The 144179-nt window shown below is 45.1% G+C and overlaps 2 protein-coding genes across 6 annotated transcripts; one reads left to right on the top strand and one right to left on the bottom strand.

Annotated features, from left to right (window-relative positions):
- Positions 1-25054: 25054 nt before the first annotated feature.
- Positions 25055-60175, top strand: SMOX (spermine oxidase). Of its 5 annotated transcripts, none has more exons than XM_055544282.1 (8): positions 25055-25221; positions 46808-47041; positions 50887-51113; positions 55346-55519; positions 55682-56441; positions 57130-57290; positions 59182-59271; positions 59716-60175. In XM_055544282.1, the coding sequence occupies exons 2-8, from the start codon at positions 46834-46836 to the stop codon at positions 59851-59853; spliced, it is 1758 nt and encodes a 585-aa protein (XP_055400257.1). In that variant the 5' UTR covers positions 25055-25221; positions 46808-46833; the 3' UTR covers positions 59854-60175. The 5 variants fall into 5 exon arrangements, with proteins under 5 accessions (XP_055400257.1, XP_055400256.1, XP_055400259.1 ...); XM_055544281.1 differs by having other exon boundaries at positions 55325-55519; XM_055544284.1 differs by lacking the exons at positions 59182-59271; positions 59716-60175 and adding an exon at positions 59018-59170 and having other exon boundaries at positions 55325-55519.
- A 15497-nt stretch (positions 60176-75672) lies between these two features.
- Positions 75673-100155, bottom strand: ADRA1D (adrenoceptor alpha 1D). The gene is made up of 2 exons (XM_055544280.1): positions 98336-100155; positions 75673-77910 (listed from the first exon to the last, which is right to left on the bottom strand). The coding sequence occupies exons 1-2, from the start codon at positions 99453-99455 to the stop codon at positions 77321-77323; spliced, it is 1710 nt and encodes a 569-aa protein (XP_055400255.1). The 5' UTR covers positions 99456-100155; the 3' UTR covers positions 75673-77320.
- Positions 100156-144179: the final 44024 nt, after the last annotated feature.

Here is a 144179-nt window from a genome sequence, read left to right as displayed (position 1 = left end):
GAAAAGAGATCAGTCGATTCTGGAGGGTGGTTGAGGGATAAAGTTTCATTACCAAAGGGCATATAACATAACTGTAGTAGTGTTTCAAAATGTGCAAAACTGCACATGAAAAAGAGTGAGCATTCCTATATGTATTATAATTTATATCTTAAAAAAAGAAAAAATGCAGGCATCTTCAGGGTACAGTCTCACACTTTGACATGTAAATAAATACTGTTCATCTCTCTCTCTCTCACTCTCTCTCACCCACACACCACCACCACCAGCACAGCTCCCCAAAACAAAAATACTGGTCCTTGTTCTGTCAAGTTTCCAGAATTACTTTCACGAGCCTTCTATCTCCTTTTAGCAGATGACTTTAACCACCTACTGTACCAATAAGAATTGGATTAGACGAACACATCTGACCTTTCTCTCCTCTACCTCAAGGTGGTTTTTCTTATTTTTATTTATTTATTCTATTCTTTAAAAATTTTTTTGGCTGTGCCATGCAGCATGTGGGATCATAATTCCCCAACTAGGGATCAAACTTGCTCTTCCTGCATTAGAAGCACAGAGTCTTAACTGCTGGACCACTCCAGAAGTCTTGAAAATAATTATTAAAAAATAAAATAATCTCAGGAAAAAAGTATAATAACAGTGGTATTACCAGACACTGGCATCCCTTGACATTTTAAGATCATATGAGGACTAATTAACCATTTAAGGTGAAATGGAAGAAGCTGATTTGAAATGATTACATACTGTATGGTTCTAACTATATGACATTCTGGAAAAGGCAAAATTATGGAGACAGTAAAATGCTCAATTGCTGCCAGGGGCTTGGGAGGAGACGGGGTGAATTGGTGTAGCACAGAGATTTGGGGGGCAGTGAAAAATTATTCTGTATGATACCATAATAGTAGATATATTTCATTATACATTTGTCAAACCTATAAAATGTACAATGTTGAAAGTGAGCCCTAATGTAAACTATGGGCTTTAGTTAATAATGATGCATCAATATTCAATTATTGGCTCATCATTTATGACAAATGTACCACCAAAATGGAAAACGTTAAAAACTGGAAAAATTAGGAGAAAGGGTGAGGAAGTGTATAAGATTCTATACTTTTTGCTCATTTTTTTTTTCCTGTAAACCTAAAACAGTTTTATGTATTTATTTATTTTTGGTTGCACTGGGTCTTATTTGTGGCATGCAGGATTTTTCATTGTGGTGTGCTGGTTCCAGAGTGTGAGAGCTCAGTTGACCCTCAGCATGTGGGGTCTTAGTTTCCTGACCAGGGATCAGGCCTTTGTCACCTGCATGGAAAGGTGGATTCTTAACAAATGGACCATCAGGGAAGTCCCTAAAACTATTTTAGAAGACCTATTAATTTTTTAAAAAGTGATGCAGAAGAGTTGAACTTTAGTTGTGAAGTTTTAGGAGTAATCAATTTTACTTCACTTGAAATTTATTCAAGTGAATAAATTTCACTTGAATACACATTAAAAAAAGATACACATTACACATTAAAATAGTAGTGATAGTTCAATGATCACACATTTAAAAAACAAGATACACATTAAAATATGTGTAAGATACATTTTACACTTAAAAAGATACATATTAAAAAAATACAAACCTCTGAATCAGGACACATCTTAAGATAGATGGTATTTTAGATTTGATGAAATATGGCTTGATAAAACATATATGTCTAAATATGTCTAAAGGTATTCTTTCAATACATTTAATAAAATAAAATCAAAGATTAGAACACTTTGTTTCATAGTTCAATTGGTGCTGTTTTTCTTTTTAAGTGGGGCTTACAGCCGATGGTGTCTCTGATTAGGTGAAATATAGTATAGGTGTATCCTATAAATGGAGAAGGCAATGGCAACCCACTCCAGTACTCTTGCCTGGAAAATCCCATGGACAGAGGAGCCTGGTAGGCTGAAGTCCATAGGGTCGCTAGGAGTTGGACATGACTGAGCGACTTCACTTTCACTTTTCACTTTCATGCATTGAAGAAGGAAATGGCAACCCACTCCAGTGTTCTTGCCTGGAGAATCCCAGGGACGGGGGAGCCTGGTGGGCTGCTGTCTCTGGGGTCACACAGAGTCGGACATGACTTAAGTGACTTAGCAGCAGCAGCAGCAGTACACTATAAAAACTGGATAAATAATTCATACTTAATTTATCTATTGTTGACTCTGGTGGAGCGATTAAGAGGGGATTATAATTTGAATTATAACGTTTTATTTCTTATATTTAAAAATGCTAAAGCAACTGACAAAATATTTTCGATGATTAAATCTGAGAAGTAGAAGCATGGTGTTATGTCTTTTCTGGCTATTTTTCATATTTAAAACTTTTAAACAACAAAAACACCGGAAAAACTAAAGTTGAAGGACAACAAAAAGCTCAGAAACTTATTTTATTTACTCTAAAGTGACAATTGGGGTTAGTAGAGCTTGAAGGAAAAGTTGGGCATGCAGACACAAATATTGCATGATTTCTCTTAGATATCTGCTGCTGCTGCTAAGATCCTTCAGTCGTGTGTGACTCTTTGTGATCCCATGGACTGAAGCCTGCCCAGCTTCTCTGTCCATGGGGATTCTCCAGGCAAAAATATGGAGTGAGCTACCATGCCCTCCTCCAGGGGAAATTCCCGACTCAGGGATTGAACCCACGTCTCCTGCCTGCAACTCTTGCATTGGCAGGTGGGTTCTTTGCCACTAGTGCCCCCTGGGAAGCCCATGTCAGATATCTGCTGCTGCTGCTACTAAGTCGCTTCAGTCATGTCCAACTCTGTGCGACCCCATAGATGGCAGCCCACCAGGCTCCCCCGTCCCTGAGATTCTCCAGGCAAGAACACTGGAGTGGGTTGCCATTGCCTTCTCCTTTATCAGATATATAACAATAGTTAAATTCATAGAAACAACAGAATAGTGATTACCAGGGCTGAGGCCAGAGTAGGAAGGTAGGGTGGGGGGAAGGGAAGTTTTTACTGAATAGTTTGGGATGATAAAAAGTTCTGGAAATACGTAGTGATGCGGCCGTACAACATAACACATGTATTAATACTTAATGCCACTGAATTGTACACTTAAAGTGGTAAATTTTATGTTATATGTATTTTCACACCCCAAACCCTCCCCACTGACCCCCCTTCCCCACACACACTAGTTGGGCAGGGGAAATCAGGAATTTAATTTTAGGCATGTTGAGTTTGAGATGCTCAAAGGTAGTTAGACAAAATTCCAGGCACAGGGGAAGTGACCATGGGCTATAGATGCAGATTTAACAGTCAGCCTGTTAGAGCCATGGGCTAGAGTGAGTGTAGGGAAGGGAAGATGGTCAGTCCCAAGGCTAGAGCCCTTCATTATTCAGGAGGCACATCCAGTGAGGTAGGTGGAGAACCAGAAGAGGGTGGGACAAAGAAACCTAGAGTCAAAAATCTTCTCCGCAGATGCTGGGAATGAGGAAGTGGTTGGGGATTTAGCAGAGTGTGAAGGAAGGAAGGCAGACTAAAGTGGACTGAGAAGGGAGGAAGTAGTGATGGGAACTATCCATAATACTTTGAAGAAGGTATTAAAAAAATTATTTATATTTACTTATTTGGCTGACCCAGGTCTTAGTGGCAGCACATGGAATCTTTGATCTTTATTGCATCTTGCAGGATCTTTAGAGGCCTCATGGGATGGGGGGGCTCTAGTTTCCTGACCAGGGATCGGATCTAGGCCTTCTGCATTGGGAGCTCAGAGTCTTAGCCACTGGACCACCAGAGAAGTCCCTTGAGGAAGTTTTGCTTTCAATATTAGGTGAGGAATAGGTGGTATCCAGAGGCAGATATGGAGGTCTAGGGAAACCTTCACCTCTTTTTTTTAAAGATGAGAAATGCTGGAAGATGTTTGTATGCTTGTGGTAATGATCCAGTATTCTCATAAAGGAGAAAGTAAGGGAAGAAATAGGGGAAGAGGGAGAACGAAAAGAGGAGTGACATGAATGATTTTTGATAGACACCAGTTCTCCTCTGACTCTGAGTAGGGTGGGCAGAGAAGGTGGGCCCTGAGGAGGTGGGTCTGATGATTTAGTGGTGGGAAGAGGATGGCATCTGTTTCCTCAATAAAGAGTGAAGCCATGGAGAGGATGGTGTCTGTTTCCTCACTAGCTGGGTTGGACACATGAAGAGATTTGAAGACAAAGAAGATGTGAGCCAGTCACGGCAGAGAGTGGGAGAGCCAACACCCACAGGAAGTGCAGTGTGCCCAGCAGGCAACACAGAGAGCCCTGTAGCCCAGGATGTAAAGAGACCAGTGCTTAGATAGAATGACTCTCCCTGAAGCACTAGTTTTCCAAGTTTTCTGGGGTGTGTGCAGAGAGTGCTAGCAGGCGCAGCTAACTCAATCAGTTATTCTTAAAGTGTACCTTTTCAATCAGCAGAATGAGACTCACCCGGGAACTTGTTGAAAATGCAAACAATTGGGTGCTACCCGAAACATATTGAATCAGAAACTCTGAGGTTCAGCCCAGCCATCTCTGTTTTTCACAGGCTTTCCAGTTTATTTGGAAAGTTTGAGAGGCTTTGAACTAGAGTTGGGGCTTCCAAGGTGGCGCCAGTGGTAAGGAACCTGCCTGCCAACGAAGGAGACTTAAGAGATGTAAGTTCAATCCCTGGTTCAGGAAGATTCCTTGGAGCTGGGAATGGCAATCTACTCCAGTATTCCTACCTGGAGAATCCCATGCACAGAGGACCCTGGCAGGCTACAGTCCATAGGGTTGCAGAGTAGGACACAACTGAAGCGACTTAGCAGCAGCAGCGAACTAGAGTTGAGGGCAGGAGGGATGATCTGCAGCTTGCAAGTGAGAACTACCATTCTCTGGGGCAGAAGTTCCTAGTGGTGTGAGCTCTAGAGTGCATGTGTTTGTGCTCAGTCATGTCCAACTCTTTAGGACCCTATGTACTATAGCCTGCCAGGTTCCTCTGTCCATGGGATTCTCCAGGCAAGAATACTGGAGTGGGTTGCTATGCCTCTTCTAGGGGAACTTCCCATCCCAGGGGTGGAACCCGCATCTCCTCTGTTGCCTGCATTGAAGGCAGATTCTTTACCCACTGAGTCACCTGGGAAGCCCAAGCTCCAGAGTGTCTTCTCTCTTAACTAGTGACAGATCTATAAGCAAACCTTGGAAATTGCCAAGATCAGAATGCTATATAAAGTTAAGAGCTCTGATCTTAATGATGAAAAATTATTTCACAAGGCAAACATAGCCTTCAAATACACTTTTTATTTTTCTGAGTCTGAATTTGAATGAGTTTTTATATCTTGATCTTTGCTCCTGCCATGGTATTTTGAAAGGACCCCAGACTCTCCTTTCTCTCCCCAGGTCATGTTTTCCAGGCTTGTCACAGGGACATTCTTGAAGCCTGTGCCATCTTTCCTTATGACTCAAATCCAGCTTTCAAGTCTGTGGAGAAACAACGATGAACTGGCCATTTTCCTTTGTGTGAGGACTTTTCTTTCTCCACTGAAATATAAAGACAAAGATGAGTCAGCCTCTGCCAACCTCCAGAATCTCCCAGTCCTCCCAGTGACTCAGAGGATGGTCTGTTTAGGGTAAGTGCTCCTCCTAGGAAGTTGGCAACTCCAAACTCCCCTTACCTGAGTCACCAGCCTTGAATGCTCCTATTAAGACACAATTACCACTGAGACCCAGGGTTGATGCTGCTTAGTCACGTCAGTCGTGTCCAACCTCTGTGTGACCCCATGGACTGTAGCCCACTAGGCTCCTCTGTCTATGGGGATTCTCCAGGCAAGAATACTGGAATGGGTTGCCATGCCCTCTTCCAGGGGATCTTCCCAACTCAGGGATCAAACCCAAGTCTACCACATTGCAGGTGGATTCTTTTTTTTTTAATTAATTAATTTATTTTAATTGGAGGATAATTACTTTACAATATTGTGGTGTTTTTTGCCATACATAAACATGAATAAGCCATGGGTGCCCATGTGTTCCCCCATCGTGAACTCCTATCCCACCTCCCTCCCCCTGGGTTGTCCCAGAGCACTGACTTTGAGTGCCCTGCTTCATGTAGGCATATTCTTCACCGTCTCACCAGAGGCACTCCTATTAAGACACAATTACTGCTGAGACCCAGGGAGGCAAGCCAAGAAAGGTCAAGGATAAGTGGAAAAGGATAGAAGATGAGAGATGAAAGGCTAAGATGTAGGAGACAAAATTTGTTCTGCATTTGCTGATGACCTTGGATGGACCAACGAAAGGTTCACTGTCCCTATACCGAGCATCCTACAATATTAATAGATTCAGTAGAGGGCCCCAAATAAGAGAAGATGAATCTTCCAGGAGTTTATCTGGCTGGAGACAGACACACTTTGGACCTTTCTGTACAAATAAGGGGGATCCCTGGAGATGGCTTATCCTTGAGGATTTCTAGGACAAGCTATAGCCTGATCAGGGCCTGCAGGAGGATAGGGAGGCCTGCATGGAAGGAGGGACAAGAGGTATGATGTGGGGAGGCATGCCCAAGGCAAGGGAGCTTGGCAAGTAGGGGCATCTCTGGGGGCACAGAGCAGCTGGTGAAAACACAGTAGCCCAAGACCTTTGTTTTGGTACTGCCTACAATGCTGGCCCTGGTTTTCTTCTCTCTGTCTCCTTCACTGCTTCCCTATCCATCTTTGTTTTTGTCTATCCATTTCTTCCTTCTTTCCTACAATACAAAAACTTGTGAAGGTTCCCCTCCTGATGGGTTGAGTTCTTTCTTGTTTAGATGGTGACTGGTATTTGGTTACCAAGGCAGCAACAAACCCATCCTGTTTACTTATTGACACAGTGGGTTGTGGTCAACAAGGCTGTCTGCCAGCGAGGGTGGTGTGGGTGGGGGCCAGGATGCTGACACACACAGGTAGACACACACTCAGCCATGACCAGGTCAGCCTGCTCCACCAGAGCTGTGAGGTCCTGGGCTGTCCCACTCTGATGTCTGGGATCTTGTGAGATGGTCAGCTGGTCTGAGCTTGGTATGGACTTAGAGCTCAGAAAAGATATCCTGACTGAAGTTGAATGTATAGTGCACAGCTCCTTGGAGAGCAGTGGAAGTCTCAGAAGCCAGAAGGGCAGCATTCAAAGCAGATAATGTAGAAGGCATCTTGCTCAGAGATCCCACTTCTGCCTGAGGAGGGCATTAAGACGAGAGACAGCAAAGAGCTTGGAGAATGGATCACCCTAAACCACGTCCCCTCTATGCTCTGAATTTCTTGACTAGTTCATGTGATTTGAGATATGCATTTTTGTTTTTCTTGGTTTCCCCAAATCCTATGCCATGGCTAATATACAGGGGTAGGCTGAGGATTGACAAGGTCTTCAGGTGTTGGTAGTATGAGTGGGGAAAGGGTGGGAGTAAGGCTGGACATGTAGGGGTTAAATGTTTTGTGGAGGCATGGAGGAATCCAGGCCAAAAAGATGGTGCTCTGTTTTCAAGATGCTTGCCTGGGAACTGACTTGTAAGCTGTGTATGCGAGAGCCCAAGTAGACAAAGACTGTCAAACAAAAAAAGCCAAGGAACAAAAAAAAAACCACATGTAAACTGAGAGTCTAGATGGATGCCCTTTGATACTTTGAGGGGGTTGTCAGAATTCCTGAAGTCATCTGGAGCTTGCCAGGGTCCGTGTCCAGGCCTGACTGCATACCAACTATGATGGTGAAGAACCAGACAGAGGGTTCAGGGGTCCAACTCCAACACTCACTACTGTGTGACTGGGGCCCATGCTTCCACTAAGAAATGACTGTCTGAAACTGAGATTGAACTGGGAGTCTCACTTGATCTGGCAACACTTCCAAACCCTTCAGAAGTCAGCCTCTACCTCCAACCTGAGACAGACCCTGAATTATTTTGAAGTCTGGGATTTCATCGAAAAAAACTCACATAAATTTAAGTTAATATCCATGTTTCTATCCTTGTTTTGATATAAAACATGTATTAAACTATTTGGGTTAGAAAGCAAACATATTCCACTTATTTACACCTGGTTGTGGACTAGTTAAGGCCTTGTTTTCTCCTGCATTGGCAGGCAGATTCTTTACCACTTGCGCCACCTGGGAAGAAAAGCCTTGTCATCTCAATGGCCAATTTTTCAGGTGGACAGAAGGAGGCCCTGGGCTGTATGTGGGGCCCTGGAATTCTTTGCACCAGGCACCAGTGAACTAGGAAAGGAAGAGCAGGAGAGTGGGACTTTCACAAGGTCATAGTTCAGTTTTAAGGACTTCATTTTTGTCTTCCTATTTTACCTTTTTGATAAATGGTTGCTCTTCTTTCACAAAATGGAAATTATTTTAGTTGAAAAATATTGTATTCTCTTACTTGGTAAAATAAAGGATAGTCAGGCAAGCTGAGAGCCAGAGCCTCCAGAAAACAGGGAGGAGGCAAGAGGGCACAAACCCCCTGGAAACAGCAGAGGGTGCTCTCAAAGTAGTGGCTATACATTGGAATAGCCAGGATGCCCAAGTGGCATTCCACACCTCCTGCATCAAAACCTTTAGGGGTGGGACCCAGGGGTGGTTAATGTTTTTAAAGCTTCTTAGGTTATTGTGCAGCTATGATTGTGCAACCAAGGTTGATACCCTTGCTTTGGAGCTTTGCTAACTCAAAGTCTGGCCTGAAGATCAAAGGCATCAGTTTCACCTGGTAAATGGTTAGAAATGCAGAATCTCAGGTGCTATCCCAGACCTGCTGAATCAGAATATGCACTTAACAAAGTTCCTGGGTGCTTTGTATGCAGTCTGAGAGGACCTGCTTTAGTGGATCTGTCAGAAGCGTAGTCTTGATGGGTTGGTCTTGGCAGCAGTTGGCTTCCTTCAATGGGAACCTGAAAGCCATGGGTCCCTCCATCAGTCTGCTCAGTATCTCCTGTTCTTGGGCATACAAAGTTGGAGACTTAAGTAATGGAACTTATGTTTGTCTGGGCTGTTAGTGTCTTTTCTTTAAGGCATCACTATTACATCAGAATAACCATCCAGTGACCAAGGATATTGGCTGAAAATCAGGGAATACTGTCCTGGAAGAGAAACCTAAGGATTCCAAGTCAGGGTGTGTGGAGAGGACAAGCAAAGTATACAGTTTGGCTTTGACTTCAGATGCAGTGTTCATTTACTGCATGCCTGGTGCTGAGCCAAGTAATCTCTTATTTTCTAACTCTATCTTCAATCAGGTGTGTCAGGAAGCATTTAACAGGAGGCTTCCTGTGTGCTGTTTTGGATCTATCAGGAATTCTCTGTTCCTCATTAATTCCTGAACATTCGGGAATTAAGAGGAGAGGCAAGCCTCTCCGGGACTGAGGAATCCAGGCATTTCCTTTGTTAGTTTTTCTATACGGTGATACGCACCCTCTTCCTTTTTATGAACCATATGGTAAAAGTGGTTATTTACAACTTTCTCTTTCATATGGATGACCTCATGTTTTCTTGATAACTTGTAAGTTTTGATTTTATCTCTGCTGAAAATAGCTATCTTGTAAGACAGATAAATACCTACACAATGTTGAATAAAACACCTTTGCTCCATCAGAGCTCTGGTCCCTGTGTCTTTCTTTCTCTCTCTCCCTCTCCCTCTCTCTCCCTCCCTCTCCCTCTCTCTCCCTCCCTCTCCCTCTCTCTCCCTCTCTCTCTCCCGCTCTCTCTCTCCCTCTCTCTCTCTCTCCCTCTCTTTTTCAGGCTGATCCCCTGGAGTGCAGAGGCTCTCTGAGTTCACTTTCCTGCCGGGGCTTCTAAGACCCTCTCGAGAAGGTGCTCTGAGCCTTCACCCCATCAAGAGGGCACCTGAGGCCTTCGTGAACAGAGCAAGCCCCGTGCTGGGGCTTTATTGGCTTTCTGTGTAAACCAAAGAATATCAGCCTCTTTCTCTCCTTTACTTCCTTATTGTCGACTCCGGACCACCAGGTTTCACTCCATTAAAGGACCTCAAGACACGTGGAATGGATGTCACTTGTGCTTCCCAGGTGGCATAGTGGTAAAGAATCTGTCTGCCAATGCAAGAGATATAGGTTTGATCCTTGGGTCAGGAAGAGACCCTGGAGTAGGAAACCCACTACAGTATTCTTGTCTGGAAAATTCCATGGACAGAGGAGCCTGATGGGCTATAATCCATGGGTTCACAAAGAATAGGACACAACTGAGCACTTACAGAAGGCTAGGGGGAATGAGGATACTCTTTATTTGTTCTTCTGTATCAGCAGCTATTGCCACAATAGTGTTGTGTAAGAACCATAAATCCTCAGTGGCATATAAAAACTAGTATTTATTTCTCATGTGTATGTGAGTTGACTGAGATTACTTTGCTGATCTCATGTATCTACAAGTTGGCTGGGTGCTGGGGAATCTAAACTTGCATCAGACAGGCACTTCAAGATGATGGCCTTAATTAGCTGGGCTTTAAGTGCTGGGCTGAGCGCTGGTCTGCTTCTCTTGTCTTCACTCTGCAGCCCCAGGCTGAAGGGCAGTAGTTATCCAGGGGAGAATTTCTAGTGGAGATGGTGAAAGCATAAGAAAAGTAGAAACATGCAGAAACTCTTAAGACTGAAGCTCAAAACTGACACACTACCACTTCTACCTGATTTCAGTGACCAGAGAAAGTCATACGGTCAAGTCCAATATCAGTGGGTGGGAAAATATATTCCACCTCCCTGAGTCCATGGCAATATTATGGGTACACAGTACTATATAGCAAAGTGAAGAATTACGGCCCATACATCAACTCACTGCATCCTCTAACCAGAAACTATACTTCCTTGGAAATATGTGATCTATCCCTTCTAGAACTTTATAAACTTTCCCATGGAAGAGATTACTGGCTGTTCACCAAAAGTCACTTTCCTACCCTTCCTGGTCTCCTAGCTAGAACATATTTCCCAGCCTTCTTTGTAATTAGGTGACTATGTGACTCATTTTGATCAATGGTATATGAGTTGAAGTAGTGCCATTTGTCAAGCTAAGGCTTTCCTAAGCTGCAGGTTTTATGCAGGTAACTATAAGACTCTAATAGTCGCTGAAGGTGCAAGATAGAATGGGCCTAGAGCCCTGAATCACTGTGTGGGTGAAGACCATTATGAAACGGGAACACTTCTTTGTCATGTGGGTAAGATATACATTTCTATTATGTTTGAACCACTGTATTCTTGGGTCTCTTTGTTATAGGAGGCAGTATTATTGTTACTAATACACTTATTTATTTTTTATTAATACACTTCTTAAAGTCCTTTCTTTGAGGTCTCTGTTCTTTTTTAAAAACTTTGTATTTTGTATTGGGGTATAACTGATTAACAAACAATGTTTTGATAGTTTCAGGTGAACAGCAAAAGAACTTGGTCATATACATACATGTATCCATTCTCCCCCAAACTTCCCTCCCATCCAGGCTGCCACATACCACTGAGCAAAGCTCCGTATAGGTCCTTGTTGGTTATCTGTTTTAAATATAGCAGTGTGTACATGTCCATCCCAAACTTCCTAACTATCCCTTCCCCTGCATCCTTCCCCCACCCCACCACCAGCGCCCAAAAGTTCATTTTCAGTCTGTGAGTCTCTTTCTGTTTTGTATGTAAGTTCATTTGTATAATTTCTTTTTAGATTCTACTGTAAGGGATGAGAAATGGAGTATTTCCTGCCATGTCAGTAAATAAGTATGTCACAGTCATCAGTTACTCCAGCCCTTCAATGTGAGTTCCTGAGGGCACTCAGGAAAGAGAATACCTGTGATTTAGCAGCCACCAGGCTGCAGTCACTCCCTGCCATGAGCCCTTAAGAACTCAGGATGTGAAAAACACAGGATAATTGAGATACATATGGTCCCGGATAATATGCCCCGGATAATTGAGATACGTATGAAAGGAATGATTTCTGTGAGCCCAGACCCTTGCATCTTCCCATACATATAAAATCACTAAATTCCTTAACTCGGGATAGCTAGTTTCCTTTACATAACAATAACCTTTAGATGTTCAGGTTACCTGACATTTGTTGCAAAATTTCTATATTACTTGCCTCCTCCTCTCCCCTCCTTGGAGCACTTCTCTCAGGTTTACTTGAGATGCTGTCTCCGGGGCTTAAGTCCTAAAACTTCCCACCAAATAAAACATAATTCTCAACTTTTAGGTTGTGACTATTTTTTAAGTAGACAGGGATGCCATACAATATTTCTCTTTCTCTGTCTGAGTTGCTTTGCTCAGTATGACTACCTCTAGGTCCACCTATATTGCTAAAAATGGCATTATTAAAAAAAAATGGCATTATTTCATTCTTTTTAATGGCTTAGTGATATTCCATTGTATACAGGTACCATATCTTCTTTATCTATTCCTCTGTCAGTGGATATTTAAGTTGCTTCCGTGTCTTGGCTATTGTAAACAGTGCTACAATGAACACTGGGGTGTATGTATTCTTTTGGATCATGTATTTGTCCAGATATATGAAAGACTCTGTTCTCATAAAACAGAGAGATCTGACTCCCCGTGATGGTGGGTGTGGAAGTGCTTAGTAAACTGTGTAGTTCTCCACACAAATGAAGTCTTACTATGATTGCTATTGCTAAGTCACTTCAGTCGTGTCCGACTCTGTGCGATCCCATAGACGGCAGCCCACCAGGCTTCCCCGTCCCTGGGATTCTCCAGGCAAGAACACCGGAGTGGGTTGCCATTTCCTTCTCCAATGCATGAAAGTGAAAAGTGAAAAGTGAAAGCGAAGTCGCTCAGTCGTGTCTGACTCTCAGCGACCCTATGGACTGCAGCCTTCCAGGCTCCTCCATCCATGGGATTTTCCAGGCAAAAGTACTGGAGTGGGGTGCCATTGCCTTGCTTTACTAATGTTTCAACTCAAAATGTAGTCTAAGTCAGCTGTATTGATGTGGTAGAGACTGATGCCATTAATTATGGTCATCTAGAAGGCTTCCTGATAAACTGTGGAAAATTCTGAAAGAGATGGGAATACCAGACCACCTGACCTGCCTCTTGGGAAATTTGTATGCAGGTCAGGAAGCAAGAGTTAGAACTGGACATGGAACAACAGACTGGTTCCAAATAGGAAAAGGAGTACGTCAAGGCTGTATATTGTCCCCCTGCTTATTTAACTTCTATGCAGAGTACATCATGAGAAACGCTGGGCTGGAAGAAGCACAAGCTGGAATCAAGATTGCCAGGAGAAATATCAATAACCTCAGTTATGCAGATGACACCACCCTTATGGCAGAAAGTGAAGAGGAACTCAAAAGCCTCTTGATGAAGGTGAAAGCGGAGAGTGAAAAAGTTGGCATAAAATTCAACATTCAGAAAACGAAGATCATGGCATTTGGTCCCATCACTTCATGGGAAATAGATGGGTAAACAGTGGAAACAGTGTCAGACTTTATTTTTCTGGGCTCCAAAATCACTGCAGATGGTGACTGCAGCCATGAAATTAAAAGACGCTTACTCCTTGGAAGGAAAGTTATGACCAACCTAGATAGCATATTCAAAAGCAGAGCCATTACTTTGCCAACAAAGGTCCGTCTAGTGAAGGCTATGGTTTTTTCTGTGGTGATGTATGGATGTGAGAGTTGGACTGTGAATAAAGCTGAGTGCTGAAGAATTGATGCTTTTGAACTGTGGTATTGGAGAAGACTCTTGAGAGTCCCTTGGACTGCAAGGAGATCCAACCAGTCCATTCTGAAGGAGATCAGCCCTGGGATTTCTTTGGAAGGAATGATACTAAAGCTGAAACTCCAGTACTTTGGCCACCTCATGCGAAGAGTTGAGTCATTGGAAAAGACTCTGATGCTGGGAGGGATTGGGGGCAGGAGGAGAAGGGGACGACAGAGGATGAGATGGCTGGATGGCATCGCTGACTCAATGGACGTGAGTCTGAGTGAACTCCGGGAGTTGGTGATGGACAGGGAGGCGTGGCGTGCTGCAATTCATGGGGTTCGCACAGAGTTGGACACGACTGAGCAACTGAACTGAACTGAACTGAACTGAGAAGGCTTCCCTGGTGGCTCAGATGGTAAAGAATCTGCCTGCTATGTGAGAGACTTGGGTTTGACCCCTGAGTTAGAAAAATTCTCTGGAGAAGGGAATGACTATCCACTCTAGTATTCTTGCCTGGAGAATTCCATGAATAGAGGAGCCTGGAAAGCTACTGTCCATAAGGTTGCAAAGAGTTGGACATGATGGAGTGAATAACACACACACACACACACACACAGAGAAATCCTGATAGTTTAGACATTAGTTTTTACATACTTTGTTCCTTTAAATTTTCACCCCCATCCTGAGAGACAGTCTTTTATAACTACTCCCATTTAAAGAATGGCAAACAGGAATCTGGCAAACCTGCTCAAGATCTCATAGAGGGTCAGGTGCCTGAACCTGACCTTTTCCTCTTGTAGTTCTGGGAGAAAACAATGAGGGAGTGTCTTAGCTCCAGGTCACATTGCACCAATCAGACTCCAAAGTCTCTGCTGGGCAGGAAAGAAAAACAGGTTATACCCAAGGCTGATGCTGGTGGCTAGATTTGTAAGGAGCATTTAAAGTTCCAGGCTCCAGTTAAAACAGCCTACCCGAAGAATCTGTTCTTGAAGATAAGAGAGAGGTATTTCTTGGAGCTTCTGCTTTGTGGTAGATATCTGCAAAGATGGTTACTAAGGACTCCTGTTCCTGTATTGCACATTTGTTATGGGTTGGATTATATTCCTCCTAATAGATATCTTAGATATGTTGGAGTCCTAACCACAGGACCTCAGAATGTGACCTTATTTGGAGGCAGTGTCTTTATAGAGGTAATCAAGCTAAAATGAAGTCATCAGGGAAGGCCCTAGTCAACTGGTGTCTTTATAAGGGGGAATTTGGGCACAGAGATAGGCATAGGCACACTGAGAGAATGCGTGTGAAGATAAAGGAATGAAGGGTGCAATTGCCAGAAAATAGTCAGAAGCCAGGAGAGAGGAATGAAACATATTCTCTCTATCTGATAAAAGGAATCAACCCCCTGACACCTATCTCAGACTTCTAAACTCCAGAATTATGAAACAATACATTAATTAAGCCACCCAGTTTGTGTGACTTTGTTGCAGCAGCCCTAGCAAACTAATATAACATCATAATCCTCCCTTCAAGAGGTAGAGTAAACTTATTCTTCCTTTTCATCTGAGCTGGCTTTGTGACTTTCTGTAGCCAATACCAGAGAAGGCAATGGCACCCCATTCCAGTACTCTTGCCTGGAGAATCCCATGGATGGAGGAGCCTGGTAGGCTGCAGTCCCTGGGGTCGCGAAGAGTTAGAAACGACTGAGCGACTTTACTTTCACTTTTCACTTTCACGCATTGGAGAAGGAAATGGCAACCCACTCCAGTGTTCTTGCCTGGAGAATCCCAGGGATGGAGGAGCCTGGTGGGCTGCCTTCCATGGGGTCGCACGGAGTCAGACACGACTGAAGCGACTTAACAGCAGCAGCAGCAGTAGCCAATACAATGTGACAGAAATAATGAATTGGCAGTTCTGGACCTAGGTTTTGTGTTTTTTTATCAGCTTTTTCCTGTAGTTGATATCTAATCTTATAGCTTTGTTTTCAGAAAAGATGCTTGAAATGAGTTCAATTTTTAAAAATTTGCCAGGGCTTGACTTATGGCCCAAGTGGTGATCTATCTTGGAAAATGTTCAATGTGCACTTGAGAAAAAAGTGAAATCTATTGTTTTGGGGTGAAATATCTGTATATATCAATTAGGTCCAACTGGTCCAATATATCCTTTAGAGCTTGTGTTTCCCTACTTATTTTCTGCTGGTTGATCTGTCCATTGGTGTGAATATAGGATTGAAGTCCCCTACTATTACTGTGTTACTGTTGATTTCCCCTTTGATAGCTGTTAGCATTTGTCTTACATATTGTGGTGCTTGTATGTTGAGTGCATATATATTTATAATTGTTATATCTTCTTCTTGAATTGATCCCTTGATCATTATGTAGTGTCCTTCATTGTTTCTTGTTAACAGTCTTTAGATCTATTTTATCTGATGTGAGAATTGCTACTTCTACTTTTCTTTTGAGTTCCGTTTGCATGGAATATCTTTTTCCAGCCCCTCACTTTCAGTCTGCATGTGTCCCTTGGTCTGAGGTGGTTCTCTTGTAGATAGAGTATATGTTTTTGCATTCATTCAGCCAGTCTGTGTCTTTTGGTTAGAGCATTTAGCCCATTTACATTTAAGGTAATTTAATTATTGATATGTATGATCCTGTTACCATTTACGTTTTAGGTTTGTTTTGTATGCCTTTTCTTTTTGTGTTTCCTGTCTAGAGGTGTTCCTTTAGTGTTTGTGTAGATGTGGTTTGGTGGTGCTGAATTCGCTTAACTTTTGCTTGTCTGTGAAGCTTTTGATTTCCCCTTTGAATATGAATGAGATCCTTGCTGAATAATCTTTATTGTAGGCTTTTTCTTTTCAATCTCTTTAACTATATTCTCCCATTCCCTTCTGGCTTGCAGAGTTTTTGTTGAAAGATCAGCTGTTAGCTGTTAGCCTTGTAGCTGTTAGGCATCTGCTTGTATGTTATTTGTTGCTTTTCCCTTGCTGCTTTTAATATTTGTGCTTAATTTTTGTTAGCTTGATTAACACATGTCTTGGCAAGTTTCTCCTGTATGGGACTCTCAGGGCTTTTTAGATTTGGGTGGCTATTTCCTTTCCTGTTTTAGGGAAATTTTCAACTATAATCTCCTCAAATATTTTCTCATGCCCTTTCATTTGTTTTTTTTCTGGGATCCCTATGATGCAAATGTTGGAGCACTTAACATTGTCCCAGAGATTTCTGAGATTTTTCCCATTACTTTTTATTTTTACTGTGTTCGTTTCAGTTATTTCCACCGTTCTATCTTCCAAGCTCACTTATCTGTTCTTCTGCCTCAGTCAGTCTTTTGTTGGTTCCCTACAGTGTATTTTTAATGTCATTTATTGTGTTGTTCATGGTTGATTATTTACTCTTTTCTAAGTCCTTGCTAAACATTTCTTGCATCTTTTTGATTCGTGCCTCCAGTCTATTTATCTGTGCCTTCATTTTATTTTCAAGCTTTTGGATCATCTTTACTATTATTACTCTGACTTCCTTTTCAGGTTGATTGCTTGATTCCTCTTCATTAATTTGGTCTTGTAAGTTTTTATCATATTCCTTCATCCACTGCATTTTCCCCTGCCTTTTCATTTTGTTTAATTTACTGTGTTTTGGGTCTCATTTCTGTAAGCTGGAAGGTCACAGTTCCTCTTACTTATGGAGTCTGTCCCCCTGGGTGGGATTGGGCCAGGGCTTTGTGATGATTTCCTGGTTGGGAGGACTTGTGCCTGTACTCTGGTAGATGGGGCTGGGTCTTGTTTCTCTGGAGGGCAGTGCTGTGTCCAGTAGTGTCTTTTAGGGTGTCTATGGGTTTGGTGGTTTTGGGTAGCCTGTCTGCCATATAGCAGGGTTGTGCCCCTGTTTTGCTGAAGGATTGGTGTGGGGCATCCAGCTCTGGAGCTTGCTGTCTTTTGGGTGTTGCTTGGCCTTCGTGTTGAGATGGAGGCCTTTGGGAGGGCTCTTGCCTATTAATCTTCCATGGGGCAAGAGTTCTCTGGTGGTCCAGATTCCTGGACTTGAGTTCCTTACAGTAGCATGGAGACTTCACAGGTCACACAGCACAGAAAACAAAAATCTCTAGACTAACAGTGAAAAAACTTTAAATAGCCAGGAACTCCCAAGGAAATTCACACAATTATATAGGGAAACAAAGGAGGAAGAAGAAAAAGAAAAAAGATGGGTAAGAAAAGGAGTCAGAAGATGGCAATCAAGATTATTATCAAACCCCTAAGTGCAAATTAATACTAAAAATTAGACTATCAAAGATACAAAATCAGAAACAAAAGATCAAAAAACAAAGATAAAAAACATGGGAAAAAATTAGACTCAAAAATACAAAATCAAAAGCAAAACATCAAAATCAAAAATCAAAAATATGGAATTTATTTTAAAAATATAGTGTTTTTTAAAAAGGAAGAAGTAAGTCATAAAAAATTAAGGGAGTAATAAAGAAACATATTAGGACAATATGAGAAAAAAGGGAATAGGGGGTGGAAATATATAGATAGCAGTAGTGAGAGGAATTGGAGAAGGCAATGGCAACCCACTCCAGTGTTTTTGCCTGGAGAATCCCAGGGACAGGGGAGCCTCATGGGCTGCCATCTATGGGGTTGCACAGAGTTGGACATGACTGAAGTGACTTAGCAGCAGCAGCAGCAGCAGTGAGAGGAATGACCAAGTGATTCTTCCATTTTCCTGCTCAAGTTGATTTGCCTACTCAGAAAGTCCTCCAATATACCTAGGAAGGTCTCTGGATCTGTTGTGGGCAGTGTGGGCTCAGTTGAGAATCAGATCTTCCCTTGCTCCAGCTTGTACTTGTTCTCAAAGTCTACAGTTGTCCCTGAAGTGCAGTCTTGGGCTAATTGCAGGAATTTAAACCATTGCACCTGCCACTTCCAGGTAGTTTCCCCTTCTTTCCTTTGCTCATGTAGCCCTTGGTGTTCTGCTTTGGTTTTGGGCCTACCTCCACTTGTAAATCTCTCTCTAGTGTCTCTTCTCTGCCCAGACATGAGGTGGGTGAAGGTAGCTGCTTATTAGGACTCACTTGCTCAGTTGTGCTGGGAAAGGGTAGAAGTACAGCAGATGCTGCTAGGGTGTGTGGGGCGTGCTCGCCTCAGTTGGTCCCTGCAGGAGGTTGCCACAGTCTGAGGTGGGTCTTGCGTTTCCCTATGGGTCCTGGGTTGTGACACCCTTGGCAGAGCTGAACCACTTGGGCTCCCAGGAAGACATGGGTAGCAACCCGAGGCAGTTCACAGCTTGGTGGTAATTGTGATTTCTGGGGTTGGGACCATAGCGCCGCCCTGCCTTCAGCCTCTGGCATTCTCACCAGCTTCTCTGCTTCTGGGGCCGTAGACTATACCTGGCTCGCCCCCCTTTAGGCATTAGCTAGTACAGGGTTCCTTTGTCCTGTGAGCATGTGGAGTTAGAGTACTGTGTTAAAGCCTTCCTGCAGGAATGATCTTTTGCTCCTCTGGTGGTTTTCCCTGGTCTGCCTCTGCAGTGTCACATTAGCCCCTTCAGAGTATTTTCATGGCAGTCAACCCTGGTCCTGTCCCTATGGACCGACCCCTGAGGCCTGAGCCTCTGCACTCAGCCCCCACTCGCTGTGGGCAGATGCGAGCACGTAAGCTGCTTCTCAGCTGGGAAGTGCCATTTGGCGTGATCTCTGTGGTGAATTTTCTCTGTTTTGCCTTCAGAGCACCTGTCTCGCTGCGCTCCCCTCTGAGGTTCTGAAATTCCCCTCTGACCCTGTCTCTGAGTGGGTAGGAAACTAGGAAAGTGTGTGGAAAGTTTTCTTCCTTCACAACTCCCTCCCTGGGGGGCAGGTCTCTGTCCCGAACTTCTTTGTCTCCCTTTTTTTGTCTTTATTTTTTGCCCTACCTGATTCTGAGATTGGTTTGTTTTTCTGGAAGTCTGGGGTCCTCTGCCAGTGTTCAGATGTTATGTGGGAATTGTTCCACACGCAGATGATTTTTTGATATATTTGTGGGGGAGAAGGTGGTCTCCCTGTCCTATTCCTTCACCATCTTGCAGGTCCTCCTGGGCCTAGTCTTAAGATGCTTAGCACATTCCATTCTCACCCTCTGGGAAGTCAAGCTGCCAGGTTGTTAGTATATTCTGCAGAGAGAAGCCATTTGGATTGTTTGAGCTCCAGACAAGCTTTAAGTTGATGTCAACTTAAACTGGTCAACACTGGTCAACTGGTCAACATTGAATGCAACAGAAAAAATTATCTAGCTGAGCCCAGTGAACCCAATGAATTCTGAGGAAGAAATCATTGTTGCTTTAAGCCACTAAGTTTTGGGGTTGGTTTGTTACACAGTAATAGACAATTACACCAGGGGCTTCCCTGGTGGCTCAGATGGGTAAAGAATCCACCTGCAATGTGGGAGACCTCGGTTTGATCCCTGGGTTGGGAAGATTCCTTGGAGGAGGGCAGGGCAACCCACTCCAGTGTTCTTGCTTGGAGAATTCCATGGACAGAGGAGCTTAGTGGACTCAGTTAAGGCAGGGCCCAGCTTTCACGGAAGGCTTGACCCCTTGGACTTAGACTCTGTCACTATCAGGAAGCCCTGGAGATGCTCACAGGATTAAATAGAATGAAATTGTCAAAGACACTCCCTCCTCCCTGCCACCAAAGTAGAGCAGTGAAAGACTACCAGGGAGCAGAATCTCAAGTAGAAAATAAATGAACAAATAACCTCCAAATCTTTGGGGGGTTTTGTTTGTTTTTTTGTTCTTTAAGGAAAAACTGACCCTCACATTTAGAGTTGCTTTGGGTTTTATTAAATTGAGGATGAGGCAGTGGGTACAAGTGAAAAATAGTTTCTTACAGAGGCCACTTCCACTCAAGGTCATGTACTGTGAAGGGACAGGCTCCAGTGATTTGAGTGCTCCCCCTCCCATTGCACTTTCCTCTTCGTGCAGTTAAACATTCGAGACTGATACCATGCAGGGTCCTGTGGGGCTTCTGGACACAAGGCCTTTCTGTGTCCCCCATTTCTTTGATTATAGTAAATAATCTTCATGCAGCCTCCATGACCTTCCCTGAGTTCCAATGGGTAAATTCAAACAGTTGATAATTAGGAAAGGGAGGAGGAGTGAGACCAGGGAGAAACAGTCAAGAGCAGCCTTGGGGCAAGGTCTTGTTTCCCCATCAAGGGATTGTTGTTGTTCGGCCACTAAGTTGTGTCCAATTCTTTGTGGCCCCATGGACTTCAGCACACCAGGCTCCTCTGTCCTCCACCATCCCCCAGGATTTGCTCAGACTCATGTCCATTGAGTTGGTGATGCTATCTAATCATCTCATCCTGGGTTGCCCCCATTTTCCTTTTGCCTTCAATCTTTCCCAGCATGAGGGTCTTTCCCAGTGAGTTGGCCCTTTGCATCAGGTGGCCAAAATATTGGACTTTCAGCTTCAGCATTAGTCTTTCCAATGAATATTCAGGGTTGATTTCCTTTAGGATTGATTGGTTTGATCTCCTTGCATTCCAAGGGACTGTCAAGAGTCTTCTCCAGCACCACCATTGGAAAGCATCAATTCTTTGGTGCTCAGCCTTCTTTATGATCCAACTCTCACATCTGTACATGACTACTGGAAAAACCATACCCTTGACTGTGTTGCAGGGAAGAGCCAATTCCGACTCCACGATGTATCTGTTTCTTTGACTTTAACCTTTGTTTTTCGTTGTTTTTGCTATTATAATCATACATAATGACCTGCCTTGGGGAACCTTGCCCCTCTGCCTGAAGAGATTAATACATCCCTGGGCTTCTTTTGTGGCTCAGCTGGTAAAGGATCCACCTGCAGTGCGGGAGACCTGGGTTCAATCCGGGGATTGGGAAGATCCCCTGGAGAAGGGAATTGCTACCCACTCCAGTATTCTGGCCTGGAGAATTCCATGGACTATATAGTCCATGGGATTGCAAAGAGTCAGATACAACTGAGCAACTTTCACTTCCACTTTCCCTGAGTTTGGGGCTTCCCAGGTGGTGCTAGTGGTAAAGAATCCACCTGTTGATGCAGGAGACCAGGTTTGCTCCCTGGGTCAGGAAGATCCCCTGGGGGAGGGCATGGTAACCCACTCCAGTATTCTTGCCTGGAGAATCCCATGGACAGAGGAGCCTTGCAGGTTCTTGTAGCTCCGTTGAGTTACAAAGAGTCGGACTCAACTGAAGCAACTGAGCACAAGCACACACTCTCTGAGGTTGGCCATTCCAGCAGATATTTTCAAGATAATAGTCTTTAAGTAAGGCTTTCTTATCTCTCCTTACTATTCTTACTCTTCTTACTATTCTTTGGAACTCTGCATTCAGATGGGATAGCTTTCCTTTGCCCCTTTGCCTTTCGCTTCTCTTTTTTTCTCAACTATTTGTATATATTACATTTCTTTTTCTTGGGTGTGGTTTTGGTCACCGCCTCCTGTACAATGTTATGAACCTCTTTCCATAGTTCTTTGGAACTCTGTCTATCAGACCTAATTCCTTGAATCTATTTGTCACTTCCACTGTATAATCACAAGGGATTTGATTTAGGTCATACCTGAATGGCCTAGTGGTTTTTCCCTACTTTCTTCAATTTAAGTCTGAATTTTTCAGTAAGGAGCTCATGATCTGAGCCACAGTCAGCTCCAGGTTTTGTTTTTACTCACTGTATAGGGCTTCTCCATCTTCAGGGCTACAAAGAATGTAATCAGTCTGATTTTGGTATTGGCCATCTGGTGATGTCCATGTGTAGAGTCATCTCTTATGTTGTTGGAAAAGGGTGTTTGCCATGACCAGTTCTCTAGGCAAAACTCTGTTAGCCTTTGCCCTCCTTCATTTTGTACACCAAGGCCAAACTTGTCTGTTATTCCAGGTATCTTTTGACTTCCTATTTTTGCATTCCAATCTCTTATGATGAAAAGTACATCTTTTTTTGGTGTTAATTCTAGAAGGTCTTGCAGGTCTTCATAGAACTGTTCAACTTCATCTTCTCTGGCATTATTGGTGGGGGTATAGACTTGGCTTTTACTTCCTCAACTCCTCCCCTATTCTGTCCTATAAAAGAAGTTGGAATCCAGACCCCCAAAAGATGGTTATTTTGAGACATTTGTCAACCATTTTCCTCTGTCAACTGGCTTTCTGAATAAAGTCATATTCCTTGTCTCAATACCTTGTTGCTGAGTTAACTGGCCTGTCATGCTGCAAACAGACAAAGCTTGGAATTGGAAACAAATATATTGACTTTGTTGGCAAAGTGATATCTCTGCTTTTTAATTCCTGTTCTAGGTTTGTCATAGCTTTCCTTCCAAGGAGCAAGGCATCTTTTAATTTCATGACTGCAGTCACCATTTGCAGTGATTTTGGAGCCCAAGAAAATAATATTCGTCATTGCCTCTACTTTTCCCCCTTCTATTTGCCATGAAGTGATGAGACCAGATACTGTGATCTTAGTTTTTATTATGTTGAGTTTTAAACCAGCTTTTTCAATGTCCTCTTTCACCTTCATCAAGAAGCTCTTTAGTTTTTCTTCACTTTCTGCCATTAGAGTGGTACCATCTGCATATCTGAGGTTGTTGATATTTCTCCTAGTCATCTTGATTCCATCTTGTGATTCATCCAGCTTGGCATTTTGCATGATGTACTCTGTGTATAAGTTTCATAAGAAGAATGACAATATACAGCCTTATTGTACTTACAGTTTTTGAACCAGTCAATGGTTCCATGTCTGGTTCTTCTCAGGAGACAGGCAAGATGGTCTGATACCCCATCTCTTTAAGAATTTTCCACAATTTTTTTTGACCCCCTACACAGTCAGAGGCTTTAGTGGAGTCAATGAGTAGCAGCACATGTATTTCTGGAAATCCTTTGCTTTCTCCATGATCCAACAAATGTTGACAATTTGATCTCTGGTTCCTCTGCCTCTTCGAAATCTAGCTTGTACATCTTGCTTCATGTACTGTTGAAGCCTAGCTTGAAGTATTTTGAGCATAATCTTGCTAGCATGTGAAATGAGCACAACTGCCTGGAAATTTGAACATTCTTTGGCATTGATCTTCTTTGGAATTGGAATGAAAACTGACCTTTTCCAGTCCTGTGGCTGCTGCTGAGCTTCCCAAATTTGCTGGCATATTGAGTGCAGCACTTTAGCAGCAGCATCTTTTAGGATTTTAAATAGCTTAGCTAGAATTCTGTCATCTCCACTAGCTTTTTTCGTAGTAATGCTTCTTAAGGCCCACTTCACTTCACACTCCAGGATGTGTGACTCTAGGTGAGTAACCATACTGTCATGGTTATCTGGGTCATTATGATCTTTCTTGTATAGTTCTTCTGTTCTCGACACCTCTTCTGCTTCTCTTAGGTTCTTTCTGTTTCTGTCCTTTATTGTACCCATCTTTGCATGGAATGTTCCCTAGGTATCTCCAGTTTTCTTGAAGAGATATCTAGTCTTTCCCAGTCTATAGTTTTCCTCTATTTCTTTTCCTTTAAGAAGGCCCCTTTATCTCTCCTTGCTATTCAAGGGATACACACAACAACATCTTTGAGATATTTCATAGATACTGAAACCTGCTCCAGGTGGGGGAAGTTAATGATTAATGATGGTATGCTGCCCACAAGCATGTAGACCCCAGTTGGACCTGAAGGTTAATGATGCTGACTCCTACTTACCTCACCACCAGCCCAGCAGAAGAATGTCCAGGAGTTGATCATGCCCTCTTTAAACAATTAATATAAAACTTCTCACTATCTTCCCCAAATTGGGACACATAGTTTTGAGGTCATGAGCTAGCTGTGGCCTGCTTTGCCGGCAAAGCACTAAAGCTATCCTTTCCTACTTCACCCAAGACTCTGTCTCTGAGATTTGATTGGCACCAGTGTACAGAGATGCTGAGATTTCTGCACCAGTATTAATGTGAGGTGGCATGGGAAGGGGTGGTGGTGGCTGGGTGCGAAGTGGTGTTGCGGACAATCTGAGGCTAGAGGTAGCCCCTTAGGAAACCACCCCACCCCCGCCCCCAACTGAGATCCAGTGGATCTGCGGAAGTGAAGGCAGCTCTGGGAGGAGAGAGAGGTTCCTCTTCCTTTCGACGGTAGGGTTTGGAGTTCTGCGGGTAAACTGAGTCCAGGGGCCTAGCTCTGCTTGTTGCCTGGCAGGCCCCTTGGGCTCCACCTTACACCCAAGCATAGCGCAGGCAGGGCTGGACTAACTGCTTTTCTTTTGGGGGACAGGTGGGAACGTTAGGTGCCCAGATTGAGGAGGGGACGTTGGAGCTCAGGTAGGGAGCGCTGGGTCCCGGTCCCTCTGCAAGAAGGGACACAGAGGTCCTCTGCCAACGCGGCCTCCAGCCTCCCCGCTCCTGTCCAGCCGAGCCTGGGAGGAGCTCGGCGAGTCCCCGCCTAAAGGCGGAGCGGGGGCTGGGCCTGAACGGATTGGGCGGGGTGGGTCGGGGACGCGAGGCTGAACGGGGCCCCACACAGGCCGCGGCGGCTGGCTCGGGCCCCTAAGGTCCCAGCAGCGGCTGGAGGAGGAAGCCCGGCGGCTGAGGAGAAGGGGAGGCGGAGGAGGCCGAGGTGGAGCGCCACTCACGGAAAACTCTCTTCCCCGGCTCAGCAGGGAAAGGTACAGCGCGCGCCTGCTCCCCGATCCTCGACCCCCGGCCGCCGGCCCCATTCGGGCGCAGGCTGGGGCTGAGTCGACCGCGGGAGGGTGAGGGGCCCGCAGCAGCCCCGAGGGCTCGGCCGGTCCGGGGCTCGGGCAGCTAGAGCGGCGGTCGTGCGGGAGGGCGAGGGTGTCCGGCGTTCCCGGAGGCTGGCGGGGGCGGTGGGTGCCGCGCCCCTTAGCTCGTGTTGCGGGAGGCGGCAGTCCGACCCGGTGGCGGTGGTTCCCGGGGCAGGGGCTGCGCTGGCGTGGAGGGCAGGCGGGACCCTGGGGCTGCGTGCGACTGGAGACGTCCCCGGCGGGCGTCCTCGGTGGGAGCAGACAAAGCCGGGCGCTGACGCCCCGCGACTGCTCGGGCGACCCGGAGGGTGGGCACTGGAGAAGGAAGAGAAGGCGCCGGGGCGATGGTCGGGACGCTGGAAGAGGCTGGGCCGTCCTCCCAAAGGGCGTCCAGGTAGTCTCTTCGCGGGGGGTATGGGAGGAGTCCCCCGGACCGGGTTGGGAGCAGCTCTCTCCGAAAAGCCAACTAGGGGCTCACAGGCTGCTTTAGGTTAGGCTCCCTACCTTCTCTGAAAGGGGTAGGGAGTGTTGAGTGCTCAGTTTGGGGGAGGGGCTTAGAGATAGAGCCGGTCAGAGGCTGGGGACCCCCTCGGAGCTTGCACCAGGAAAAGGCATGGCCTGATAAGACAAGCGCTGTAGCTGGCACCTGTGGTGAGTTGTGCCCACAGGTTGGTTGCAGGATCTGCCGGTGGTGGCACATCCCGTGCCAGACCGCGAAGTAGGTGGGTAACTTGTTTGTGTTTGGAGCAGGCAGCAAAACGGCAGGTGTCTGGGTGGGGGTGGGGGTCATTGGAATGGGTATGCATGCATCTGAAAGTGTGTAGTGAAGGACCCACATCTGCGTTTTGCATCTTTGCCCAGCATCCCAGTTCCTGCCTCAGGCTAATGCCTCCACTAGGACTCCAACGTAGTCTGCCCCCTGTCCCTCATTCTTCAGTTACCTCTCCTCTTGGATCATTCACAGCAGTACCTTCTTCACATGCTTTGGCACCCCACTGCTTCCCTTTTATGACCCTCCCCCACCTTTTTTTTCTTCATCCCTCATTCTCCCCCAGCTACAGATGACCTCACTTCCCTTCACAGTAATACTTCTCCAGAGAGCTGCCTGTACCTATGGTCTCTGTGTTCTTCAGCTCACTTGACCTGGCTTTGGTCCCACCGCTTCACTGAAGCTGCCCTAGTAAAGGTCTCCAGTGGTTTACACTCCCCTATAAGCAGATCTTCCTTGACTAGATCTAGATCCTTGGTCTAGATCACTCTTTGTAATGTCCTCTCTTGACTTCTGGTTTTCTTCCTCACAAACCCCCTTTCTTCCTACCAAAGCCCTTCCTTACTTGTTTTTAAGGATGACTCTTTCACACAGTTGTAAATGTTGGAGAATCCTGGGCTCTGTTCTTACCCCCTCCTTTCTCCTGAGTCCCTTCTATTTACGTTCCCCTCAAGCTCTCATTTTTTTTCTTATAATTTTTAAAATCATTAATTTCAAACATTAATTTACAAGCACACATCTTAAATGTACATCATTTTCATTCTCATAATTTTATGTAGCAAGTTTTATCTTCAGTTTAACCTCTCTATCCAGCCACAATCTAATGATTTATGATGTTATAGGTATGAAAACTTAATATGGATGAAACAGAGTCCTGACTGCACTCCCCAAGCATGACCCTCCTGTGGCCTTCCCATCTCAGTAAAGGCCCCATAACGCACCTGCTGTCAAAGACAGGAGACTAGGTGGAATCTTTTTCCTTCTTTCCACAGCTGGTACTACAGCAAGGTCTTTTGCCAAATCTATCTCAGGCCTATTCTTCATACTCTGACTCCATGCTACTGCCCTAGGCTACTGCCCCAGGCTAAGCTACCTTTTCTGTCTTGCCTTAATACTGTAGTAGCTTCTGCCTGCTTTCCCCAAGTCTGCGATTGCCTCCTCAAATTGATTTTAACAGCAACAAGAACAATTTAGAAAAATATTGAGTAGTCTCATTCCTCTAAGAGCCTAAACAGCTTCCTTTTGCACTTGGAGTAAAATTTCAAAGCTTTCCCCGGTCTTTCAGGTCTTCCATGATCTGGTCACTGCTGACCTCCCCTAGGCTAATCCTGACCACTGTCCCCTTTGCATTTTTCTGACAGCCACACCTGAATCACTTCTGCCGTTTGAACACCTAAGCTTTTTCCTGCCCTGTGGCCTTTGCCTGTGCTGTTTTCTCTGCCTAGAATGTACTTCCAAGGTTTTCTACTGGACTGGCTCTGCTCCTTCTTGTTTTTCAGGTCTTACCTCACATATGCCTTCCCATCCTCTTTGTAATTCATCATAGCACGTGGTTTACTTTCTTCATTGTGCTTATCACAGTTCATAACCATTTGTTGCAGTCGTCTGTTTACTTTGTGTAGCGTCCTGAGGACTGGCCCACCGTTGCATCTGGAGCATCTAGCAGAATGCCTGGAATGTAGCCAATACTCAGGAAATCTTCAGCCAGGTGGGAAGGTCAGGCAGTGCAGGAGCCCCCTGTAAATCTCAAGTGATCAGAGGACTTTTATTTTCTTTCCTTGAAAGCAGTTGTGCAAATCACTGCAAGAATCTGAGGGGGCCAGTGGGAAAAGGGAAGTAGAGACAGTACAAATGGCTTAAAGGCAGGCCTGTACATGTAGTGGGAGATTGGATGGATAGGGGGTGTGGAGTTGATGTGGATTGCTGTGGGTTGGGGATCAATGATTTCCTTTGCTCCCTTTGGTGGAAATCCAGATTAGGTCAACAGAAGGGTATGTACCTGTGTGCTTGTGTGTGTTTTTTACTCAGGAGATAGAGATGGCATGGGCAGCCAGGGCTTTATTTCAAGTTACTTTCTTGGTTGACTGCTGGGTACCCAGCCCTGGGGGCAGAGAGTTGAAGGGGAGGAAGAAGCTGAGGTTGGGGGGTCTCTAGTCCTTTATCTTCCCACCCACAGCTCTCCTCTTTGCACAGAGGAGCCCAGCTGAGAATTGAGCTGTTTGGCTAGTGCTCTCAGAATGAAGGGCTAGGAGTCAAGGGTCCTCAGATCTGGGGGCAGGAAGCGCAGCCCTAGACAGGGAGACTGGTGATGGACCAAGATAAGACTGTGAGGTGAGTGCCAGACCTAGGGGCTTGGGGTTCAGATCACAACTGGGCTGGCATGCCTAGGAAAGGCTTTGAGCTGGGATAGAGCAGGGAGAAAAGAGGGTGTCCTGGGTGGGAGAAATTGAGCAGAGGCCAAGAGGCTAGTCCAGGGCCCTGGTATATTCACTGGGTGCCAGGCAGTATTCTAAGGACTTTGCAAATATTAGCTCCTTTTATCCTCTTAACAGCTCTATAAGATAGGTCTTATTCCCATTTCGCAGATTGGAAGACCAAGGCATAGTCATACAGCTCAATAGTGACAGAGCAAGGATTTGAACTTAGGCAATTTGGCTTCAGAATCCATGCCCTAAGTCACTCTACTCTGTCACTTCTTTCTTACCTCTCAGATATGTGAGCTGAAGTCTTTTTAACAAGTGTTTTTTTTTCCTGACTCCCAAAGGTGCTTGGCCTTGGGGCTGGAGAGGTAGGAAAGAAGTCAAACCCTCTAAGGTAGAAGGGGTCCTTACTCAGAGTGGGTGGCTGAGTCTGTCTGTTTCATGCCTCTCCTTTTCTTCTAGGAGGGGCACTGTGCCCAAGCCAAATACGGTGTCATGCATAATGTGATTTCAGGGAGCTAGGGAGGACATTTTCTTCTGGTACAAAAACAGCTCCCTGCTTGAGATACGACCATTAGAATATCACTTCTTTGATTCAGCATTGCCCCATTGCCCTCTTCATCTGCCTGTGGGGACTCTAGAGAGGTCAGATAGGAGCTCTGCAGATAAACTAGCCTGTTCTGGATTCAATCTAGGATGTTATGATGTGGAGGTTCAGACTTGGCCTTGGGAAACCTGGATGGGGGTCTAAGTAGGGCTGGGTTGAAGGTGGGAGCAGAGCTGGGGAAACAGAGAAATGGGAACTGAAAAGAGCTTACTCTACTTCAGTATTGGCCTTGTCCTTACTTCTTTTTGTGTCTGTAAAATAAGAGTCAAGAGACTTTTTTTCTTTGATCCCCAGAGGCTGTGGAAGCCAGGAACTCCTTGAGGTCCATGCTTGAATACCTTCTTGAAGACCCAGGGCAAAGGAGCAAGGACTTCCCATGGGATGCCAGCCTGCAGGATCTGGGCCAGAAAGGAGGGGGTTGGCAGGAGGGTGTGGCAGCCTTGTCCTTTGAGGCTTTTCTGTTTGGTCATGAGGATGCCTCGGGGCAGGTGACTTGGCCTTCCAGGGGCCTGGCTAATAGGCAGAAAAAAGGTTTGTTGACCACACAGGGATGGAGTTGCTTTGCTCCACATTCTGACCCCAGGTTTTAGGGGATCTGCTTATCTATCTCAGCAGACCTCCCAGTCCCCCAGGAAAAGAGGGAGATTCGGAGGCATTCTCTCTGCATTTTCCACATTGTTGCTGGAAGCTCATTAAGCCCATGTTTCTGAGGAGTGCTTCTTCTCTGAAGTATGCAATGGGCTTGTCCACCCTGCCCAAATCCTTGTCTGCTGAGTTGAGGTGAAGACAGACTAGAGCTGAGGGTGGACTTCCCAATAACTGGCACTGGGCCTTGTTACTTGGAATTGGCACCTGCCATCTTCAGTGCCCCATCCTGGTGCTTGGAGCCACTGGGAACACGGGACAGGGTCCCCACTCATCAGGAAATAAGAGTGAGCCAAGCCAGATGTGATATAGTGGGACATGGTTCAGAACAGCTTCTTGGAGGAGGTGGCGCTTTAAGGGGGCTCTGAAGTCCTGGGTGGCTTTGGCCAACACAGGATGGGATGGTTTTCCTGAGGTGGAGTGGGAGCCCAAGCCTGGACAAGTCAGCTGAAGCATTGATTGCCAAGTCACTGAGTCTAGACTTGATTCACTAGGCCCCCAAGGAGCTGTCGAAGCTTGCCATGGGTGCAAGGACTTGATTACATCAGTGGTCTATAAAAGTATTTCTCAAACATCTAGCATACATGTGGGTCATCTGGGCAGCTTGTTAATAATATTCAGGTTCCATTTCAGCAGGTCTGTGATGGGCCCAAGACTCTGCATTTCTAACAAGCTCCTGGGTGGTGTGATGCTGCTGGCTTATGGGTTATCTTTGTGTAGTGAGGGTTGAGACTGCGGACTTTGGGCCAGGCAGATGCAGGGATGGGCACAGATCAGGTGAGACCTGAAACAGGAGACTGTCTTGGGTCCTGTGGACTGTGTTGGGGGAGGTGTAGAGACTACTTGTATGAGGGCAGGGCAGAGGGGAGTTATGAAGAGTTTATGGGATGGAGGGGCTACTCTGTTGGGAGGTGGGGCCAAGTGAGGGGCTTCTGGGGACTTGGGTCTCAGGTTGGGAACACAAGCCTGATTTCTAGGTTGCCAGACTTTGAGGAGCTCTCAAAACCATGAGAAAGTATCTTAGGTGACTGCCCCAGGGCAAGATGACATGCGGGTAGCATGTAGGGCATCTTATCTCTCCCCACAGCCAAGCTGGCCTATGGTTAGCCAATCTGGGGTGAGCACCCTTCCTCTAGCCAGGGTGTGGCCAAGGAGATTAGGGAAACAGCTGACTCCAGCCCTAGACATGCCATCTTCTGCTCAAAGCCCCGAAAGTCTCCCAGCTGCTGAGCCATTACCCCCCAGCAAGTAACCCTTATCCCCGCCTGGCCTGCGTGAGTCCTTGAAGCTGCCCTGATGGTTGCATGAGTTGCTGTTGGGCCACGTGGGCGTGGGGAGGCCTGAATGCTTCTCTCTGCTCTGCCCCTGGCTGGGTCACTACAAGCAAGTGTCTGTTCTGCTTTGAGGCCTCAGTTTCCTGTAAATTGAGGGATTCAGTTCCCTCCCTGGGGAGCAGCGGGGAGAATTGCAGGGTTTGTTGAGTGGAACACTGCATCTTCCCAGAATGGCAGCTTAATACATTTTAATCCTGGATTACTATTGAAACTCATGGGCTAATGATGGAGTCGAGTGAGTGATTTGCCTAGAAGAGCTGTCCAGCTTGATTTGGGGGAATCTCCTAAGACCCCTTGTTCTCTGGGCTTTGCATAGCCTGAAGGGTAGTATCTGAGGCAACTGGTCAAATGAGGTCCCTCTAGACTCTAGCAGAAGTGTAGGCAGTCACCTTACCCAAAGGAAGGTAGGAAGAGAAGACACTGGTTCTGCTGCCCTGGGCAGTGCCAGGAGGGGCTTTCAGGCTGAGCTCCAGAATGTCACTCATAACTCCTAAAAGGGGACCCGATGCTTCCCTCCTTGATTCCTACCCATGTGCTCCCTGCTGTGCAGGCTGTCCTGAAGGGGTGGACTGTTGCTCTTTAGTTGTGTCTAACTCTTTGTGACCCCATGGACTGTAGCCCGCCAGGCTCCTCAGTCCATGGGATTTCCTAGGCAAGAATACTGGAGTGGGTTGCCATTTCCTTCTCCTGCAGATCGAATCTGCATCTCCTGCTTTAGCAGGTTGATTCTTTACTGCTGAGCCACCAGGGAAGCCTGAGGGGATGGGAGGAGGAAGTGTTCTCAAAGACTGTTCTGAGAAGCCTCAAGGTTTCAGGGGACAAACAGGTGTAGAAACTGGAAAAGCCACTCTACAATTCTGTGGGAGATTCAGAATGCATTTAAAAGACTCTTGAAGAGTCCTGCAGAAAATAAACTGGTATTTCCTAAGCTGATTTGATCATAGAAAGAAAATTTTTTTGAAGACATCCTAATAATGACTAACTGTCCAATGAAACACCTGATGGGAGGGGCTGATGTGGGAGGATGTTGTTCCACAGAGACTGTAAACATGGGTGATGGGTGGGCCCACAAGTGCAGGGAGGGGAGGTAGGATGGAGCAATAGCTTCCTGGGAGAGGTGGACTTGGTGGTTTGGGTTCAATTTGGACAGTCAGTGGAAGAAAAGAGCACTGTAGAGGAAGGGATGGCCAAGAGGGGACTGGGGCCCAGAACCAGTCCTGGGTTCTAGGACTCGGGTTCTAGGAAGCTTTGCTTCACTTGGTGGGTGGGCAAGGGACCCAACAGTAGCCAGGCCTGAGTCTTAGGGATTCTGGGAGGGCCTCCTACCCCATCATCCCCTGCTGTCTTCCTGCCCTACAAGTTCTCTCCCTTCCTTTAATCTCAGAGAGTGGGATTGTGATCCCTGGGCAAGAAGCTAAAACCTCTCTATGCCTCAATCTCATTGGTACTGCGAGGATACTGCTATCTCCCTTTTAGGGTTGTGTGACACCCAGATTCTTGTTGCCTGCTCTTAGTGTGATTGACAGGGCTGCAGGCAGTGTCTCCAGGAGGATCCCAGGGAAGCGGACTGTCAGAGATTTGAAAGGTCCAAAGGTCAGGAGAGGGCGTTGATAGGGCCCACATGGGGTCTCATTGTTAAGATGGCTCATTATGTTGACCTCGCAAACAAAGAATAAAATCACAGTGATCCTTGAGATGACCAAATTGCCCAAATGACATTCTGTTTCCTCACTGGCCTACCTTCTCAAAGCTACGAGACCACCAGATTCCAGACCTCTGGCTACGTGACCACAGGACTCAACTACAGGCTAAAAATTAACCATCTCTTCAGAGAATTTTTTCATTGGTGGGCTATAAGAAAGACCCTGTCAGAAAGGGAGGACACTGGTTCTCCTTAAGGGCCAGTCACCCTCTCATTTCACTCTAATAAATTTCCCTTTTCTTGCCTGACAGCCCGGCTTGCTCTCTTTTTCTTTGCACTCACCTTGAGGCTCAGGGTAGGGTCTTGATTAGAACAGAAGAGTGATCTGGAAGGGCGAGAGAAAGAGTGAGTGAGGACTGGCTTTCTGGGGGAGTGGCTAGCAGGGTGGGGATATCTGGGCAGGGCCCACATGCCCTGTGGGCCAGGTCTGGGTGTGGGAGTCTTGGGGTCCAGTGGGTGTGCGCAGAAGACAAGGGACCTGAGGGCAGGGAAGAGGTGTCAGGGACCTGTCTTCATTCATTAGGCCACTGGGAACCATTGAAGGTTTTTGGGCAGGGCAGTGGTTTGATCAGAACAGTGTTTTAGTGAGAAAAGTGGCTGCGTGTGATGGTGGGTTAGGAGTACAGGACTCTCCATTGGCTTCCTAAGAGAATTGCTGCACCCTTTCATGTCTCAAGCATGGGGCTGGGGGTGAGTGAACGGCTCATAGTCATTTTCAGAGCTCTGAGTCATTTTCTCAAAAGGTTAAGAATCTCACTTTTGTCACCTTTCCGGAAGGGGTGTCTAAAGTGCAGGACAGGGAGAATCCCTGGGCCTGTGCTCCTCCTGCCTCCCCTATAGCTGGGAGAGGAGGTCAGTGAGGTCACCCTGCCTTGCCCCTTGCCACACCCCATTTCCTCTGAGGTGTGAGGACTCAGCAGCTCAGGTGGAGGTGATGGAGTATGGCATTTCAAACAACGATCCAGAAATTGCCGTAATGGTGCATGTGGGTAAGAGCCCTATGTGCTGACAACACCCGTCAGGGAGGCCCTGGGTGCTCAGTGAGCTTTCTTACCCAGTTCAGCTGCACTCTCTTCTTCCTTTGCCCCTGTTTATTTCTTCTTCAAATAGGCAGGAACCCAAAGTTTCTCCTGCTTTCTCTGAATCAGGAGTCAGTAGGAGGGGATGAAGAAAAACATTTGGATTCAGCCAAACCAGGGTGGCTTAGCTGTGTTGGGGCAGGTAAATTCAGTACCCCTGCCTCTCAGTCTAGATTCCATTTAAAAAAAAAATTAACTTATTTATTTTTGGTTGTGCTGGGTCTTCACTGCTGCCGTGGCCTTCTCTCTAGTTGTGGTGACTGGGTGCTGGTCTGTAATTGTGGTGCGTGGACTTGTCATTGTGGTGGCTTCTCTTGTTGGAGCAAGGGCTTTAGGCATGCAGGCTTCATTAGTTGTGGCTCTTGGGCTCTAGAGCACAGGCTCAGAAGTTGTGGCATTTGGGCTTAGTTGCCCTGTGGCGTGTAGGATCTTCCTAGACCGGGGATTGAACCCATGTATCCTGCATTGGCAGATAGATTCTTTAGCTGCTTCTTGGGGGAGGGTGTTAAGGAAGGTTTGATTTAAGACCGAGAGAAGCAGCACTTGGAAATGAGTTGTGATTTATTAGGAAACAGAACAAAGAACCCAGCCACCTTCTGCAGCCTTGTCCGAGGCCCTGATGGACACATAATTCCTCTCCTTGTGGTGCATGGGGTATGAGCTATTTCCCAAAGATGGGAATGCTGGCAGTGCCAGCAAGTAGCATGACTGGGTCTCAAATCTGGGTTCTAGGACATCTGGTTTGATGCCCTTTTCTCAAGTCACAGACCCCTCAGAGCCTATCTCCACACCTTCAACCATGCCTTCCTACCCACAACCAGACCTCTTCCCCAGGCCAGTCCAGCCCAGCCACCCCAAGTACTGACTCCAGGGAGAGAGGGCTGATGGGTGCTCTGAGTGGACAGGCAAATAGCTAGACCTTAAATCAGCTAAGTAGGAGACATGCAGGACCACCAATGGGCAAATGGTCATAGGAAAGATTTTTTAAGTGAGGTCTTTAAGTGTTGAACACACATATCTCTCTTACTTTCTTCTGTTTTGGAAAATTAAAAAATCATATACAGTTAGTGCAAAATTTTGAGTTAATCTGAGAAAGTAACTCAAGAAAAGATGATGAATTTGATTCATTTTCTGGCTTTAAGAAGAGTAAAATCTGAGCCTTAGTATCTTAGTATATTTTGAATTGCTTTATGTCAGATGACAGGTTGTGAAACCTCTCTGAAACTCACTCAGTTTTGTCCTCTGTAGAAGGGGGTATTGACATGATTAACCTAAACATTCCATGCCAAATGCTTAGCATTGCCCTCTGTACCTCAGACATACTCAGTGAAAAATAGTGGTAACAGTGATGATAGAATTATAAGAACAGACTTTTCTTCATTCTAAAAGCTGGTGAGTTTTTAAGTTTGTCTTTGAACTCAACAAAAGAACTTGAAGAATATGTTTATTGTCTAAGCTCAGTGTTTTAACTCTGTAGGTGTTTTATGGATTAAATCATGGGGCCCACATATGCATTTTGAAATGAACACCATTGGCTTTTCTGACTTGATTCCAGCTCTTTCTAAGGCTGGCAGGTGATTGCAGGGGTGGAGGTGGTGGTGTTCTGCTTCAGGGTTGAACTTTATGAGGAGCTCTTTATTGGGTAATCCTGTATAAGGAGAGCACAGTTAAATCACCTTGGAGTTACCAGGAGAGGAAAATCTTGGGCCAGAGAGAAGAGGTAACTGTCTAGAGGGAATTATCATTTAGCCGCTCTTAGAATTTTCTTTTGTCCTACCAAAATCACTGTCCTTGTCACTATTTATGGAGGATAAAACCAAGAAGGGCAAAGGGCTGTGTTCTGGCAAGCCTTAAGTCAGTCCCCATGGGACCCACAGCCCACCTGACTAATGCCTTGGCCAGGAGGCGAGTGGCCTCTGGGCAGCAAGGTTTGGCAGTGTAGCGAGGGTAAACTGCCGGGCCGGGGACACCTCCTGCTAGCCCGGGGTGCCTGGTACAGTTTGTACAGTGTCACTGTGTGGGGAGGGGTAAGACAGAAGTGCCAGATCGAGGACTGTGCTCAGGCCTGCTGCCCCGGGAGGCTGACCGAGGGCCTGAGAGGTGGGCAAGTGCAGGGTAGAGAGCTGAACCGGGCACTGACAAGCCTGCTTTGCCCTTCACTCTGTCTGGGTGGCCTCCGTCACACCTGTGAACATTTCTGAGCCTGTTTCCTCATTTTTTAAATGGGCATCAGGGTGTTAGGGAGGATTAAATGATGCCATGAATGGAATGTGCCCAGCACAGGGCCCGGCACACAAAGGGTTCAACAAATCGAGATTTGCCCTGGGGTTTATTTAGTAACTGGACTGTGGAGGGATGTTTTCTTCATGATCATGCATGCCACCTGTGCTCTGTGATAAACCATGTTGAGTTTGGGGGGTGGTGAGCACAGAAAAGGGAGCTTTGCAGGAAGGGAACTTAGAATGAAGGGGAGCCTCTTCCTGCACATGCTGCCTGAACCAGCAAAAGCCTTGGATAGCCCAACTATGCCATTAGTAGCCTGAATCCTGGGCTGAGTAGAATGGGGACCCCACCCGTGGCTTGGGAGACCCCACCCGTGGCTCCAGAGCCTCTCCTGAAGAGGAAGATCTTTCCTTGAGAGAGCCATGGGTGAGGTCCCCACTCTACTTAGAGAGTCCCCCACCCCCTCGGGGCTGGAGCTGAAGCACAGATCGGCTTTGTGCAGTCACGAGGGGCAGGCAAGGGGGAACCGCGCCTGGCCGAGCTGTCTCACAAGCCTCAGTTCTTGTCAGTGATTTTGAAAGAGTCAGTGGAAACTGCTGACTGTGCTGTCTTCCTTCCCTCCAGAACTGTGAGGCTGCGGCTCCTGGCAGGGAGAGGGGAGAAGCCCTGCCGGGAGGCTACCTCTTCATCTGCCAGCTCACACCTCGCTGGCCTCAAGTGCCCCATCTTCTGAATGGGTGGATCTCCACGTGGGGACAGTAGCTCAGGCCAGGGGCTGATTAAGGCCACGCCTGCAGGTGATGCCCTATGCAGTGGGGCTGGGAGAGGGGCCCTCGGCTGTGTGTTTGGGGGCAGGCTCAGCCCTGCGATGGGAGGTGGCCCGGAGAAGCATTCCTATCTCTCCTGAAGCCCCAAGGAAAGAACTGGGCTCTGGAATCAGGCCACCAGGGCCCTTCTCCTGCCTGTGGGTCCCAGAACCAATTTTTGTCTTTCCTACTTCACAGGCTTGTTGTGAGGGGGAAAGGAGACGACCAATTGACAGAGAACTTGTAAGGATTGGTCCTGGTGTCATGACGGGCCGCCCAAGTCATCCCTGTCCCATCCTTGCTCTTACTCCCACATTCCTTCATTCAGCAAATCCCTAGGAGGCCACCACAGCATTTGTAGGCTCTGGCCCCCTCTTGCCTCTCACTTCCTCTGCTCTGGTGTCAGAGAGGCTTCCCTGACTCCCCGTACAGAGCAGCTGCCTCTCCCCTTATCTGCTTTGCTTTGTGGCACCTGTCACCCCTGGTGACTCAGACAGTAAAGAATCTGCCTGCCAATGCAGGTGATGTGGGTTCGATGCCTAGGTTGGGAAGATTCCCCTGGAGAAGGAAATGGCAACCCATTCCAGTATTTTTACCTGGGAAATCCCATGGACAGAGGGGCCTGATTGACTCCATGGGGTCGCAAAGAGTCAAACATGACTGAGTGAATAACACACACACACACAGATACCTGTCACCCCAATCCTTGATGGGGAGGCATCTGGCTGTTTCTGTACCTCAAGAGCCTGTCACAGAGTAGCACTCACTCAACTTTATTGTTGTTGTTTTTATTGTGGTAAAATACACAGAAATTGATCACTTTATCCATTTTTGAGCATACAGCTCAGTGGTATGAATATATTCACATCATTGTGCTACCATCACCACTAAAACTGAACTTCTGTACTCTTTAAACACTAACTCTGTTTTCCCCCACTCCCCTGTCCCTGACAACTCCCATTGTACTCTCTGTCTCTCTGAATTTGACTGCTCTTCGTACCTCATATGAGTGGAATCATACAGTATTTGTCCTTTTGTGACTGATTTATTTCACTTAGCATCATGTCTTCAAGGTTCATCCATGTTGTTGTGTGCGTTAGAATTTCCTTCCTTTTCACGGCTGAATAACATTCCATTGTATGCATGTACCGCATTTTGTTTATTCATCCATTGATGGACACTTGAGTGGATTCCATTTTTTGGCTATTGTGAATAATGCTGCTATGAAGGAGGCGGAAGGTGCATCTTGAGGGAAGCAAAACATACATCCCTCCAAAAACTTGAGTGGGAGCCCAAGATCCATTAGAGAACAGATGTGATGACAATACCCATTTTGCAGATGAGAAAACAGAGTCTTCCCTGGGTCACTTAGAGTTAGACCTCATCCCTGCACTTTGGGTCCTCTCTGAGGGTTTTTCCTGTGAATCATGGTTTCCATGAAAACCATGGTGCTAAAGGTAGTCCCAAAGGAGGAAACTATTTAGCAAGCTGAGTCATCAAGGGAAACATAAAAGTGTGCGCGCGCGCGCGCGTGTGTGTGTGGTGGTTTGGGGACAGAAAGACAAAGGAGGATGAGAGAAACAAAAGGTGTCTTCCTGGGGTTCCCCAAGGGCCATGGTGACTTGGGTGCCTCAGAACAGGGCTCGTATGGTCTTGAGGCTGATTTTCTCTCTCCAGATTCAGCCCTTCCCAGGGTAGTGAGTGACTGTGAGTACCATCTCCCTTCAGCCCTCCCCGGCCCATGGCCTGATTGACGTCACCAAGGGCAGTCTCACACCAATGTAGTCACTGGCATAGTAACCAGCTCTGTGGTCTCTTATACTTCTGTAGCTAATGGCTTCCTAGAGGGGTGGTTAGAGTTGGGGTGTCAGGTCCTGCTCAGAGGGAGGAAAATCCAGGCCATGAGGTCTCATCCTAAGGGTTGCTAAAGGGAGCCACAGTGAAACCTGTGCCTTTAGGACTTTGCTGGGGACACAGGACACTGGCTAATAGGGTCCAGGGTCCTGGCTGGCCTCATTCAAGGTATGGGTTGTGGATGTTGGCAATTTGATCTCTGGCAGTTCGATGTCAGAGCGTGATCCACTCATTTTTGCTGACGGTGGGCGGGATCTCTTTGATGGATTCCCTGGTTCCACTGTCAGCTGAGCTTTATGCCCATCAAAAGGACCCTATCCCTTCCCTGACTTCTCCCCTTCCTTTTTTCCCCTCCTCCACCCCTTCTCAGGTAGTCCCCGGTTTCTGTCTCTGCAGGCAGCTATAAGCTGGTCCTAAAACAATTCACTTAGTCTATCCCACCTTGCAGAGCATCAAGGGAAATATAAACTAGCCAGAGCACTCACCTCCCCAGGAATGCCTTCCCATCATGCCCACCAGTGCCTTCATGGGTCATGCCTTTGGCTCTGACAACCCCCCAAACACTGAGTTTAGGGCTGTCTTTTTTCCATGCAGTGCAGGCTACCCACTTCTCTTCTGAAAAAGGCTTACAAAGCCTTTTAAAATTGTGCTTTTAGGGACTTTACGCATTTGGTTACAGGAAAGAAATGTGGGTAATAAAGACATTATGCTTGGAGAAAAGTCTAAGTGCCAAGAAGGAAGGTGGGGTCCCTAGAGCCCCTTCCCCATGTTGGCCTGGGAGGGCCGGAGAACAGTGCTGGTGGGAGGGCTGTGCAGAATGCAGCCCACATGCTTTGTCTCTTTCATTGATTGAGCTTACAGTTGGCAAATGGCCACCATATCTGATGCCTACTCCCCACCCACTCCCTGGCAAGACTGGTGGGATAGTCAGGCTGGGTCAAAGTTGGGGGGTAGGTCATACACAGGCTGTAGGATAGTCTGGTTGATGCCAAGGCTAAGGTCCACTCTGATATTAGGGTTGGGGTCCAGGTTGAGGCTGGAGTCTAAGCTGAGATGAAGACAGGTTCTTCTACACATGAAATGGAGCTCTGGGCCCTAGAAGAGGTGGCTCCCTCTTCTGTACTAGTCTTTTTGGGGATCATCCTCCCTTTCCCTCCCTCTCTGAGGTGACCCTGGCAGGTGACCCCACCTTTTTTCTGTGCTATCATTGAATTCTCCCAGCAGTCCCACCAGGTAGCTGTATCTACAGAAGGGAAACTTAAAGACTGAAGGAGGCAGGAATTTACACATTAGATGGGGCTTAGAAAAATATGTCCAGCAGATGGGGTACAGGTGCTCTGCTTTTGGGGTGAGTTCAGAGGTATTTGTAGGTGAGACCCAGAGAAGGGAAGACACTAGTCTGGTGTCACTGCCAAGAGAGACTGAGCTGGGGCCTGAATCCAGGTCTCTGGGTTCCCAGGCCAGTGTTCTCTCCCTTCCCCCTGTGTCTTCTTGGGTCACAGACCGCTCTTGCCTTGTCCCCACATTGACCCACCCCAGCCTACCTTCCGTGACTGGCCAGGCCTGGCTCAGCAATCCCACTTTTTTCACTTCCTGGCTGGCTAGCCTGGGTGAGGAGGGCTGGAGAGGGTCTGGCTAGGAGGAGTTCAGACTCAGTCCTTCCCTGGGGTTGACGGTGGGAGGAGCCTCATGGGCAGACACAGAGCCCCATTGTCAGGGCCGCTGTGCAAAGCAGCTGGTCTGGGATTTCTGGGCGTTTTTTACATTTGAAGAATAATTGCATTGTCTAGGGGGCCCTTGAGAATCCAAATCCCTCCCCAGACCTGTCAGGCAGTCCAGAGAGATTCCTCAGGACCAGTATCCCAGATTCCCTCCCCCTCCCTCCCTCCTGTAAGGAGCCTGAAGCAGAGAGGGGTTCCTTCAGAGAAACTGAGGTAGGGTTGCTTCTCCAGGGCACTAGGAGTATCTGTTGGGAGGAGACCCTTTTAAGTCCGTGAGTTTGCTTAAGGAAGGCGCAAGTGGCCCCTAAAGCTCTAGACAGAGCTCACATGAGCAAGCATGTTGTGTAGAGAAGCCTGCTTATTGGAAGGGGTAGGCCCATTTTGGAGTGCTTCAGCTGTTGGGAGTCTGGACTCTAAAGGGTGACTGGAGGTGAGCCAGGTGGGCTAACTGCTTTGGTCATACAGTTGTCTGGGATATGGTCATTCATCCTGGGGTGACGCTGAGAAAAGGACAGGGAGACAGACACATTTGGGAGCCTGAGCCTGTATTCAGAAGGGAGCCAAGGATAGGCAGACTTTTGTTTCTTCTAAGAGACAATTCTGGAAGGGTGAGGGGCTCCTGGGAGCCTGGTCCCTTGTGGCATTGTTTTTGTTGCCGTGGTCACTATTAGGGAGGGAATTAGCCTGATAGGCTGAAGCGGGCTCCAACACTGAGGGGGATGGGGCGTCCTGCACCAGCCTGGGTCATTGACAGTCTTTGTGATTCACTCCCAGGGCTTGAGGAAGGGGTCACCAGTCTAGTCTGGGACCTCAGCCCTGCTCAGTGATTGTGGAACTGCAGTCTCACTCGAGTAATAGGCAGCAGGATTTCCTGGGGGTGAGATGCTCATGCTTTGGGAACAGGCTGGGGTTGGGTGGTGATGGCTGCAAAGTACTCTCATTTCCAAGATGTCTGTAGCTTCAGGGAACATCAATGGGGCAGGCCTTGCTGGTGGTTCAGTCAACACAGAGTCGTGCAGTCACACAGTTGCACAAGCTCTGTGTCCTTCACAAGGCTGTACATGTATTAAGAGAACCCAGAGCTCCCTTCTGTAATGTGTGGGGAGGAGTGTTTTCCATAGGCCTTCAGAGAGGCGAGGCTGGGGATACCTGAGTCTTTGGTGAAGTTGGAGTATGTGTATATGTTTGGGGGGGGGGCAGGGAGTGTGTGTAGTGAAAACTGAAACCAGAAAGAACACCTGGGTTCAGAGGGGTCAAGGGCTGACATGCTGAGGCCTTCCCCATAGAAGTACATAGTAGATGTTCATGAATTGTTAGATTTTATCCCTGGCTGTGCTTGTCTTGGTTGGATGGCATCACCGACTCAATGGAATGAACTTGGGCGAACTCTGGGAGATAGTGAGGGACAGGGATGCCTGGTGTGCTGCTGTCCAATGGGGTCACAAAGAGTTGGGCACGACTTAGTGACTGAACAACATGCTGTCTTTAAGGGATGGAACTTGGAATAGGCCCAACAATTCTCCAGGAGTGTGGTTCAGTCGGAGGAGGCAGGCAGGCAGGCACCTGGGGAACAGTGATATGGGGTGTGGGGTAGACAAGACTTGACCTGAGGGGTAAGGGCAGAACTTCTACTTAGGATGTTTTTGAGCCTTGTGAGTGCTCTGGCACTTCAGTGGTTTTACTGCGGTTGAGAAAGCATAAGGAGATGCATGGTGTCCCCAGTTCAGCTCTGGGCTCAGTGAAGTGGCTCAGCACATTTAGATGTTGCAGGCCAGGACTAAAACATGTTTTTAGTATCTGGCAATTAGGAAATTCTTCTTGGAGGGCTGGACAGGATATCTCTTTTACTTTTTTAATTTCTTGGAGGGTAAATTTCCAAGGGTGACAAAATGAAACTGCTGAGTATGTTGAGAGAAGGTGGGTGGGAAAGTGGCAGTGGACTATGCTCGGTGGCTAGTGCCCATTCTTGGCACCTGGCCTCGTAGTCTTCACTCATCCTTCTTTGGTGATCCTGCCATGGGACAGGGCCTTTCTTCCCTTTTTCCTCTCTTCTGTCTGCTTTCCAATTTGGCTACTTGGGTGGGTTTAGCTGGGGCAGTGTTGGCTCTGGCCTGCAGGGGGAGGTGGTGGCCTGCAGGCCAGAGAAATGGGAGTGAGGGTAGGAGGGGCGTGGGGGTTGGGTGGGAAGGCAGTGGGGCATCTGGATATCTTGAACGGGGGTGGAAGCTACTAGGCATGGCCTGCCTGGGGACATGGGGGCCCTACCCTCCTACCAATGTTTTGCCTTGGAAACAGGAGCAAGAAGGCAAGAGTCTTTCGCCCTGTCCCTGCTCCTTCCCCCGCCTTCTGCTCCCCCTCCCCCTCCCTGCCTGGCTGAGCCAGCACTTTTTTCTTCTCTCCTTTATCTGCTCGAAAAGTACAGGGTGTTCTGTTTCTCCTGTGCATACAGATCAAGGAAGGGTATGTTATTTATTTATTTATTTACTGAAGGCAAGAGAAGGAGAGGCAAGCACCAAGGAGCATTAAGTGATTTTTCTTCCCCAGTAAGGCATTTTCTCATAAAATTAAAAAATTTCAAAGGAAGAGACGGCACAAACCAACAGAAAACAAATATCTCCCTCCCAATCTGAGGTAACAGAGGGTCCAAAAGTCCAGTTCAGCATTTAACTGAGGGCCCAGCACACAGTAGGTGTTTCTAGGTATAGTTTTCTCTCTTCACTTCAGTTTGGATCCCAGGGTAGATCGACTCTATGGGAAGATGGGGATGCCTCATTTTGCCATCTGTGGACAGTGCTTGTGGCTTCTCTGGCTTAGGGGCTCCAGGGGTAGATAGGCCCATCTGGGACAAGACTTGTGGAGACACAGAACCAGGGTTAGCAGTGAGGGCCAGTGGACTAGGTGACCGGCATGGCCCTTGTTTACCTGTTTCCACCATGACTTCCCTATAGCTCAGATGGTAAAGAATCTGCCTGTAATGCAGAAGACCTGGGTTTGATTCCTGGGTTGGGAAGCTAGGGAATGGCAATCCACTCTAGTATTCTTGCCTGGAGAATTCCATGGACAGAGGAGCCAGATGGGCCCCAGTCTATGGGGTCACAAAGTGTCAGACACGACTAAGCAACCAACACACACACCACAGCACCCTATGGGTGATGTCTCTTTAAGTTGAAGGTCTCTGATATGTTGGGAACGTGGGGTCCTTTCTGTGTTCATCTTAAAGGCAAACTGTGTGCCCACATTTCCCACAATCCATTCCTGAAGCCTATTATAAAAATTTAGTTATTATCAATTTTCTAGTTTTTATATTAGATGATGAGTTCTTAGATGCTTATTTTAAAATAAGTAAGTACAGACAATCAAAATAAATAAATATCTTTAAAAAATTTAGCTACAGAACTTTACAAATTATTTTCCTGGACAAGGCTCTTAAAAATGCTGACAATCTCTAGACATCCATAATAACGTAGGTTAGGACAAGCTGGACCACTTGAGAGAGAAAGAAATGGAGACTGGAAAGCCAAGAAGTTTAGGTATCCCCCACCCCAATGTGCTGCCCCAAGCGTTTCTTCCCTCTACAAGCCTCCCAAGGGTGAAGTTATCCTACTCCTCCACGTTTTCAGAGGTGGTGCTCCAGGGAGCAATGGAGTTCTGCCATGAGACCTTAGGGACTTGAGGGAGTAGAGAGATCCCGTTTCATCCCAGTTAAACCTTGGTCTCCCCAGGAGCTTTTCGAGAAGGGGTTCCATCTGTAAGGTCTGAGAACCACTGCAGTAATCCCACCCCTATACAGCGTAAAAGTGGTTGTTTCTGGAGGGCAGCCTCAGGTTGGGGGTGGGGCTGGAGGCCTAGGGAGCAACGCCCAGGAAGAGCCCCCCCAGTCTTGGAGAACTGAGGCGTCGGGGCAGGGTGGGCAGTCTCGCATAGCATAGCAGCGTGCTCACTGTGGTGCCCATCGGCAGCTCCCTTCGTGTTTACAAACCTGATGTAGAACACACTTCTTGCCTGCGCTGCGGGGCGGACTCTTCCTCTCCGTCGGCGCTGGTACAGGCAGCCACACCCTCACCTCTAATTTTAGTCCTCCCGAGGAGAACCTGGGGAGGAAGCGGAGGGCGGCAGAGGGGGAGCGGAGGAAGGGTAAGGGGGAGGGGAGGAAAGGGCTCGAGCCAGCTCTGACCTCCTCGCTCCCAGGAGGCGGAACCGAACATCACTGGGGTGGGGGTGGGCGAGACCGAAGACGCACAGGGAAGAATGTGGAAGCCGGGATACAGGTTCTCCTAGGAGGAGGGGAGCCCCAGCCTCTGAAGGTCTCCGTGTCTCGGGCGCCACCTTCCGGCCACCTTCCGCCACCTTCCGGTGCCTGACTCCACCGAGTCGGGCAGCATAGGGATGGGAGGTGGGGTGCAGTTTGGAGAGAGTTTGGGGGCAGGAATGGGGTGACACTCCTGTCTGTGCCCAGGTGTGACATAGGCAGGTAGAGTGGGACGAGGAGTTCAAGGAGCAGCTTCTCAGCCTGAGCATATTTATATTTAGAAAAAAAACTTTTAAAATCTGTGATAAAAAAATGTTAGAGGTGGGATGGAAACATAAGTTGTCAGACCTTGAAGTGTGGGAAGAAGGTTCTTAGTGCACAGCTTTTATTTTTTACAGTGAGCCAGGAATGAGGTGCTTATGCATATATATATATAGTGGCACTAACCACCATTCATAGAAAGATACATTTCCTTCCAGACCAGAAAGTTCCCTTCTGACCCTTTCACTCATTCCCCTCCTCCCAATCTCTCTTCTGTCATCACAGATTCTTTTTACCGCTTCATGAATTTCACATAAATAGAGTCATACAATATGGTGCTCTTTTGTCTCTGGCTTCTTTTGTCAATGTAATGTTGTTGAGAGTAGTTTGGTTCTGTTTATTACTGAAGAATAGTACCTTGTATGAATACAGTACAAATAGCACAATATATTTATCTATTCTTCTGTTGATGTGCCTTTGGGATATTTGTTTTTGGTTATCATGAAGAAATCTGTCCTGAACATTCTAGTGTATCTATTTGGTGGAGTATACCCTGTTTCTCTTGGGTGTTTTCTTAGAAGTGGAATTGCTGTGTCATAGGAAGGGTTTTTCTTAGCTTTATTAGATTTATATGTCCCCTGTCCATTGCCCAGCAGCTCTTTCCATTCATGAATTCACTTCCCTGTTGTTAGGTCTTGAATACTATGGATAGTATAGATAACTAGACAGTATGCAACTTCTGCCTCTGAAAACTTAGCAAAGGCAGCTTGGGTCAGGAAGGAAGTGGGGACAGAATCAGAGCTGAGTGGCCCCTTGGGATGGCCCAAAGATACCTTCAAGCCCTTGTAGTCACTCTGGGAATAGAAGGGCAACCTCTCCCAGCCCTGGGGCCAGATTCAGGGCCCCCTTGGGCCTCTCATCAGCTCCCTAGACTGGCGTCTCTGAGCAAGCTGGCTTAGTGTAACTGTCAATTTGATGTCTGGCCTCTGGTGCCACAGGTCCTCATGGTCCACTGTTTCCTGGGCTCTTTGCTGCTTTGTGGTGACTGAGGGGCTGAGTGGCCTGGGACAAAAAACCGGAGACCTACCCGGAATAGCAGAGGTTCATCCAATACCAGCCTCGTGGCACTTTCTTGGGGGAAGGTGGGACTGTGTCCTGCCCACCAAATTACCACCTTGTTTAGGCTCTGAAAGACTAACAGAAAGCAAAAGGAGAAGAGGAGACAGCGGAAGAGAGAGTGAGGGCCAGGGAAGGGCCAGGCCAGGAAGGGAGAGCAGAGGGTCTGGTGCAGTGGGTCCAAGTATCCTGGGGTTGGTTCCAGCACCCTGAGGTCTGTTCAGCATCCTGGGGTCCATGTGAGCATCCTGAGGTTGGTGTGAGCTGGACCACAGCAGTGATGCTGGGCTGTGCTGGGTTGTGCTGGTCTGGGGTCAGCAGCACCAGGGTCAGTTTCTCCTGCTTTTGACCTTCTTGATCATCCTCTTTCTTGTTGACTCTTGTCTCATCCTTGAGGAAGAAGCAGTATGTAGTTGATTGGGCGTGGGATTGATGGATTTCAGGGGTTTGGGATGGGCTCTCGGCTCTCCTGTTTGCTGATGAGGGCCCACAGTACATAACCTCCTTCCTATTTCCTTCCTTATGGCTCCCTCTTTTCCTCTCTCCCCACATCCTTTGGAGATGGCTCTTCTTGTCCAGATCCTCAGAAGAGAATGAGAGGGCTCAAGGTCCCCCCTTGAGGGCAGAGACTGAGAGCATCTCTTGGGGCAGGTGGGAAGTGAAGGCAGAGCAGGTGAGCTGTGACCCCCTCCCTGCTTCAGGTTCCTAGGAGGCGAGCGTGGACGGTATGCAAAGTTGTGAATCCAGTGGCGACAGTGCGGATGACCCTCTCAGTCGTGGCCTGCGGAGAAGGGGACAGCCTCGTGTGGTGGTGATCGGTGCTGGCTTGGCTGGCCTGGCTGCGGCCAAAGCACTTCTGGAGCAGGGCTTTACAGATGTCACTGTGCTTGAGGCGTCCAGCCGCATCGGGGGCCGCGTACAGAGTGTGAAACTTGGTAAGTGCCTCATTCACCGCAGTCCAGTCAACTCCCAAGGTCACCTTTTGTCTCCCAGTGCCCTGGCCTAGCCTGAGATCTTGTTATTTTAGCTTTTTCCCAGGGTTTAATGTTCTGTCATGCATGCTGCCTGGGCCTTTTCCAGAAACTTCCTTTGTCCCCTCAGCACCCTTCTGAGGTGTGCAGAATGGGGAATCTGGCCTCTGTTTTTGGAACAAAAGCTAGGGTTCACAGTGTTTAGGTGGGAGAGGACACCCAGAACCAAACTTTGTAGTGGGTAGACTGGTTTCTATTTTACAAGAAGGGGAATTGTGCAAGTTTTTATTAGTTGGTAACTTTTGAATATGATTTAGTATACCATTACTGGAGAAGGCAATGGCACCCCACTCCAGTACTCTTGCCTGGAAAATCCCAAGGAGCCTGGTGGGCTGCAGTCCATGGGGTCGCTAGAGTTGGACACGACAGAGCGACTTCACTTTCACTTTTCACTTTCCTGCATTGGAGAAGGAAATGGCAACCCACTCCAGTGTTCTTGCCTGGAGAATCCCAGGGACGGGGGAGCCTGGTGGGCTGCCGTCTATGGGGTCGCACAGAGTCGGACACGACTGAAGTGACTTAGCAGCAGCAGCAGCAGTAGCATACCATTACTAAGAGCTAGCCCTGGGACAATAGGAGCTCAGCGCAGTGGAGGTGGAAGAAGACTTTGGGCCCCCTTGTGAGTGATGGGCAGGTCTTAGGATTGTCTAGGAAGAGGATCTGTGTAGGTTTCAGAGTATTAAGGCTTCTGGAGAAAGCAACCAGTTAAGAGACACACCCAGGAGTGGGCAGATTTTGCCAGGGGTCCTAGAGGGTGGGGGATAGCCTGAACTGCAGCCAGAGGTCAGGGTTTCCTAGCCAAGGGGTCTGACAATGAAAATGGCCCAGTGGGACTACCCATGGTGGCCTGGCGTATGTGGGTTACACTGACCCTCCATAGGATTTTGTGTCTATTGTTACTTGGGCTGCAAGGCCAAGCAGATTCTGTGTATTTACTTTTGATGAATGGGGCAATTGGTTCAGAAAAGTAAGTGGTCAGGCTTAGAACAAGCAGAGGTTGAGGAGACATGGGAAACTTTCATGTTTCAAAAAACTCTGATCACATTAAAAGTCTTCCTTAGAGCATTTCCTGGAAGGTATATGTGAAGTTATGTCTGTTTTCCCTGGCAGACACAGGAGTATGTGTTGGCAGTGAGGATGAAAGTGTGTCCCAAGGCACACGGAAACCTGAGGACAGTCAGCTGGGGGACCTCCTGGGGGAAGCCTGGAGACTGCTCAACACCTGATTGGCTGGCTAGGAGCCTTAGGGATTGGCTGGCTAGGAGCTTTAGGGATGGGATGGCTCCATCTGTGGTTCTCAAGTCTTGATGAGACATTGACATAAAAGCAGAAGATGGGAGGACAAATGGCCCAGTCTCAGTGGTAGTTGACACCTGAGATGTGCTTTGCAGGAAAGTTGATACAGGGAGTGAAGTGGAAGAGATGGGGCTACAGGAGGCTGAGGAGATGCATGTGGCTGGAAGCCTTCCTTGGAGGGGAGGGAGCTTGGGCGGGCCTTAGGTGATGAGGGGAGTTGGATAGGTAGTCAAACGAAGGAACGGATGATGTATATGAGGAATCAGATCAAGGCAGACTCTGCTAGAATATGGGAGAGCAAGTCCAGGCAAGCGCGTATGTGTTGTGTGTGCAGACAGCTGGGGCTGAAAGCCCAGGCTGCAGTTGGACCTGCAGCAGTATGAGATGCTAGCTGTGAATCCCGGTGGTAAGGGCAGCAGCGATGACCAGAAGCCCCAGGGACACTGTGGGCTAGTTGTGGAGATGGCGCCCAGTACCCTGTGGTTACAAGGACGACAGAGGTGAGAGGCCTGTGGGGGACGACAGGAAACATCCTAAGACTGAGGCTGCTCCGGGGCCCCCCACCTCCTTGTAATGCTTGAGGGATAGGGTGGAACTCTGATGTTGCTGACCTTGAGCTGCTCACCTTATTCCTGCTTATGCCTGGACATGGCTGTCCAGTGACTATGACTTGGAACTCCCTGGTGTACCCTGGGAAGGGTCCATGATGCAAGCCCCTTTTGCTTCTTTTGGAAGCTCAAAAGAAGCAAAACAAAAACAAAAAAATACCTTGGGGAACTTGAGGCTCTAAAGGATAATTAGTGATAAATGTCCCCAGTGACCAGCCCCCCTCCATGAACCCTGTGGAAGAAGGGCACTGGATTTCCAGCTTTTCATACCCTCTAGTCTGCCCACTTTCCCTGGACAAAGGGACCCATACATTCCTGCCCCTGATTCCAGAGTCACCAGGAAGTTCTGTCTTACTGACTGTGGTTTGAGGTTGATTGTTTTTTCTCTTGCTCTGTGTTTGGCACATAGATGCATACAGGGCTACAGGGCTTTTTTTTTTTTTTTTTTTGAACTGATGGTTTAATTAGAAGCAGCCCAGGAAAGAGAAAGCACAGAAAAAGAGGAATGCCCAATTCCTGGGGTGAGGGGTGATTGTTTTCTGTTATGGTTTATAAGATAGCTATTGCTGCATAACAGAACAGCCTGAAATATTAGTGGCTTAAAACAACATCATTTTATTTGCTGATATTCTGTGGCTCCAGAAATCTGAGTTTCTCTTCATGGTGGTCACAGTCTAAGAGGATGAGGATAGAAGCACAAGGTTTCTTGAGGCCTAGCCTCTGAAGCCACAACATTGCTTTCATTGCATTCTATTAATCAAAGCAAGTCACAAGGCGAGCCCAGATTCAAGGGGTGAGGAAAGACTCCATCTCTTGATGGGAGGACTGACAAAGTCACATTGCAAAGGGCCATGTGTGTAAGGATAGGAGGAATTATTGTGTCCATCTTGGCAAAAAAGTTATCATACATGATGTCTTGAATCAGGCCTCCAAAAACAAAACAAAACAAAACACAAATAATGTTCCTCTATATTTTCCTTTCTTTGTTTCAACTTTCCTGGGAGCTAGGCAGGGGAGGAGACAACTGTATCACAGGCTCCGCAGCATAAGAAAAGGAAGCTGAGTCCCAGAAGAGGAAATAGGCCCAGGCACGGTGGGAACTTGCCTCAGAGTATCTGGTCCCTTGGCTATGGATGGGGTGGTAAAATGAGCCACCAGCCTCATCCCAGTTTGGGCCCAGGATTTTCCCTTACCCCAAACAGTCTCTTAAGGTTTTGCCACCTATGCCATAGGATGAGAAAGCTTAGTTTTCTCCAGAAGTGTGTTTTAGACTACCCTGGGGAGGAGTCTTCAAAACTGGAATGTTTTCCCTCTTTCTTCTGCCCTAGACTGAGTTAGGAGTTGCCCATTTTCCATCTGGATGAGTGGTTTAGATTCCTGAACCACTGGATTTTGAGGAATTGGAATAAGGCCAAATGGGGACCTTGGGTCTGAAAGGCTGGGCCTCCTCACTGGGTATTTCAGGTACCTGTACCATGTGGTACCCTCTGGTACCATAGAATTTCTCCTGAGAGGGAGGCATCAGTGAGGAGGGAGGGCCTATTGTTGGATGTTATCACAGAAGGAGAATCTTCTACTTATTCCAGTGAGGCGACTTGGTGTCATCAGAGTCACTGAGGGTGGAAGTTACCTCATTTATAAAGTGGAATCCATTTTGTGCTGCATATGGTTTCTTACTGGGAGCTTTTCACTGAAGACTTTGGTTTGTTGCCAGAGGGGGGCCTAATCCCCTTCCTTGCCCTCTTGTTGGGGATGGAAGGATCCCCTTGGAGAAGGAAGATGAGGCAGTGTTCTGGCCCTCTTTGAAGAGTCCTTGCTGTGCTAAGAGCCTGTTGTTGCCATCAGGACACGCTACCTTTGAGCTGGGAGCCACGTGGATCCATGGCTCCCACGGGAATCCTATCTATCATCTAGCAGAAGCCAATGGCCTCCTGGAAGAGACAACTGATGGAGAGCGCAGTGTGGGCCGCATCAGCCTCTACTCCAAGAATGGCGTGGCCTGCTACCTCACCAACCGTGGCTGCAGGATCCCCAAGGATGTGGTTGAAGAATTCAGTGATTTATACAACGAGGTGAGGTATTATGGGAATAGTTGAGCACAAGAGTGTGGGGGATAGGGAGCACACTGGCACTTCAGGGTTCAGGGGGATAGGGAGCACACTGTGTGCGTGTGTGATGGGGGTGGGGGCCTAGGCAACTTGCTAGGGTTTTCTGTGATCCTGGTCATGTCTGTACATTCTCTGGGCCCCAGTTTGAGGGTAGAATGAAGACAATGAGTGGAAAAATACTAGGGAAGAGATTATTGATACTTATGATTAAATATTTCCGCAGAAAGTCCTTAAATATCTATCAGATTTGTTACTAGGTAAATGTGTATGATTATTGTTGTTAATGTTCTTAGGCACTCTTGTAAATGATAACTTAAAAAAAAACACCTTATTTTCTAATTGTTCCTGGTATATAGAATTATAACTGATATTTTAAGATTGAAGTATAGTTGATTTACAATATTATATTAGTTTCAGGTATACAGCATAGTGATTCAACATTTTTATATATTATACTCCATTTAAAGTTATTACAAGATAATGATTATATTTCCCTGTACTGTACAATATATAGTTGTTGCTTTTTTATTTTTTATACATAGTAGTTTTTATCTCTTAATCCCATACCCTTGTTTTACCCTTCATTCCTTCCTTCTCTCCACTGGTAACCACTAGTTTGTCCTCTATATCTGAGTCTATTTCTGTTTTGTTATGTTTGTTTGTTTTATTTTTTAGATTTCACATATAAGTGATGATACAGAATATTTGTCTTTCTCTGTCTCACTTATTTCAGTAAATATGATACCCTCTAGGTCTATGCATGTTGTTGAAAATTGCAGATTTTCATTCTTTTGTATGGCTGAGTAAAATTCCAATGTGTGTGTGTGTCTATATACATATATATAACAATATAGTTTATATCTATCTATCTAACATGTATATAAAACATGTGTATGTATACTACATATATAACTATGTTTTATATCTATATCTATCTAACATCTTCTTTATACATTCATCTGTTGATGGGCACATAGATTGCTCCCATAGGTTGGCTATTATAAATAATGTTGCAGTGAACTTTGGGGTACAAGTATCTCTTCAAATTAATTTTTCTTTTTCTTTGGATATATACCCAGGAGTGGAATTTCTGGGTCATGTGATAGTTCTAGTTTTAATATTTTGAGGAACCTCCATATTTTCCATAGTGGCTGCATCAATTTACATTCCTGGCAACAGGGTAAAGGGTTCCGTTTTCTCCATATGTTCACCAATGTTTGTTACTTGTGTTCTTTTTGATGATAGCTCTTCTGACAGGTGTGGTATCTCATTGTCATTTTAAATTTCTCTGATGATTAACTACGTTGAGCATCTTTCATATGCCTGTTGGCCATCTGTATTTCTTCTTTGGAAAAATGTGTATTCAGGTCTTCTGTCCATTTTTTAATCAAGTTGATAGTTTTTTTTTTAATTGAGTTGTATGAGAAGTTTATGTATTTTGGATATTAGCCTTTACTGGTCATATTATTTGCAAATACATTCTTCCATTCAGTAGGTTGTCTTTTTGTTTTGTCAGTGATTCCCTTTGCTGTGCAAACATTTTTAGATTAAATTAAATTTGTTTTTGCTTTTGTTTCTTCTGCCTTAGGAGAAAAAAAAGTGCTTCAATTTATGTCAGAGTGTTCTGCCGATGTTCTCTTCTAGGAGTTTCATTATTTCCATTGTTACATGTAGGTCTTTAGTCCATTTTGAGTTTATTTTTGTATATGGTGTGAGAAAATGTTCGAATTTCAGTCTTTCACATATGGCTGTCCAGTTTCCCCAGCACCACTTGTTGAAGAAACTGTCTTTTTTCCATATATATTCTGCCTCCTGTATCACAGAGTAATTGTGTGTGGGTTTGTTTCTGGCTCTCTGGTTTGTTCCATTGATCTGTGTGTCTGTTTTTGTGTCAGTACCATGCTGTTTTGATTACTGTAGCTTTGTAAGTCAGGGAATGTGCCCTTGTCTTATTCCAGCTTAAAAAAAGGTTAATATTTTTAGAAACTTTGCTGTGAACTGCAAAAAACAAGCCAGGTAACTTGTAGATCTTGCCTTCTGATAGCTTCCATTTATAGTGTAATGACCCTGCACTTTAGGTTAGTAAACTGGTCAACACTTACCTATTATACATTTTTTATGTCTCTTGGGCATAGGAAAGGAGAACTGACCCTTGCTTTGGGGTTGTCCCTGCTCAATGGAAGGCAGGAACACTCACTGTCGTATGTGTGTGCACTCATACAATGTGTGTGTACAGTCCTATCATGTGTGTGTTCTCACTCAATATTAAGCAAGTAAGAATCAGCATTCTTGAAAGTAGACCTTCTTGGTGTACTGAGAATCAGTCATGTCCTGATTCCTATGTTACTGTGAGTGCTTCAAGCATGGATGCCTCTTGAGAATGATGTTCAGGGTCCATGACTTACTTGTTCTTTTAAACGTTCCTGAAGGTAGATCATCATCAACTTCTGCTTGTGGTTCTGATTTTTGAAAGCCAAGAGTGTGAGTCATGGAAAGTAGGATAGATGAAGGTAGGTTATCATTGGAGAAGGAAATGGCCACCCACTCCAGTGTTCTTGCCTGGAGAATTCCATGGACAAGGAGCCTGGTGGGCTACAGTCCATGGAGTCGCAAAGAGTCAGACATGACTGAGCGACTAACATTACATTATTATTATTATCATTCTAAGTGGTGCTGCTTTGAGTCAGAAGGAAAAGGTGTTAACCATGAGGTCAAGAGAGAGATTTCCTTATATAGCTCTTAGACAGTGCTGGAGGCCATTCTGAAGAGGTGTGCTCTAAGCATGTGAAGCCTTGCCTGAGGGTGGCTTCGTAATAAATATGTAGCCTCCCTCCCAAGGCGATGACTTTGAAGGGCTACTCATTTGAATGTCTTATAGTTAAATAGATGAGTTTGTTCGGTAGTTATCATATAGAGTTAATCTCTGGAGCAAGATTGCCTTGATTCAAGTACCAGTTCTGCCATTTATATAGAATGGTACATATTTGTATATTCATGAGCTAGTTATTGAGACTCTCTGAGCTTTACTTTCCTCATCTGTAAAACAGACACAGTTATACCTACTTCATAGTGTTATGAAGGATAAGTGAGATCCCAGTGAAAAGTGCTTAATGAGAAATGGGGTGAATATTGTTAGCTCTTACAGACCCATCCCATTTCCCTTGGGTCACATTAGGAAGATGTTGTTTAACCTAGGACAGGAGACCACCCACATGACAAATGCATGTTCAATTATGGCGGTCCTAGTCAGTGGTTGACACAAAGAATCACACAAATCTGTTAGTTCTCAGCTGGGCATTTTGGCCTTTAGTTAACGTAAGCTGATTGGCTGGCTACTCTGTTGCTTATCACCAAGGGGAAAAATCTAAGGGGGAGGAGGCAAGTTGAAAGCCTGACTCCTTGGCAGTGGTACTAGGTTAGGAATTTGCTGAGGACTTCAGTTAAAGCCAAACACCCAGCATCTTGTGACTGTTGGGAAAAGAAAAAGGAATAATTTAACTTGCTTTCTTCTTTATATTCAGAGAAATGTTTAATTTATGTTTCTATCTTATGTGGAGGCTTTTCCCTTGAGGGAGTAGTAGGGGTTGGGCCATACCACCTTTCTTCCTCAGCAGTCCTAGAGCTGGGTTGCAGGGTAGACACATTCCTGTCAATGTATGGGCCCCTTTTGCTCTTTCCCCTGCAAAACACCAGTCAGGACACAGCTCCATGCTGCCTTCCTGGGAGAGGGTGAAGCAGATACACTTGGACAGGAATGTCAGGGGAGAGTCTGTGCATTTGGTTCTTGAAAAAGAGTTATCTGTGTAGACGTGAGTTCTTTAGTGGGCGGTATGCTTGGCTATGTGGAGCACTTGAAAGGGCAGTTCCTTTCCCACACACTGTACAGGCACCAGACATTTCACTTTGTTCTAAGCAGGGATTCAGTAAGAGAGCTTCTGGGGCCCATCCCACCTCCTGTGTCTGGAGGCAAGGAAGCTGACTGCCCAGGTTCAGTTTGCTATCCCCAAACCTCCATTTTGTTGGTGCAGCCTCAGTACAAAACTGAGTACCACATTAATTCACCAAGGAAGAGGTGCCATGGGCTCAGCATATCCGGGAACACTTTGGAGATGGTGAGTATTGAGTTAGAACCCTTAGGTCTGAGATGGAGGTGGGACGAGTGAATGTGTTTTCAGTCTCCTGGGATCTCTTTGCAGGTCTATAACTTGACCCAGGAGTTCTTCCGGCATGGTAAACCAGTTAATGCTGAGAGTCAGAACAGCGTGGGGGTGTTCACCCGAGAGGAGGTGCGCAACCGCATCAGGGATGACCCTGATGATCCAGAGGCCACCAAGCGCCTGAAACTCGCCATGATCCAACAGTACCTGAAGGTATCTTTGCCATCTCGGAGCTCTGTTGAGTACAAATGCCAGAATGAGAAAGACTGACCCTGGGGAAGTTGGGTCCGAGGAGGGCAGCACTGCCCTAAAGTCCTGCTTCTATCCCTGCCCAGCCTTGGCGGTCACCTGGCTCCCCTCTGGCTCTTCCCACAGGTGGAAAGCTGTGAGAGTAGCTCGCACAGCATGGATGAGGTGTCCCTGAGCGCCTTTGGGGAATGGACTGAGATTCCTGGTGCCCACCACGTCATCCCCTCGGGCTTCATGCGGGTTGTGGAGCTGCTGGCTGAGGGCATCCCAGCCCACGTCATCCAGCTGGGGAAACCTGTCCGTTGTGTTCACTGGGACCAGGCCTCATCCCGCCCTCGGGGCCCTGAGATTGAGCCCCGGGATGAGGGTGACCATAATCATGATGCCGGGGAGGGCAGTCAGGGTGGAGAGGAGCCCCGGGAGGAGAGGCAGGATGAGGATGAGCAGTGGCCAGTGGTGGTGGAGTGCGAGGACTGCGAGGTGATCCCGGCAGACCATGTGATCGTGACCGTGTCACTGGGCGTGCTCAAGAGGCAGCATGCCAGCTTCTTTCGGCCAGGCCTGCCCGCCGAGAAGGTGGCTGCCATCCACCGACTGGGCATCGGCACCACTGACAAGATCTTTCTAGAATTCGAGGAGCCCTTCTGGGGCCCCGAGTGCAACAGCCTACGGTTTGTGTGGGAGGACGAGGCGGAGAGCTGCACGCTTACCTACCCGCCCGAGCTTTGGTACCGCAAGATCTGTGGCTTTGATGTCCTCTACCCGCCTGAGCGATACGGCCATGTGCTGAGTGGCTGGATCTGTGGGGAGGAGGCCCTTGTCATGGAGAAGTGTGATGACGAGGCAGTGGCCGAGATCTGCACAGAGATGCTGCGGCAGTTCACAGGTGCGTCCCTGTCCTTGTCTCGCCGCCAGCTCAATAGGCCTCACTCTGTCTGTCCTCCTCCTCTAGACCCTCTGAGTCTCCTGAACCAGCACTAGCATCCTCATCCCCAGGTTGTGAAACTGAGGTGGCACACCCCTTGGGAGAGATGCTGTAGGACACTGTGTCTTGGCTTTGGCCTCCTAAATTGCAAGCTCTCTCCGTTTGGAATTTGAGACACTCAAGATCACAGGCTCTGTGTTTCTTCTCTGTTTCTAAGGCTCATGGTGAAAAACTCAGATATCACCCCAACTCAGATTCCCCACTTCCTACTCATGTTGTCTTGCTAAGAGATGGACTTGTGGAGAGATGGACTTGTGGTTGTTTTGTCTGATTTTTGTTCAAACATCTTTCCTGCACTATCCCAGAAGAGCCCCACAAGAACCCCTGAAATTGGAATGGGGAACATGATTATCTGGGATGTTTTTCAGATAGGAAAATTAAGGCCCACGGAGAGGAGCTGTTTTTCTTGGGGATTACAAGGAGACATTGAGGGGTATACAGCTTGAACCCCAGCCTCCCTCCCTCCCTTCTTCATGCCTGGCCTTCCTGGAGCCCCCGAGATACAATGGGAGTTGTCTGCTCAGGAGTGTCTTCTGCGTGCAGCCATTTCTTATCCTCCTTCCCCTTGGCTCTTCTCACTCCCCAACAGGGAACCCCAATATCCCAAAGCCTCGGCGAATCCTGCGCTCGGCCTGGGGCAGCAACCCCTACTTCCGGGGATCCTATTCATACACACAGGTGGGCTCAAGTGGGGCAGATGTGGAGAAGCTGGCCAAGCCCCTGCCGTACACGGAGAGCTCCAAGACAGCGGTGAGTGTGGGTGTGCTGGGTACGTGAGGGGCTGCGGGGTGAGGGGTCTTTGAGGGGTGGGTGTTGTACAAGTATGTGTGTTTGGTCCAGGGGAGGAGTGCCAAGGTAAGATAGGTGGAGTAGCTCCTGTAATGATGGACAAAACAAGAAAAAGTACACTTAACATTTGGAAGAACAAACAGGGTCAAACTAGGATATCTTAAATGCTTTCTTGAGGTTATAAAAACTGAGCCTTTTAATTCTGTGCTGTCCAATATGGTCGCTGTTAGCCACATTTAATTAAAATCTAAAGTAATAAATACAACATTTTGTTCCTCAGTTGCATTAGCCAGATTTCAAATTTGAGAGCCACCTGTTGCTCATCAGAGTGGCCACATTAGAGGCCACGTTAGTAGCCTCATTAGGTTGCCATGTTAGAGTGTGTCATTATGGAGCATTTCTGTCATTGTGGAAAGTTCTGTTGGGCAGCACTGACCCAGTATGTTTTGCTTATTTCCCCCAATTTATTTTAGGAAATAAAATACTGACCTTCCCCCAAACTATAGTAACTATATAGTAAAACACACAGAAAAATAATAAATTGAAATTATCTCTATATATTTCTGCTCCTATAAAGTAGATTTTGAGTTGCCCCCGCCAAGCGTACCCATACAATAAATGTTAAAACCCCAACACAGTTATATTTAAAATAATTGTCTGGTGTAATTGATGAGGAAGAACGCAGTTAAGCAATGTGTTGTGCGTGTCCTGGCTGTGCTCAGGAAAGGCTACTGCTATAGCCATCCTCCTTCTCTTGTCCCCTGCGTCAGTTAGGACTAGCGCATATAACAAAAAGCAAAACAAACTGGTTTAAACAGGACAGAAGTTTACTTAGGTCACACAAAAGGAAATCTGGAGGTAGATATTGGGGCCCAGTACCAGTAGAACCTGGCTCCATCTTCCAGGCCACCTTGTGATCCAAGAGGGCTGTGGAGGTAGCTGCTCTCGTTCTCATGTCTGTGACAGGCTGATGAGTGAAAGAAGGGAACCCTTGGGAAGAGTCAGTGTCCCTAAGCAATAGTGCACTTGAAGTTGATTGGCTGGAACATAGTCACATGACTCTACCAGCTGCTAGAGAGACTGGGATACGTTTTTTTTTTCCTGGATGGCAGTGGTGGTGGTGGTTTGGTCGCTAAGTCGTGTCCCACTCTTGCGACCCCATGGACTGTAGTCTGCCAGGCTCTTCTGTCCATGGACCCAGTTAAATGTCAGGATTTTTGTTACTGAGGAGAAAGAGAAAGGATGTGGAGTAGGCAGCTTGCCCTCTGCCACAATATGTGCCTCCCTTTCAGCTTAACCACCTCTGCAGGCTTTTTATTGGTGGGTTAAAACCTCACTGCTCAAGGTGGGTGGTCCATGGACCAGCAGCGCTGGCACCATGTGGGAGCATGTTAGACATACAGACTTGCAGCCCACCCCAGCCCTGATGAACGAAAACCTCATTCTACAAGGTCCCCGACTGGGACCTTACACATTCAGTTTGAGGTATTTTGGAATAAAATCCAAACTCAAGCTTGGAATGCAAGCATTTGTTCTATGCTTGGACCCCACCTAAACAGCCTGCTTTCTTGATGTTAAGCTTGGCTCTGCCAAAATTTTCACCATCTCCTAGACAAGGCCTAGGAGATGCATTTCTGCCCCCATTTTTCCTTCTTCCTGAAACATCCTTTGCCTGTTTATTTATCCAGCATCTTCTGAGAAGAAGCCCAAAGGTCCTGTCCTCTGGGAAGCTTTGTGTGATCTCCCTGACAGAGGGCCTCTTTTCTGGGCTCTCAGCACCTCGCCCAAACACCCATCACGTCACGTATGATGCCATTTAGTAATTGGGTTTCGTGTCTGGCTTCCCCACCAGCAAGGAAGCTCCTCAAAGCAGCTGCCTGGTCACCTTTTATCTTCCAAGTGCCCAGAACAGTCCCTGGAACCTAATAGGGGCTCCATAAAGGTTTGTTAAATTACTGCCTAACTTTATCGAGTTCTTATATTCTTTCAGGTTCTGAGTCCTTTAGATACATTATTTCACTTAATCCTTACAATCACCCTCAGAAGTAGATGGTATAAACTCATTTTGGAGATGAAGAAATCAAAGCTTAGGGAGGTTAAATCATTCCCCAAGTTCACTAGTAAGAGGCAGTGTGAATTTCTGAAATTGTAGAGCCAGGACTCACAAAAACCTCAGAGCAAAAAGGACTGAGGCCCGGATGTTTGGGGAAGAAGCAGGGGAAGATGGGCAGGTGGGATGGGCAGCTCCTCCTCCTATGGAAATAACAATGCCTGCATCTCAGATGCCCGCCTATTCCTTTCTAACTTGTAGTATGAATGGGGGTTCTGGGGCAGACAGGTAGCTTTTCTTGCTCCTCCATCTTCACTTCCCTGTCCCCCTGCCCAGCCTATGCAGGTGCTGTTCTCAGGTGAGGCCACCCATCGCAAGTACTATTCCACCACCCATGGTGCTCTGCTCTCTGGCCAGCGTGAGGCTGCCCGTCTCATTGAGATGTACCGAGACCTCTTCCAGCAGGGGACCTGAGTGCCTCGTTGCTGCTGAGCGTGTTCCTTAAAGAACCACTAACTCGTGACTGCCAGCCCTGCCCCTTGCTGCTGTGTACTCATTTCCGAATCCTCTGTAGAATGGATTTGTATCTTTTGTAGAGCTAGACATCTAACTGGCTTCAGACCTGGCCCTGTAGCTTCTTCTTTTCTCCTTCCTGGGTGGTGACCAGGGTGGGGTCCATTGATTTACCTCTGTGCTCTGACCTCTGACCTCCCTATGCTTCCCCTCATCTCTAACCTTGTTATTGTAAGTGCCTTCAATACTTTGCATTTTGGGATAATAAAAGAGGCTTGCCCTTCCTGTGCTCCTCAGCTTCTCTCTTCCATTTTTCTTAGCCTTGTGTGTGTGTGTGTGCATGTATGTACATGTGTGTGTATGTATGTCTTTGTGTGTTTGTCATATCTTCTTCGAGGGGATAATGGGACCAGCTGTGGTCTGGTTATACCCCCAGAAAGGAAGATGCCTGCCTTTAGTGGAGGGGCATCCTCTCACCCCAATCTGTTTGTGATTGTTTCCCTTCCTGCCAGTGAGACTCCTTAGGAGTAAGAGCCCCTCATTACCCAGCCCCAACTCCTTCAAGGTCTACCTGCTGGCCTTTTGTTGGACTTCTCAGAGCCTGATTGGGTAACATAGCCACATGGAGTGAAGGTGAGTTTTATGGGAGGGGACACCTGTTGTGGCTCCATGCCAAGCTCAGATGTGTTAATTATTAATCAATGTCATCTGGCCAGAAGGATGCTTCAGTTGACTTCTGGGAAGTTTTTTCCCAGAAAAACTTCTGGGAAGTACAGAAGTACAGCCATTTTGGTGGGTGAAAACATACACACACATATACACCCCTTATATATCCACACACACATACATCACTCCTACACAGATACACCACCCCACACCCTTACACCTATACACAAATACAACTATACACACGTGCATAAAACCTTAAAGAACATTTAGTCATTTTCTTACTCCAGATTTCTAGCGACAGAGTTTGAATTCTACAGAGTTGAGGGGTTGGGTGGTGGAGGATGTGGTGAAAAGCCAGGTGTACCCCCTGGTTTAACTCTGTGTGAATTTAGGTTGGGTTAGCTTTTCAGAAGCTTAGGGCACTGCCTTTCATGTGACTCTATATCCTTTACTCCCTTACCTTAGGCTGTGATGAAGATGTCCAACACATGGCTATGCCTCTACACTCCTCCCTGTACCTGTCTGCACACCCCTGCATGCACATCCACCTACATGCACATACATGCTGCCCCCCACCCCCCGCCCTCCCCCCTCCCCCGCCACACACCTACATACACATGTCAAAGAGGCATCCTTGTTTTGTGAAGGTTGACCTACCCGACATCCCTCATGGAGTTTATATTAGGGATTCATATTCACCTCATGGGTAACTTGAAAAATTGTAAGTATATGTATTAAAATATTTTTTAAATAGAGGATCTATCAATGTAGTTCATGCTCAAAAGTCATAAAAGGATACACTGAACAACTTCCTCCCACAGCTGTCCCCAGTACCACTGCCACTCCCAGTGGTAATACTGGGAATGCCACTCCGAGTATTATTATGTTATATATATTAGTATATAGTGTATCCATTTCTAGATATGTTATTATAAATATATACCCTTCTCTCTTTTTATGTGAAAGTGACAAAGTATCTATCCTGTTCTGCATTTTGCTTGTTTTAGTTAACATAATGTGTCTTGGAGATCTTACCATAATGGTACTTAAATGGACAATGTAAATTTGGATCTCACTTTGGTCAAGGAATGTCTGTCTCCTTCCTGGCCGGAGTTGTGTTGCAGGAAGCACCTCCTATTAACTTCACCTTTGGAGGCACTGATCCAGTCTTGACCCCTCCCCACATCCTGGATTTCCCCCACTAACTGTGCTGGGATGGACAGAAGTGGCCCATCACATAAGTATGAAGGATGAAAATAATATGTAGAATTTCCAGATCACAAGTGTAGGAATTTAAAGAGCTCTGTGAGGGTGAAGTTTATTTGGTGATTGCAGGTTGGAGAGCTTCAGGTGTAGTACCTTCAGGAGGGTAGTCTGACTTGCCCACACTTAAGGGCTAGACATAGAGTCTCTTAATTTAACATGGATGCCACCTCAGACTAGGGAGGGTGATTCATCCCAGTGAGGAAACAGAACCTCCAGAGGGTTATGTAATGCAAATAAAGCACCTAAGTTCACTCAGATAGGTGGCGTGAGACTTAATCCAAGGTCTGTTTGGTGCTACATGCATGCTAAGTCGCTTCAGTCGTGTCTGACTCTTTGCAACCCGATGGACTGTAGCCCACCAGGCTCCTCTGTCCATGAAATTCTCCAGACAAGAATACTGGAATGGGTTGCCATTTCCTTCTCCAGAAGATCTTCCTGACTTAGGGACTGAACCCACGTCTCACTGGCAGGCAGGTTCTTTACCACCTGCGCCACCTGGGAAGCCCCGATGCTACACTGTTTGGGGCTCCAGTGAAGGGTTATTCTAGTTATTGTGTGATAGAAAGAAGAGGCTGGTGCCATTTAAAAAAAAAAAAAAATCTTAGGCCATTATAGACAGGGTGGAACTGGGTGCAGCCACACTAGGAGACTGTGTGGCTGATTCTACAAAAACTGGCCTTGTGCCTGGCAGCATTTCTACTCTTGGCTCTACACCCGAGAGAAATGAATGGATATGCCCACCTGAAATAGGTGCCAGAGACTAGATACACACAGGATGAGCTCCTTGCTGTGACTAGGTTTCTTAAAGAGCTTGGCATTGATTGATGCTCAGATGACTCTATTAGGCATGTCTAGTATGGCATGCTCAGGCCAACACCCTGTGCCAAAACTGCTACACAATTCTTGTCACTTGTGGGAGGTCACATGAGAGGGAAGTTCTCTCCTGGCACTGGATTCTGTGTAGAACTGGTTGCATGGTTTCTTGTGCTGTGGGCATCAGTGAATCCACGACCAAGGTGTTTGGTTTGTGGCTTTGTGGAAGCCTCTGAAATGTTCCTTCAGGTTCCCTGGGGTACTCGGCAAGTACTGTCTCTTCCTACTTTTGCTGCTCTGGAATGGGTATTCCTCTTCACGGGAGCCACTTGGAATGTCTACCCTACTTACACACAAAGGTAGGAGTGAAGTGCCTCTGGTTTGAGTCACTCTGAGTTTGCTTGGGCCTGTCAAAATGAGCCCATGGGTGATCCCAAGGTGCAAGAGTGAAGTGGGCTGTTGGTTCCATTCTAGAGAACTGCCTAACTAATGGTCTGCCAAACATAATGGTAGATTCACACGAAGCGTGTTTTCTTATACTGACCAGCTGGTATCCCTTCTTCCATGCTTGGCCCTTTTAGCCTGTTCTCCACACAGAAGCCTGTATGATCCCTTTACCAATATGAATCCAGTTATGTGCTTCCCTAGTTCCAGTGACTCCCATCATACTAAGCATAAAACGTGATTTCCAGCATCCCGTGTGACCTATTCTTTGGCCCCATTTCCTTTTATGGCCCCCTTCTGTTGGCCCTGGCTGTCCTGTTTATCTGGAATGCTTGCCCCCAGTAATGCAGGTCTCGTTCCCTTGCTGCATTCAGCCCTCTAATCAGCTGTCACTTCTCTAGGAAGACTTCCCTAAGTCCCCATTCACAGCACTCTCAGCACTCCCTATCCTTCCCTTTGCCTGTTTCTTCATAGTCCTTCTCTTTCCATGATGTCATATTTTTAAAATTTAAATGTCTGTTTATTTGTCTATCTACTCCCCTGGCCCCTTCCCCCAGGCTGTAGCTTGCATTGTCCAAAATAGTGCCTGGTATAGTGGGTTATCAGTGAATATTTGCAGAATGAATGAGCAAGTGAATGAAGAAGCTAAGCTGGATAGTGTTATTTCCCAGACCCATCCTTGGTGTTGGCCAGCAGTCCTCATGGGCTTCCCTCGTCCGCACCCCTTCAACTCTGACACCTCCCCTCCCCTACCAACTGTCAACAGGCAGAATGGCCTCCTGCTTCACAGATAAAATAGAAGCCACCTGGAGGCAACTTCCTTGACAAATCTACAGACTGCTAGTCTACACACCCGGAGAAGGCGATGGCACCCCACTCCAGTACTCTTGCCTGGAAAATCCCATGGACGGGGGAGCCTGGTGGGCTGCAATCCATGGGGTTGCGAAGAGTCAGACTCGACTGAGCGACTTCACTTTCACTTTTCACTTTCATGCATTGGAGAAGGAAATGGCAACCCACTCCAGTGTTCTTGCCTGGAGAATCTCAGGGACGGGGGAGCCTGGTGGGCTGCCATCTATGGGGTCGCACAGAGTCAGACACGACTGAAATGACTTAGCAGCAGCAGCAGCCTACACACCCATCCTTGCAGACCTTTCTCAGACACAGTGGAAGTGTGTGATCCATCACTTGTGTATTCCATGCCCCAAACTCAAGGACTTTGCTTGTCATTTCCTATCCCATTCTGTCTACTCCTTCCCACTTGAATTTCAGTTTCCTCATGTCTTTCCCATCCCCAGCCCTCATCTTACTCCCACTTTTCCTTGCCTTTTTTTCTGGTCAAGCATCACACTAGCATTGTCTACACTTGCTCTTTCTGCATCCTCACTGTCCTCACTCTAGCAGTGGTTGGTGGGGGTCCTCAGGCCACAGAGGGAAGGACTAACCTGGCTCTCCTTTCCATGGCTGGGAGAGGTAAGGAGGACTCCTAAGGTTTATGAAAGGACAACCTCATGGGCTGAACCACATCCTCTGGTGCCATCTGCTGGCCATATCAGAATGCAGCCCTCTTGCTGCACAGAGAACATCTGTGTCTGGGATTCAGTGAGATTTTCTGAATTAAAAAATTTTTTTCAATAAACCATAGAAAATAAGTTAATACTGAATAAAGTTAATAAAGTAATATTGCAACTTATTCCAGAACATCATTTATTTTTCATTCTTAACCTTTTGTAAAAAGAGGCTTTGTTGGCCTCCAGGATGAGACCACCTTACCTGCCTCCTGAGAAACCTGTATGCAGGTCAAGAAGCAACAGTTAGAACTGGACATGGAACAATGGACTGGTTCAAAATTGGGAAAGGAGTCCGTCAAGGCTCTATATTGTCACCTTGCTTATTTAACTTCTATGCAGAGAACATCATGCAAAATGCCAGGCTGGAGGAATCACAAGCTAGAATCAAGATTGCCAGGAGAAATATCAATAACCTTAGATGCACAGATGATACCATTCTAATGGCAGAAAGAGAAGAGGAACTAAAGAGCCTCTTGATGAACGTGAAAGAGGGGAGTTAAGAAGCTGGCTTAAAACTCAACATTGAAAAATTAAGATCATGAAAAACAAACCCCAGAATGGGAGAAAATAATAGCAAATGAAATAAGTGGCAAAAGATTAATTTCCAAAATATATAAGCAGCTCATACAAGTCTATCCCAGAAAAACAGGCAACCCACTCAAAAAGTGGGAAAAGACCTAAACAGACATTTCTTCAAAAAAGACATACAGATGGCTAACAAACACATGAAAAGATGCTCATTATTGCTGCTAAGTCGCTTCAGTCGTGTCCAACCCTGTGCAACCCCAGAGACGGCAGCCCACTCCCTGGGATTCTCCAGGCAAGAACACTGGAGTGGGTTGCCATTTCCTTCTCCAACGCATGAAAGTGAAAAGTGAAAGCGAAGTTGTTCAGTTGTGTCCGACTCTTTGCGACACCATGGACTGCAGCCTACCAGGCTCCTCCATCCATGGGATTTTCCAGGCAAGAGTACTGGAGTGGGGTGCCATTGCCTTCTCCGTCGCTCATTATTAGAGAATTGCAATCAAAACTACAATGAGATATCACCTCACACCAGTCAGAATGGGCATTGTCAAAAAGTCTATAAACAATAAATGCTGGAGAGCATATGGAGAAAAGGGAACCCTCCTGCACTGTTGGTGGGAATGTAAATCGATAACAGCCACTATGGAAGACAGTATGGAGGTTCCTTAAAAAACTAAGATTAAAACCACCATATGAACCAGAAATTCCACTACTAGGCACGTACCCTGAGGAAACAAAATTGAAAAAGACACATGTAACCCAATGTTCGTGGCAGCACTATTTATGATAGCTAGAACAAAGAAGCAACCTACATGTGCATTGACAGATAAATGGATAAAGAAGCTGTGGTACATATATACAATGGAATATTACTCAGCCATAAAAAGGAACACCTTTGAATCAGTTCTAATGAGGTTGATGAACCTAGAGCCTATTATACAGAGTGAATCGTATACTAACGCATATACATGGAATCTAGAAAGATGGTATTGATGAATTATTTGCAGGACAGCAGTGGAGACATGGAGAACAGATTTATGGACACAGCGGTGGGGGCGGGCAGGGAGGGGGTGGGAAAGGAGAGGAGAGGATGGGATGTATGGAGAGAGTAACATGGAAACTTACATTACCATATGTAAAATAGATATCCAATGGGAATTTGCTGTATGATTCAGAGAACTCAAACCAGGGCTCTGTAACAACCTAAAGGGGTGGGATGGGGAGGGAGGTTCAAAAGGGAGGGAACATATGTATACCTATGGCTGATTCATGTTGATGTTTGGAAGAAACCAACAAAATTCTGTAAAGCAATTATCCTTCAATTAAGGGAAAAAAAAAAAGAAAGCTAAGATCATGGCATCTGGTCCTATCACTTCATGGCAAAGAGATGGGGAAAAAATGGAAACAGTGACATAATTATTTTCCTGGGCTCCAAAATCACTGCAGAAGGTGACTTTAGCCATGAAATTAAAAGATCCTTGCTCCCTGGAAGAAAAGCTATGACAAACCTAGTGTATTAAAAAGGAGAGACATTACTTTGCAGACAAAGATCTGCAAAGCTATGGTTTTTCCACTAGTCATGTACAGATGTGAGAGTTGGATGATTAAGAAGGCTGAGCACCAAAAAATTGATGCTTTTGAACTGTGGTACTGTAGAAGACTCTTGAGAGTCTCTTGGACAGCAAGGAGATCAAACCAGTCAATCCTAAAGGAGATCAGTCTTGAATATTCGTTGGAAGAACTAATGCTGAAGCTCCAATACTTTGGCCACCTGATAAAGATTGAGGGCAGGAGGAGAAGGGGGCAACAGAGGATAAGATGGTTGGATGGCATCACCGACTCAATGGACATGAATTTGAGCAAACTCTGGGAGTTAGTCAAGGACAGGGAAGGCTGGTATGCTGTAGTCCATGGAGTTGCAAAGAGTTGAACACAATGAGCAACTGAACGACAAGGTATTTTCTTTTTTGTTCCTTCATTCCGTCATTCATTGATTGTTTTGTTCGTTCATCAGACTTTTTTATGCCAGCTTCTGTGCTAGGAAGATTTAATTATGTTTCAGTAAGTAAGTTTACTAAATAAATAAATAGCAACTATGAACTTATTTTATTCCCCAAGGGAAGCTGAACTGTATGATCTCAATTCAATTTGTTGAGGGTTATAGAGGGATGGGAGGTGGGAGGTGGGAGGAAGGTTCAAGAGGGAGGGGGCATGTGTACCTAAGACTGATTGATATTGATGTATTGCAGAAACCAACACATATTATAAAGCAATTATCCTTCAATTAAAAAGAAATAAAAAAATTTGTTGAGGTTTGTTTTATGGCTCAGGATATGGTCTATCTTAGAATATGATCTATGGTGCTTGAAAAGGATGTGTTTATGCTATTGTTGGGTGCAGTATCCTACAGGTGTTGACTAGATCCTGTTGGCTGATAGTGTTGTTGATTTCCTCTATATCTTTGCTGATTTTCTGTCTAGTTCTTTTGATTGTTGAGAGACTAGTTTAAGTCTAAATATAATTGTATATCTGTTTATCTGTTCAACTCTATCATTTTTTTGTATTAATAGCTTTTTAAAGAACAGTTTGAGACTTATAGAAAAAGTATTTAGCCTCTACCCCCATTTTCCCTATTAACATCTTACATTAATATGGTATATTTGTCATAACTAGAGAACCGATGTTTTAATCAGTGAACCAAAGTTCATAAGTTAAACTAAGGAAAGATGAATAAACTCATGTCTTTTTCTGTTCCAGAATTCTGTCCAGGATGCCACGTTACATTTAGCCATCATGTTTTGTTAGGTTCTTCTTGGTTGTGATGTTTTCTCAGACTCTGCTTATCTTCAATGATCTTAACCATTTTGAGTAGTATAAGCTAAGTCACTTCAGTCATGTCCAACTCTGTGCGACCCCATAGATGGCAGCCCACCAGGCTCCCCCGTCCCTGGGATTCTCCAGGCAAAAAACCCCACTGGAGTGGGTTGCCATTTCCCTCTCCAATGCATGGGAGTGAAAAGTGAAAGTGAAGTCTCTCAGTCATGTCCGACCCTCAGCGACCCCATGGACTGCAGCCCACCAGCTCCTCCGTCCATGGGATTTTCCAGGCAAGAGTACTGGAGTGGGGTGCCATTGCCTTCTTCCTTGAGTAGTATAGTCAGGTATATTGTAGGATGCCCCCTACTGGAATTTGTCTGATGTGTTTTTCATGACTAGACTGGGATTATAGGTTTTTAGGAGGAAAACCACAGAGTTAAAGTGCCATTTTCATCTCATCATAGGACCTTGATCACTTTGCTGAGATAGACTTTGTCAGGTTTCTGCTCTGTGAAGTTATCCTCCCCCATCCCCCTGCCATCATACTGTCCTCTTTGGAAGGAAGTCACTTTGCAGCCCACACACTTAGGGAGTGGGGAGTTATGTTCCCCTCCTTTAGAGAATAGTATCTATATAATTTATTTGGAATTCTTCTGCACAGGAAAATTGTTCCTTCTCTTCCTTTTCCCCTTTCATTTATTAACTTGTTCAGTCATTTATTTATATCAGAATGGACTCGTGCATATTTATTTTATATTTTGGATTATAATCTAATACTACTTTATTTTGTTGTTAAATTATTCCAACTTTGGTTGTTGGGAGCTCTTTCAGTTGGCTCCTATGTCTCTGACCTGCTGCCATCAATGTGTGGATTTTTTTTTTCTTTTCTTTTTGAACACTTCCTGACTTTCTGGCACTATAAGGTGCTCTAGGCGTATCTTGTATATTTCCTGTCTCTGTCATTGAAACAGCCATTTCTTCAGAGAACCCTGATTCCTTTTGATAGAGCTTGGTCTAGCTTGGGGCAAAAGCTAGATTGGTGTTGCCACTTGGGGTTGGTAGTGGCAAAAGTGACCTCAGTTCTTTATTTCTGCTTGCTTTACTATGTGAACTTGCATCTCCTCTCACTAAAGAGGTTGTTGTTGGCTGAATTGTGTCCCCTCAAATTCATGTGTTGAAGTCCTAACCTAACTCCCTGTGATGGATTAAAGATTATCAGCAAATATTGATACTGATACTCATTGAAATTGATGTTCAGCAAGTATCAATAACTTTTCTTCCTCTGGGAATAGAGTATATTTCCCTCCCTTTTGACTTTGGGCTTAGCCATCTGACTTGTTTTGGCTAACAGAATGTGAACAGACACATTGTGGTATGAGCTGAAGCTCCCAACACGTTTGCAGTTGGGTTTCTGCCTCTCGTGTACTTGCAATTTGTCATAAGAACAGGTCCCTGATAGCTGATGTTTCATGGAGAATATGGACAAAGGGGGAATAGATCTGAGCTTATAGAAGCCTGGAATCAAACCTAGGGCCTGTAGACAGACACATAAACAAGAAAGACAAATGCTTGCTCTTATAACCTATGAATTTAGGGGTGGTTTGTTTTGTAGCATTATCACGGCAGTAGCTAACATCTCTCTTTGGGAGAGTCATCTAACCCAAGAGGGATATTTGTTGGCACTGGTGATAGAGTGAACAGTGGCCCATGCGATGGGAAGCCACCCAGGGTACAAAGGTGGCACAGTTCCAACAAAGGGGCCTGGCAGGAATGGGCCAAGGGATTCAGATTCCTGGAGGATTCATTTCATGGCTTGACTCTGGCTCGAGGAGCTGGAAGAGACAGAAGCTCTTTTTAGTTCTGTCCTACCCGACTGAGGAAAGATCTAAGCACTGCTTCGTTCTCAGCTCATTGTTCTAAAAATTCAGAGTTGCTGTGACTCCTTTTCTAGCAAATGGAGAATTGAGAAATTACAATGTTTCCCTCCACTCTCAATGTCCTTTCTGACCCAGACCCACAAGCCTGGACAGTATTGAAGTCCTTGCTAAAGGCAGAAGGTTTCTGCAGGGAATCAGGATGATGGGTGATCATAGACTGTATTCTTGGCTTCTCAGAAAGCAATTCTTGGCAGTAGGACAGTGGTTGGAGATTACGTGACTGGGCAGGCTCTTCTTGGAGTTAGGAGTAGGCTGTGGGGGGCTCTGGTGGAAGAGGGTAGAGCCTTTTCCTTACTCACCCTCAGCCAGTGGTGCTTTTGATACAAGGGATAGAACTCTGGCTAGCCTTTTAATTCTATTTCCTTGCCTTTAGAGTTCCCACTGTTTGCCAAATGGTTGGCTGATATCCTTATGTTTCAGACATGTCTTGAATTTCTATTCTATTTTAAAATATTTATTGGTATTTTAAGGAGAAGGGTTTTATTAAGGACTTGACAGGATGTCACTTTAAGTTGGAAGTGGTTTTGATTTAACAATAGTCTTTCCTGAGATGTTAAGGGCTTCTAATAAGGCAGGCAGGTATAGATGGTAACTTGGGAAAGGAAAGCTGAGCATGGATGTAGCCCATGGAAATGCCATCTCCACAATATCCAGAATCTCCCTCTTCTCATTCACCTGCATTCCTCTGGCCAAGCCATCATCAGCTTAGATTGTTGCTGTCACTGCTCTCCAACTGGCCTCCTGCTTTCATTCTGTTTTTTTTTTTTTTTTTTTTTTTTTATTTCCACACAATAGCTAGAATAACCCTGTCCACCCAAAGTCAGACCCTGTCACTTCTCTCCTCAAACTCTTGTAAGGCACCACTTCACTCAGAGGGAAAGCCCGAGTCCTGTGTCATTTACACGGCTCTGTGCACTTTGGCACTCATTACCTACTACATCTGGCAGCCTCATTTTCTATTCCTCTACTTTGCCTGATCTTCCTGATCTACCCTGCCCTGCTCGCTAACCTGAACACACCAAGTCTTCTCCTAAGTTAAGACTTTGCACTTGCTGTTCCATTTGCAAGGAATGCTTTTCCTCAACAATCTGCACGGTTTGCATCATTACTACCTTCAGGCCTTTTCTCACATATTAACTATTACCTGAGACTTTCCCTGGGTACTCAGTCTGAAAGTACAATGTTCTACAGCTTCAACATTTCCTGTTCCCTTTCCCTGTTATATATTTTTTGCTTATCACCATTTACTATATATTTTGTTTATGTTATTGCCTCTCACTCCTTAGGAACAGAGTAAGACAAAAGGCTGACATGGGGAAACATGAGACGGGAGGATGGAAAGGGAATCAGAGGCACAGCGCCCTGGGACATGGAACCCTGTCCTGGGAACCAGTCCCCATACCTGGCATACTAAATAAGTGAATTTTCCCTTTAACTTCCTGGCTCTGTCTCTGAACTCACTAAGCATCTTTCAGACCACAGTTTGGCTTCCCATTAAGTTCAATTATTGTCATGAGAACACTGGCTTGTGTGATAGTTAAGTTATGCTGCTGCTCCTGCTGCTAAGTCGCTTCAGTCGTGTCCGACTCTGTGCGACCCCATAGACGGCAGCCCACCAGGCTCCCCCGTCCCTGGGATTCTCCAGGCAAGAATACTGGAGTGGGTTGCCATTGCCTTCTCCGAGTTAAGTTATAGTTCCCATTAAAAATGAGCACATTGGCTTTGGGCTTATGAACTTCATGTCCTAGTGAGGTAGGCCATCTGTGTAGCTTATATGAGACTGGTAACTGTGGGACACTGACAAGACTCACTTTCTACACCTGTAATACCAAGGACCAGCCCCTTGGCTGAGCGCAAGTTGATTGAGCAGATAATAACTGATTGCGTCTTTTGAGGCATAGCCAGACAGATATTTCATTGTGTCCCCTTTTACTTTTTCAAAATTCCACACCTTTGGTCAGTTTGGGAAACTCTCCTTGAGGTAGAGGGCTTCCTGAAAAACCCCCTTGGTTAGGTTCCTGATGAGAGGGGAGCTCTTAGCTTATGCTATTGCAGATTAGATAGCTGACAAAGGCTTGCATTGCAGTGACTGGCCTATGTGACAGACACTGAGAGCTGCCTGCATGATATCCATTGCTTCCTCCTGCTGCCAGAATTATGACTTTCTTCAGAGTAGCAGTGGTTTCCAATGGGAGGCAATGATTCACGTTGCCCTAAAGCAGGGTCAACAAACTTTTTGACAAAAAAAATTTTTTTTTTCCATTTAGGCTCTTTGGGCCAAGAGGTGACTTTCATATAATACACCTGTCATGAAATAATCTCTCGATCTTTTTCCCTCTCATCCATTTAAGAATGTAAAACCCATTCTTAGTTCATAGTCTGTATAAAGACAGGTGGTAGGCTAAATTTGGCCCACTTTGCAGACCTATCACTCCGTCTTGTTTTTTATGTTACCAGTCTCCCTTGCAGGGTGGTCATGACATCCACTTCTGGAGGTAAGCTGGGAAAGGGTGGTTTGGGGAAAACTTTTATTTTGATAAAAGGAGGCAGATGCCATAGCCCAGACCCTTCTTCTTTTTTCTCTGCCTTGAATATGAATGTGAATTATGGTACCATTGATCATGGTGAAGCGACAAGGAGTATAAAAACCAACACACCGAAGATTATGAAGCAAAGATAGAAAGATCTTGGGTATGTGACTGACAATACCAGAAACTGCCTACTTCATAAGTTGTGAAGTGAGAAAAACAATAACCAGTGTTTAAGCAGCTTATTACTTGCAGTTGCATTTTCAACATATCCAGGGCGCTTATGTCCTTCGTTATCTGCTTCACCCCTCCCCCATCTAGGAGAATTACTCTACTTACAGACACTGGTACCCAGGCAGCTGTGTTTTGTACTACGTGCTTCATCTCATGCCTATCTGTCTGCCCAGATGTTCAGACCTGACCTCTAATTAGTTAATCCATAGGCTGGCCAGTGAACCATAGCCTTTGTGGCTTGTCTCCAGAATGGAAGCCGAGAGTCCTATGGTTTCTGGCAGGACAGAAGAGGGTGGATGCAAACAGTATGATGGAGTCACATGAATGTCAGACTCCTGGAAGGGATATCCACAAATGTCATGGGTGAAGTCTTCCAGTGTGTCCTTCCTTCTAGCTCCTGGCTCTAAAAGCTCAGCCTGTTGTGGTCCCAGTTCCTATATTTCTTCTTGGTTCCAAGTTCACCCTGCAATTCCTACTTCATTTTTCTCTAGACAAGAGTAATTTGAGAATGTAGGCCAGTTTCTTTGTTTCCCTGCTCCCTCAAAGTGTTGGATGGGAAAGGGAATAAGTGACAGCCTAGACCTTCAGGAGAGCCGAGTGCAGCCCCTCTTCCCAAAGTTACCATCCCCAGCACCACCTGGATCTACTGGGCTCCCTAGAGAGCCATTCTGAGCTGAGAGGCTATGGGACGGGTTTAGCCTTTATAAGCATCTGGTTTTGTGCTTCGTTGGAACCACAAGAAGAAGAAAAAAAAAAGGAAATTCTTTTCCAAGTGGACAGTGAACATGCAACCCCCTGGGGGTATGACAGGATGGGAATAGAAACGGGGTCAGGAGGGCACAGAGGAGTTGAGCTCTGACAAGTCACTGAGGTCCAAAAACTTTCCCCAGGACCTGTCAGCGCCTGGAACCAGAGGGACTAAGGGACTGGCTTGTAGTGCTGGTGGTGGTGATGGTGAGCGGCCTGCAGAGTGGGGCTCCAGGAGGGGTCTGGGCAGCAGGGCATGTGGAGCAGGAGACTTCTTTCTTCAAAAGTCCAGGGTGTAGCTGGCTCTCTGGCTGGAGAAGGATGCAGGCTCGAGCTCCTTGAGGACTGGTAGAACTGGCTGTGGGGAGGGTCTTACAAAGACAGTGATGTTGGCCAGCCATCAGGTGGGCACTGGAGCAGTGTGGCAGGAAAGGGTAATGGGGCAACTTCATTGATCCAGGATTTAATGAACGCTCACACCTAGTCTTGAGTAGCCAGGGGTCAGACAGCGCACTTCCTCGTAGTGGATGAAGATATAGATTCTATTGGTGAACTCTAAGCCTGGATGACCTTGGTGTGAACTACCAGAGAGGCTGAGGGCCACTCAGGGCTTAATTCTGAGCCAGGGGTCTGGGAAGGAGGTCTTGGGAAGATAATGGTAAGTAGAGAGGGCAGGCAGGCTCAGGGCCTCTGAGATACTGAAGCTTCAGCATCAGTGGGTTTGTCATGCCTGCAAGAAGTAGAGGACATGACTTTGGAAGAGGCTGGAGGGCTTGTATTTGAGGTGTCTGAGGTCATCCAGGGGAGGGTGATCACACACATTTGGAGCTAGAGACAGACAGATACTTGGGAGCCATTTATGTACAGTGGTCATTAAGATGATTTGGAGTGGATAAGATTGGGTGGCAAGTTGAGATAAGAAAAGAACCTTGGGGACAAGACCGTAGAGGCACCTGCACAGGAGGCAGAGAGAGAGATGGAGAGAATGTAGTCAGGGGACCAGAAGATCCCAGGGGTGTGGATCAGGCAGGGAGAGGAATATTTCAGGAAACAGGGAGTGGCTACCAGTGTGGACTGTGGCAGAGACAGAGGAGGAGGAGATTGGGGAAATGAAAGGTCCCAGGTGAATTGCAAAAGCAGCCCTGGGCGATGCTGGGACAGAAGTCCTGGAGACTGTGGGAAGAAAGCAAGATGGGTGGCAAGAGCCCAGCTGGAAAGGGAGGATGGACTGGAGCTGGGACCTTGGGATGGAAGTGGGAATACAGCTTTCTAAGGAATTGGCAGGGGGCGGGGCTGGGATGGGTGGTGGAATTGGGCAAATACCAGTGCCCTTGGAGGCTTGCTTCTGTCTCTGTCAAATCTCACAGGAGCATCCTTCTTCTCATTCTTGACTCCTTCAGGCTTCACTCCATCCCTTGAGGATTGTGTAAAGGAACACTTAGTCCCATTTTCATGGGCACTGAGAAAGTCTTCTCTACTCCCTCAGTCGTGGACTGGGCTGGGGCACCTGAAGACCCAGAAAGTGGTGCAGTGAATGCACTTCTTCCAGATGTCCCAAAACCACTTGCAAGAGGCTCCTTCCTTTAGAAAGGCTGTTGCTACTCCCTCCATTCCTCTTGGCTATTCCAGGACTCTTTGCCATGTCCTGAGAACAAAGTCAGCAACTCAGTGCTTTATTGATGTTTAGAACTGGGTCACTGGATGCCCTTGCTGTGGCACAGCCTCTCTAGGGGCTCTGTAGCCCCACCCCCTTCTCCTGCAGGCTTGTTCCCTGGTATGGAGGGCATAAGAGGAGGCCAGCTTTGTGCTGAGGGCCCCATGTGCAGGAGACCGAAGCTGAGGCTTAAAGGTCAGATATGTTTTGCTGATTGGTCATCAAGTCTAGAGAAAGTACTGGGCAAGCTGCTGACCCCACCTGTCTCTACATTCGCTGTCATCCAGGACAGGGAGCAACCCCTGCTCCCCTCCCCCTGCCCCCGCCCCCCCGCCACTTAAATCCTTCTGATGAAAGCTATCTCTCCACATTTATCCCTTGTCCCCACTATGGACCTCCTGTGGGCTCAACTGCCTTGGCATGTGGGAACCCTCTAAGAGACCCTCCCCTGCTGTTGAACTCTCCTGCTCAGAAGCCCAACGTTCAATACATTGACACAAGAGTCTGCCTCCTTGCTTTGACAGATGGGCCCACCTCTGTGAGAAGATTCTGGGGGCCGTGCCAGTGTTCCCAGAGTTAGGGCAGCCAATGTGCTTCAAGATGGGGCCCTCTTTGATGTATGCAACATACTCCCAGTATCTGCTTTTAACTGCTCCTCCTGTGCCTTGGGGGATGCCAGGCCTGAAAGTCCAGTACTTGCTAGACCCACAGGGCGAAATTTCTGCTCCTGAGCCCAGATGATATTGGCTGTCTTTTTACCTTGTAATATTGGGATGAGGAGTCTGAAATTGTGGTGACCTTTTCAACAGACTACCTCCCTACTACAGGAAGCTTCTGGTTGAAAATACTGGTTCATGTTGGCCCCAGCACTTGGTTCTTCCTGTTTTAGAACACCTCCACTCCAGACACCCCAGGGTATTATCTAGCAGTTCTCCTTCCAAAGGTCCACTGGGCTACCATCATCATTCCTTTGCTGGTTGGATATGTGTTATTGGTATTATCTAGCTGAAGACTGAACTACCTATAGCCTCTTGGGAATACAACAAATTTTGGACGGTTTGTTGAACCATCAACGCTAATAAGCACGGCTCCAGGTAGGTGTTCTCTCACTCACCATGTACACACATCTACTTGGGCTTGTATATTTTTTCATGTAAAGTAATGTTTCACCCATTTTACTGATGGCCACCTTCCAGACTGAGGCCCTGAGAGCATCACAGATGCATCTGGTGAGACTGAAAAATTTAAACTTTGTTTACTTTCAAAGACTAATCATGTGAGTTTTAAGAGCCAATAAAATTCCCAAATCTTTTGGTCATGCTGAAAGTCCCAAAGGACAGTAGCCATCAGTTAAAGAGACAGGCTGAAACTAAAAAGTGAACACAGATCACAGGATAACTCAATTTATCCTGTTGTGGGCCTTTAGTACAAAAAGGAGTTCTTTATGGGTTGTAAGCTAAAGAGTAACAGTTTGCACAGTTTGGAGAAAACAGAGGTACCCTGACCAATAAATATGTCTAAAAATGACAAAGCTCTCCCCATTTGATTGTTCTAGATCCCAGCAAGAAGTGACGGGCACAGGCATAAGCAGCTATATACAGAGTGTAAACAGTAAGGCCCTTTGGAAGACAAAATGAGGGGCAGGGCAGAGCCTCTGTAGGGCAGAGTGGCCTGCAAGTTATACAATAGGCTTGTAGGACAGTCATTTATTCTGCCACCAAAGCATGCCGGTGGCAATGGCAGGCTCACTGGATTTCTCCAGTCTGCAGTAAGGAGAAATCGTGTCCATGGAGAATCCTTGGCCCCAGTGACCTTTCCTGGAGGGGAGGCATTGGGAACAGCCAGGCAGGGCCTCTGTGCCCTTTCCTCCCCAAGAGGAGGGACAGGGCTGCCTGGTTATACTTGGGGCCACCTACCCAGGGTTCACAGCATAGACAGGGCAGTGTTTCTCAAGCAGGGACTGGAAGCAAATGGCCTCAAGGGGCCTGTAGCCCCTCTCTTGAAAGGAGGAGCTGGGGGCGTCTGTGTCCAGGAGGGGGAGCCCATAACTTTCAAAGCCCTCACCCCATCTCAGTTCCTCACGGATGCTGGAGAGCAGTTGCCAAAACTGATGCTGATGAGTTTCTGGGTCTCTGATTCTCACCAGCCTCTTGAACAGAGACAGTCTCCTTCTCCATACCCTTCCCGCCAACCCAGCATACTCCTCGGCCTAACTCAAGGTCCTTAAATATCAGTCTCTTGGAGATGGCTGTAGTCCTCCAGTTTATAAGCCTGGCAGGTAGTACCCTCAGCTGCATCATGGGGGACACCTAAGAACACCACTTCCACCTCTGAGTGCAGGGCGCACATGGCCTCTCTGGTGTGGATCTTTTGTGACGGGCTGGAGACTTTGGCATGCAGCTGGGTAGCAGGTCTCTGGAATGGCCGGAGAAGCCTCCACTCACGGAAGGTGCAGGGCATCTTTCGACAGGTGACAGCTGGAGCCTGTGCTTTGGGTGCACCCAGGGAGCCAGGGGCTGAGGGCACAGTGAAGGCCTGTGGGGCCCTGGTGGGTATGGCACCTGGGCCAGGAGTGCAGTCTGGGTGTGGGCTGCCATTTGAAGCTTGCCAGTTGCGACTGTAGATACTCCAGAGTGGGCGGCGGCGCCGGCGACTATGATGGCACTGGCAGCGCAGGAGGCGGAGGAAGGCACGCTTGAACTCCCTGCTGGAGCAGGGGTAGATGAGTGGATTCACACAACTGTTGAAGTAGCCCAGCCAGAAGATAACCTTGAAGACGCCCTCTGAGGGCTTCAGCTGTGGGAACAGGGAGCCTGTGGGGAGCAGAGACCCAGGCTGGTTAGATGCTCAGGAAGAGGGAGTCCCAGGGAGCCCCAAGCTGCCCCTGGTGCAGCCCCTCTCCACACTACTCCCCCTCCCACAGCACCTTTCCTGGGCTCTGAGCATTCATCAACTAGGGGCTATCAAGATATCTCTCCTCAATGAGTCCCTGATATAATTCAAGAGTGTCCATGAACTTTGATGAAGAAAAACAACCATCTTTAGTTTTACTCACATTTACCTGAAATCAAGCATTTCCTGCAAGTGTAAGCAACAAACCTGAGTAGAATTAGACAAAATGATATTGAAATCACTGTTTGGTAGCTCCAAACTGCAGCTACAAAACAGTGCAATATGGTCAGTTTTCTACCTAATATTAGCAGTTGGTGGAGATGTTTTGAAATATTGCCTATGCTCCTCCCTATTCGGAAATGGTCACTAGAATGCACCAGTGGATCCTGTTCTTTAAAGCCTTCATGTGGAAGTACATTTAATACTAAGTCACAAATTGCAATTAAAAATCAATGAAATTGATTCCATCTGTAATCCTTTGTATTTTATTTTATGCATTTGAAAGAGTAATTCTGATAAAGGCTCCATACACTTTGTCAGATGCCCAAGTAGTCCCTAGCTTTATAAGAAGGGTAAGAACGCCTGAATTAAATGTTGACCAAGGCTTGCTCCATGCCAGGCACTGTCCTGGAGTCTCCTCAAATACCTGAGGTCTTGCTCTCTCAGTAGAAATGTGGATCAGATATCATGAGAAAGAAGATGGGATGATGGTGGTGCCCAGTATATTGGGGTGGGGGGCTTCCAAAGTCTCAGGATAGACAGGAGCCAGGCAGGATGAGGAAGGGTAGAGGTTATCAGGAGTGGAAGGGAGAGGTAGGCAAGAAGATAACAAGTTTGGGGCAGGGGAATGTCCAATAGGATATCCTCAGAAAACTTCATTTGGGACAGATGGTGAAGGGCTTTAAATTCTGGAAAGTTAGGCTTTTATTTTGCGGATGGTTAGGAGATATGGATATTTTTGAACAGGCAAAAGATAGAACGTAGAATTAAGCCTCAATAAACACAATGCCCAAATCACTGTGGGCAGTGACTGAAGCCATGAAATTAAAAGACACTCCTTGGAAGGAAAGCTATGACAAACCTAGATAGTATATTAAAAAGCAGAGACATCACTTTTGTTGACAAAGGTCAGTATAGTCAAAGCTATGATTTTTTTCAGTAGTCATGTATGGATGTGAGAGTTGGACCATAAAGAAGGTTGAGTGCTGAAGAAGCTTCGAAAGAAGCTTTCCAATTGTGGTGTTGGAGAAGACTCTTGAGAGTTCCTTGGACTGCAAGGAGATCAAAGCAGGCCATCCTAAAGGAAATCAATCCTGAATATTCATTGGAAGGACTGATGCTGAAGCTGAAGCTCCAATGCTTTGGCCACCTGATGCGAAGAACATCATTGGAGAAGACCTGATGCTGGGAAAAATTGCAGGCAAAGGGAAAAGGAGGTGGCAGAGGATGAGATGATTAGATAGCATCAGCCACTCAAGGGACATGAATTTGAGAAAACATCTGGTGTGCTGCAGTCCATGGGGTTGCCAAGAGTCAGAAACGACTTAGCGACTTAACAAATACAATGCCCATGGGCTGCCGGAATGCAGGATAATGGGGCTGTCCCAGTGGAAGTGGGAAGTGATCAGGGAAGGCTTCTGGGATGGCTTTAAAAGGGAGCAGAGTGCCTGACGGGAGGGAGTGGGGGCACTGGAGGTCTGAGTTGTGCCAGAAAGACCTTCTTCCCCACAAACCTCTCCCCTGCCTTCCCCACCGTGGACCATAAGGAGTCATACCTCCAAGGGCAACTAACAAAGTGCAAAGACATCATCCAGGAAGCACAGGCCACTTTGTCACCCTCGTCATCCTCCATAGCAGTAGCAGCAGGGGTCAAGGATAGGTGTCGAGTATCCCATCCCAGGCAAAAGCCTCAAGTGTCTGCCAGGGTGAGCAGAGCAAGGGTAGTGGTCCTTGACAAATCATGAAACATGCTTTGTTTTCTTGCCCTCAAAGAAATAAGAGCAAGGTCCCGTACTGAGGGAGCAGAGGCACCATGCGTCCCTCTTTGACCTGTGGGCTCTTGTATATCACCCACCTCCCACTTGGTGAGATTCCTGGTGCTAAGAGACAGTGTGGAGAAAGAAGAATGTCAGGTAGTACTGCGTGGCACAGGATTTTCAAACTCTGGTCATGCAGCCTTCAGCAAGTTATTTGGCCATCTAAGTCTCACTTTCCTTTTCTGTGAAATATACGTAACAATGTTTCTCTGGAAGGGATTTTTTGACGAATCATAAATTTCAGGGTGTAAGACTTAGCAGGTTTGTACTAAATACTGGAGTCTATTCACTTCCCCCTTCCCTATTTCTGTGGCTTTTTGAGAGAGGAGACCTCAGTCCTGAAGGGACTCCGCTCTCAGCTCTGGATAGCGGCCAGAAACAGAAGCTGAGATTTGGTGGGTCTGGGGGAGGCTGGAGCATCAGTCAGAATGTGTTTAGGAGATAATTTCCCTTGGGAGAAGTGTCGGGCAGTTGTCCCTGGAATCCAGGGGCTACCAGGGTTGACCTCAGCCTCCAGAAAGACAGCCTTCTGAACAGCATCCTTCAATGGCTGCAAAGTAAGACTGAGTGCTGAAAATAACTTTCTGACTCAGGCTAGAATTCTTTTATATTTAGCCCAGGATGACAAATCAGGGGACTATGCTTTCAGCAGTAAGCCAAAAACCAGCCAAGGGGCTTTGTTATCAATGTGGTTTTGATTTGAATTTTGTGGGGAACATGGCATATCTGTAGTGTGGCCTGGGCCTTGTTTTTAAGAATTAGAATTCTAATTTATGCTTAACCAACCTATGTGGAAGCTTGCTGCCAGCTCGGAATTCCTTACACACAAAGGAGCTGGGATTCAAACTCAGCCTTTCAGCCCCACATTTTTCCTACTGTGTCTTGCTGAGGTTTCTGTCTTACTCTGGTCCTCCCAGAAGCAGACCTGAGACAAGGATGCAAATACAACTTGTTTACTTGAAAGGTAAATGAAACACCAATAGTGAAGTGTGGTAAAAAGAGGGAAGAGAAGGAAGCCAATGAAAGGAGAGTTAACAAGTTAGTCACTGCCACGGGCCACCAAGGTGCAATCTCACTGGGAGCTCTGGGGACTGTAGTTGTCTCACCAGCGGGGTGAGGGAGGTGAGGTATCTATACCTCCAATCCCATCAGTCAGCGTTTGGGCTGCTCCCTCATGGTGTTAGTTTTCCATAGTCCTGTCTTCTATGTGGGTGGACAATGAGGATTTTGCTGGTCAGAGAAAGTCGAAGGCAAAGAGATGGAGGCAGCTGCTGGGGTGGAAAGTGACCCATATACAGGGGGCAGGGTGGGGCACTGATGGCTGCCTCCACAATTTTGTTTCATTTGCTGTCTGCCCTCTGTGCACAGACATCTTGCATGTAAAATACAGACATCTATGTCTTGGGCTCCAGCTTCCACAGGCAGGAGCTCCCGAGAGATTTCACTCTGCTCCCTTCTCATGGCAGTGCTGAGCGTCACATATACCTCTGCACAGAGTGCAGCTGTCCACCCCATACGCCTTCTTGCACCCTGCCTCTTTGCTGCCTGCCTGCCCCAACCTTCTCTCATCTTCCCACAGCCTCTTTCAAGGATTCCTGGGTCAGGGGACAGGGAGGCGTGTGGACACTTCCCTCCCCTTTGCCATGGACAAGGTAGGTAACTGTCCTGAGACTCCCAAGGGTGCTCACTTGTATTATTCCTACAGTGCTGCCTGGGTGTGGGGGCATCAGTCGACAAGCCCCTTCTCAGCCACTCCCAACTTTCTCCTCCTCCAGCCACTCTGAGTTATGGCCTCTTAGGCTGACCATTTATTTCACCTCTCTTGCCTTCTCATTCATCTCCAGCTGCCCAGCACAAGCCTTTGCCAGTCCTGGAAGCCCAGCGACAGGAAAGCCTCAGTGGGTCCACAGGGGTTCTAAGGCAAGGCCTCTGTCTCTCTGTACCTAGCAGCCCCCTTCTCTGCCCTGAGCTGATTCCCTCTCCCACTCCCCACACTGTCCACGGCATTTCTTGCATGCATATAACCCAGCTGTGCTAACTCATCTTGGCAGTTGTCACTGGAAACAGGTGCTCATGGGATTTCCCCCCTCAGCATCCTGCCGTCCAGGCACCTAGCACAAACTCCCTTGTTCTTTCTCTTGTGATTCCTATTTCTCTTCCACCTTCCTGTGCATCAGCTAAATAGCCACACTGACTGCTTGCTGCCCTCTAGCCACAGCGGGCTCCCCAGTCTTCTGTCTGCACTTTTGCACACAGTCATCCTGGAATGCACTTCCTCTTTCCTCCACTGTGCTGGCTCCAGTGGCATCTCCTCCTGGAAGCCTTCCTCACACCACCCTCTCCCAACCCAGCAGAGTTAATTGTATTTCCTCCTCCTCTAGCACATCTATTCACTTCTAAGTGCCAAGAAGGTAACTACAGGTAACTACTGGTTTCCCATCTATTTGATTCTTAAATGGTGAGCTCCCAACACCATGCTTGGCACATCACAGGTGCTCCACACATTCTGACCCCTCTCTTTCTATCACACTGTGAATCCCATCCATCACCAACTCTTGTTGGTCCTGAATCCCCCACTGTGCACCATCCCCTGTTATCACCCTGGTACTATCATCATATACTTACAATGCCCTCCAAGTGGGCTCCCTGCTCCTGTCCCTGTGCCCCCATAGTACCCTGTTCTTTACACAGCAGCTGGGGAGATCCTTTTAAGACATAAGGCTGAGCATTTCATTTCTTCACTTCAACCTATATTCCACTGCTGACTGCAGCTTTCTACCCTCTCTCTCCCTCTTTGTTATCTGTACTTTGACCTGCCAGCCCCTTGGATTTCTCCTGTTATCTCTGCTTAACTGAGACTTCTGTTCTCTTGCACTCCAGCTGTTCTTTCCTCAGTCCTTCCACGCCCATGTCCTTCTGGATTGGGTTGTATTTATTCAGCCAGATCCTAACTCTGGAGAGATTCACCCACTCCCTGAACATGCTTAGGGTCTCCGACCTCAGCTCTGTGTCCTGGCTTCCAGCAATCTTGCTGCCTATCCTCAACCCAGTCTCCCACGATTCCTCTGCCTTTGAGCTTTTACCCCTCTCCACAGGCCAAGCAGTCTTCTGCTGCTTCACCTTCTCCAGAGCAGCTGATCTTACTTTCTGTTTTGCAGAGAAAATAAGACAAAGAAATACATATATATGTACGGCTGAGTCCCTTCACTCTTCATCTGAAACTACTACAACATTGTTAATTGGATATATCCTAATACAAAATAAAAAGTTTAAACTTTGAAAATAACAAGAGAACAAGACAAAGAAGTTGGACACTCACTCAAACCTTCTTTACCTCTCTTCCTTCTTGTTAAGAAAGGAGTCTCTCTTCCCACCCAAGGTTCATGTCCCTACTTGCATTGTGGAGCTCTTGACCCATCAGTCACTTGTGAGCTTGCCTCTATCACAGCTGCACCCTCTTTGCTGATTCTCTGGCTGTTACTTAATTCTCTCCATCCTTTCTATCCACACAGGCTGTCTCCTCTCCACCACCTGCTTTTCACTCCACTGCTTTGCCCTACTGCCCTACTCCACCCTGGACCCCTACCTGCAGATATTGCTCTCATCCATCCTGGACACTTCTCATCTCACCTGGGACTTCTAGGGCACTGTTCTCTTGGATTTTCTGTTCCATATCAATTGCCTTTGCCCCCCTTTTTTCATTCCCCACTGCTTTGTGTAGGAGTGCCCTTGCAAGAAGAGTCTTGTACTCTCTTCTTTTTGCATTTGCATTGCAGTTTCAACCAGGCGCACTGACTTTTGGCCAACTCCCACAGTTCTATCTCCAGCTCAGTCTATTCTCCCAAATTCTAGACTCATCGGTCCAATTATCACCCAGACATCTCTACTGGATGCCTACTTGCATCTCACACTTATCTGGCCCTCATGAAGCTTACATTTCATAGAGCAAGACCAGTAATAAATATGATAAACAAGGAAAATACAAGCATGTCATACAATAAGACATGCTAATAAGAAAAAACAAAGCAGTAAAGATAGCTAGTGTGTGTTTATATGTGTGTGTGTGTGCATGTGGCTGGGGGTGGCGGTATAAATTTTGGATAAAGTGGCCAGAGAAGGCCTACTAAGGATGTGACATTTGAGTAAGAGATGAATAAGCCATGTAGACAGCTCAGGGAAAGCATTCCAGATAGAGGAAACAGCAAATGCAAAGGCAATGAGGTGGCCCTGGTATGTGTGCAGAACAAGGACAAGGCTAGTGTGGATAAAGTGGAGTGATTGAGGGCAGAACGGAAGGAGATGAGGTTGAAACTCAACCACTACCTTCCACCCTGTGCCCTTGTACCCTGTCTGAGACACCATCATCTCGCTCCTTGAATAATTCAGCAGCCTCCCCACTGTCTCTTGTTTGTACTCTTGCAGCCTGAAATCTATCCTCAATCTGGCAGCTGGAACAATCCTTTAAAAATATAAAGAGATCTGTCACTCCTGAGGCTCAAAACCCTCTAAGAGCTTCCATTCTCCCGCACATAAAAATCTATGACGGCCTAGCTCAACATGCGGCCCCCGACCCCCCGACACCCTCTCCTACTCCCTCTTCCGGCCTTACTGCCCTACTTTTGCTTCTTGGAAGACACATTCCCATCTTAGCCCTTTGAATTTGCTGTCCCCCAGAATCTTTGCCCCCAGAAATTCACAGGGTTCCTGCCTTCATCTTTGCAGTGAGGTCTCTCTGACCTCCCATTTAAAATTGCAATGTGCCTGGAAACAACCCAAGGGCCCATCAACAGATGACTGGTTGAAAATATGGTATGTGCAAACAGTGGAATATTATTCAACCACAAAAAGAATGAAATAGTGCCACTTGCAGCAACATGGATGGACCTAGGGATTATCACTGGAGAAGGCAATGGCACCCCACTCCAGTACTTTTGCCTGGAAAATCCCGTGGACGGAGGAGCCTGGAAGGCTGCAGTCCATGGGGTCGCTAGAGTCGGACACGACTGAGTGACTTCACTTTCACTTTTCACTTTCATGCATTGGAGAAGGAAATGGCAACCCACTCCAGTGTTCTTGCCTGGAGAATCCCAGGGACAGGGAAGCCTGGTGGGCTGCCGTCTATGGGGTCGCACAGAGTCGGACATGACTGAAGCGACTTAGGAGCAGCAGCAGGGATTATCATACTAAGTGAAGTTTCAGCAGAGAAAGACAAATATCATATGATATGACTTACATGTGGAATCTAAAAAAGGATATGAATGAATCTATGTAATAAAACAGAAACAGATTCACAGACATAGAAAAGCAAACTTATAGTTACCAAAGGGGAGAAGGAGAGAGGGGCAAATTAGGAGTGTGAGATTAACAGACACAAACTGCTATACATAAGATAGATAAGCAATTTACTGTATAGCACAGTGGACTATATTCAGTATATCGTAATAACCTATAAAGGAAAATTATCTGACAAAAATCTTTGCTGTACACCTAAAAATAACATGATATTGTAAATCAACTTCAATAAAAAATGGCAGTGTCCCCCACCCCATACTCCTCATCTCCCTCAACTATATCTGTGGCCCTTATCACCTTCTCTTGTACTATTTGAGTTATTCTTCATATTGTCTATCATCTTTCTCCCTGCAGTAGGAGTCTGTGGGGCAGGACTAGTGTCTGTTTTGCTTGGCAATGCATTCCCATTGCCCAGAAGAAAGACCTCATGAGTACACTGCGCACACAGTAGGTGCCCAACACTTGCTGAGTTTACTGAATGATTCCCTCTTTTCTACCCTTTATGTCACCATGTCTGGTACATTCATTTGTCTCTCTAGTGGGGTCCCTCCCTTTACCTCGTTCCTGAAGCCTTTGCTTACTCTGGCATCTCATTGTATTTACTTGGCTGTGACAGCCCCCAGTGGTCCCTTGTCTCCTCTACTCTGCACACAGCTGCTGGAGACTTATTGTAAAAAAGAAAAAAGTTTCTCTCCTTTCCCTTCTGAAAACCGTTAGTGGCTTCCTATGGCTCTGAGGAATACACCCCAAATTTCTTGTGTTTCATTCAAGTCTTTTTAGACTCCCATGCTGAATTCATCTTACCTCCTTCCCAAATTGGCTGCACAAAGCCACAAGCATGTCTTCCCACAGGGGCTGAACTCCTGCATTCCTGCATGACTCAAACTTCTCCCAAGGTGATTTCTGCTTCTTCCCACCCATCCCTCCAGCCCAGGTCAGGTGTCCTCCCTGACCAAACCTGAGTTAGGTGCCCCTTTATGCACGCCTGTATTTTAACAAATAAAATTAGTTACTGCTCTGTCTATTCTCCTAGACTCTAGGTTTCTTGATGGCAGCTATAGGATTCTTTTCATCCCAGCCTCTAACACAAGTGCCTGATCCAGAGAAGGGGTTGTAAAGTGAGTGAGTAAGTGCTGTTTGGGTAGATGTAGGTAGCCTCTAAAGTGACAAAGAAGGAAATGGGAGCTCATGCTTGCTTTCTGAGTGTTTAGTACCTACCAGGGTGCATGCTGAGCCCTGTATGCAGCAGTTCTCATTTAATTCTCATGGCATTAGCATCCTACTTTGCAGAAATTCTAATTACCTCCAGAGGACAAGTGGAAGGGTCAGGATTTGAACCTGAGTCAATCTAGCCCTAAAGTGTTGGTCTTCTCATGACATCATGTAAAGATAGGAAAAAAAAACTTCCCCTGGTCCTCCAGGGGTCCTGGATGTCAGGCTCCACAAAGGATCACTTAATACCTTCCAGCAGCTACTCCACAAGCAGCAGGCCCATCCCTGCCTCTGGTCTTTCATACCGCTGGCCTGGCCTGGAGGATGGCCTTCCTCTTTTCTCCACAGTGGGTCTCTCCAGTTCTTCAGACTCGGGCATAGAACTGCCTCCCCAGGAGCATTTCTGTGATTAATTCCACTCCTAGGGTCTGCTGAGCTGACAGTGGTTTCTGGAGTGTGTGTGCCTTGAGCACCTTGATTCTGCCTCCACGTAAGTGGCATTTGTTGGCCTTCCCTATGACCTTTGGGGTGGCCTGTGGGGCCTACCACATTGAGTTCAGCTCCTGTGCACCCATAACCATCCAGAACATTCAGAAAGTCTGGGCTGTTGCCTGCTTGCTGCATCTCAGGAGGGAGTGTCAAACAGACGCCAGACTCCTGGGAGGAGCCCCAGAAAGCCACCTGGCCATCTCCTTCCTGTCCTTCAAGTCTCTGCTCAAGTCACCTTAAAGGTTTGAAGTTGATGTTATTAGTGCCCTGCCCAGGTGCCCCCAGTTCCCAACTGCTGTGAATGTTGGCTGCTAATGGCTTATAAGTGCCCCTTCTTTGGAGAATTACCCTTGACCAATGCGAGCTGCTTCAACTGGGAGATGATACTTTCCCACCAAGGTGGCAGTCCACAGCCAGTGACAGACTGAGTGGGATGGAACAGGCCACCCTTCTTGTCTCCAGGTGGTGCAATTCTCTGCTGTCGTTCTGGCTCCAGGGCTCCCCGTGGGGTCAGGCTGAGGCCAGACTTCGAGACCACATCCTGGGGTTAGGTCTTTTCTGACTTACCCTGCTTCCCTCCCTCCCTCCCAGATACCATAGGAGAGCTTCCCTCAGATCATCATTTGCATAAAAATCCCTGCCTCAGGCTCTACAGGGACATGATCCAAGACACTCTTTGCATGGATGTGTCTTCAAAGCTCTCTTGATTGGTCCCAAATCTATAATCCAGGGATTAGCTCTTGGTCACTGTTTCAACTCTTCTGCCCACTGCTGGGAAAGGCAGGGCACAGACGTGCATGTTCATGTTCCTTTCTCTCCACTCAACAGGCAGGCTGGAACACGGGAGTGGACACATTGGCCTGCCCATGAGGAGAGGTGGTCAGGATGTAGCAGGAGAGGACTGCAACCACAGCTCTTGCTGCTTCTCTCTGCTCCTTGACCTTGTTCTTGCATGTGTCCATCGAGCTTGCTCCTGCCTGCCTTCCTCTATTCTCTGTATTGGGTGCCTCTATCAGGAATCTAACCTAATGTCCAGGATGCTGAACATCCACTGATCAGAAGAGGCAGGGCCTTGCCTGTGAGGGCAGGTTACCCCACTCTCTGGCATGCGTGGTTGGGCCAGCCTGGCCTGCACATTACAGGTGAAACCAGGACAGCCTGTGAGCTTTGTGGGAAAGTCTGCAGCCTTATCACAGGTCAATCCCCTCTCTTAAGTAAGAGAAATGTCCAGGCCCAGGAGATGCTAGAGCTGGCCAATCTGGCCAAGCCTTGCTGAGGAGTGACAGTGCTGAAGGCAAGAGGGGAATGTGTGATTAACAGCATTTTTTTGGCATCACCAGAAGTGAACTTGTTCTTGGAAGAATGTCAGAATTCTCAGCCACCAGCCCTGTTCATAGCTTGCAGCCAACAACGAACTATCAGGCTGCACCCCAGCCTTTCCCCTTTCCCACTCCCTCCCCAACTAGTGACTTTTCTATCCCAGGCAGCCATTTTTTCTAGTCAGAATGAAATATAAGGGTTAAAATACCATGTTCTCTCAGATAGTCAGGTCTCTCTTGCTTCCCAGGAGGGACTTGCCAGGTGGTGCAGTGGTAAAGAATCCACCTAACAATGCAGGAGACGCAGTAATGTGGGTTCAATCCCTGGCTCAGAAATATCCCCTGGAGTAGGAAATAGCATCCCACTCCAGTATTCTTGCCTGGAAAGTTCTGTGGACAGAGGAACCTGGCAGGCTACAGTCCATGGGGTCACAAAGAACCAGACACGACTGAGTGCGCGCGTGCACACACACACACACACACGCACTGCCTAGGAGAAAAGGAATTCCCAGTCCTAGACTCCCTTTTGTTCTTCAGCTGCTCACTCAATGCTTCTATTCTTCAGAATTCAATTTCATCTTCCCCAAGAGAGGCTGGAAGCAGTGGGCCTCTTTGCTATATTGTAAAGGGTCAGCCTCTCTCATAAGGCACACTTGAGCTAAGACCTGAAGACTCTCTGAGGGAGTGAGTTGTGCATCTTCCTGAGGAAAGAAAATTCCAGACAGAGGAAAGGGGATGTGCAAAGGTCCTGAAGCAGCAGAGCACCTGACAAGTTGGAGGACAACCAAGAAGTTAGGACTGCTGGAACAGAGAAGGGGAGACAGAGATGCTAAGAGATAAGGCCATTTTGAAGCAGAAACAACCATGGAAGGCTGTCAGAAAGAAGTATCCTGAATAGGGTCCAGATCTCAGATGGATGATGAAGACAGGGAGTTGAGGGTACTGTGGGGCTAGCTGTGTCAAGCCAAATCTCTTGAATTTCCTGTGTTGACAATTTTCCATGGTGACAGGTAACTGGTGGGTATCTGGTTTGAGATAGGAAAAGAATAGATCAGAAGTCCTTCTGTGTCCCATGTCTGCCTCAGGATCCTTGAACTCTGTGGGGCTGGCCTAGAACTACCGGTCTAACCTTGGATACCCTTCTGCAGCTGTAGGGATTGACAGGGAGGGCCAGTTTCTAGAGCCACAGAGGATGCCTGGTAGGGCCCAAGGCAGGGAGATGAGTCATAGACCTATTCAGCGTCCTCCACTGGACCCCACTCTCCCTTCAGTTCTTCTCCCTTCCCTTCTCACCTCTCCAATGTCTCTCTCTCCCCCTCATTTCACTCTTGTCACTATTTAACTCATTTCCTGGTCTGTGGCCTTGGAGGAGTCACACTCCAAGCTCGATATGCCCAAAGCCGAAGTCCCTGCCAAATGGCCCTGTACTAAGCTGAACATGACCCTAATCTGAGCATGAACCTTTTAGTTCTTTGGTCATACTGACAACTGGTTCATAAGTCGGAGCAGATCAGTGCTTGTGCCAGAGGAGAGAAGGTTTCCAGACAGTAGTCACTCTGTCCAGGAGTCCCAGCACTGAGTAGATGGTGCATTGCTCATTAGGTCCCAATGCTGTCTTTCAGGGGCCCAGACCAATGTTCTGCTGGGTCATCATCTGCAAAGGAGGGCAGGAAAATCCTCTAGTATTTAAGAAGACCTTTTTGTGGGCATATAGCTCAGGATGGGGCAGAGCTCAAGTGGGGTCAGAGGTAGGCTCAGGAACTCAGAGGTTATCTCATGAGGACTAGGCTCAAGGGCTCTAGGGGTTTGGGACGATCAGGACAGACAAGAAGTGGTCATGTCCTATGGCAATGCTCAGGGCCCTCATGGCCAGGATCTGGGGCAGAAGGGAGCCTGGAACTGAACCTGAGGGGAGTAAGCAGGCACTGAGGCATTTAGCAAGATTTAAAGCATAAAACATGGCTGACCCCAACTGATCCTTAACCCTAGCTTCAGCATGACCTCTGTTCTCTGACCTAGAGCGGAAGTAACAAGGACTCTAAGGGCCAGAGTGCTTGGGTTCTAAACTCAGCTCTGATATTTAGGATTAAGATTAATATCAGAATTTTTTTTTTAAAGAAGTAAGTAGCAAGGAATATTCAAGAAGGCTAAAATTTCAAGAAGGTGAAAAAGAGGAGAGATTACAGTGAGAAAGTGCGAGAGAGTGAGGGTGAAGGGGCTACAGGGTTGAGGGTGAATCATTTTTAAGAAGTTGTGGACACATATACATGCTGTATGAGCAGGCAGAGGAGAGGTGGAATTAAGGAGAGATGAGCAATAACTGACAGAAGGAAGTCCCTTGGAAAGGAAAGAGGGTTGGGAGAGATTCAGAGTTGACAGGGACCTGCAGGACTCTAAGGACATCCTGAGGACTGCCCTGAGGAGGAGACCTGCCAATGGAAAGTAGGATTTTTCTTTTCTTTCTTTCTTTTTTTTTTTTTTTTTTTAACATGTTCTTATTTAGACACTGGTTTGTTGTGGTTCACAAGAGCTGATTGATAAATTTTCAGGAACTTTGCAAGCTGACTATCTCTTTGGTAGTTTGAAATTGACCATGGTGGGAATATTTCCATTTTACATCATGGAAATGGACAGATGTTACACATTAGCCCCCATTTCAGAGCCAATCTTAAATACTTGCCAGCACACCTTTGTGGAGGAATGACCTGATTCAGGGTCTGGGGCTCACAGAAGTAGGTGGAGGCAAGGGAGTTAAAGATGGCAAGAGAGGATGAAGTGATGGATTATGGTGCTAATTGGAAACAGAGGCCTAACTAACCAGAAGACAAGGTGAAGGGCCGGGAGGTGAAGGCTTGGTCAAGGCTGGAGTCAGTAAGTAGAATGAGCAGGTGGACTCAAGTGGCAGAGATTTACTGAGGATTTAGGGGCTTATAGATCAAGGTGGGCACATAGGCCAGGGCATGACCCTGGGAGAAAGAGTGGAAGGAGAGTCACAGGGTGTCGGCATGGGTCAGCCTCAGTACAGTGGAGTCACAATGACAACCAGGGTAGAGATGAGCATGGGGGAGAAAGTACATGACCCCTGTATCCTAGTTTTAAAGAATGAGGTGGAGTGATTAACAGCTCATCAGATGTTTGGGATAAACATATCAGCAGGAGTTGGGCAGAGGACAAGACCCTAGGCAGAGGAAGGATCTGTATTCACCCAAGAACAGGAGTCTACCCTCCATCAGTGGTATATTTTTATTTTCAAAAAAAAAAAAAAAATATCTCCTAGCCCTGTCCACTGAGTCAGTGGCCAACTTAATATCAATGAACATCTGAAAGCTCCAACTGTGGTCTTTAAACGATCATTTTCCACTAAAAGAGAACAGGCCTCTTTAGAGAAATGGGACAGGTCAAAAAAAGTACAAGCTGAGCCTGAAATATCTCATCAGACCAGAAAGTTCAAGACTCTCTGGGTTATGCCATATGTCTCATAAGTCAACTTGAAAGGGCACCTATTGGGTAGCCCCCAAACAGTGACATATATAATGTGTGACAGATTTTAAAGTTACTTTATCATGGTACTAAAAAATCTTTTGGTCCCTTTTGGAAACATTGCTAGGAAATTGACTTTTTTTGATAATGGAGAGCATTGAGGAACTCTCCTGCTTTTCTTGTATAGCCTCTATTTCAAGTGACCAAACAGCTAGTGGTGAATTCTTTTTAGAATTTTAATCTACAAATGCAGAAGGAATGACAGAATTTGGATATCACCACTTTAAGTCCCAGTGATACAACAGCTCCTAACCATGGTCAATGGCTGCTAAAACTAGCAGGTAAAGGTTGACGCGACATTTTATAGTAAATGAATCAAGCTGACTGCATCTAAACCCCTGGTCAATCTTAACATTACAAAAGAAGAATTCTTGTCCAAGACACTGAGCTTGAATCTGCTTAAGCCAATTTATATGATGTACCGGTAACAGCAGGACACATTAAAAGGCACTATAGGGATGTATGGAGAAGGCAATGGCACCCCACTCCAGTACTCTTGCCTGGAAAATCCATGGATGGAGGAGCCTAGTAGGCTGCAGTCCATGGGGTCGCTAAGAGTCAGACATGACTGAGCGACTTCACTTTCACATTTCACTTTCGTGCATTGGAGAAGGAAATGGCAACCCACTCCAGTGTTCTTGCCTGGAGAATCCCAGGGATGGGGGAGCCTGGTGGGCTGCTGTCTATGGGGTCACACAGAGTCGGACACGACTGAAGTGACTTAGCAGCAGCATAGGGATGCAGGGCTTCCCTAGTGGCTCAGACAGTAAAGACTCTGCCTGCAATGCAAGAGACCTGAGTTTGATTCCTGGGTTGGGAAGATTCCCTTGGAGAAGGGAATGGCTACCCACTCCAGTATTCTTGCCTGGAAAATCCCACGGACAAAGGAGCCATCGCAAAGAATTGGACATGACTGAGCATCTGAGCACACAGGGATGCCGGCTCCAAACTGAGGGCATCTCCTTTGGGATGAACAATATGATTTCTTCACCAAATAAGCTAAAAGGGAAAAGGTGGGGAAAGGGTAATCTTATCACTTAAAGAAGTTGTAGAGGCAAATCAACTGCATGTAATATATGTAATTTTTTTGAGACCCTAATTCAAACAAACTAAAAATTTATGAGGCAATCAGCTACATTTGAACACAAAGACATTTGGTATCCATTAAACAAGTATTTTTATGTATTATAATGGATTGTAGTTTTTTTTAAGTCCTTCTAAAAATATTGAAGAATTTACAGATAAACTGATATGGTATCTTGGGTTTTCTTCAAAATAATAAGCAGTGGTGGAAAGTGGGTGGGGGTTGGAATGAACCAAGATCAGCCTTGGGTTGATACTTGTTGAAACTGGGTCATAGGTACTGGGGCCATCACACTGTCTACTCATGTATTTGAAATTATCCATGATTTTTAAAGGTGGAAAATAAAACCCCTAGCCATTACTTGTTCATAATAATCATGCAATAAATATTAGCTGTTATATTAAAAAATTTTGGGGTCACATAAATAGGGGGTCATCCCCAATGCATTGCTAGTAAGAGGGGGGTCTACTTTATATAGAGGCTGTTAATACTAAGTGAAATAAGCTAGTCACAGAAGGACTGCATGATTCCACTTCTATGAAGTACCTAAAACAGTTAAAATTCAAAGAATCAAAGCAAGGAATGGTGGGAGCCAAGGGCTGGAGGGAGGGGGGAAAAGGGGAATTGCCAGTCGGTAGGCATACAGTTTTAGTTAAGCAAGATGAATGAATTCTATAGATTTGCTGTACAAACTTGTACCTAAAGTTAACAATATTTGTAGCTCTCATGTTAAGTGTTCTTGCCACATTAATAACAATGATAATAATAATAATAAAGATAGAGGGCTATGCTTTGCCACCCAGATCGTTGGCATGGCAGGAAGTGAAGAGGCCCTGGATTCTGCCACTTTTTCCCTCTACACTCGCTGACTGAGGACCTACTATGTGCCAGATGCCATAAAGGCACAGATAGGAGATGTAATGTCAGTCTCTTCTTCAGGCTTTTGGGCCAGGGCACAGTAATACTATTCCTGAAGACTTGCCACAGTGCACCCCCTGCCTCTCTCCATGTGTCTGTGGACCTTGTACCCCCTCAGGGAGCCTGTGGAGATGGGTCCCTCCGCACTTGGCCAAACTCTGAGATGCAAACACTGATTCTACCCTCCGTGCCTGGCTGCTAAAGTGTGCTTTCCAGCCTGGACACCAATTCCTCAGATAACTCACAGCCTCCTCCTGCCTCTTCCCACCTCTCTTCCTCTCACTTTGTCTCTCATTAAGGCATAAAATACTGACAGTCAGATTTATAAAGTGTGTACATTTTATGAATACAGGCTGATGACTTACATATATATTCACCAATGTAGTCACTGTTCAGATAAAGTCACAGGCAGGGCAATGGAGGTGGGGGGAATGGCCCCTAGTCTCTCTCTGAGCCCCTCAGGACTTTAGGTGTCCTGTGTCTGTGTCCCAGTCTTTCCTGCCCAGCCACTTAGGTCCCAGTGGCCTCACAGCTTAGCATACCTTGGCTGTATGTCTCTCTGCTGCAGATCTAGCTTGACTAAAACATTTTAGGTGATAGATGGCCTCTGTGCCAACTTCCCCCTGGAACCCTGGGCCCACTTCCTAAGGCTTTTGATACCCTCTGGGGCTGCTCCCTGGCCATGTCACTGTTGTGCCCGGGGCTCCTGCTTCCACTTGGCTTTGTGTGTGGTGATGTGGGTAAAGAACCCTGGGTCTGCTTGACAACTCCCAGGTTGTGGCCCTACTGGGTGCCTTCATTTCCTGGCCTGTGGCCCTTGCTGGCATACAGTACTCTTTTTCAATCCTCTCATCTTTGCTTCCTCACATCTGGTGTGGGAACTATAGCCAGTAAGGAGGGAGGTACCACTTCTCTTGGCTGCCCCCTTTTCTGCCTCCTCTGGTTCTTTCATAGTTGGTGCTCCCTAAGCCTCCTTCCCCAGCCCCTCTCATCTCTTTGTCCCTCCATCCTCTTCCTTGGAGACTGTACCCTCACACCCTACTTTTGCAAACATATCCATCCTTGGTCCCCTTATCTAAGTTCCCAACACCTTCTTCCCCAAGCACATACTGCCACTTCCTACCAAAATGTGGCAGACCCTTGGATTCTACATTCACCCCAAAAGCTGTTGCTTAGAATGTTCCCTGTTTCTCCAAAAGTGCCTCCCTTCTTCCAGGCCTGCCTCAGAGCTCCTGGAGGGGCAGGCTTGCCCTCTCCTTCCTGCACAGCCCTTAGACGACTCCTGCTTGTACAGCAGGCTCTGTCCTATTCTTTCTGTTGTCCTGCCCTCCAAGCCACATCATGGCAGATCAGAATATTCTGTTTCCTTGCTTGGCCTCAGTCCTGCTTGCTCATTATTGCCAGGTTCCACTCAGTTTGGCTTCATCAGTGGCCCCGGGCTTTGTTCCAAAACTTGGTGAGGTGCCCATTGCAGACTAGCAGGAAGGGAGAGGCAAGGATAGCCCCTGGGTTGCCATGCCAGGTGTGAGGAGCAGCAGAGATGAGGGGCTGAGGAAGAGCAGTGCATGCCAACAAGGGAAGAGGCCACGGAGATTTAGGGATGACTTCCTAGAAGAGGCAGACGTGATCTCAACCTCAAAAAATAGTAGCCTTTTGCAGTGTTGATTGTAACGGTGGAAAATTAGAAAAACTGAACACTCAGCCGGAGACTGTCAACGCACCATGTCAACACACTCAAACAGAATACTATATTGTTGCTAAAATAACCAGAATGGATAAATCTCAATGGCAAAACATTGGGTAAAAAAGGCAAACTGAAGATGAATGTGCACAGCTGGTACAACTTATATAAGTCCACAGGACACACAGAACGATATTGTTTATTATTATGGATTCAGGTGTTTATGGTAAGAGTATAAACGTGTGTGGGAGTGATAAAGACTAGATTTACCTCTGGGGAGAGAGGAAGGGACAGGAGGAGGGAACTTAGTTGTGGCCGTTCTGTTTCTTTGAAAAGAGAGAGAGGAAGTGATCTGAGGCAAATATGGTGAAATGTTATCATCTGTCCAATATGGGTGATTACAGATACATGGGCACTTGTATTATTTTCTCCTTATCTGTGCATTATTCTGTAACTAAAAATTTTAAAAGAAGTTAAAGGAACATAAAGGGAGGTGGCATTCTATATGCACCCTGATCATTCCTGACAGGGGGCCAGTATGAACCAAGGGGTAGGCAGGAGGCTGAGGGCACCTGGAACAGGTCACAGCTGGGGTTTGGTTGGTAGGCTTGGGAGGATTTTAAGTCCTGGGTATGTGGGTTTCTAAGAGGGGGGCCATACTGACTTTCTCTTGCCTATTTGCCACGTCCTGCTCCATCCATCCCTCTGTCTTCCCTGACAGCAGCCTCTGGCAAGATGATTTTCAAGCTGGTGATTTATTCATTCCTTATCTTGTATTTACTGAGCCTCTACTACAAAAGCAACAGCTCATACTGCACTCACCATGTGCCAGTTATAGTCACACATAATATCTCACTCAAGTATCACCATAGTAGTACAAGTGGGTATTATTACCATCTTTGCCATCCCTAGTTTATAGATGAGAAAACAGAGGCAGAGAGGTTCAGGGATTTGCTAGCAGTTACACAGCTAATAAGGAGAAGTGCTGGGGTTTGAGACCAGGCTCTGGCACCAGAGCCTGTTGTCCATTCCATTCTCCTCCACTGTTCTGCATGTGCCAGGCACTGTACTGGGCATTGGTGATTACATAACTGACATAGTCTTTCCTCACAGAGCTTCTGGGTCAGTGGTGGCAGGGGGACTCATACCCCAAGTCAAGCAACACAGAAATGTGATTACAGCTAAGGAGCTAATGAAAGAAGAGAAACTTTGCCCAAGGGAGAATATACAGCAAAATTGAGAACAAAGAAGAAAGGCCTTAATGAAGTGGGAACATTTATTCTGAGACCTAAAAATGGAGGGATAGCCAGCAGGATTTGGGGAAAGCAAGCCAGACAAAGGGAAGAGCAAGTGTAAGGGTATGAGCTTGGCATGATCAAGGACCCAGAAGAGGGTCAGAAGGGCCTGTGTGCACAGTGGGCAAAGTTCAGGGCAACAAAGCCATGAGGTCAGGGGGGAGGTGACTCATCACTCAGATCCTTCTTTGCAGAAGGGGGACCACATGTCTGGGTTTACCCACCATAGTCCTGGTACGTACTTGTGGTCTCAGTGTAAATATACATAAGAGCTCATTTTGGTCTGGACAGTAATAAACTTGAAGGTCACTCTATCATAGGCTATGATGGACAGTTTGGATTTTGTTTCCAGGACAGTAGAAAAGCATTGAGGGATTTTAGTAGAGATGACGCTCTAATTTATAATGCATAAAAATCACTCTAACTGATGTGAGGAGAGGGCCTGCAAGGGAGCAGGAAGGGGCTATTGTCCCTTTCTGGACACAGCTGCAGAGCATGGAAGGAGCAAGGCCTGAGAAAGGGGAGGTTCTGGCTTGGGCTGGCTGAAGTTACAACCATGAGTGTAATGAATGTGTCCCCAGAGATGCTATTCCCCTTCCCCTCCCTGTATTGACCCAGCCCCAGGGCTTCCAGGAGGGGCCTCAAGGTATGGGAGGAAGTTCCTGAGAACAGCTGCCCACCTCACAGGACTACAAGAGAGCCCGTGAAAGAAATAGCAAAGTTCTCTGGAATTGCTAAAGGACTCGGTAAATTTAAGAAACTACAATGAACAATATTAACTTTCCATATGATAATATGTCCTTTACTTTTCTTTCTCATGCCTACAAAGATCCCTGCTACACCCCCCTTCCTCCCCGCCCCCCACCCTTGGCCCCTGCCCACATCTTCAAGAGATTTCAGAAGTGAGAGACCAGGGCATTCACACATACCAGTTGGGGAAGGCCTCTTACAGGGTGCCAACTTCCCAACTGAGAGAAAGCAGGTGGCTTTGGGTGTCTGCTGCTGTTCATTGTAGACTGGCCAGGGATTGCTGCCCATGAATGAATACAGGCCAACCCACCCTAGGTGCCACTTCTGGGCATTGGCATTTAAAGCTGGGGGTACAGGGAGGGGGTTATATAAACAAGCTCGTACACTGCTTACCACTTACTATGGGAAGACACCTACACAGATGTCCATTGATCTTTTATATTTAGAATAGTCGGGTGCTTAAAACAAGGCCAGGGCTTCTAACAGCAGTGAAGAAGGTCGCTCAGAAAAGTGAGTTCCTAACAAAATCCTGCAAGCATGATGAGCCTGTTATTCTCCCACAAAGCAGCACAAGCACCTAAGAGACCAGGCAGGTTACTAAGTAAACCTTCCATGTTCAGGTGGACAGCCACTCTCCACCTGGAAGAGCCATCCAAGTCTGGGTGCCAGGAAGGGACAGCCACAGGCTCAGCGAGGGAGGTTAGAGGTTGGAGGGAGAGGGGTCACTCACCCAGTGGGAGGACGAAGAAAAAGGGGAACCAGCAGAGCACAAAGACGCCCACGACAATGGCCAGCGTCTTGGCCGCCTTCTTCTCGCGGGAGAACTTGAGCAGACGCACTGACAGTGAGCTGCGGAACTTGCGACCCTTGGTGCTGTGCATCCCCCAGTGGGTCTCAGCTGAGCCAGTGCTGGCGCCGCGACAGTGGATGCGCAGCACCACCTCTGAGGCCTTGCTGCGCTCGCGCTTGACGCCCGCCTCCAAGCTGCGCGTGGTGCTTCGCGCCACCACGTACACGCGGCAGTACATGACCACGATGACTGCCATAGGCAGGTAGAAAGAGCACAGGGAGGAGAAGACAGCATAGCCTGCCTCCTCTGTGATGCCGCAGAAGCTCTCGTCCGGGGGCACGGGCTCCTTCCATCCCAGTAGTGGCCCCACAGACACTACGACAGCTACGGCCCAGAGCAGCGCCAGGATGGCTGCTGCCTTGCGCTCGGTCATAATGGAGGGGTACTTCAGCGAATGGCGTACACCCACGTATCGGTCCACCGAGATGGTGCAGAGGCTGAGGATGGAGGCCGTGCAGCACAGCACGTCCACGGCGGCCCAGACGTCGCAGAAGGCCCGGCCAAAGGCCCAGAAGCCCAGAACCTCCATGGTGGCCGAGAAGGGGAGCACTGTGGCACTTAGCAGCAGGTCGGCCACAGCCAAGTTCACAATAAAATAGTTTGTGACCGTTTGCAGGTGGCGGTTGCAGGCCACCGAGAGGATGACCAGCACGTTGCCCGCCACAGCTGTGAGGATGAAGGCTGCCAGGAAGACGCCCACACCCACTCCCTGAGCACTCACCACCAGCCCCTCGACGGCCGCTGTGCCATTCACCTCGCCGCCGGCGCCGGGGCTCCCGGGCTCTCCAGCGGAGCTCCGGTTGTCCTCGCTGCTGCCCGCGCCCACCACGCCGCCGCCGCTGCCGCCGCCGCCGCAGCCCGCGGCCCCAGGCACGCCGTCCACCGCCTGGCCCTCCGAGGCGGCAGCGCCGCCCGCGCCTCCCCCTGTACCAGTCCCACTGGCGCTGCCGTCCGAGCCGGGTCCCTCGAAACTGAAGCTCAGGAGATCGCAGAAAGTCATCTCAACGCGCGGCCGTCGGGGAACCGGCCTGGGCACACGACGAGCGACTGGTACAGCGTGGGGGCAGCGGGCATAGCCTCGGGGCTCCGTCTCCAGCCCAACGCGCCGGTCTTGTTAGGGTCCTACTCCAGTTCCTGTGACGTGGAGCGCAGCTGCTAGCGAGCGGAGTGGGCTGGCCGCGTAGTGGAACCGAAGTGCCTGGGCGGGCGACGCGCGCCGCTCCCGCAGCGTGCCCAGGCGAGCTGGCAAAGCGGCGGCCGGGCTGGAGGGCGGCGACCGCTGTGGCGCTAGCTCCTGAGCGCCGGGGGCGGGACCGAGCCAGGGCAGCGCGAGGAAGGAGGAGGGGGTGGCCGGCTCCGAGGGACCCGGCGCCACACTTGCGGGATGAAGGGGATCTGTGCTCCGAGCCAGCTGGCGTTCCGGGGTCCCCAGGGGCGGCAGCGCTGGCTCACGCTCCGACCCTGCGGCAGCCACCCCTGCCGCGCCTCAGATGCCCTTGCCGGCCCTCGCTCTTCGCGATCCGCTCCCGGCCCTCTCCCGCGTCTGTCCCGAGCGTCCTCACCCTTTTCTCTCAGCTGCGTCTTTCTGCCGCCTTTTCCCCAACGTCGCGGTCACTGCTGGTGCCCTCAGGTGCGCTGAGAGTAGAAGGTGCGATTCCGGGGTCCCCCGTGGCCGTCAAGAGCCTGAGATCTGCAGACTGCGGCCTGGACCTCGCCGGGCTGCGGCGGGTCACCTCTAGGGACAGCCTGGATGAATTTGCTGCACCTCCTTTCTTCTCTCAGGGTACTGGACAAGGGAGGATCTCAGCCACCTCTGTCCAGTGTCTTGGTGTGGAGAGCCAGGGAGGAGGTCTGAAGCTTTGGGGGGCCTGTGATGGGGAAGGAACGAGACTACTTATATGGTTACAGCCTTTTGACCCTGCCTGGGACACATCAGTCTGCATATACCAACTTCTGCACTGTTACTTTACTCCATATCCGACGTCATAAAACTTCCCATTGTTACACTAAATAAGTTGCTTCCTTCTAGGGAGGGAGAGTTTAAGGGCTGGAGGGTGGGAAAGGCCACTTGGCTGGATGGTTAAAGGAGCTGGGGCAGACAGGCTGGCTCCAAATCTAAGCTCCGCCCCATGTTAGCTGTTTGACCTCTTTATGTCTCAGTTTCTCATCTGTAAAATGAAGGTGAGTAGTGTCTACCTACTGGCCTGAAGGCTTAATGAATTAATATGTGTTAGGGCTCCAGAGTTATGGGCTTCCCAGGTGGCATTAGTGGTAAAGAACCTGTCTGCCAATGCAAGAGACATAAGATCCCTGGGTTGGGAAGATCCCCTGGAGAAGGAAATGGCAACCCACTCCAGTGTTCTTGCCTGGAGAATCCCATGGACAGAGAAGCCTGGTGGGCTATAGTCTATGGGGTGGCAAAGAGTTGGACACGACTGACGCAACTTAGCATGCACACACACACACTCCACAGCAGTGCTTGCTTCCTTAGCTGAGTGGGACTAGGCAGGGCAGGATTTGAACTGGAGGACAGAGGGCAGAGGGAATGTGGAGATGATATGAACCCGGGACACAGGTGGAGGAGTGGGCTTGAGGAGACTCTTGTTGACTAGCAAGACTGGGTAGGGAGAAACAAAAAGAGACCATTCCTTTGGCCGACATAAAAATACTAACCAGGCTGCTGTCATATGTCAAGCCCAATTGGACATTCTGGGTGGCAGGGGAGTAGGGAACTGTAGGGAGAATAATGCCACTGAGTAAGTGCAGGATGAGGGAGGCTTGAGCCATGCCAGGGAGATGAGGACCTGTTTGGAGAGGTATCTGGGAGTGGCCAGAGAACTCGTGGTCTCAGTGCCCACTGACTGTGATGTCTGAGAGTCTTAGATTAGAAGGTACTTTGGAGAGGAAGCAGAAAAATGGAAGAAATGAGATGGATAACCCTCCCTCCCCAGACTAGGAAGCCAAAGCTGCTATAGTCTTGAGTTAGAAACAGCTTTTCCAAGGTCATTAGCTTCCCATTACATCTTTCGTCTTTAACTTGGGTCTTTGGGAACTTACAGTGGAGAGTTGAAATGAAAGCAAGGTGCCTTATAAGGATTACCTGGCAGCTGACCAAAAGCACAACTGTGAGTATGGGTTTCCTTTATGAAGGGGAGGGGCAAAGGACTCTGGAAAGAGAGGCCAGGAGCTTGTCACATGGGAATAACGGATGGCAGGCTCTGTGTCTGTAACTGGCTGCCGTCTCACAGTGTAGGACAAGGGGTAACACTGGTGGAGTCTATCTGATTCTGGTCAGTTTTCAAAGATGATTGGGAATAGGAGACATAGTTGAACCTAAGCTGGGCCTGGGGTGATAGGGGGCTACTTGACAGGTGTCACATAGAGATCTGTGCCTAATTCTGGTTTAGAGTAACAGCATAGGACTGGCTGGAGGTATACTTGCCAGTAGGTTGAGGAGGAATTGTGGGATAGGTTGTCTGGAAGGAGACAGGGCAGCTTTGCTGCTTTTCAGATCTTGGTCTGCAAGAGAGCTTTGGAGGTTCTAGAGCTCTAGAGGAGGAAACAGAGAAAGGCAGGAGCTATGAAATTGTTACTTTCCTCTACTAGTTTATTATGCTCAAATTTGGAAAGGGGTCAAATTGCTGGACCAGTAAGCCCTGGAGACCTGCTTGGCCCTTTGTGATCCAGCAGCATGACTTCTAGTTTAAGAAGGAAAACTAAGCACCTGTGTTTGTCTCTTCTCCCTTAAGAGACCCCTTTAGAGTGAGAGTAAAGAAAAAGGGGACTTCACTGTGGCTCCGTGGTAAAGAATCCACCTGCCAATGGATTTAGGATTTAGGACCCAGGATTTAGGATTTAGGACCCAGGATTTAGGAGACCTGGGTTTGATCCCTGGCTTGGGAAGATCCCCTGGAGGTGAAAATGGCAACCCACTCCAGTGTTCTTGCCTGGGAAATCCCATGGACAGAGGAGCCTGGCGGGCTACAGTCCATAGGGTTGCAAAAGAGCCAGACACAACTTAGTGGCTAAACAGCTACAACAACGATATATGACAAACCCATAGTAAACATCTGCAATGATGAAAAGCTAAAAACATTTCCTCTAATATCAGGGACAAAGCAAGGATGTTCACTCTTGCTATAGTCCATGGGGTTACAAATAGTCAGACATGACTTAGTGACAAACAACAGCAATAACAAAAGTAAAATTCCTGACTTCCTGGCGTTTGCATTCAAATTATAGAAAGTGCTACCCAAAAGAGTTAAGAGGAGAGCTTTCCCATGGACAAAAAGTTCCCTTTGGGTTTTGTATCTGGCTCCTGAGACTCTTTTCAATTATGTCCTCAAAACCCAAAGGAACTATTTTCCAGTCCTTCCCTGCCTCAGAGTAGCAGTGGAGGCTGAAAGCATGCACATTCACATATGTTATTGGAAAACTTGGCTAATGTTGCCACTTCCTGGGATCAGTTATTATGAACAACATGGACATCCCTTCTGTTCTTCAGCTGCAGATGGATCTCTAGCTCTGGCCTGACCTTTAAACTTACAATGGCCTGACCCTACCTCTGGTTACAAGTTGACCTACAACCCTGACTGACCTGAAACCTAAGGCTTCCTGATCCACCTAATAGTAGTGCCATTCACCTCAAATACATACTATGTATGGTCAACAGGGGTACTGAATGAAGGGAAGGGATTAGCGCTACACTGTTTCACCATGAGGACAGTAGAGTTTGGTGCTGACTATCTCTCAGTGCTTGTGGGTTACAGAGTATGTGGGGAAAATAGATTATTTATGCAGAAAGGAGATTCATACTTTGTAATTCATCTTCCCATCTTCATTCATTTGTCAGTAGAGGCTACAGGGGACTAGGGGCCTGTTATTTGACTGTTTATGCTAATATTTACCTAAAATCAATGGAGTTGGGAGTTAGTGATTATATCTCTCCTCATAGTAGAAATGGTAGATTCTGGGAATGGGCACCAATGGAATGATATTCCTCACTGAAGCCTGGCAAGCAGCCTACTGCTTTGGGGACTCTTGGTGTGGCTGTTTGCTTTGCAGCTGTGTTTGATTCTGCTCCTAAGAGATACTCTTTTGGTTTTTTTCTTGTTGTTGTTTTTTTGCATAAGAGCTATTCTTTTGTTTCTTTTTATTTTCTTTAGGAGAGGAAGTAAGCTGGGAAGCAGGATATTGAGGAAAGTTGGAAGGCCCACCAAGGTGGAAAACTCTTGGAGTGGTGGCAGAGATTAGTTATGGTAGGTTAAAAGTTGTAATAGATAACCCCCAAACTTCAGTAGCTTAGTACAGTAAAACTTTATTTGTCATTTACGCAGCATCCAATATGAATGTACCCGGTTGGCAGCAACTCTCCTGGATCCATGGGATCCAGGTTTCTTCCAATGTGTGACTGCACTATTTCCTAGAATCCTGGAATTCTCCAAGGCCTTGGAGACCTCTTCTAGATTGTTTATATCCACCTGCCCAAAGAAAAAAGGGATTCCTTTTGTGGAGGATTATATACACATTTTAGGAATCAAGTACAGCAATCTTGTCTAAGCTCATGGCCCCACTTGGATGCAAGGGAGAGATGTGGGTCAGCCAAGTGCCCAAGAATAGGGAATGGATTTGATGACCATTCAGCCTGCAGGATACTATGCTTCAGTAAAGCAGGGGTCCCAGGAAGACTCCATTTGAGCACTAACTAGGCAATGCCCGATAGGTGCATTCTGAAAAGAGTAGGTGGACTGACTGATCTGAACCCTTGGCTAATATTCTACCCAGGTCCACTGGACACTTTTCATGTGGCTATTTCTTCTGGACCAGTCCCAAGGGGCACATTTCCAGTATGGCTTACTAAAAAAGCATTAAAGTTGAGAATGCCATTTAAGAATATGCTGGTGACAATGATAATTCCAATTCACTCAGCTCTGGGAATACAAAATGAGAATTAAAGTGGGCAATGGAAACTCAGGTAGCATTACTTTAACCTCCCTGGAGAAAAAGCAACCCCTCTCTAGTAAAGTCCACTTAGTACCAAGGGGAATCCCTTCGTTTCCTGTATTAGTGCCTGAAATCCCACCCTTACAACCTTGGTCCTCTAACTCCAGGAACAAGTGTTTCTCATTTCTTTACATTCTTTGTCCCTCCATTTTCAGCCAAAGAATAGAGATTATAAGGTTACCATCTCCTCCATTCCCGAGATCTGATTACCCATGGTGGGATATGGAACTGGGAATAGTGGGGAAGGAGTTCCATAGGGATATTCTGTGGTAATGAAAAGAAATGTGAGAAAATTCTATAGGTAAACTTGACTATCCTGATCCCCAAATGGAGCCACAAATGCTAACAAGGGAGAATTCCTAAAACAGAGAAAATGTAGGGCACTCAGTTTTGAGGAAGTGACCTACAATCAACTCAAGAGGCCTGGCAAGATTGTATGACTCCAATCCCAATTAAGGAGGCTGAGACCACTCCTGCTGGGATGTCAACCTTCTAACTCACAAAGAAGATGGCATGAAGCCATTTTCCATTTCCTTTCTTCTGGCCAACATTCAGTCTCTGGAGAAAACAGTGAAGAAAGGAAGATTTCCCTTGATAATGATTCATTAGAGGAAAGGAAGAATGGAGGAAACAAAAAAAATCCCAAGTGTCCCAGGAAAAAAATTTAGGAGGTGAGGCTGGTTCTCCTCACTTTAGTGTTCTCTATGCCTTATCCCATGGACTTCTAGCAGTTCTCCCTTCCTCTGTCCTCTGTGAGTTATTCACTTAATCTCTCTGATGCTTCATTTCCCTATAAGTGTAAAATAATGGTAATAACTCTGTCCTGTATGAGGATTAAGTGTTTGCAAAAATCCCATTTATGTCCTCCTCTGTGTCCCCAGTATCTTTTGATTTATTCCTCTTTGAGTTGTGTTTTGTAATTTCGTTGTTTACCAGTGGTAGCTAGAGATAGTGAAAGTATGAATCAACAAATGAAGAAATGAATAAATGCACAAAAGCATGGAGAACTGTGCATCTCTGAGTATCACTGATGGTTAGAGTATATGTGTCTACCCCAGAGTTCCAACCTTTTGCAGTAGATGACTGGGGAGGGTTTTCACACATTCCAGGGAACCTGGTCTGCTAGGGAAGGCATGAATATCTTTCTCATAGGAGGAAAGCTTCTGAGAAGCATCAACAAGAATGAGGGTAACCATCTATATTTATAGTTAATACATGTTGGATGTTTGGGGGAAAATACCTTGGATATTTATGTTAAAAACCTGAATGAACTTTTTGGCCAACCCAGTGTATATGTATCACATCTTCTTTAGGCATCCATCATCTGATGGACTGAAATTGTTTCCATATCTTGGCAATTGTAGATAATGCTACTTTGAACACTGGGGTCCATGTATCTTTTAGAACTAGCATTTTTTTTTTTGGGCTATGGGTCATATGGTATTTCTATTTTTAGTTTTTTGAGAAACCTCCATACTGTTTTCCACAATGACTGCACCGTCTCTGTTCTCATCATCAGTGGGTGAGGGTTCCCTTTTCTCCAGCATCCTTATCAACATTTGTTGTTTGTATTCTTTTTGATAACAGCCAGGTTGAGGGATATCTGACAGGTTGAGGGATATCTCCTTCTGGTTTTGATTTGCATTTCCCTCATGATCAGCTATGTTGAGCACCTTTTCATGTGCCTGTTGGCCATATGAATTTCCTCTTTGGTAAAATGTCTATTCAGTTCTTCTGCCCATTTTTAATTGAATTGTTTGTTTTGTTTGTTTGATATTGAGTTGTATGAGCTGTTTGTATATGTTGAACATTAATTCTTTACCAGTCATATCATTTGCAAATATTTTCTCCTATTCAGTATGTTGTCTTTTCATTTTGTTGTTGGTTTATTGTCTTGATTACTGTAGCTTTGTAGAATAATCTGAATTCAGGGAGCCTAATTCCTCCAGCTCCATTCTTCTTTCTGAAGCTATTGGCTATTCAGAGTCTTTTGCATTTGTATACAAATTTAAAATTATTTGTCCTAGGTTTGTGAAAAAATGCTATTCACAATTTGATAGAAATTTCATAGAATCTATAGGTTGCTTGGGTAGTATGGTCATTTTAACAATAGTGATTCTTCTAATCCAAGAAGATGGTATATCTTACTATCTGTGTCACCTTCAATTTCTTTTGTCAGCAGCTTACAGTTTTTAGGGTAAAGATATTTTGCCTCCTTAGGTAGATTTATTCCTAGGTACTTTATTCTTTTTGATGTGATGGTAAATGGGATTGTTTCCTTAATTTCTCTTTATGATACTACATTGTTAGTATATAATAATGCAGCATATTTCTGTATACTAATTTTATATCCTGTAGCTTTACTGAATTTATTGATGAGTTCTAGTAGTTTTCTGGTAGGATCTTTAGGATTTTATATGTATAGTATCATGTCATATGCAAACAGTGATAGTTTTACTTTATCTTTTCCAATATTGATTCCTTTTATTATTATTTTTTTCTTCTCTGATTGCTGTGGCTAAGGTTTCTAAAATTATGTTGAATAAAAGTGGCAAGAGTGAACATCTTTGCTTTGTCCTGGTGTTAGAGGAAATGCTTTCAGCTTTTCATCATTGTATATGATGTTTACTATGGGTTTGTCATGTATTGTTGTTGTAGTTGTTTAGTCACTAAGTTGTCTGACTCTTTTGCAACCCTATGGACTGTAGCCTGCCAAGCTCCTCTAACAATGGGATTTCCATTGTTGGGCAGAAATACTGGAGTGGGTTGCCATTTCCTTCTCCAGGGCATCTTCCCAACCCAGAGATTGAACCTGCATCTCCTGCACTGGCAGGCAGATTTGATACCACTGAGCCACCAGGAAAGCCCCTTGTCATATATATGGTTTAAAAAATCTTATTTATTTCATTGCCCTAGGTCTTAGCTGGGCATGTGGGATCTAGTTCCCTGACCAGGGATAGAACCTGAGCCCCCCGCTTTGGGAGTGCAGTCTTAGCCACTGGACCACCAGGGAATTCCTTATATGACTTTTATTATGTTGAAGTATGTTTGTTCTTACCTGTTTTCTGGAGAGTTTTGATTATAAATGGATATTGCATTTTATCAAAACATTTTTATGCATCTGATGACATGATCATATGGTTTTTACTCTTCAGTTTGTTAATGTGGTATATCATGTTGATTGATTTGTAGATATCAAAATCTTCTTGCATCCTTGGATTAAATCCCACTTGATCATGGTGTACGATCCTTTTAGTATATTGTTGGATTTGGTTTGTTAGTATTTTGTTGAGGATTTTTGCGTCTATGTTCATCAATGATCAGTTCAGTTCAGTCGCTCAGTTGTGTCCAACTCTGCGACCCCATGGAAGGACTGCAGCACGCCAGGCTTCCCTGTCCATCACCAACTCGGAGCCTACTCAAACTCATGTCCATTGCATTAGTGATGCCATCCAACTCTCATCCTCTGTCGTCCCCTTCTCTTCTAGCCTTCAATCTTTCCCAGCATCAGGGTCTTTTCCAATGAGTATCATCAGTGATACTGGTCCCTAATTTTCTTTTTTTGGGGTATGCTTTTGGTATCAGGGTGATGTTAGTCTCAGAGAGTAAGCTCAGAAGTAGTCCTTCCTCTGGATTTTTTGGAAGTAGTTTCAGAAGGATAGGTGTTAACTTTCCTCTAGATGTTTGGTAGACTTCACTTGTGAAGCCATATCTGATCCTGGTCTTTTGTTTGTTGGTAGTTTTTAAAGTTTGATTCAGTTTCATTCCGGTATTCAGTTTGTTCATATTTTAGGTTTTTCCTGGTTCAGTCTTGAGAGATTGTACCTTTGTAAGAATTTGTCCATTTCTTCTAGGTCGTCCATTTCATTGGTGTATAGTTGTTTGTAGTAGTTTCTTATGATCCTTTGTACTTCTGTAGTGTCAGTTGTAACTTCTCCTTTTTAATTTCTATAATAATTTTATTAATCTGATCCCTTTCACTTCTTTTCTTGATAAGTCTGGCTGAAGTTTTATTAATGTTTGTCTGTCTTTACAAAAACCAGCTTTTAGTTGCTCTTTTCTACTGTTTTTTTTAAGTCTCTATTTCATTTATTTCTGCTCTGATTTTTACTATTTATTTCCTTCTATTAACTTTGGGTTTTATTTGTTCTCTTTCTCTAGTTGCTATAGGTATAAATTTAGGTTGCTTATCTGAAACTTTTCTTTTTTTTTTCTTCTGATTTATTTTTCTTATTTATAGTTTATATTGTTATAAACTTCACTCTTGGAACTGCTTTTGCTGCATCCCATAAGTTTTGGATCATTGTTTTTTTGTTTTCATTTGTTTCTAGGTATATTTTATTTCCTTTTTAATTTCTTCAGTGATCCATTGGATGTTTAGTATCATATTGTTTGGTCTCCATGTGTTTGTGCTTTTTGCAGTTTTTTAGTTGATTTCTAGTCTCATAGTGTTGTGGTTGGAAAAGATGTTTGATATGATTTTAATTTCCTGAATATACTAAGGATTGTTTTTGGCGTAGCATGTAATCTAACCTGGAGGAGACTGTTCCATGTGCACTTGAAAAGAATGTATATTCTGTTGCATTCATATGAAATATTCTTTATAGATATCAATTAAGCCCTTTCAGTATAATGTATTATTTAAGGCCTGTGTTTTCTTTTTGTTTAAGTATTTAATGATATAGAAATAGTTTATTATTTCTCTTAGTTCTATGCATTGATTGAGCTAAACTTGACATTTCCCCCTACACTGTACAGGCCAAATGAGGTCATCTTCAATTGGAAAGTCAGTTGGGGCTGAAAAGACCAAAATTTTCATTTTATCCACCAGAATGTTTCTACATATCTTTAGTTTAATGACTGTACCCAAGAGGCAGAAAACAGATGTCAGTCCTCTTAACACTGGGGCCAAGAATGTAGTTTCAGCTGCATTCAAGCAAGTCATGAGACCAGACTAGTCTCACTCTCTCTCTCTTTTTTTTATTTTCCCATTTTATTCTTCTTTTCGAAAATTGTTTGAACTATTCTAGTTGCCTTGAATTTCTTTTTATTTTATTTTTTAATTGGAGGACAATTGCTTTACAATATTGTGTTGGTTTCTGCCATACATCAGTGTGAATCAGCCATAGGTATACTTATGTCCCCTCCTTCTGAAACCTCCCTCCCACCTCCCACCCAATCCCACCCCTCTAGGTTGTCACAGAGCACCGAGTTTGAGCTCCCTGTGTCATACAGCAAATTCCCACTGGCTATCCATTTTACGTATGTTAAAGTATATGTTTCAATACTACTTTCCGAATTCATCCCAACCTCTCCTTCCCCGAAAGTGTCTACAAGTCTGTTCTCTAGGTCTGCATCTCCATTGCTGCTCTGCAAATGAATTCATCTGTACCATCCTTGAAAATTCCATATACATGTGTTAATGTACAATATTTGTATTTCTCTTTCTGATTTACTTTGCTTTGTATAATAGGCTCTAGGTCCATACACCTCATGAGAGCTGATTCAAATGCATTCCTTTTTATTGCTGAGTAATATTCCATTGTACGTATATACCACAACTTCTTTATCCATTCATCTGTCAATGGACATCTAGGTTGCTTCCATGTCCTAGTTATTGTAAATAGTGCTGCAGTGAACACTGGGGTACATGTGACTTTTTCAAATACGGTTTCTTCAGGATATATGCCCAATAGTGAGATTGCTGGTTCATATGGTAGTTTTATTCCTAGTTTTTAAAGGAATCTCCATATTGTCCTCTGTAGTGGCTGTTCAATTTACATTCCCACTGACAGTGCAAGAGGAGAAGGCAATGGCACCCCACTCCAGTACTCTTGCCTGGAAAATCCCATGGATGGAGGAGCCTGGTAGGCTGCAATCCATGGGGTCGCTAAGAGTCAGACACGACTGAGTGACTTCATTTTCACTTTTCACTTTCATGCATTGGAGAAGGAAATGGCAGCCCACTCCAGTATTCTTCCCTGGAGAATCCCAGGGACGGGGGAGCCTGGTGGGCTGCCGTCTATGGGGTCGCACAGAGTCAGACACGACTGAAGTGACTTAGCACAGTCTGTAACCAGGAAGATTGATTCCTCCAGTTCTATTCTTCTTTCTCAAGATTGCTTTGGCTTTGGAGTCTTTTGTGTTTGCATACAAATTATGACATTTTTTGTTCTAGTTCTGTGAAAACTACCATTGGTAGTTTGATAGAGATTGCACTGAATCTGTAGATTGCTTTGGGAAGAATAGTCATTTCCACAGTATGATTCTTCCAATCCAAGAGCACAGTATATCTCTCTGTTTGTGTCATCTTTGGTTTCTTTCATCAGTGTCTTATAGTTTTCTGCATACAGGTCCTTTGTCTTTTTAGGTTGGTTTATTCCTAGGTATTTTATTATTTTTGTTGCAATGGTGAGTGGGATTTATTCCTTAATTTATCATTCTGATTTTTCATTGTTAGTGTACAAGAATGCAAGGGATTTCTGTGTATTAATTTTACATCCTGTGACTTTATTATATTCATTGAGTAGTTCTAGTAATTTTTTAATGGCATCTTTAGGGTTTTCAGAAAGTGAAGAGGAACTAAAAAGCCTCTTGATGAAGGTGCAAGTGGAGACTGAAAAAGTTGGCTTAAAGCTTAACATTCAGAAAACGAAGATCATGGCATCTGGTCCCATCACTTCATGGGAAATAGATGGGGAAACAGTGGAAACAGTGAAAGACTTTATTTTTCTGGGCTCCAAAATCACTGCAGATGGTGACTGCAGCCATGAAATTAAAAGACGCTTACTCCTTGGAAGGAAAGTTATGACCAACCTAGATAGCATATTCAAAAGCAGATACATTACTTTGCCAAAAAAGGTCCATCTAGTCAAGGCTATGGTTTTTCCTGTGGTCATGTATGGATGTGAGAGTTGGACTGTGAAGAAGGCTGAGTGCCGAAGAATTGATGCTTTTGAACTGTGGTGTTGGAGAAGTCTCTTGAGAGTCCCTTGGACTGCAAGGAGATCCAACCAGTCCATTCTGAAGGAGATCAGCCCTGGGATTTCTTTGGAAGGAATGATGCTAAAGCTGAAACTCCAGTACTTTGGCCACCTCATGCGAAGAGTTGAGTCATTGGAAAAGACTCCGATGCTGGGAGGCATTGGGGGCAAGAGGAGAAGGGGACAACAGAGGATGAGATGGCTCGATGGCATCACTGACTCAATGGACATGAGTCTGAGTGAACTCCAGGAGATGGTGATGGACAGGGAGGCCTGGTGTGCTGCGATTCGGACACGACTGAGCGACTGATCTGATCTGATCTGATCTGATGTATAGTATCATGTCACCTGCAAACAGTGAGAGTTTTACTTCTTGTCCAATCTGGATTCCTTTTATTTCTTTTTCTTCTCTGATTGCTGTGACTAGGACTTCCAAAACTATGTTGAATAATAGTGAAGAGAGTGGGCAGCCTTGTCTTGTTCTTGTTCTTAGAGGAAATGCTTTCAGTTTTTCTTCCTTGAGAATAATGTTTGCTGTTTGTCATGTATGAGTTTTATTCTGTTGAGGTATGTTCCTTCTATGCCTTCTTTCTGGAGAGTTTTTTCTTTTTATCATAAATGGATGTTAAATTTTGTCAAAAGCTTTCTCTGCATCCATCTATTCTTGTTCAGTTGCTCAGTCATGTCTGACTCTTTGCGACCCCATGGACTGCATGTCAGGCTTCTCTGTTCTTCATTATCTCCCAGAGCTTGATCAAACTCATGTCCATTGAGTCAGTGATGTCATCCAACCATTTCATCCTCTGTCATCCCCTTCTCCTCCTGCCTTCAATCTTTTCCAGCATTAGGGTTATTTCCAGTGAGTTGGCTCTTTGCATCAGGTGGCCAAATGATTGGAGTTTCAGCCTCAGCATTAGTCCCTCCAATGAATATTCACGATTGATTTCCTTAGGGATTGGCTGATTTGATCTCCTTGCAGGCCAAGGGACTCTCAAGAGTCTTCTTCAACACCATAGTTCAAAAGCATCAATTCTTTGGTTCTCAGCCTTCTTTATGGTACAACTCTCACATCCATACATGCCTATTGGAAAAACCATAGTTTTAACTATATGGACCTTGGTTGGCAAAGTGATGTCTTTGCTTTTTAATATGCTGTCTAGGTTTGTCATAGCTGGAGGTGATCACATGATTTTTATCTTTCAATTTGTTCATGTGGTGTATCACATTGATTCATTTGTGTATATTGAAGAATCCTTGCATCTCTGGGGTAAAGCCCACTTGATCTTTTAAATTGTGTTGTTGGATTCTGTCTTTTAACATTTTGTTAAGGATTTTTACATCTATATTCACCCATGATATTAACCTGTAATTTTCCTTTTTTGTGGCATCTTTGTCTGGTTTTGGTATCAGGGTGATGGTGGCCTTGTAGAATGAGTTTTGGAGTTTTCCTATCTTGCAATTTTCTGGAATAGTGTGGAAGAATTCACCTGTGAAGTCATCTGGCCCTGGGCTTTTGTTTTTTGGAAGATTTTTGATTATAGTTTCCATTTCTGTGCTTGTGACTCATCTGTTTATATATATTTTTTTAATTTCTTCCTGGTTCAGTTTTGGAAGGTTATACTTTTCCAAGAATTTTTCCATTTCTTCCAGGTTGTCCATTTTATTGGCATATATTGCTTGTACTAATCTCTTATGATCCTTTGTATTTCTGTGTTGTCTGTTGTAATTTCTTTTTCATTTCTAATTTTATTGATTTGAGTCTTTTCCCTCTTTTTCTTCATGTGTCTGGCCAATGGTTTGTCAATTTTGTTTGTCTTCTCAAAGAACTAGTTGCTAGTTTTATTGATCTTTGCTCTTATCCCCTTTTCTTTTACATTTATTTCTTCTTTGATCTGTATGATTTCTTTCCTTCTACTAACTTTGGGTTTTTTTGCTCTTCTCTTTCTAGTTGCTTTAGATGTAAAGTTAGGTCATTTATTTGATGTCTCTCTTGTTTCCTGAGGTAGACTTGTATTGCTATAAACTTCCTTCTTAGCACTGTTTTTACTGCATCCCATAGGTTTTGAATTGTCATGTTTTCATTGTCATTTATTTATAGGTATTTTTTATTTCCTCTTTGATTTCTTCAGTGACCTCTTGGTTATTTAGAAGCATATTGTGTGTGAGAAGCCTCCATGTGTTTGTGCTTTTTATATATTTTTTCCTTTAATTGGTATCTACTCTTATAGCACTGTGGTCAGAAAAGATGCTTGAAATAATGTCAGTGTTTTAAAAGTTACCAAGGGTTGTTTTGTGACTCAAGATGTGATCTATCCTGGAGAATATTCCATGTGCACTTGAGAAAAAAGTGAAGTCTACTGTTTTTGGATGAAATGCCTGATAGATATCAATTAGGTCTAAATGGTCAAATGTATCATTTGAAGCTCATTTCTCCCTATTAATTTTCTGTCTGGATGATCTGTCTATTGGTGTGAGGGAGTGTTAAAGTCCCCCACTATTATTGTGTTACTGTCAGTTTCCCCATTAGCCTTATGTATTGAGGTGCTCCTATGTTGGGTGCATATATATTTAGAATTATTATATCTTCTTAGATTGATCCCTTGATCATTATGTAGTGTCCTTCCTTGTCTCTTGTAATTGTCTTTATTTCAAAGTCTATTTTATCTGAAGTGAGTATTGCTACTCCCTCTTTCTTTTGATTTCCACTTGCATGCAATATCTTTTTCCAGCCCCTCATTTTAAGTCTATATGTGTCCCTAGGTCTGAGGTGGATCTCTTGTAGACAGCATTAATAGAGATCTTGCTTTTGTATCCATTCAGCCAATCTCATTCTTTTGATTGGAGCATTAATACATTTACACATAAGGTAATTATGCATATGTATGGTCTTGTTACCATTTATTTTGTTGTTTTGGATTTGTTTTTGTAAGCCTTTTCTTTCTCTAATGTTTCCTGTCTAGAGATATTCATTTAGCATTTGTTGTAAATTTCCTTTGGTGGTGCTGAATTCTCTTAATTTTTGCTTGTCTGGAAAGCTTTTGATTTCTCCTTCAAATCTGAATTAAATCTTTTCTGGAATGAGTAATCTTGATTTTAGCTTTTTTTCCCTTTCATCATTTTAAGTATATCCTGCCACTCCCTTCTGGGCTGCAGAGTTTCTGTTGAAAGGTCAGCTATTAGCCTTATGGGTATCACCTTGTATGTTATTTGTTGCTGTTCCCTTGCTGTTTTTAATGTTTGTTTTTGTGTTTAATCTTTGTTAGTTTGATCAATATGTGTCTTGGCATGTTTCTCCTTGGATCTATCCTATATGGGACTTTTTGGGCTTCCTAGACTTGGGTGGCTATTCCTTTCCCCATGTTAAGGAAGTTTTTGAGTATAATCTCCTCATATATTTTCTCATACCATTTGTTTATCTCTTGTTCTTCTGAGATCCCTATTATTTGAACCTTGGTGCACTTAATGTTGTCCCAGAAGTCTCTGAGATTGTCCTCACTTCATTTTATTCTTTTTTTGTTATTCTGCTCTGCTTAAGTTTTTCCCACCATTCTAGCTCACTTGTTCATTCTTCTGCCTTAATTATTCTGCTATTGGTTCCCTCTAGTGTATTTTTATTCTCATTTATTGTGTTGTTCATTGGTGATTGTCTATTCTTTAATTCTTCTGGATCCTTGTTAAGCATTTCTTGTATCTTCTCAATCCATGCCTCCAGTCTTTTTATCTGTGCCTCCATTTTATTTCCAAAATTTTGGATCCTCTTTTCTATAATCACTCTGAATTCTTGTCAGGTAGACTGCTTATTTCCTCTTCATTTGTTTGGTCTTGTTGGTTTTTATCATGTTTCTTCATCTGCTGCATATTTCTCTGTCTTTTCATTTTATTTAATTTACTGTGTTTGGGATCGACTTTCTGCAGGCTGGAAGGTTGTATTTCCTCTTAAATATGGAGTCTGTCCCACATGGTTGGGTTTTGACCAGTGCCTTGTGAAGGTTTCCTGGTTGGGAGGACTTGTGCCTGTATTCTGGTGGATGAGGCTGGATCTTGTCTCTCTTAAGGGCAGTGCCATATCCAGAAGTGTTCTGGGGTGACTATGGGCTTGGTATGGCTTTAGGCAGCCTTTCTGCTAGTGGGAAGGGTTGTGTTTTGCTAAAGGTTTGGTGAGAGGCATCAGGCACTGGAGTTTGCTGATCTTTGAGTGGTGCTTGATCTCGGTGTTGAGATGGAGGCCTTTGGGAGAGTTCTTGTGGGGTAATATTCCATGGGGTTGGGAGTTCTCTGATAATTAAAAGTCTTGGATTCATTTCTCTGACCTCAGTGGTTCAGCCAACCCCTTCCTGCAGCACCAAGGCTTCATAGGCACACAGCACAGAAGACAAAACTTCAAGATTAGTGGTAAAACAATGCTCAACAGCCAAGAACATGCAAAGAGACTCGCACATTTACGAAGAGAAAGGAAAATAGAGAAAAGAGGAAAAAAGATTAAAAACAGGAGTCTAAAAAGAGGAGAGCGATCAAACCAATAAACAAACCCCTAAGTGAAATAGAGTACTAAAAACTAGACTAGTATAAATACAAAATCAAAAACATTACTAAAAATGCTTTGTAACTAAGCAGTACAGTAAAAACAGGGAGAAATAAAATGAATTTATTTAAAAATGAGGTGTATAAAAAAGGAAAAGTAATTATAAAAGATAAAAATTAAAGAAATAATAAATAACAACATTAGAACAATATAAAAAAAAAGAAAGAAAACTGGAAAACTATATTAAGTAGTAGTCAGAAGAATGTCCTTGTGATTCCTCCATTTTCCTCTCCACACGGGGTGCTCCAGTCACTCTGCCTACTCAGAAAGTCCTCCAATATCTCTGGGAATGTCTCTGGACCTGTTGTGCGCAGTGTGGGTCAGCTCAAATTCAGACCTTGCCTTACTTTAGCTTGCACTTGCTCCCAAAGTCCACAAGTGTCCCTACTCTCCAGAGTCTCAGGTTAATTGTGGGTATTTCATCTGTAGCACCTGTGGTTGCAGGAGCTAATTACCCTCCTCTTCTTTGGTTACAGAGAAGTGTTCCACTTTGGTTTTGTCCAACCTCTGCTTGTAGGTCACCTTCTGGTGTTTGTTGCCCACCCAGACAAGAGGGGGCATAGACCAAGGTTTATTAGGGCTCACTCACTTGCTCAGTTAGGCTGGGGAGAAGAAGGGGTATAGCAGCCTCAGTTGAGATGTATTGGGGAGTGCCTTAGGCAGTAGAGACCCACCAGATGTTGTTACAGTCTGAGGTGGGTCATGCTCATTCCCAGAGGAATTGGCCCTAGGTCATGTGTCCCTTGTTGTTTATGTTCAGTCGCTGTTGTGTCTGACTCTTTGCCACCCCATGGGCTTCAGGACTCCAGGTTTCCCTGTCCTTCACTATCTCCCAGAGTTTGCTCAAACATGGTCCACTAGAGAAGGGAATGGCAAACCACTTCAGTATTCCTACCTTGAAAACCCTATAAACAGTGTGAAAGGGTGAAAAGATAGGACACTGAAAGATGAACTCCCCAAGTTGGTAGGTACCCAATATGCTACTGGAGAAGAGTGGAGAAATAACTCCAGAAAAAAATGAAGAGATTGAGGCAAAGTGAAAACAACACCCAGTTGTGGATGTGAATGGTGATGGAAGTAAAGTCCAATGCTGTAAAGAGCAATATTGCATAGGAACCTGGAATGTTAGGTCCATGAATCAAGGTAAATTAGAAGTGGTCAAACAGGAGATGGCAAGAGTGAACATAGACATTTTAGGAATCAGTGAACTGAAATGAACTGGAGCGGGTGAATTTAATTCAGATGTCCACTATATCTACTACTGTGAGCAAGAATTCCTTAGAAGACATGGAGTAGCCCTCATAGTATGAAATGCAGTACTTGGGTGCAGTTTCAAAACTGACAGAATGATCTCTGTTCATTTACAAGGCAAACCATTCAATATCACAGTAATCCAAGTCTATGTCTCAACCAGTAACACTGAAGAAACTGAAATTGAATGGTTCTATGAAGACCTACAAGACCTTCTAGAACTAAGACCCTAAAAAGATGTCCTTTTCATCATAGGGGCCTGGAATGCAAAAGTACGAAGTCAAGAGATACCTGGAATAACAGGCAAATTTGATCTTGGACTACAAAATGAAGCAGGGCAAAGGCTAACAGAGTTTTGCCAAGAGAACACACTGGTCATAGCAAACATCCTCTTCCAACAACATAAGAGATGACTCTACACATGGACATCACCAGATGGTCAATACCAAAATCAGATTGATTATATTCTTTGCAGCCAAAAATGGATAAGCTCTATACAGTCAGCAAAAACAAGACTGGGAGCTGACTGTGGTTCAGATCATGAACTCCTTATTGCCAAATTCAAACTTAAATTGAAGAAAGTAGGGAAAACCACTAGACCATCCAGTTATATCCTGAATCAAATCCCTTATGATTATACAGTGGAAGTGACAAATAGATTCAAGGGATTAGATCTGATAGACAGAGTGTCTGAAGAACTATGGACAGAGATTCATGACATTGTACAGGAGGCAGTGATTAAAACCATCCTCAAGAAAAAGAAATGCAAAAAGGCAATATGGTTGTCTGAGGAGGCCTTACAAATAGCTGTGAAGAGAAGAGAAGTGAAAAGCAAAAGATAGGGGAGGAGCCAAGATGGCGGAGGAGTAGGACGGGGAGAATACTTTCTCCCCCACAAATTCATCAAAAGAGCATTTAAACGTCGAGTAAATTCCACAAAACAACTTCCGAATGCCGGCAGAGGACATCAGGCACCCAGAAAAGCAACCCAACTCTTCGAAAGGAGGTAGGAAAAAATATAAAAGACAAAAAAAGAGACAAAAGAGGGAGGGACGGAGTTCCGTCCCGGGAAGGGGTCTTAAAAAGAGAGAAGTTTCCAAACACCAGGAAACCTTCTCACTGCCGAATCTGTGCCGAGCTTTGGAAGCATAGAGGGCAACATAAAAGGGAGAAAAAAAATAAATAAACAATTAAAAATCGCAGATTGTGAGCCCTACAGTAACTCCCCCAGCGGAGAAGCAGCGCAGACGCCTGCACACGGCATTAGCAAGCGGGGGCTGGGCAGGGAAGCGGGGCGCGGGCTGTGTCCCTTAGAGTAAGAATTGGCCCGAATGTCCTGAGCGCTATCTGAGCGAAATAATTTGGGCTAGCAAACCAGACTGTGGGATATCTACCACGCGAAAAGCCAGCCCTAACCTAAGACACCGCCAGGCCCGCACACAGAACAAAGGACTGAACAGAGATAGCCGGTTGCAGACCTTCCCCCTCCGGTGACAGGCAGCCAGAGCCGGAAGGGGGCAATCGCAGCCCAAGAGAGACACTATCTATAAAACTGTAAGCAGGCTTCTTTGCTAACTAAAACTTCTTGGGGGTCTGGACGGTCAACATCTGCCTGAGAAGGTGCGCCGGTTTTACACCCAGATAACCGAGTGGTGGGGAGGCAATAAGTCGCAGCATTGGCGCCCGCCAAACACATCACCTGAGCTGCTCGGATCCGGGAAGAGCACAAAACGCAGGCCCAACCGAGTCTGCGCCTCTGAGGACTACCCGAGTGCCTGAACCTGAGCGGCTTGGACCTGGGAGCTCAGCCCAGGGCCGGCCTCTGATTGTTCCCGGCGGAACAACCTAGACCCCGAGCAGTGTGGGCAGGGAGGCTACACGCGCCGTGAGTGGGGGCAGACCCAGTGTGGCTGAGGCACTGCGAGCGCACGCCAGTGTTATCTGTTTGCAGCATTCCTCCCTCCCTCCCCACAGCGTGGCTGAACAAGTGAGCCTAAATAAAATAAAAAAAATAGTGCCCTCCACCGTCCCCTTTGTGTCAGGGTGGGAACCAGACACTGAAGAGACCAGCAAACAGAAGAAGCTATAACAGAGGGAAATGCCTTGGAAGCTACAGGCCATAGATTAAAACCCTGTGGTTACTATGGACTACATAGGAAGGGGCCTATAGATCTTGAGAAATATAAGTCAGACCAAGGAACTAGCCAAAAATGAACTGAACCCACAATACTCACAACAAAACCAGAGAAAGACCTAGATATATTTTTACTATTTTTACGATCAATCTTTCTTTCTTTTTTCTTTTTTTTTAATTAAAAAAATTTTTTTTAAGTCTTCTATTGTCCTTTAATTTTCACTTTTATAACTATTACTTTGCAAAAAAAAAAAAAGACCCTTTTTTTTTCTTCTTCAGCAAACTTCAAATATATATTTTATAATTTTTTGACCGTGTTTTTTTTTTTTTTTTTCTTTTTCTTCTTTTCTTTAACATTGTATTTTTGAAATTCCAAACTCTACTCTAGATTTTTAATTTTAGCCTTTTGGTATATGTTATCAATTTTGTACCTATAGTTTTTTTCATAATTTCTGTGACTTTTTTTTCCCTCTGTTTCTTTCTCTTCTTCTTTTGTATAACATCGTATATCTGCAATTCCAAACGCTACTCAAGATTTTTAATTTATGCTTTTTGGTATTTGATATCAATTTTGTACCTGTATTTTCTTTATAATTTTTGCGACATTGTTTTTGTTGGTTTGTTTGTTTTCTCTCTTTATTTTTCTTCTTCTTTTTTTTTAACATTGTATTTTGGAAATTCCAAACTCTACTCTAGATTTTTAACTTTTGCTTTTTGGTGTTAGTTATCAATTTTGTACCTGTAGTTTCTTTATAATTTTCACGACCTTGTTTGTTTTCTTTGTTCGTTTTTTCTCTCTTTCTTTTCCTTCTTCTTTTCTTTAACATCGTATTTTTGAAATTCCAAACTCTACTCTAGATTTTTAATTTTAGCCTTTTGGTATATGTTATCAATTTTGTACATATAGTTTTTTTTTTTTTTATAATTTCTGTGACTTTTATTTTTTCTTCTTTTTTTTCCCCCCTCTGTTTCTTTCTCTTCTTCTTTTATATAACATCGTATATCTGCAATTCCAAACTCTACTCAAGCTTTTTAATTTATGCTTCTTGGTATTTGATATCAATTTTGTACCTGTATTTTCTTTATAATTTTTGTGACATTGTTTTTCTTGGTTTGTTTGTTTTCTCTCTTTATTTTTCTTCTTCTTCTTCTTTTTTTAACATTGTATTTTTGAAATTCCAAACTCTACCCTAGATTTTGCTATCAATTTTGTACCTGTAGTTTCTTTATAATTTTTGCAACCTTGTTTGTTTTTCTTTGTTTTTTTCTCTCTTTCTTTTCCTTCTTCTTTTCATTAACATTGCATTTTTGAAATTCCAAACTCAACATCGCATTTTTGAAATTCCAAACTCTACTCTAGATTTTTAATTTTTGCTTTTATGTATTTGATACCAATTTTGTACCTTTAAGAACCCAATCTTCAGGACCCATTTTTTACTAGGGAATGAGATTACTGGCTTGACTGCTCTCTCTCCCTTTGGACTCTCCGTTTTCTCCACCAGGTCGCCTGTATCTCCTCCCTAACCCCTCTCTACTCTACCCAACTCTGTGAATTTCTGTGTGTTCCAGACAGTGGAGAACACTTAGGGAACTGATTACTGGCTGGATCTGTCTCCCTCCTTTTCATTTCCCCCTTTTATCCTTCTGGCCACCTCTGTCTCCTGCCTCCTTCTTCTCTTCTCTGTATAACTCCGCAAACATCTCTGAGCAGTCCAGTTGTGGAGTGCACATAAGGAAGTGACTACTGGCTAGCCCACTCTCTCCACTATTGATTCCACCTCATCTCATTTGGGTCACCTCTAACTCCCTCCTCACACTTCTCTTCTCCATGTAACGCTGTGAACCTCTCTGAGTGACCCTCACAGTAGAGAAACTTTTCATCTTTAACGTAGATGTTTTATCAATGGTGCTGTATAGAAGGAGAAGTTTTGAAACTACTGTAAAAATAAGACCGATAACTGGAAGTAGGAGGCTTAAGTCCAAACCCTGACTCCAGGGAACTCCTGACTCCAAGGAACATTAATTGACAGGAGCTCATCAAACGCCTCCATACCGACACTGAAACCAGGCACCACACAAGGGCCAACAAGTTCCAGAGCAAGACATACCAAGCAAATTCTCCAGCAACAAAGGAACACAGCCCTGAGCTTCAAGATACAGGCTGCCCAAAGTCACCCCAAAACCATAGACATCTCATAACTCATTACTGGACATCTCATTACACTCCAGAGAGAAGAAATACAGCTCTATCCACCAGAACATCGACACAAGCTTCCCTAACCAGGAAACCATGACAAGCCACCTGTACAAACCCACACACAGTGAGGAAACGCCACAATAAAGAGAACTCCACAAACTGCCAGAATACAGAAAGGACACCCCAAACTCAGCAATTTAGACAAGATGAAGAGACAGAGGAATAGCCAGCAGATAAAGGAACAGGATAAATGCCCACCAAACCAAACAAAAGAGGAAGAGATAGGGAATCTACCTGATAAAGAATTCCGAATAATGATAGTGAAATTGATCCAAAATCTTGAAATTAAAATGGAATCACAGATAAAGAGCCTGGAGGCAAGGATTGAGAAGATGCAAGAAAGGTTTAACAAGGACTTAGAAGAAATAAAAAAGAGTCAATATATAATGAATAATGCAATAAGTGAAATTAAAAACACTCTGGAGGCAACAAATAGTAGAATAACAGAGGCAGAGGATAGGATTAGTGAATTAGAAGATAGAATGGTAGAAATAAATGAATCAGAGAGGATAAAAGAAAAACGAATTAAAAGAAATGAGGGCAATCTCAGAGACCTCCAGGACAATATTAAACGCTACAACATTCGAATCATAGGGGTCCCAGAAGAAGAAGACAAAAAGAAAGACCATGAGAAAATACTTGAGGAGATAATAGTTGAAAACTTCCCTAAAATGGGGAAGGAAATAATCACCCAAGTCCAAGAAACCCAGAGAGTCCCAAACAGGATAAACCCAAGGCGAAACACCCCAAGACATATATTAATCAAATTAACAAAGATCAAACACAAAGAACAAATATTAAAAGCAGCAAGGGAAAAACAACAAATAACACACAAGGGAATACCCATAAGGATAACAGCTGATCTTTCAATAGAAACTCTTCAAGCCAGGAGGGAATGGCAAGACATACTTAAAATGATGAAAGAAAATAACCTACAGCCCAGATTATTGTACCCAGCAAGGATCTCATTCAAGTATGAAGGAGAAATCAAAAGCTTTTCAGACAAGCAAAAGCTGAGAGAATTCTGCACCACCAAACCAGCTCTCCAACAAATACTAAAGGATATTCTCTAGACAGGAAACACAAAAACGGTGTATAAATTCGAACCCAAAACAATAAAGTAAATGGCAACGGGGTCATACTTATCAGTAATTACCTTAAACGTAAATGGGTTGAATGCCCCAACCAAAAGACAAAGACTGGCTGAATGGATACAAAAACAAGACCCCTACATATGTTGTCTACAAGAGACCCACCTCAAAACAGGGGACACATACAGACTGAAAGTGAAGGGCTGGAAAAAGATTTTCCATGCAAATAGGGACCAAAAGAAAGCAGGAGTAGCAATACTCATATCAAATAAAATAGACTTTAAAACAAAGACTGTGAAAAGAGACAAAGATGGTCACTACATAATGATCAAAGGATCAATCCAAGAAGAAGATATAACAATTATAAATATATATGCACCTAACACGGGAGCACCGCAGTATGGAAGACAAATGCTAACAAGTATGAAAGGAGAAATTAACAATAACACAATAATAGTGGGAGACTTTAATACCCCACTCACACCTATGGATAGATCAACAAAACAGAAAATTAACAAGGAAACACAAACTTTAAACAATACAATAGACCAGTTAGACCTAATTGATATCTATAGGACAGTTCATCCCCAAACAATGAATTTCACCTTTTTCTCAAGCACACATGGAACCTTCTCCAGGATAGATCACATCCTGGGCCATAAAGCTAGCCTTGGTAAATTCAAAAAAATAGAAATCATTCCAAGCATCTTTTCTGACCACAATGCAGTAAGATTAGATCTCAATTACAAGAGAAAAACTATTAAAAATTCCAACATATGGAGGCTGAACAACACACTGCTGAATAGCCAACAAATCACAGAAAAAATCAAAAAAGAAATCAAAATTTGCATAGAAACGAATGAAAATGAAAACACAACAACCCAAAACCTGTGGGACACGGTAAAAGCAGTCCTAAGGGGAAAGTTCATAGCAATACAGGCATACCTCAAGAAACAAGAAAAAAGTCAAATAAATAACCTAACTCTACACCTAAAGCAACTAGAAAAGGAAGAAATGAAGAACCCCAGGGTTAGTAGAAGGAAAGAAATCTTAAAACTTAGAGCAGAAATAAATGCAAAAGAAACAGATCATGGCAAAAATCAACAAAACCAAAAGCTGGTTTTTTGAAAGGATAAATAAAATTGACAAACCATTAGCCAGACTCATCAAGAAACAAAGGGAGAAAAATCAAATCAATAAAATTAGAAATGAAAATGGAGAGATCACAACAGACAACACAGAAATACAAAGGATCATAAGAGACTACTATCAACAATTATATGCCAATAAAATGGACAACGTGGAAGAAATGGACAAATTCTTAGAAAAGTACAACTTTCCAAAACTGGACCAGGAAGAAATAGAAAATCTTAACAGACCCATCACAAACACGGAAATTGAAACTGTAATCAAAAATCTTCCAGCAAACAAAAGCCCAGGTCCAGACGGCTTCCCAGCTGAATTCTACCAAAAATTTAGAGAAGAGCTAACACCTATCCTGCTCAAACTCTTCCAGAAAATTGCAGAGGAAGGTAAACTTCCAAACTCATTCTATGAGGCCACCATCACCCTAATACCAAAACCTGACAAAGATCCCACAAAAAAAGAAAACTACAGGCCAATATCACTGATGAACATAGACGCAAAAATCCTTAACAAAATTCTAGCAATCAGAATCCAACAACACATTAAAAAGATCATACACCATGACCAAGTGGGCTTTATCCCAGGGATGCAAGGATTCTTCAATATCCGCAAATCAATCAATGTAATACACCACATTAACAAATTGAAAAATAAAAACCATATGATTATCTCAATAGATGCAGAGAAAGCCCTTGACAAAATCCAACATCCATTTATGATCAAAACTCTCCAGAAAGCAGGAATAGAAGGGACATACCTCAACATAATAAAAGCTATATATGACAAACCCACAGCAAACATTATCCTCAATGGTGAAAAATTGAAAGCATTTCCTCTAAAGTCAGGAACAAGACAAGGGTGCCCACTTTCACCATTACTATTCAACATAGTTTTGGAAGTTTTGGCCACAGCAATCAGAGCAGAAAAAGAAATAAAAGGAATCCAAATTGGAAAAGAAGAAGTAAAGCTCTCACTGTTTGCAGATGACATGATCCTCTACATAGAAAACCCTAAAGACTCCACCAGAAAATTACTAGAACTAATTAATGACTATAGTAAAGTTGCAGGAGATAAAATCAATACCCAGAAATCCCTTGCATCCCTATACACGAATAATGAGAAAATAGAAAGAGAAATTAAGGAAACAATTCCATTCACCATTGCAACAGAAAGAATAAAATACTTAGGAATATATCTACCTAAAGAAACTAAAGACCTATATATAGAAAACTATAAAACACTGGTGAAAGAAATCAAAGAGGACACTAATAGATGGAGAAATATACCATGTTCATGGATCAGAAGAATCAATATAGTGAAAATGAGTATACCACCCAAAGCAATCTATAGATTCAATGCAATCTTTATGAAGCTACCAACAGTATTTTTCACAGAGCTAGAACAAATAATTTCACAATTTGTATGGAAATACAAAAAACCTCGAATAGCCAAAGCAATCTTGAGAAAGAAGAATGGAACTGGAGGAATCAACCTACCTGACTTCAGGCTCTACTACAAAGCCACAGTTAACAAGAGAGTATGGTACTGGCACAAAGACAGAAATATAGATCAATGGAACAAAATAGAAAGCCCAGAGATAAATCCATGCACATATGGACACCTTATCTTTGACAAAGGAGGCAAGAATATACAATGGATTAAAGACAATCTCTTTAACAAGTGGTGCTGGGAAAACTGGTCAACCACTTGTAAAAGAATGAAACTAGAACACTTTCTAACACCATACACAAAAATAAACTCAAAATGGATTAAAGATCTAAATGTAAGATCAGAAACTATAAAACTCCTAGAGGAGAACATAGGCAAAACACTCTCTGACATACATCACAGCAGGATCCTCTATGACCCACCTCCCAGAATATTGGAAATAAAAGCAAAAATAAACAAATGGGACCTAATTAAACTTAAAAGCTTCTGCACATCAAAGGAAACTATTAGCAAGGTGAAAAGACAGCCTTCAGAATGGGAAAAGATAATAGCAAATGAAGCAAATGACAAACAACTAATCTCGCGAATATACAAGCAACTCCTACAGCTCAACTCCAGAAAAATAAATGACCCATCAAAAAATGGGCCAAAGAACTAAATAGACATTTCTCCAAAGAAGACATACAGATGGCTAACAAACACATGAAAAGATGCTCAACATCACTCATTATCAGAGAAATGCAAATCAAAACCACTATGAGGTACCATTTCACGCCAGTCAGAATGGCTGCGATCCAAAAGTCTACAAGTAATAAATGCTGGAGAGGGTGTGGAGAAAAGGGAACCCTCTTACACTGTTGGTGGGAATGCAAACTAGTACAGCTACTATGGAGAACAGTGTGGAGATTCCTTAAAAAACTGGAAATAGAACTGCCTTATGATCCAGCAATCCCACTGCTGGGCATACACACTGAGGAAACCAGAAGGGAAAGAGACATGTGTACCCCAATGTTCATCGCAGCACTGTTTATAATAGCCAGGACATGGAAGCAACCTAGATGTCCATCAGCAGATGAATGGATAAGAAAGCAGTGGTACATATACACAATGGAGTATTACTCAGCCATTAAAAAGAATACATTTGAATCAGTTCTAATGAGGTGGATGAAACTGGAGCCTATTATACAGAGTGAAGTAAGCCAGAAAGAAAAACACCAATACAGCATACTAATGCATATATATGGAATTTAGAAAGATGGTAACAATAACCCTGTGTACGAGACAGCAAAAGAGACACTGATGTACAGAACAGTCTTATGGACTCTGTGGGAGAGGGAGAGGGTGGGAAGATTGGGGAGAATGGCATTGAAACATGTAAAATATCATGTATGAAACGAGTTGCCAGTCCAGGTTCGATGCACGATACTGTATGCTTGGGGCTGGTGCACTGGGATGACCCAGAGGGAGGGAATGGCGAGCAAGGAGGGAGGAGGGTTCAGGATGGGGAACACATGTATACCTGTGGCGGATTCATTTTGATATTTGGCAAAACTAATACAATTATGTAAAGTTTAAAATAAAATAAAATAAAAAAATAAAAAAAAAGAAAAGCAAAAGAGAAAAAGGAAAGATATAAGCATCTGAATGCAGAGTTCCAAAGAATAGCAAGGAGAGATAAGAAAGCCTTCCTCAGCAATCAGTGCAAAGGAATAGAGGAAAACAATAGAATGGGAAAGACTAGAGATCTTTATAAGAAAATTAGAGATACCCAGGGAACATTTCATGCAAAGATGGGCACAATAAAGGACAGATATGGTATGGACCTAACAGAAGCAGAAGATATTAAGAAGAGGTGGCAAGAATACACAGAAGAATTATACAAAAAAGATCTTCATGACCCAGATAAGCACAATCTAGAGCCAGACATCCTGGAGTGCGAAGTCAGGTGGACCTTAGGAAGCATCACTATGAACAAAGCTAGTGGAGGTGATGGACTTGGAGTTGAGCTATTTCAAATTCTAAAAGATGATGCTGTGAAAGTGCTGCACTCAATGTTATAGCAAATTTGGAAAGCTCAGCAGTGGCCACAGGACTGGAAAAGGTCAGTTTTCATTCCAATCCCAAAGAAAGACAATGCCAAAGAATGTTCAAACTACCACACAATTGCACTCATCTCACATGCTAGTAAAGTAATGTTCAAAATTCTCCAAGCCAGGCTTCAACTGTATGTGAACCATGAACTTCTGGATGTTCAAGCTGGACTTAGAGAAGGCAGAGGAACCAGAGATCAAATTGCCAACATCTGCTGGATCATCAAAAAGGCAAGAGAGTTCCAGAAAAACATCTATTTCTGCTTTATTGATTATGCCAAAGCCTTTGACTGTGTGGATCACAATAAACTGTGGAAAATCCTTAAAGAGATGGGAATACTAGACCACCTGACCTACCTCCTGAGAAATCTGTATGCAGGTCAAGAAGCAACAGTTACAACCAAACATGGAACAACAGACTGGTCCCAAATTGGGAAAGGAGTAAGTCAAGGCTATATACTGTCACCCTGATTATTTAACTTATATTCAGAGTACATCATGTGAAATGCCAGGCTGGAAGAAGCACAAGCTGGAATCAAGATTGCTGGGAGAAATATCAATTACGTCAGATATGCAGATGATACCAACCACCCTTTTGGCTGAAAGTGAAGAAGAACATAAGAGCCTCTTGATGAAAGTGAAAGAGGATAGCGAAAAAGTTGGCTTAAAACTCAATATTCAAAAAACTTAGATCGTGGCATCTGGTCCTGTCTCTCCATGGCAAATAGGGAAACAGTGGAATCAGTGACAGACTTTATTTTCTTGGGCTCCAAAATCACTGCAGATGGTAACTGCAGCCATGAAATTAAAAGATGGTTGCTCCTTTGAAGAAAAGCTATGACCAACCTAGATAGCATATTGAAAAGCAGAGACATTACTTTGCCCACAAAAGTCCATATAGTCAAAGCTATGGTTTTTCCAGTAGTCATGTATGGATATGAGAGTTGGACTATAACGAAAGCTGAGCACCGAAGAATTGATGCTTTTGAACTGTGGTGTTGGAGAAGACTCTTGAGAGTCCCTTGGACTGCAAGGAGACCCAACAAGTTAATCCTAAAGGAAATCAGTCCTGAATATTCATCAGAAGGACTGATGCAAAAGCTGAAACTCCAATACTTTGGCCACCTGATGCAAGGAACTGACTCATTTGAGAAAACCCTGATGCTGGGATTGCTGGGAGAAATATCAATAACCTCAGATAGGCAGATGACACCACCCTTATGGCAGAAAGTGAAGAGGAACTAAAAAGCCTCTTGATGAAAGTGAAAGAGGAGAGTGAAAAAGTTGACTTAAAACTCGACATTCAGAAAATGAAGATCATGGCATCCGGTCTCATCACTTCATGGGAAATAGATAGGGAAACAGTGGAAACAGTGTCAGCCTTTATTTTTTTGGGCTCCAAAACCACTGCAGATGGTGACTGCAGCCATGAAATTAAAAGACGCTTACTCCTTGGAAGAAAAGTTTTGACCAACCTAGATAGCATATTCAAAAGCAGAGACATTACTTTGCCAACAAAGGTCCATCTAGTCAAGGCTATGGTTTTTCCTGTGGTCATGTATGGATGCGAGAGTTGGACTGTGAAGAAAGCTGAGCCCCGGAGAATTGATGCTTTTGAACTGTGGTGTTGGAGAAGACTCTTGAGAGTCCCTTGGACTGCAAGGAGATCCAACAAGTCCATTCTGAAGGAGATCAGCCCTGGGTGTTCTTTTTTTTTTTTTGGTTTTTTAATTGAAATGAATCCGCCACAGGTATACATGTGTTCCCCATCCTGAACCCTCCTCCCTCCTCCCTCCCCATACCATCCCTCTGGGTCGTCCCAGTGCACCAGCCCCAAGCACCCAGTATCGTGCATTGAACCTGGACTGGCGACTCGTTTCATACATGATATTATACATGTTTCAATGTCATTCTCCCAAATCTTCCCACCCTCTCCCTCTCCCATAGAGTCCATAAGACTGTTCTATACATCAGTGTCTCTTTTGCTGTCTCGTATACAGGGTTATTGTTACCATCTTTCTAAATTCCATATATATGCGTTAGTATACTGTATTGGTGTTTTTCTTTCTGGCTTACTTCACTCTGTATAATAGGCTCCTGGGTGTTCTTTGGAAGGAATGATGCTAAAGTTGAAACTCCAGTACTCTGGCCACCTCATGCGAAGGGTTGACTCATTGGAAAAGACTCTGATGCTGGGAGGGATTGGGGGCAGGAGGAAAAGGGGATGACAGAGGATGAGATGGCTGGATGGCATCACCGACTCGATGGACATGAGTTTGAGTGAACTCCGGGAGATGGTGATGGACAGGGAGGCCTGGCGTGCTGCAATTCACAGGGTTGCAAAGAATCAGACACGACTGAGTGACTGAACTGAACTGAACTGATGCTGGGAAAGATTGAAGGTAGGAGGAGAAGGGTATCACAGAGGAGGAGATGGTTGGATGGCATCACTAACTCGATGGACATGAGTTTGAATAAGCTCCGGGAGTTAGTGATGGACAAGAACACCTGGAGTGCTGCAGTCCATGGAGTCCCAAAGAGTTGGACATGACTGAGCGACTGAACTGAACTGAATACAAAGGATGTGCTCAGTCACTTAGTTTGTCCAACTCTTTCTGGACCCGTGGACTGTAGCCTGCCAGGCTCTTCTTTTCATGGAATTTTCCAGGCAAGAATACTGGAATGAGTTGCCATGTCCTACTGCAAATGATCTTCATGACCCAGGGATCAAACCAGCATCTCTTGAAATGGAAGCAGATTCTTTACCACCAGCACCACCTGAGAAGCCTCAGAGCAGGCAATGCAGGTTTGGGCATCCTTCAGCTCAGGTCTGGATCCCTGCTGTGCACTGAGTGGTGGTTATGCCAGAAGGTCCTCTAGCTGCTGGGAGCTGGTATCAGGGCCTGCAGGCTCAGGGGATGCCTGACAGGGGTCTTGAACTTCTATTCTGGGTTGGGTGGTCTCAGCCCAGGTCAGAGTCACAGCCTTCTCCTTGGCAGGCAGTGCCCGCCTGGGGGTCAGAGGTGTCAGCAAAGAGGACAAAAGGCTGGTCAGGGGATGCTGGCTGCTGCTACTCCAGGACTGGTCCAGGATGGTCAGGGCAGCCTCCCTGGTGGGTAGAGGGAGCAGGGATTCCTCTCCAGCCAAGAACTCCCATTCCTCCTACGTCTCTTCTGCCTATAGCAAGGCTGGTCTGAGTGGGTCCCCTGCTGTTGGCAAGGGCTCAAGGGGGACAGTTGGGGCCTTAGGATAGCCCTCCCCATCCCCTTTGGGGTTGGGGAGACTCATGGATCATCCATCTGCACCTGGGAAGCAGGCCTTCTGGAGCTGACAGGGCCCCTTGTACAGGCTGGGACATGCCTACCTCCCTGATGTACACAGCGCAATCTCCAGCCTCAGCAGCCTCAGTGGCCTCAGTGATAGAGGAGGGGGTGGGGAGTCCACCCACCACACCACTGGACCTGAAGGCTCCATGGGGAGGTTCCATTCAAAAGACCATGACAAGCTCTGATTGGATTCTGTCCTACTCCCAAAGGGATGATCCAACCGGCTCCCCTGGGTGTGGGGCAGGACAAACAGCGAGCCTCCAGCTTCTCCTTGTCTTGGCCGGGTGGCTGCAGAATACCTTCAGAAAATCGACATTGAACCAGGGCAATGGGATGGAGGTCCTCATCACCTGTGGCCACCCCCTCTCCTGATGAAAACATCCAAGGGAGGTCCAGCAACTTACCTCCCTCCATCAGGGGCTGGGATGAGGTGGCTGGGGGTTGCTCCAGGATGTGGTGCCTGAGAGCTCCTGGATGGGAGGGCTTCAGGGTCTGTGGGCCTCCAGGGCTGCCATAGTGGGGGCCTTTGGACTAGGGGGATGGCAGGAGTCCTCTCATCATGTGGGGCCATGGCTGGAGATGCTGGAGTCTTGGGGAGGCAGGAAGAAGCCCTAGAAGCTGCAGAGCTCTGGTCTTCTGGAAGCTTGGACTACAGAGTTCAAACCTAGCCCTGATTTATCATGTTGGTATGGATTTGACAAGCCATGAGCAGCAAGTCACAAGGGGCTCATATATTATTATCTATAGATAATGCATCTGGCAAAAGGCTGGGATCTGCAGTGATGGGTAGTACAGACTGTATCTCATTGGGACCTCCAGGAAAACTGGAAATAATATACCACCTGTATTGCTGATCCTGTTTGTGAGGCCAGTTGTCTCATTGTTCACACTGTCTTCACTGTTTCTGAACCCAGGGTAGGCAAGGCGTGAGCTAAGAGCCCGAAAGAAGACTCGAGGAGCTGTAGGAACTGCAGACATGTTTATTCTTTCCTGGCTGGCATGGCAGCCATAACACAGCCTCTCTCCTGGCTGACACAGCAGCCATGACATAACCATAATGTAGCCATGACATAGACATAACAGAACCTCATATAACATAACCATGAAGCTGCTCCAGTGTAGCCTCAATGGAGCAACAACCAAGGCTTTCATGGTGAAGCTCATATAGGTGTACTGCACAAAGTTGCCTGTGACCAAGTGAGTACTTTGTGACATGCATGCACAGTGCTATGAGTGATCTCAGCTGTTACAGAACCCTGCAAAGTCATTGTTTACAGAATATGGGGCAAGAGCACATGAGACTGTGGGGCAAGAGAGCCTGACTGAGGCCATCTTGTTAATTTCTCCAAATCACCCAAATGAGAAAAAACAGAAGCCATTTATTCAGAGCCTGCTCTAGCAAGGGAGTCAGTCACCATCACTTGCGTTTGTCAGGGACTCAAAGGCAGGCAGACAGTAGGGAAGAATTACAGCCAAAAAAAGAAAGGGAAAGTTTCAGGTATGCTATAATTGGAGGTTGTTTGCATGAGGACCCTGGAGGGGTCCAGACAAGAAGCTAAGCATCTTGTATGATTGGTTTGGGGAACATACTTGCTCTTTTCTAGTTGGTCTTGAGTTGGAAGCATATGTAACAAATAAGGAAGCTGGAAGTAACTGACTTATTCCTAACCCTTCTGGGATGATTGCTGTAGGGGTTTGGCTTACTAGGCTGGTTGGTACAGATTGTGGATTAGAGTTCTATTGTCATATATGGTCTGGCCATTGTCCATTTGTATATTCAGTCTCTGAGGAGACATTAGTGTCTTGCCCAAGAAAGTTCACAGTCTGGGTAAAGGAATAAGATATACATTCAAAGACAAGACTGTTTGTGGCTGAGATAAGGTGATCCATCTGAAGGCAGGCTGAAGGTCAGGTGTAGGTGGAGTGAGGGTTGGGTTGTACTCAGGAGAGGTGTTGGCCTGTGGTCAGAGCAGAGTAAGGGGGTTGGCCAAAGAAGATAGGCTAGTGATGTAAGGATGACTCAGCAATTCTGGCCTAATTTCTGACCAGCTCTAACTTAAGCTCTTCTTGCTTTCTCAATATCTCGTTTGACATTAAGAGACCTTCCCCCAACTGCTGCATTCATTTTGCAAGCAAATTTGGAAAGCTCAGCAGTGGCCACAGGACTGGAAAAGGTCAGTTTTTATTCCAATCCTAAAGAAAGGCAATGCCAAAGAATGTTCGAACTACTGCACAATTGCACTGAATTCACATGCTAGCAAAATAATGCTCAAAATTCTCCAAGCCAGGCTTAAACAGTATGTGAACTGAGAAATTCCAGATGTACAAGCTGGATTTAGAAAAGGCAGAGGAACCAGAGATCAAATTGCCAACATCTGTTGTCAGACCATAGAAAAAGCAAGAGTATTCCAGAAGAACATCTACTTCTGTTCATTGACTAACCTTAAGTATTTAACTGAGTGGATCACAACAACTGTAGAATATTCTTAAAGAGATGGGAATACCAGACCACCTGACCTGCCTCCTGCAAAACCTGTATTCATGTCAAGAAGCAACAGTTAGAACTGGACATGGAACAATGGACTGGTTCCAAATTGGGAAAGGAGTATGTCAAGGCTGTATATCGTCACCCTGTTTATTTAACTTATATGCAGAGTACATCATGAGAAATGTACACTGGATGAAACACAACCTGGACTCAAGATTGCTGGGAGAAATGTCAATAACCTCAGATACCCAGATACCACCACCCTTATACCAGAAAGTGAAGAGGAACTACAGAGCCTCTGGCTAAAGGTGAGAGAGGAGAGTGGAAAAGCTGATTTAAAACTCACCATGGCAAATAGACAGGGAAACAATGAAAACAGTGACAGACTTTATTTTCTTGGGTTCCAGAATGACTGCAGATGGTCACTGCAGCCATGAGATTAAAAGATTCTTGCTCCTCAGAAGAAAAACTATGACAAACCTAGACAGCCTATTAAAAAGCAGAGACATCACTTTGCCAACCAAGGTCCATTTGTATAGTCAAAGCTATGGTTTTTCCAGTAGTCATGTATGGATGTGAGAGCTGGATCATAAAGAAGGCTGAGCACTGAAGAACTGATGCTTTTGAACTGTGGTGGGGTTTTAAACATTTTTATTATTAAAAAAAATTATTTATTTTAATTGAAGGCTAATTACTTTACAATATTGTAGTGGTTTTTGCCATACATTGACATGAATCAGCCATGGGTGTACATGTGTTTCCCATCCTGAACCCCCCTCCCACCTCCCTCCCCATTCCATCCCTCTGGGTCATCCCAGTGCACCAGCCCTGAGCATCCCGTCTCATGCATCGAACCTGGACTGGTGATCTGTTTCACATATGATTATATACATGTTTCAATGCTATTCTCTCAAATCATCTCACCCCCACCTTCTCCCACAGAGTCCAAAAGACTGTTCTATACATCTGTGTCTCTTTTGCTGTCTTGCATATAGGGTTATCATTACCATCTTTCTAAATTCCATATATGTGCGTTAGTATACTGTATTGGTGTTTTTCTTTCTGACTTAATTCACTCAGTAAAATAGGCTCCAGCTTCATCCACCTCATTAGAACTGATTCAAATGAATTCTTTTTAATGGCTGAGTAATATTCCATTGTGTATATGTACCACAGCTTTCTTATCCATTTGTCTGTTGATAGACATCTAGGTTGCTTCCATGTCCTGGGTATTATAAACAGTGCATTGGGGTACACGTGTCTCTTTCAATTCTGGTTTCCTCAGTGTGTATGCCCAACAGTGGGATTGCTGGGTCATATGGCAGTTCTGTTTCCAGTTTTTAAAGGAATCTCCACACTCTTCTCCATAGTGGCTGTACTAGTTTGCATTCCCACCAACAGTGTAAGAGGCTTCCCTTTTCTCCATACCCTCTCCAGCATTTATTGTTTGTAGACTTTTGGATCGCAGCCATTCTGACCAGCATGAGATGGTACCTTATGTGGTTTTGATTTGCATTTCTGTGATAAAGAGTGATGTTGAGCATCTTTTCATGTGTTTGTTAGCCATCTGTATGTCTTCTTTGGAGAAATGTCTGTTTAATTCTTTGGCCCATTTTTTGATTGGGTCATTTATTTTTCTGGAATTGAGCTGCAGGAGTTGCCTGTATATTTTTGAGATTAATTCTCTGTCAGTTGCTTCATTTGTTATTATTTTCTCCCATTCTGAAGGCTGTCTTTTCATCTTGCTGATGGTTTCCTTCGTTATGCAAAAGATTTTATGTTTAATTAGGTCCCATTTGTTTATTTTTGCTTTTGTTTCCATTATGCTGGGAGGTGGGTCATAGAGGATCCTGCTGTGATTTATGTCGGAGAGTGTTTTGCCTATGTTTTCCTCTAGGAGTTTTATAGTTCCTGGTCTTATGTTTAGATCTTTAATCCATTTTGAGTTTATTTTTGTGTATAGTGTTAGAAAGTGTTCTAGTTTCATTCTTTTACAAGTGGTTGACCAGTTTTCCCAGCATCACTTTTTAAAGAGATTGTCTTTTCTCCATTGCATATTCTTGCCTTCTTTGTCAAAGATAAGATGTCCATAGGTGCGTGGATTTATCTCTGGGCTTTCTATTTTGTTCCATTGATCTATGTTTCTGTCTTTGTGCTAGTACCATATTGTCTTGATGACTGTAGCTTTGTAGTATAGCCTGAAGTCAGGCAGGTTGATTCCTCCAGTTCCATTCTTCTTTCTCAAGATTTCCTTGGCTATTCAAGGTTTTTAGTATTTCCATACAAATTGTGAAATTATTTGATGCCAGGAGCAGGAGCTCTGCCCGTGGCAAGGGTCATGAGGAAGGAGGCTCGGCATATGCAAAGGCGGGATCGAGCCTCAGGAATCCCCCTGGAAATTCTCGAGCGTCTACCCTCAAAACCAGAGTCTGCCTACTTTCTGCTTTGTGCTCTCACCTACACCTCTGACTTTACAGGGGGCTGTCCCCCACTACCTCTCTCTGAAAAAAGAGTTAACTTACAGCTCCAGTTAATAATTCCTGGGTGTGACAGTGTTTCAACCTACAAACTCCTTTGGAAGTCCTCTAGCCTGCCTGAATAGGTTTTTCCAGCCACATGTGATTGTTCAGAGCCTCCCAACTGTGAGAGGCATGAGATGTTCTAAACTGTCTAAATACAGATTCCTTTGAGCAGTTAAAAGATTGATTAGAAATTGTATTGGTGAAGGGTTTTTCACTTGTTGGGTCAATGTTTGCTGCTAAGTTTCCATATCCATTACCTGCTGTGTCTCTGGCAGTGTATTGATTAATATAATTGGTGTAAGTAGTAACTTTAATGTTTGTAACCTTGGACCCTTGAGTTAATTCTTTTTCTTGTTGTAGCCCACCACACCTTTGCCCTATAGGAATGCAACTTTATCTAATGCTTTTGGAGGGTGGCGCCTGACTAATCACCTTTAGAGAAAAATAAGTTTTCTGAAGAAAGGATCTTAAAATGTTAACAGGCGTCCGGGCCAGAAGATGATGCAAATCACCTAAACTTTTGCATATGATAAGTTTGCAGGAAGAAAGACTGGCTTACTGCATGACTCTACCCCTTCCCCCATTATCTTCTATGCATAACTTAAGGTATAAAAACTACTTTGGAAAATAAAGTGCGGGCCTTGTTCCCCGAAACTTGGTCTCCCCATGTCGTTCTTTCTCTCACCTTCTGGCTGAATTATTCAGCCTCTTTTCTCCACTAAATTTTCTCACTTAGCTATCCTTATTTAACCACTCTTTATATCTTTAATTAACGCTTAATTGATCTATTGTTTCCTGATCGCTGATGCTGTCTCCCCTTCGAATTCCCTGGATCCACTGGGGCTGGACCCTGGCAATTTGCTCTAGTTCTGTGAAAAATACCATTGGTAGCTTGATAGGGATTGCATTGAATCTATAGATTGCTTTGGGTAGTATACTCATTTTCACTATAATGATTCTTCCAATCCACGAACATGGTATATTTCTCCATCTATTTGTGTCCTCTTTGATTTCTTTCATCAGTGTTTTATAGTTATATATATATAGGTGTTTTGTTTCTTTAGGTAGATTTATTCCTAAGTATTTTATTCTTTTCATTGCAATGGTGAATGGAATTGTTTCCTTGATTTCTCTGTTTTCTCATTGTTCATGTACAGGAATGCAGTGGATTTCTGTGTATTAATTTTATATCCTATAACTTTAATATATTCATTGATTAGCTCTGGTAATTTTCTGGTGGTGTCTTTAGGGTTTTCTATGTGGAGGATCATGTCATCTGCAGTGAGAGTATTACTTATTATTTTCAGACATGGAACACTTTAATTTCTTTTTTTTCTCTGATGGCTGTGGCTAAAACTTCCAAAACTATGTTGAATAGTAGTGGTGATAGTGGGCACCTTGTCTTGTTCCTGACTTTAGGGGAAATGCTTTCAATTTTTCACCATTGAGGATAATGTTTACTGTGGGTTTGTCATATATAGCTTTTATTATGTTGAGGTATGTTCCTTTTATGCCTGCTTTCTGAAGGGTTTCTTTTTAATCATAAATGGATGTTGGATCCATAAGGCTTTCTCTGCATCTATTGAGATAATCATATGATTTTTATCTTTCAATTTGTTAATGTGGTGTATTACATTGATTGATTTGTGGATATTAAAGAATCCTTGCATCCCTGGGATAAAGCCCACTTGGTCGTGATATACGATGTTTTTAATATGTTGTTGGATTCTGTTTGCTAGAATTTTGTTAAGGATTTTTGCATCTATGTTCATCAGTGATATTGGCCTGTAGCTTTCTTTTTTTGTGGCATCTTTGTCTGGTTTTTTTATTAGGGTGATGTTGGCCTCATAGAATGAGTTTGGAAGTGTTGAAGAAGACTTTTGAGAGTCCCTTGGATTGCAAGGAGACCAAACCAGTCAGTCATAAAGGAAATCAATCCTGAATATTCATTGGAAGGGCTGATGCTGAAACTGAAGCTCCAATACTTTGGCTATCTGATGTGAAGAGCTGACTCATTAGAAAAGACCCTGATACTGGGAAAGATTGAAGACAGGAGGAGAAGGGAATGACAGAGGATGAGATGGTTGGATGGCACCACTGACTCAGTAGACATGAGTTTGAGCAAGCTCTGGGAGATGGTGAAGGACAGGGAAGTCTGAAATGCTGCAGTCGATGGGGTCACAAAGAGTCGGACACGATTGAAGACTGAACAGCATGAACAAATGTCCAGACTGAGCGACTGAACAACAATAACAACCCCAACTGCACCTGGTACATTTGGGGGATAATTTTAGGTATAGTCTAGTGTTGGGGAGGAAGTGGCATGACTTTGATAACAGTGTGGCTGGGCAAAATTATACCGTGTAGTCTTTCTCTGCTGCTGCTGCTGCTAAGTCACTTCAGTCGTGTCCAACTCTGTGCGACCCCATAGATGGCAGCCCACCAGGCTCCCCCATCCCTGGGATTCTCCAGGCAAGAACACTGGAGTGGGTTGTCATTTCCTTCTCCAATGCATGAAAGTGAAAAGTGAAAGTGAAGTCGCTCAGTTGTGTCTGACTCTTAGCGACCCCATGGACTGCAGCCTACCAGGCTCCTCCGTCCATGGGATTTTCCAGGCCAGAGTACTGGAGTGGGGTGCCATTGCCTTCTCCCAGTCTTTCTCTACTGTGTGAGTAAAGCATCATCACATCTACACACAAAGATGTTTTGATAATCATGTCTTCTGGTGAATCAGAGCTGCCTTTGTGCCACTGTATTAAGAATCCATATGCTACGATTCTGCAAACCTCCCAGGTTGGTAGGAGTGAGGAGATGGTAGGAATGATAGGGACCTTGTTCCTGTCATTGTGTTGTTTAATGCATTTCCTTCTCCTTAAAAGATTGTTCCTCAGAAGAAAAATTATGACAAAGCTAGACAGCCTATTAAAAAGCAGAGACATCACTTTGTTGTCCAAGGTCTGTATAGTCAATGAACACTCACATGGCACTGTGCAGGATCATGGAGGGCACTGGGAAACATAGATGAGAGAGTGGCATTTCAATTGAGATTGGATTTTCAGAAATATCAAGTTTGTGAAGAGCAGACAAATGCACTTCAGGCATATGAAAAAGCATGTAGAAAAGTCTCAGCTCAGGAAAATCTTGGAATTCTGAACTTAGAGCAGAGTATGAGGATTGAAGGCATGAGTTGAAGCTAGAGAGGAGGCTGGTGGAAACACAGGGATGTAGATATCTGTGTATCTGTATTTAACTTCAAAGCTCCACATAATGAAATTTTGTCAAGTAAACTTTTAATTAAAGTATAACATACATAGAGAAAAAGGAACAGCTCATAGGTAAATAACTTGCTGAACTTTCATAAAGTAAGCACACCTGTGTAGCAATTGCCCAGCTCAAGAAATACAATGTTAACACATTCTCATCCCATGGTGGCCAACTGGCCCTTCTCAATTGGCAGTCCTAGTGAGGCCCTTTGGTTATGGTCTCCTGCAGGATGGCCATCTTTCCTTTGAGTCTTCACCTGGGTTGGTAACATAGTTCATGGTTGTCTCTCCCACTAGACTCGAGGCTCCCTGAGGGCAAGAGCATCGTGGTTCAGTTCATCCTTGGGTTACACTCTGGGCTTGGGCCACTCATCATGACTGACCCACTGAGCATCCAAGGTAGAAGCCACTCTTTTGACTATGAACTTGACCAATCTACATGCTTCCTGGTTACATGAGATTTCTAGATGTCCAGCAAATACTTACTGAAGTAATGAATAAATGAATATTATCTGGTCTCAATTTTAATTTCATGTAACAGTTTAAGCCAGCTGAACTGAATGGAGGCAAGCAGTTATTGTGGTCACCTTTAATCAATTTATTCAAAAGTTAAGTTAGACATGATACATAAGTGTTTTTTTTTTTTTTTCTCTCCAAGAGTCTTTGAGTATGAAGAAGCTGGGCAAGCAGCATTTGGCAAAGGGATGATTTTCCCTTATGTGGTCACATTTTGGCTGCACTTCTTGCTTAGGCCTAGTTTTATTATTTTTTTAAATTACAGCGTTATTGATGTAGTTCATATGCCATAAATTCACCTATTTAAAGAATATAATTCAGGGCGTTTTATTAGATTCATGCTAAGTCACTGCTAAGTCACTTCAGTCGTGTCAGACTCTGTGCGACCCCATAGACGGCAGCCCAGCAGGCTCTGCCGTCCCTGGCATTCTCCAGGCATGAACACTGGAGTGCCATTTCCTTCTCCAATGCATGAAAGTGAAAAGTGAAAGTGAAGTCGCTCAGTCGTGTCCAACTCTTAGTGACCCCATGGACTGCAGCCTACCAGGCTCCTCTGCCCATGGGATTTTCCAGGCAAGAGTACTGGAGTGGGGTGCCATTGCCTTCTCCAATTAGATTCATAGATGTGAACAATTATTACCAAAGTTATTACTCACTCTCCCACATCTACCAAAACAAAATTCCTACCCATAAGCAGTCACTCCCTTATACTTACCCTCACAATGTGAGCCATTCCCTCACACTTACCCTCTGCAGTCCTAGGCAATCACTAATCTACTTTTTATATCCGTAGGCTTGCCTATTCTGAACATTTCATATAAATGGAATAGTATATGTCTTTTGTGGCCAGCTTCTTTTACCTTGCTTAATATTTTCAAGATTCATCTATGTTTCAGTACTTCATTCCTGTTTGTAGATGAATATTACTCCATTCTATTTAAAGTAGCTGATTTAAAGTCTTTGTCTAGTTAGTTCGTCATCTGGGTTTCTCAGGGACAGTTTCTATTGATTGCCCTTTTTTCTGTGTATGGGACATACACTCTAGTTTTTTTTTTTTTTTTTTTTGTATGTTTCCTAAATTTTTGCTGAAATCTGTACATTTAAAAATACAATATGGCAAGTTTGGAAATTAGATTCTTCCTTCTCTTCCCCATCAGAGTTAGTTTTTGTTGCTGTTTGTTGTAAATGTTGTTTGTTTAATGACTTTTCTGAACTAATTCTGTAAAGTCTGTGGTTGTTTGTCATGTGTGGCTACTGAAATCTCTGCTTGGTGGCTTAGTTGTCAGTTAATGAATGGAGAATTTCTTAGATAAGCCTCCTGCTGCTGCTGCTAAGTCGAGTCAGTCGTGTCCGACTCTGTGTGACCCCATAGACGGCAGCCCACCAGGCTCCCCCATGCCTGGGATTCTCCAGGCAAGAAGATAAGCCTCCTAGTCTTTGCCAAAGGGATATGTGTTCATGTTATGGCACAAACTTAACACTAAGCCAGGCAATACCCCTCCCTCCTTCTTTTGCCTTCACTAGCTTGTGTAGTTCCTTCAAGTCAGCCAGAGATGAGAGTTGAGGGTCTTCTCAAGCCTTTTCTGAGCATATGCACAGCCCTCTGCATTCAAATTGTCTTCTAGATTCCCAGAAATATGTCAGAAATTTTCCAGGTCCTCATGGATATCTCACTCTTAAGGTTTTCCTTTTAAAATTTTTGGCTAGTCTAATGTTTGCTCCAACTGCTATCCACCACCATAGATAGCATGAATAAGCATTTTGCTTTTAATTGTTTTTCCTATTAGGAAAGCACTGAGCAGACACGACTGAGCAACTGAACTGAACTGGACTGAACTGAGTCAGATCAAATACAGACAGCCTTGCAAGTCTGCAGATCTTCCAAGAAATCATCAAACCAATAAAATTATGACAATTCTTTAGGACTGTAGTTTTGAAAGAGCTCTAGCTTTGTTGTGCTTTTTGTGACAGTCAGGCAGCTACTTTACACCGAGAATGTGGGTTGTTATTTTTTAAGACTATTGTGGAGCTGGAGAGTGGGGAATGGATTGAGGGTAGGTTAAATTGCATCAGGGCTCACTGTTCTTAATGGGATTCACTTGTTCTCTTTGAATAAATACTCTTAATAATAAACTCTGATCAATTTCCAGTGAGGTCCATCCTGGACATTTGTTGTTGTTATTCAGTCTTCAATCATGTCCGACTCTTTGTGACCCCATGGATTGCAGCGCTTCAGGCTTCCCTGTCCTTCACCATCTCCCAGAGCTTGCTCAAACTCATGTCTACTGAGTCAGTGATGCCATCCAACCATTTCACCCTCTCCTTCTCCTTATTTGAACTGTCCTTCAAGGACTATTTGAAATAGTCCTTATTTACCATGGTGGGTTTTAAATCAGCTTTTCCACTCTCCTCTCTCACCTTTAGCCAGAGGCTCTATAGTTCCTCTTCACTTTCTGGTATAAGGGTGGTGGTATCTGGGTATCTGAGGTTATTGACATTTCTCCCAGCAATCTTGATTCCAGGTGTGTTTCATCCAGTGTACATTTCTCATGATGTACTCTGCATATAAGAAGTCATCCCCTTCTCCTCCTGCCTTAAATCTTTTCCAGCATCAGGGTCTTTTCCAATGAGTCAGCTCTTTGCATTAGGTGGCCAAAGTATTGGCGATTCAGCTTCAGCATCAGCATCAGCATCAGCCCTTCCAATGAATACTCAGGATTGATTTCCTTTAAGACTGACTGGTTTGATTTCCTTGCAATCCAAGGGACTCTCAAGAGTCTTCTCCAACACCACAGTTCAAAAGTATCAATTCTTTGATGCTCAGCCTTCTTTAAGATCTAACTCTCACATCCATACATGACTACTAGAAAAACCGTAGCTTTGACTATACATACGGACCTTGCCAACCTTGGTTGGCAAAGTGATGTCTCTGCTTTTTAATAGGCTGCCTAGGTTTGTCATAGTTTTTCTTCTGAGGAGCAAGCATCTTTTAATCTCATGGCTGCAGTGACCATCTGCAGTCGTTCTGGAACCCAAGAAAATAAAGTCTGTCACTGTTTTCATCGTTTCCCTGTCTATTTACCATGGTGGGTTTTAAATCAGCTTTTCCACTCTCCTCTCTCACCTTTAGCCAGAGGCTCTATAGTTCCTCTTCACTTTCTGGTATAAGGGTGGTGGTATCTGGGTATCTGAGGTTATTGACATTTCTCCCAGCAATCTTGATTCCAGGTGTGTTTCATCCAGTGTACATTTCTCATGATGTACTCTGCATATAAGTTAAATAAGCAGGGTGATGATATACAGCCTTGACGTACTCCTTTCCCAGTTTGGAACCAGTCCATTGTTCCATGTCCAATACAACTGTTGCCTCTGAACCTGAATACAGGTTTTGCAGGAGGCAGGTAAGGTGGTCTGGTATTCCCATCTGTTTTTAAAAATTTTATGTATTTATTTTAATTGGAAGCTAATTGCTTTACAATGCTGTGGTAGTTTTTGCCATATATCCCCATCTCTTTAATAATTTTCCACAGTTTGTTTTGATTCACACAGTCAAAGGCTTTAGTGTAGTCAATGAAGCAGAAGTAGATGTTTTTCTGTAATTCTTTTGCTTTTTCTGTGATCCAGTCAATGTTGGAAATTCGTTCTCAGGTTCCTCTGTCTTTTCTAAATCCAACTTGAATATCTGGAAATTCTCAGTTCACATACTGTTGAAGCCTAGCTTAATTTTGGACATATGACTTCCAAAATTGTAAGATTATAAATTTGCATTGTTTTAAGCCACTAAATCTGTGATAATTTGTTATAGTAGCAATAGGAAGCAAATATTTTGAATGTTTTTGAATTAAAAAAATTGGTTTTTGAATTTGGGCAGTGACTGGAGGTTGGAGGAATTTTTAGAAGCATTAATCTAGGAAAAAACCTAGATTGTTGAATAGATTGTTAGTAGAAATATGGATGTTAAAAGCTTTGTCAGCATAGTAGAGGAAACCTCAGCTGCCTTTTTTGTTGCATAGTTGCTAAGTTGTATCTAACTTTTTTGCGACCCCATGGACTGTGGCCCACCAGGCTCCTCTTGTCCATGCTATTTTCCAGGCAAGAATACTGGAGTAGTCTGCCACTTCCTTCTCCAGGGGATCTTTCTGACCCAGGGATTGAACCTGTGTCAACTGCATTGGCAGGTGGATTCTTTACTACTGAGCCACCAGGGAAGCCTTATAGGATCTGTAAATCATCAGGAGCAGAAGTTTTTTTTTTTTTTTATGTTTTTGTTTGAGAATGAAGGATTTATTACCTGCAGCCAGTAAGAAGAACACTGAGGATCTTTCCCAGTGTAGTGTCTTCATGAACAGAATGTTGATAGAAACACGGATATTAAAAGTACTGCTGGTGAGGGCTCAGATGGAAATGAGAAATATATTATTGGAAACCCTTGGAAAGGGGATTAGCTAAAAGCTTACTGAATTGTGTTCTGCAGTTACATGGAAAGCAAAACTTGCAAATGATGAATTTAGATATTTAGCTGAAGTTTCCAAGCCAGGTGCTAAATGTGTGGTCTGATTTATTTTTGCTCCTTATAGAAAAATACTATAGAAAGATATAGATTGAGGAAATAATTGTCAAGTG

This window comes from Bubalus kerabau, chromosome 13 (assembly GCF_029407905.1).
Source record: "Bubalus kerabau isolate K-KA32 ecotype Philippines breed swamp buffalo chromosome 13, PCC_UOA_SB_1v2, whole genome shotgun sequence".
NCBI classification, from domain to species: domain Eukaryota; kingdom Metazoa; phylum Chordata; class Mammalia; order Artiodactyla; family Bovidae; genus Bubalus; species Bubalus kerabau.
Note: the sequence above shows the minus strand (reverse complement) of the source record. Positions and strands in the feature narration are given on the sequence as shown.

Coding starts and splice junctions, on each gene's coding strand:
- SMOX (XM_055544281.1), top strand. CDS start 46,834: ATGCAAAGTTGTGAATCCAGTGGCGACAGTGCGGATGACCCTCTCAGT. Junction 55,520..55,681: donor TGATCCAACAGTACCTGAAG/GTATCTTTGCCA, acceptor CTCTTCCCACAG/GTGGAAAGCTGTGAGAGTAG. Junction 56,442..57,129: donor GATGCTGCGGCAGTTCACAG/GTGCGTCCCTGT, acceptor ACTCCCCAACAG/GGAACCCCAATATCCCAAAG.
- ADRA1D (XM_055544280.1), bottom strand. CDS start 99,455: ATGACTTTCTGCGATCTCCTGAGCTTCAGTTTCGAGGGACCCGGCTCG. Junction 77,911..98,335: donor TTTCTTCGTCCTCCCACTGG/GTGAGTGACCCC, acceptor TGCTCCCCACAG/GCTCCCTGTTCCCACAGCTG.